At 44.2% G+C, this 142,189-nt stretch overlaps 1 protein-coding gene and 1 non-coding gene across 5 annotated transcripts; one reads left to right on the forward strand and one right to left on the reverse strand.

Moving 5' to 3' along the window:
- The first annotated feature begins 41,974 nt into the window (after positions 1-41,974).
- Positions 41,975-121,485, forward strand: LOC121286452 (protein NipSnap homolog 1-like). 4 transcript variants are annotated; one of them, XM_041203573.1, is made up of 12 exons: positions 41,975-42,082; positions 61,361-61,562; positions 83,189-83,522; positions 90,372-90,505; positions 90,625-90,670; positions 93,035-93,129; positions 96,273-96,343; positions 98,431-98,571; positions 106,745-106,776; positions 115,953-116,047; positions 116,826-116,909; positions 120,423-121,485. In XM_041203573.1, exons 3-12 carry the CDS (start codon positions 83,335-83,337, stop codon positions 120,485-120,487), a joined length of 951 nt encoding a protein of 316 aa, XP_041059507.1. In that variant the 5' UTR covers positions 41,975-42,082; positions 61,361-61,562; positions 83,189-83,334; the 3' UTR covers positions 120,488-121,485. The 4 variants fall into 4 exon arrangements, with proteins under 4 accessions (XP_041059507.1, XP_041059505.1, XP_041059506.1 ...); XM_041203571.1 differs by lacking the exon at positions 41,975-42,082 and adding an exon at positions 44,967-44,983; XM_041203572.1 differs by lacking the exons at positions 41,975-42,082; positions 61,361-61,562 and adding an exon at positions 82,680-82,844.
- trnaa-ugc lies at positions 56,021-56,092 on the reverse strand. The gene has a single exon. It is a non-coding gene; the product is annotated as a tRNA-Ala (tRNA).
- Positions 121,486-142,189: the final 20,704 nt, after the last annotated feature.

A 142,189-nucleotide genomic window follows, 5' to 3' on the forward strand; every position in this document is an offset into this window, starting at 1 on the left:
TTCCCATTTTCTTTTTATTCATTCACGGGGTTTGAGCTTCGCTGGCTGGGCCAGCATTTACTGCCCGTCCCTAGGTGCTCTTGAGAAGGTGGTGGTGAGCTACCTTCTTGAACCGCTGCAGTCTATGTGGTGTAGGTACACCCACAGCACTGTTAGGAAGGGAGTTCCAGGATTCTGATCCAGCAATGGTGAAGGAATGGCGATATATTTCCAAGTCAGTGACTTGGAAGGGAACTTCTAGGTGGTGACGTTTCCATCTATCTGCTGCCCTTGTCCATCTAGATGATAGCAGTCATGGATTTGGAATATGCTGTCGAAGGAGTCTTTTTCTTCTAATGCTAAATTTAAATGTAGAAGACAATGATACATGGAAATAATTTTATCCTACTTACATTCTCAAAAACCTTGAAACTCTTCTGCCCTTACCTTTTTTTACTATTCCAGTGAATGCAGCTCTAGTTTTTTCAAGTCTTGCATCATGACTATTATTCCTTTTTCCTGGTATCACATTTTCTATGGCTCCAGTAGGTTTGCTATAATGGGGTCCCCTAAACTGCATACAGCACTCCAACTGTGAACTAACCATCATCCTATATTTAGCATTCAGCATCACCACCTTGATCTTCTTTCAATGCATCCATGTTTAAATCCAGAATGTAATTTGGCTTTGGCTTTTTTTCACCAGCACTCCAACTTTTAAAAGTCTATTTTCAGTCATTGAGCATATTCAAGACAAGAGATTGATAGATTTCTGGATATTAAAGCTATCAAGGGTTATTGGGATAGTGGGGGAAAATGGCATTAAAAGTAGAAAATCAGCCATGATTTCTGAATGTTGAAGCAGGCTCGAGGGGCCGAGTGGCCTACTCCTGCTCCTATGTTTCTATTTGATCCCTATAGCTCTTCATCCTATTGAGAAATTCACTGCTTAGATTACATTTCCATTTGTACTCTTTTTTTCAATATGCACTGATGAGTATAATAGCTTAAATGTGATTATCAAAGGCAAATCTTCCATCATGGCGCAGCTTCCCTATGTAATTTAGTTAATATATTAACATTTCTAACTTGGCCAGACTTTGTAAATGACTTGCCTCAGTCCTAAAACAAGTTACGCTGGTTACAAGGGATCGTGCAAACAGAGAGTGGGGAAGGAAGTTGGAATCGTTTGCAGAATTAGATATTGCCAAACAGGGTGGAAGTCTTCAGGAAGGTGAAGTAGCGAACCAAGAATGACAATAGAGAAGAAACACAAGATATGAGCAGGTGGCAGGGCAAAAAAGAATTGGGCAAGGTGGAATAATTAGGATACCAAACGTGGAAGGTTTTTGAAGTTGTATGGGATCATCAAGTATTTGAAAGAGTCAATATAAAGCATTGATGAGACAACAGTTAGAGATTATTAAATTTAGGCCATTGCAGTTCAAGAGACCTACACACCGCAAAAGGTTTATTTAAGGTCAATAAGAATGGTGCTGGAGCTTAAATCAATAAAACTATGAAAAGGAGTTTTGGGAGATCCAAGTTGAAGGAAGAAATTCAAAACGGAAGAGAAAGATAAACAGGGCAACTATAGATCAGTTAATCAAATGTTAACTGTAGGCAAATTCCTAGAATTTATAATTCGAGATATAATTTAGTAAACATTTAGATATATGTGGGATAAGCAAAGGTGGTCAGCATAGATTTGTTAAAGCCAAATTTCATTTGACCAACGCAACTGAGCTTTTTGAAGTGCATAATTGTACAAAGGGAATGCAGTACATGGAGTACATATGAATTTTCAGAAGGTATTTGTTAAAATTTGTTGCAAAAAAGAAATCACATATACCGCAAAAGAGAAAATGTGGCAGCATTGACAGCATATTAGTTAATAGGTGGGAAAAAATATATAGGGCTATTGAGTGCTGTTTGAATAAAGAAGGGTCAGAATAGGTTATCTGAGGCGTTAGTGCCAAATTCCACCTATGGATTTTGGCACTGGTAGAGGTAGCATTATGTAATTATTTGTTGTGGACAAAAAAACTGCATTTGTCAAACAGTGAAGCAGACTGTAATAGATTTCAGAAGAACACAGGCTAGTTAGCAGAATGGGCAGGTGTGATAGAATTTAGTGACAAAAAATGGGAGTTATTACGTTTAGGAGGAAAACAAAGAATGGAAACATACTCAAAGGGCAGGGATGAACAGAAAGACCAGGCCTGAATTTTAATCTCCCCCCACCAGCTGTTTTTAGGTGAGGGGAGCGTGAAATAGCATGGATGGGCATCCCGCTGAGTTCTGGCCTGCTCCACCTCTCAGCAGTTTTACACTGGAGCGGATGAGGCCTCAGATGGGCTGCCCGTCCTTGCCCCAGTTGAGGCCATTAAGTAGCAACTAATTGACCACTTAGGGCCATTTTCCGCCCAGCCTCATTTTTTAAGCTGCCAGGCGGAGTTCCTGGGAAGCTTGAAAATAATTGAGTTTAGGCCTTGAGTGCAAAGTGGGATGCTGGGAGGACACCTCCATCAGAAGCCCCCACCTAAGGTCCGTTAACTGGTGCATCTCTCTCCCGCCCCCATCCTCTCTTCTGACACCGCAATCCCCCACTGTCCATCTCCATCAGATCTCCCCTACCCTTCCCGCCTGAGACCCCAAAACTCACCTTTTCCTGGTTGTACCTTGTGGATCACATGGACGATGGGTGTTCTTGATTTAATTCTATGTTACTCCAGGGGCTGGACTTACAACATGCAGGCGCAAGCCTGACACACACGACTGTGAAATAGCGCACGATGATGTCGAGCAAGCATCCCGACGTCATTGCGCAATATTTCAGTCAGCAGGCATGTGCAGGAGTCGGCAGCACTCCCGGCGACAATTAAGAGGGCTTTTAAGGCCACTAATAAATAATTAAAGTGAATTTTTCTCTGCCCATCCAGCCCTACGGTTGGCGGGTGGGCGAAAAGGCCAAGTAGCCTTTGGATTTTTGAGGAAACCTCATCCACAGATGGGATGAAGTTTCTGATGTTAATTAAAAATAAAAATAAAAATTTTATATTTCATTTTTAACATGTCCCTGCTCATGTGACAGACTCACATGAGGAGACATGTTTAGCTTAATTTTAAAATCTTTAGTTTTAATGTTAGAAATCTTCAGCTCCCTGAGGCAGCTCTGTGCCTGCAGGGAGCTTTCATTGAGAGCACCTGCGCATATGCGCTGACTTCCACGCTCGCCTTCCTGCCATCCCCACCCAGGCAGCACTGAGCATTTCAGCGCATGACAACCAGCGTGAAATCGCAGTCGGGGCCTGATCGCGGATGGCTGACCATTGCGTGGCCACTCCTGTGCCCGCCTGCTACGCCCGCCCAACAAGGGGAAAATCCTCCCCAGATGACAGCAACAACATGGTGAAATATTCACAGAATCACACAGTGCGGAAGAGACCATTCGGCCCATCAAGTCTGCACTGACACATAAAAAACACCTGACTGACCTACCTATTACTTTATTTTACAGCATACATTATTAATCATGAGCATTATCCATTAGCATATATTGTAATAAAATTACAAAATAAACCAATAACTAAAGGATGGATATGTTAATTACATCTAATAAAGAACTTGTACCATTTTTGTACACCTAAGACATTTCCAGTACAAGCCATGGGTAAGGTAAAATATCAGCATTCCAATAACAGAAAACTTCAGTCAGAAATCTACCATGTTCATTTTGTCACATAAAGAGCTGTGATTTATAAAACTTTTGTAATCATTAAGCTTGCACTCTGATAGAATCACAAGATAACCTCGAAATTACTATTGTTAATATTAGCAGAACAATACTGAATACATTCATAACACAATCCATTATCCATTATTTTCTTTGACCCATTAAAATAAACATGTTAATGGCTGCCTTAAAACAATGAATAGAGAAAGTATACTTAATTATACAAATAAAATTGTCTCTTTCCAATTAATTTTATAATATATAGTTGGATAAGGAGGCAACAGTGGACACATATGTACTAAGGAAGTAGGCACTGAGGATAAAGGCACAGCATACTGGATAAGAGAACCTCAAGAAGGTACAGTACAAGATAGAGAACCACTTCTCAATTCTGCCTCCATAATGTCTTATGGTTTATTTCAAAATGGTAATTATTTTTCTTCATAATCAATAATGGACCAGGAATGCTAGGTGATGAAAAATAATTATTTGAATGCATTTATTAATAACAAAGCAATACCTAAGCAGTAAAAGGAAAACATGTGTAGTTAGCTTCAATACTGACTGGTCTAGATTTTGCATGAAGAATAGTGATGAGACTAGCAGCATTATTAAAGTATAAATCAAACAACAACTTCCTGGTGTCCGCACATGCAGTTAAACACAGTAATCAGGAGAAGTGCCCTTCTCCTACACAAGCTTTGATACATTGATATCTCGTCAAGTGATTCAACATTCATATACATGCAACAGTGTGAAGTTGCAGTGCTTACCTACTAAATGCGACAGAAGAAGTTAGGTTTGTCCAATTCAAGTGTGAGTGAAGTCACCGCGCCCCATTTAAATTTTCAGGAAGGCGGGAGCACAGCGAAATCAACCTTAAGGTTGGCGGGCAGGCCAGGAGCCCCGGCGTGAATTAGAGAAAGCATGAAACCTCATCCACCGACACGGATATTGTCACATGAGGGGACATGTTAGGGAAATTTTATTTATTTTTAGGTTTTTTACATTTACAGCCGATCTCCCTGAGGCTGCACTTAGCCTCAGTGAAATGAGTGTGCTCTTTCGTGCGCATGCTCGAAAGAGCACACTCTCAATTTTGGGAATCCCTCCGCCTGCACAGGAAGCGCATAGCGCTTCTGTGCGGACATCACGCTGGGTGGGCCTTAATTGACCCCCCCACTTAAAATGGCGCCATCCCCTCGATCGGGGGCACTAAATGGCGCGCCCGCCATTCAACTTCACCCCCGACAGGGGCAAAATTCAGTCCTCTGACATTGGTGACACAGCATCCACATTATCACTGTTGGCTGTTCCAGTAATTGAATTGAACTGACCGTCAGATCAATATGAGGAAGTTTGACTAGCAAGATCCTTGATTGCATGAAGGTTGAAAATTCACAGAAGCGTACTGTCACCAGATTGAAATGAAATGTTATCTATTTGACTAACTCCTTTCTGCCAAAATACATTGTAAGATGCAAGGATAAAAAATCAATATGCAGCTGGTTAATCAGACTGTGCTGCAGCAAACATATGTTCAATACGTGATGCCCTCAGTGCTGTCTTAAAACCTGAGATAAACCCTTTCGAAGGGTAACCTCTGACTCCTGTGAGTGAACAGCTTCCAGCTACAGTAAGAAGGAATCTTGTCATTTTGCAAAATATCCTGGTTAATATATTCAAAATAAGATGTCATGTTCTTATGTCTGCTTTATGCTTCTTGGATGTTGAATAGCATTACATGTTGCCAATGATATCATCCTTTTTTCCTCCTCTTGGCTTCATATATTTCTCAGGAATCATAATGATGGTTTCTTTGGAGGCACAAGATATGGTTTAACTGTCGAGACTGACAACCTGTGTAGATATGAAAAAGTGATTTATGACAACATAACTTGACATTAAAACCTCTTGATATATAAAGAGACTGCCATACACATCACTAATCTACAAGTTTGCTTGGAAAAAATATTTATATATGGATTGTCTCTTCAAACACATTGTGCAGTGAGGTGCATCCACGTTTTCTCTAATTCTGTGCATGTGTTTAAGATGATGTTTAATAGATTTTTTTGCCAATTAACTTACATTAGGTATAGTTCATATTTTAAATATATGTAATTTACCTATATTCTCAGTCAGTGGATGGACTCTGCTACATGGTTATGAGATATGTATGATCAAGCAAGAAATTTATTTTTTAGTGCATAGCCTTACCTTCGTCCTTGTTTTGTAGAGTTTATTTTATGGATCAGCTTAACTCTGTCACCTTGCTGAGTTCATTGAAGTCATTTCATATAGTCATCCTTGAGCCAGGAATTTTGCCATTAATCTTTGCTAGATACACTGCTTTATGTTTTAGAAGAACAGGATTACTTTTTGTCCTTCTAATCCATTCTTTGACAAACATACATAGGTTAATTGAATGTTACAGAACCTTGGCTTGATGGTAATGGTAGAGTGGGGGATATGCTGGGCCATGAGGTTGCAGATTGTGTTTGAGTGCAATTCTGCTGCTGCTGATGGCCCACCGCATCTCATGGATGCCCAGTCTTGCTTTGCTAGATCTGTTTGAAATCCTATTTGCCACAGCGGTAGTGACACACAGCACAATGGAAGGTATCCTCAATGTGAAGGCAGGACTTCATCTCCACAATGACTGTGAGGTTGTCACTCCTACCAATACTGTCATTGACAGATGCATCTGTGACAGGCAGGCTGGGGAGGATGAGGTCAAGTATGTTTTTCCCTCACAACCTACCGCAGACCCAGTCTATGTCTTTAGGACTTGGCCAGCTCGGTCAATAGTGGTGGTACTGAGACATTGAAGTCCCCCACCCAGAGTATATTCTGCACCCTTGCCACCCTCAGTGATGTAATGAGTCACCCCACACTATCGTCCCAAGTGATATTCAACATGGAGGAGCATCGATTCATCAGCTGAGAGAGGGTGGTGCGCCATAATCAGCAGGAGGTTTCCTTGCCCATGTTTGACCTGATGCCATGAGAATTCATGGGGTCCGGAGATGATGTTGAGGACTCCCAGGGCAACTCCCTCCCAACTGTATACCACTGTGCAGCCACCTCTTCTGGATCTGTTCTGCCCGTAGGGCAGGACAGACCCAGGAATGGTGATGGTGGTGTTTGGGACATTATCTGTAAGGTATGATTCCATGAGAATGATTATGTCAGGTTGTTGCTTGACTAGTCTTTGAGGCAGCTCTCCCAACTTTGGCACAAGCCCCCAGATGTTAGTAAGGAGGACTTTGCAGGGTCAGCAGGACTGAGATTGCCATTGTCATATCCAGTGCCTAGGTTGATACCAGGTGGTTCGTCTGGTTTCATTCCTTTTTTGTGGTGGTTTGTTATAACTGAGTGGCTTGCTAGGCCAGAGGCCATTTAAGAATCAGTGCTGTGGGTCTGGAGTCACATGTAGGCCAGGTAAGAATTTCCTTCCCTAAAGGGCATTAATGAACCATTTGGGTTTTTACAACAATCAACAATGGTTTTCATGATTAGACTTTTTTTATTAGATTGTTTTATTAAATTCAATTTCCACCATCTGCCATGGCAGAATTCAAATCCAGGTCCTCAGAGCATTACCCTGAGTCCCTGGATTACTAGTCCAGCAGCAATACCATTATGCCATTACCTTTCTCAAGCAAAAGAGTTGTTGAAAGTAGACTCTGTGACCTATCAATTAATAAGACAAGGCAGAGGCCAAATCTTAAAACTTGGTATAGGTACAGTGTCTCAAAACCGGCTAGCTCGGGACTGAGACCGTGCCAGATTTCAGATCTTGCCAGATTTCGGGGCAGGCAGTTCATGGGCAGTTCAGGTCAAGCCAGGTCAGGTGGTATCAAGGATCACTCAGAGTGCAGGAATAGACCAGCACATAAGTGGCGAAGCAGATACTAGTCAGGAGCCACACCACGCCAATGCAGCACCTAGCCAAATCATCCAGTAAGTTTTATTTTATTTTATTTAATTAAAATTAATGCATGGCACATTCCAGTAATGCCCAGTTTTTAGACAACCGGATTTGAGACACTGTACAGAAATAGGTTATATGCAGTGTCCCTACAGATAAAGACTCCGGTACCAAATATCCAGTTGTTTGCACTTTCTCAGGAAACACACATGATTGTTGTACCTTTCACCTGCACCTGAAGACAAGTGATAAGCTGGCAGGTGTCTGGGAAACAAAAACTTCAAACAACTTGGAGGATTCAATAAAGATTTGACTGGTGCTACTGTAACTGTCTACAAGTTTCTCAAATTATTTATTTTGTAGACCAGAAAGGACAAATTGCCAGAAAACCTATCAGATTAACTATGAGATGGATTGCTCAAGATGTGAATGGTGCTGGGCTCATAACTGAGGCACAATTCATTGCACAATGCATGTACTCTACAAAACATGGCTTATATTTTAGCATGATTTTGAACCCAGTACCAGTTGAAACTAGATCTGTGTTGTTATCAAAAGGTGAGCGGTTCATTTTTGGTTCTGAAATGGTTTGATTTGTATGATTATAGTACTCTGTAAATTAACCTAAGAAAAATATTAAATTATGCACTGATACTTATGTGATAAAATAAGAAATTACACAACATTTGCCACCCATTTATTTTAACGCTGCAGGTCTTTCTTTTCAAATATATCAGCTAATCTGGTTATTTGTAAAGCAAACACTTTTTGACATGGATTGTAGATAAAGATAGAATCGAGCACAGCATTCTCTTTAGACAGTTAATGCAGCATAACAATTTTCTACAAATGACTGTACTCATGACCAAATGTTGATTTTTTTCCACACGCTGCCAAGTGTTATTTCTGTCTTCACTTATGAGTTCATTGTAAATACTAAAGTAGAATTATTATTAATGTGATATACAGAAGATTAGGCACACAATAACATTGATTTTTTTTCCACCGTATATGACAATCATCTCCATGGACACTAGCACGTACACACTCGCAAGATCTCAATATTCAATCAAGAGTATTCAATTTCTAGTTTGCCACTGAGGCCAGCAGACTTGCTTTGATTTAAATGGGTTTTGTTGGTGGAAAGTAAGCTTGGTTGTGACAATTGCAGTTGCTGGCAAAAATCTACAAATTAGATTGTAACTTTGCACTGAGGCAATAGAATGATTGAGAAGGCTCCGTGCTGAAATGGATCTATAGAAAGCTGATTAGAATAATGAAGCAACAGCCTCCTTTAATTTCCAGAGTACAATCTATTCAATCAAAAAGCACAACCAGGAGTACAATTTTTAGGATAAAACATTTTTAAGTTCATTTTGAGTGAATGTTTGGAAGGAGGATAGAAGAGATTCATGAATATGAAAGTCAATCATCAGGCCATTGATTAATTGAATTAATTCAAATAACTAACATTAATCATCTTTGCATATATTTTTACATGTAACTTATTTAAAATTTAACTTATTATATACACTCTAGTATTCGAGTAAACATATAGAACAAAAAGGAGAAAATAAAAATAGGTTTTGAACTGGATGAGATCAAAGGTCTTCTGAGTGACACCTTATGGATAATAGAAAAGGACAGATCATCAAGGAAACTTGCATAACTGAGTCACAAAGCTGATGAATAAAGTGTGTCAACCAATTCCTGAGCTTTATTCAAAGTAGAGTATAGACTTTGTTGTAAATTTTCACCCCATACTCTTCCTCATTTTTCAAATAAAAGCATCTTCCACATGTTATAAGAGTCAACCCACATTGCCGACAGAGCAAATCAATATGAACTTAGAACTTTTCATGAATTTTTTGATATAAATTACATCATGCCGCAACACAAAGCTATCTCCCTCACAACCTGATACATCAATTCTTTTCAAGAAAAAATATATGTGTAGCATAATAATATACAACATGCAAATCCCTAACAGGCTGAACTGGAAGTTTAGTGCGTGAATTCTGGAAATAGCCTTCACATTTTTAGCAAACCAGTGCCAATTCTAAGGCCAAGACAAAATTATATTGAGCTCATGTGGGCAAGCTCCGAAGGATATTAGCTTTGATGGTTTCAATGCCAATCAGTATCAATGGCTTTCCTACTGTCAAAATTAATAACTTAGCCACTTTGCAGAAAGCACTTAGCACAGACAGTATTGAGCTGCAGAAGGTTCAGGGCAGCACGATCAAAATAACACCCTTAGGCCTGGATTTTTCCTATGGTGGGCTGGCTGGGCAGGAGCGGGCGGGGTCAGGTGCGGAGCCGATCGCTGCCCGCGATTGGTTGTGCACTGCCATTTTATACAGGCAGGCCAATTAAGACCAGACCAGCGTAATGCGTAGCCGGTAGCGCTCAGCACTACCTGTGCGGGTGGGGGGGGAGGAGGGAGAGTCAGGGCCTGCATCTTTCGCGTGCATGCGTGAAAGAGCTCAGCTATCTCCGTGAGGCACAGAGCCGCTTCAGGGAGATTGAAGGGTTATGAAAATAATTAAAGAATGGATTGAAAAGTTTATTCAAACATGTCCCCTCATGTGACTGTGTCACATGAGTTGGGACATGTTTGTAAAGGTGGGAAAATCTATTTATTTATTTTACAAAAGCTTCAGGAAACCTTAAGGTTGGACAGGCAGTGTTCTTACATTCTTTAATTAATCCCTTAATGGCCTTAATAAGCCCTTAATATTTCGGCAGCCAAACGAAATATCGCAATGACGTGCGATGACTTCGGGACGCACGCCCAACCTCATCGTGCGTCATTTTTATGCTCCAGCATGTCAGGCCCACCCCAGCATGCCAACCGGAAGAGTAAGTCCTTAATCTTTCAGATGATCATAACTTTTGCCTAGATATTCATGCACATTGAAATAAAGAAACTTAATAATTGATACAAAAACAAAAATGCTGGAAATAATCAGCAAGTCAGGCAGCATCTGTGTAGAGAAACAAAATTAACATTTCAGGTTGATGGCCTTTCATCAGAACTAAAGAAAGTTAGACATGTAAGAGATTTAAAACCAGTAGGAGAGGGAGAGGTAGGAAGAACAAAAGGGAAGGGCTGTGATAGGGTAGAGGGCAGGAGAAGCTAACAAAAGAGAACATGATGCAAAAGCTAAAGAGAGTGGTAATGGGTATAGCAAAGAAACTAAAGGTGTGAATGGGTATACAGCTTGTACATGAATGCAACATGAAAGGATAAAGGAAAAAAACAAGCCAGCAAAAAAAAAGGGCCACATAGAACAAGATGGAGGCAGAGGTTACAATCTAAAGTTGTTGAACTCAACATTGAGTCCAGAAGGCTGTAGAGTGTCAAGTGGAAAGATGAGGTGTTCTTCCTCAAGTTTGCGTTGCGCTTCAGTGGAACACTGAAGTAGGCGAAGGACAGAAAGGTCAGAGTGAGAGAAAGGTGGAGAATTAAAATGACCAAGCGACAGGAAGCTCAGGGTCATGCTTGCAGACTGAATGGAGGTGTTCCAAAAGCAGTCACCCAGGGCAGGATTTTCTGCTCCAGAGAATAAGGGCAATGGTGTAAAAAGTGCAAAAGCGGGGCATTCTCCGCCAGCCACATTGGTCGGTTTTAGCACTAGATCGTCCGCTTTCAGCTCAACATTTGAGCATGAACATGGATCCCGTGGCGGGGCAGGCCGTGATTCGCCTGCCCTGCTGTGACCTCATCGGATCATCTTTCCTGCACCATATTTAAACAGCACCCGTGCACATCATTCACTCTCTGCAGCCCAGGTCAGGCTCAGGAGAGTGATGGCCCCCCAAAAACAAGAAGTCGAGTGCCACTAAATTCAGTGACAGAGTGCTAGGGCTTCTTCTGGATGCTGTGGTCCACCACACCACAGTGATGGGAGAAGGAGCACCACCAACCGCACTACTCCGGCTAGGCAGGAGGTGGCCAGCGCAGTCAGTGCCAACTCTGCACAGAGGAGATCTGCCATCCAGTGCAGAAAAAGGATGAATGATCTCATCCTTTCCGCCAAGGTAAGTCAACCTTCTCACTCTCAGCTCACACTCTCGCAAGCTCACCAGACATTCACAGGGTTTCAGTCCACAGGGATCTCACACGCTACCAGCACAAGGGACCTTAGCACTGACTCTCACACTCACCTCGACATCTCCATCTCCTCTCACATCCTGTACAGCCTGCGCCCTCAGCCCTTACACAATTTTGCTCATTACCCACTGAGTGCCCACACAAGGCAGGCATTCATATCATTTGCCTCAGCATTTGTTCTGAGCTCACAGAGTTTGAAGAGAGTTCAGCACAGCTGGCCGGAGAGGACTGGGATCATGAGTGTGCCGATGATAAGGCCAGTATCTCCCAAACATGTGAGGGCCCAGCACTGGCTCAACAATCACCCAACAATACTGTGAGTGCTTTGTAATGTTGTTGACTATACAGCCAATCACTAATAATCTGTTCTCTCTTTGACAGGCAACAGTGAGGAACACAAGAGGACAGTGGCAGCCAGCCCCTCAGCCCCAGGCCACCTCGGATGAGGATCCTGAGGACATACTAGATGAAGACCTGTCACAGCGTTCACCTGCACCACCCACCAGCACAGAAAAACACACCTCGGTGAGATCAAATACTAGAGCAGGATCGGGATCACAACCTGGTGAGCACAGCACAGATTCTGGTCCACAGTAAGTGGAGGCAGGGACAGCCAAGGCCATCGACTCTCAGGAGACTGCTGGACGCCAGGATCCTGCTGCATACCAGTCAGATGACGAGCCTCTGGACTCTGCTCTAACAGATTTTGGACCTGCACGACAGACACAGGAATATCAGGCAGGGTTGCCAGATTCAATCAACAGATTGCAATGTACAATGCTGGAGTCCATCTGCATTTAGTCTGATGTCATTGCACTGGCATTCCAGCGCACACCGAGGTCAACACTGGTGGATAGACCACAATGGAGACCTTGGTCTGTGAGAGAGGGCCTGCAGTGCTCCAGGAGTTGCCCTCCATCACTGCAGGCATAGGTGGCATCCATTAGTAGCTAAGCGAGACGGGACAGAGACATCGACCTCACTCCAGGTGCCCCTTCTCCTTGTGATATGATTTGCAGAATTAACCTAATTAAAATAAATGTGTTATCAGGCAAGAATTTCAGGTGAATGGTTTTATATGTGATTACTCACAGCATAATTTCAGGACAAAGTAACTTGACAAGTGCTTTCCCATGTCGCTGATTAATATTTTAATTATTTTACATTCGGTATAATATTTACCTCAAAAGAAAATTGGAACCTTTCATTTAGAATACTTATCAAGAGTGATCATAAAGACTTTTGCATTTCGGATTTAGTTATCAATTCAAATGGTAAATGATAAGTGTATCAATATCACTGCTAAACCACAAGTAGGAGTTCTTTAAACAGGCATTCCAAATCAATTTACTGTACTAGTAGTTTCTGATATTGAAGTAAAAGGATTGTTCATGTTGCCATCAGAAAAGGTATTAATATCATTATTAGGATCCTTGAACACTATGTAACAGACGCTGCCATTTCAATGGCAAAAAATAAGATTTTGTTGCGTAAGTTGCTGATGGTGTGGGGATGAATGTAGAATAGGAATTTAAAAAATACTGCCAATTACAATAAATCTTTTGAGGTGGTAAGTAAAATGAATACAAACATACAACAAGGAGCAGGAGTAGGCCATTCGGCCCCTCAAGCCTGGTCTGCCACTTAATAAGATCATGGCTGATCTGATAGTGACTTCAAATGTGCATCCTGCCTACCCCTGATTACCTATCATCCCTTTGCTTACCAAAAAGCTGTCCACCTCTGCCTTAAAAATATTCAAAGACTCTGCTTCCACCGTCTTTTCAGGAAGAGAGTTCCAAAGACTCACGACCCTCTGAGAGAAAAAGTTAAAACCTCAAAGATGAGGCAAAAATGGGCGACCCCTTATTTTTAAACAGTGATTCTTAGTTCTAGATTCTCCCACAAGAGGAACCATCCTCTCCATATCCACCCTGTCAAGTCCCCTCAGGATCTTATATGTTTCAATCAAGTCACCACTTACTCTTCTAACCTCCAGCGGATACAAGCCTGGCCCATCCAATTTTTCCTCATAAGACAACCTGCCCATTCCTGGTATTAGTCTGGTAAACCTTCTCTGAACTGCATCCAATGCATTTACATCCTTCCTTAAATAAGGAGACCAATACCATACACAGTACTCCAGATGTGGTCTCACTAGTGTTCTGTATAACTGAAGCATAACCTCCCTACTTTTGTATTCAATTCCCCTCATAATAAATGATAGCATCCTATGAGCTTTCCTAATTATTTGCTATACCTGCATACTAGCTTTTTGCGATTTGTGCAGTAAGACACCCAGATACCTCTGCATCTCAGAGCTCAACAATCTCTCACCATTTAGATAATATGCCTCTCTTTTATTCTTCCTGCCAAGATGGACAATTTCACATTTTCCCACATTATAGCCCATTTGCCAGACCTTTGCCCACTCATTTAACCTATCCATATATTTTTGTAGCCTCCTTATGCCCTCTTCACAAGTTACTTTCCTACCTATCTTTGTGACATCAGCAGCAACCATCCCATCCATCCCTTCATCCAAGTCATTTATATAAATTGTAAACAGTTGAGGTCCCAGCAATGATCCCTGTGGCACACCACTCATTACATCTTGCCAACCTGAAAAAGACCCAATCATGCGTACTCTGTGCTTTCTGTTAACCAGCCAATCTTCTATCCAAGCCAATATGTTAACCCCTATACCATGAGCTTTTATTTTATGCAATAACCTCTGATGTGGCACTTTATTAAATGCCTTCTGGAAATCTAAGTACAGTATATCCACCGGTTCTCCTTTATCCACAGCACATGTTATATCCTCAAAGAATTCCAATAAGTTGGTTAAGGATGATTTCCCTTTCACAAAACCACATTGACTCTGCCTGATTACCCTGAACTTATCCAAATGCCCTACTATAGCTTCTTTAATAATAGCTTCTAACATTTTCCCTATGACAGATGTTGAGCTAACTGGCCTGTAGTTTCCTGCTTTCTGTTTCCCTCCCTTTTTGACTTACATATGCTATCTTCCAATCTAATGGAACCTTTCCTGAATCTAGGGAGTTTTGAAAAATTGAAATACTTCAGCTATGTTACTATCCATTTCTTTTAAGACCCTAGAATGAAGTCCATCAGGGCCTGGGCATTTGTCAGCCCACAGCTCCAACAATTTACTCAGTACCACTTCTCTGGTGATTGTAATACTCCTGAGTTCCTCGATTCTTTCCATTTCCTGATTTATACCTGCTTCTGGGATGTTACTTGCATCCTCTATAGTGAAGACTGATGCAAAATACCTGTTCAATTCATCTGCCATTTCCTTGTTTTCCATTAACAATTCTAGAGATTCACTTTCTATAGGACCAACACTCACTTTGTTAACTCATTTCTTTTTTAAATATTTATAGAAACTCTTACTATCTGTTTTTATTTTTCTGGCGAGCTTTTACCTTTACACACATATGCTCTTTCTTTAAGTTCGATACTATCTTTAACCTTTCTAGTTAACCGCAGGTAGTGTGTCCGTCCCTTGTACTTTTTCTTACTTGTTGGAATGTATCTATTCTGTATATTCTGAAATATGCCCCTAAAATGTTTGCCACTGCACCTCTATTGACCTATCCATTAACCTACTTTGCCAATTCACTTTAGCCAGCTTTGCTTTCATGCCCTCATAATTGCCCTTGGTTAAGTTTAAAAACATAGGCCAGGATTTTCCAGCCCCATCACGAGCAGGACATGCCACGGGCAAGGCTGTGCCCCAGCCAGAAGCTGTTGACTTGCAGCGGGACTGGAAGATCGCGGCAGCGGGCGGGTGCAGAAAATCCCACCCATATTCTCAGACCTACTCCTCTCTCTCTCAAACTGAATGTAAGATTCAAGCATAATTCAAGCAGCAACCCCTAGGTTGCTGCTACATAGGGGTGCCTTTGTTATGAGATCATTCGTTAGCCCCATCTCATTGCACAATAGCAGTATAGCCTGCTCTCTGGTTGGTTCCAGAATGTGCTGTTCTAAAAAACTATCCCAGAAAAATTCTATGAACTTCTCATCTCAGCTACCGTTGCCCATCTCACTTTTCCAGTCTACATGTAAATTTGAATCTCCCATGATTATCACTGTGCCTCTCTGACAAGCTCCCTTTATTTCTTCTTTTAGTCTCCATTCTATCATGTGGTTACTGTTAGGGGGCCTGTACATGACTGCCACAAGTGACTTCTTGTCTTTACCATTTCTCATCTCTACCCAAACCATTTCCACATCCTGCTTTCCTGAACTTAGGTCACCTTTCTCTATTGTGCTAATACCATCATTAACTAATAGGGCCATCCCTCTATCTTTTCCTCACTTCCTGTCTTTCCTAAATGTCCTATACCCTTTAATATTCAGGTCCAAATCGCTGTCCTCCTGCAGCCATGTCTCTGTAATGACTATCAAATCATACTTATTTATTTCTATGTGCACTCTCAGTTCATCTGTTTTATTTTGAATGCTTCATGCATTCAGACACAGAGCTTTTAGTTTTATCCTTTTACTATTTTTATAACCTCTATTCTCATCTGTTGATATACTGTTAGATTTGTACTCTCTATCCCTTCTGGTCACAGTCTGTTGTTCACTTACTCTAATAATACCTTTCTCTTTTGCCTTGTCTCTTTGACTGACCACATCTTCCCAAATTTGTACCCTTGCCCCCACTACTTAGTTTAAAACCCTCTCTACTTCCCTAGTTATGCGACTGGCAAGAACACCGTTTCCCAGCATGGTTCAGGTGTAGACCATCCCAGCGGTACAGATCCCACTTTCCCCAATACTGGTGCCAGTGCCCCACGGACTCAAACCCACTTCTCCAACACCAATCTTTGAGCTACACATTCATCTCCCTAATCCAATTTGTCCTATGCCAATTTGCACGTGGCTCAGGTAAAAGACATTTGAAGTTCTGCTTCTTGGTTTTGTGCCAAGTTCCTCGTACTGACTATGCAGAATCTCCTTCTTTGTCCTTCCCATGTCATTGGTACCATCATGGACCATGACAACTGGGTCTTCCCCTCCCACTGCAAGTTCCTCTCCAGCCCCGAGCAGATGTCCCGAACCCTGACACCAGGCAGGCAGCACAACATTCTGGACTCCCTCTTTGTGCTGCAGAGAACAGTGTCAATTCCTCTGACTATACTGTCCCTTGCTACCACTACATTCCTTGTAAATCCCCCCCTGCCACCCCCAGCTTGAATGGCTTCCTAATTGGACATGGCCAGTTAGCTCAGCCATCCTTAAGCCCCCTCACTCATCCAAAAAAGATGAAAAAATCTCAAACCTGTTGGACAATGCAAGGGCTGAAACCTGCACTCCTGCCCTCTGGCTCCTCTTACCTGCCTTACTTGCAGTCACATCCACCTATCCCTGGCCACTGACCAAATCAGAAGATTCCATCCTAAGGGGTGTGACCGCTTCCTGGAATTAAGTGTCCAGATAACTTTCCTGCAGCTATTCCCACAGGTTTCAGCAGGTTAATAATAGAATAAAGAATTGTTTGGTGTGAATTATAACTCTGCAATTAGAGATAGTCTGTGGACATTATCGTTCATCATCTTACAATTAACCAAATTACAACCTGGTTACTCAATCTGCACATTCAAAATTCTCTTTTAAGACCATAAGATCATAAGATTTAGGAGCAGAAGTAGGCCATTTGGCCCATCGAGTCTGCTCTGCCATTCAATGAGATCATGGCTGATCTGATAATCCTTAACTCCACTTTCTTGCCTTTTCCCCATGAACCCCTGATTCCCTTGCTGATTAAAAATCTGTCTATCTCAGCTTTGAATATATTTAATGACCCAGCATCTACAGTCTCTGCGGTAAAGAGTTCCACAGATTGACTGCCCTCTGAGAGAAGAAATTCCTCCTCATCTCTTTTTTAAATGGGCACCCCCTTACTCTGAGATTATGCCCTCCAGTTCTAGATTCTCCCATAAGGGGAAACAACCTCTTAGCATCTACCCTGTCAAGCCCCCTAAGAATCGTATATGTTTCAATAAGGTCACCTCTCAGTCTTCTAAACTCCAATGAGTAAAGGCCCAACCTATTCAACCTCTCCTCATAAGAAAATCCCTCCATACCCAGGATCAACCTAGTGAACGTTCTCTGGACTGTCTCCAATGCCAATATATTTTTCCTTAGATAAAGGGACCAAAATTGTTCACAGTATTCTAGGTGTAGTCTAACTAGTGCCTTGTATAGTTTTAGCAAGACTTCCCTATTTTTATGCTCCATTCCCTTTGAAATAAAGGCCAACATTCCATTTGCCTTCCCTATTATCTGCTGAACTTATATGTTAGCTTTTTGGGATTCATACACAAAGACTCCCAAATCCCTCTGTGCTGCAGCCTTCTGTAGTCTTTCTCCATTTAAATAATCTTCAGCTCCTCTATTCTTCCTGCCAAAATGCATAGCCTCATATTTTCCCACATTGTATTCTACCTGCCAAGTCTTTGCCCACTCACTTAACCTGTCTATATCCCTATGTAGACTCTTGTGTCATCCTCACCACTTGTCTTCCCACCTATTTTTGTGTCATCTGCAAACTTGGCAATAGTACATTCACTTCCCTCATCTAAGTAAGTAATATATATTGCAAATAATTGAGGCCCCAGCACTGATCCCTGTAGCACTCCACTAGTTACAGGTTGCCATCCCAAAAATGTACCCCTTATCCCAACTTTCTGTCTTCTATTAGTTAGCCAATCCTCTATCTATGCTAATATACCACCCCTAACACCATGGGCTCTTATCTTATTAAGTAGCCTTATGTGCAGTAGCTTATCGAACGCCTTTTGGAAATCCAAATATATTACATCTACTGATTCCCCTTTATCTATCCTGCTTGTTACCTCTTCAAAGAATTTGAATAAATTTGTTAGGCATGATTTCCCCTTCATGAAGCCATGTTGACTCTGCTTGACTAGATTATGTATTTCTAAATACTCTGCTATTACATCCTTTATAATAGACACCAACATTTTCCCAATGACAGATGTTAAGCTAACTGGCCTATAGTTACCTGCTTTTTGTCTCCCTCTCTTTTTGAATAATGGTGTTACATTGGCCGTTCTCCAATCCTCTGGGACTTTTCCAGAATCAAAGGATTCTTGGAAGATTTCTGCCAGTGCACCCGCTATCGCTGTAGCTACTTCCTTTAATAACATAGGATGCAATCCATCAGATCCAGGGGACTTATTGGCCTTTAGCCCCATTAGTTTTCCTAGTACATTTTCTCTAGTGATAGTTATTGTATTTATTTCCTCCCTCACTTTTGCCCCTTAATTATTTAGTATTTTTGGAATGCTATTAGTATTTTCTACCATGAAGACTGAGGCAAAATATTTATTCAACTCCTCTGCCATTTCCTGGTTCCCCATTAGTATTTCCCCAGCCTCATTCTCCAAAGGGCTTATGTTCAATTTGGCCTCTCTCTTCCTTTTTATATATTTAAAGAAACTCTTACTGCCCATTTTATGTTACTTGCTAGTTTACCCTCAAAGTTTATTTTCTCCCTCTTCATTATTTTTTGGTCATCTTTTGTTGGTTTTTAAACTTTCCCGATACCCTGGCTTATCAATAATCTTGCCACATTGTATGTTTTTTCTTTCAATTTGATACTGTCCTTAACTTCCTTGGTTAACCATGGTTGGTTTATCCCTTTCCTTGAATCCTTCTTGCTCACTGGGATATATCTTTGTTGTGAGTCATTTTCTTAAATGTCTGCCATTGTTCATCAACTGTCTTTTCTGATAAACTGCTTTCCCAGTCCACTCCAGCCAACTCTGCCTCATTTCATTGTAATTACTCTTATTTACATTTAGCACAGTTGTTTCTGACCCAAGTTTCTCACTCTCAAACTGAATGATAAATTCAATGATATTATGGTCACTGTTTCCTAGGGGATCCTTTACTCTGAGATCATTTATTAAACCTGCCTCTTTACTCATTACCAGATCCAAAATAGCCAGACCCTAGTTGAATTCACAACATGTTGTTCTAAGAAACTGTCCCGAATACACTCTATGAATGCTTGCTTGTGGCTTCCTCTGCCAGTTTGCTTTTCCCAATCTACATGAAGATTAAAGTCACCCATGATTAATGTACTGCCTTTTTTACATGCCCTCATTATATCCTGTTTTATTTTCTGTCCTAAAATATAGCTACTGTCAGAGGGCCTATTAACTACTCCTACCAGTGTCTTCTTCCCCTTGTTATTTCTTTCCTCCACCCATATGGATTCTACATCTTCCGATCCAAGATCCCTTCTTGCTATCGTACTTATTCCATCTCACACTAACACAACTACCCTGCCATCCTTTCCTTCCTACCTGTCCTTTCGAAAAGTCACATAACTCCTGAATATTTAGTTCCCAGCTTTGATCTCCTTGTAACCATTTCTCCATAGTGGCTATAAGATCATACCCATTAACATCTGTTTGCGCCATTAATTTATTTATTTTGTTCCGAATATTACGTACATTTAAGTAAAGAGCCATTAATTTTTCCTTTTTACCATTTTTTCCGCTTTTGACCCACTTTGTTGCTGTTTGTTTTATGTTTGTACACTCTGTCCCTTCCTGTCATACTCTGTTTATCATTAATGATATATTTTCTTCAATAAAACAAAATCAGTGTTAGGTTAGTGCACCTTGGCTGCACAATAATTTCCAAGACAAGGCTCAGGGAGTAAGCTGTCAAAATGTTGACTGTAAATCTCGATTCTCTATAATAAAAATTCAGATTCTCTTTCTTATTTCATCTTTCAAATCTCATTTGATGCACATTTCTTTCCCAAGTTCTATTTTAGCTCTGTGAACATGGTTTCCTGCTCTTCCCCAAGATTGTTGTTCCCCCTATCCCCACCCCCTCCGTACAATCCACCCCCCCACCCCCCCCACCCCCCATACAATCCACCCACCCGCCGACCCCACTCCCCAACCTCCAACCTTGCTTCAAGACTGTTCTGGCTCCACTTTATCATTCTGTGCCCAGCTCAACCTGTTCTATTCGAAGCAATGCAATCTCTTCCTTGGCTCCATTCAACTTTGCCTCAAGATTCACGATTCCCCTCTTGGCCACATATTAATACATGTACATTCTATCATCTGTAGAGAAAGAGAGAAAAAACTGCAAAAACTGGATATCTCCGATGAGCAGAAAATGCTGCAAATGCACAGGTTGGATTTTGACAAAAGGTTTTATTTTTCATTCCCATCTTCACAGGTGATATTAATCTACTGTCTAATTCCAGCATGTTTACATTTTTGTATTTTATAATCTGTTGCTTGTCCAAAACATAATCTTTCGCTTAATCATTTTGGTCCGATATTTTCTTATTTATTGCAGCTTTTTAAAACGTGGACGTCTGGAGCGATCTGCAAAGATGCAGGCTGGAATGGATGGGAAATGCAGATAATTAGATGAGCAGCAACACATAACACAAATTACTGGAGAATCAGTAATGACCATCATCCTGAAATAAATCAGAATTCAGACTGATGAAATTCCCTTGGAATTACAAGCTAAATTTTGAGATGCAGAAGTGACATGGAGCATCGCTTCACCCTCAGGCTGGTCCTTGGAAAGTACAGACAGTACAGGAGACATCTGTTCATGAGCTATGCTGGTTCTTTTATTAGTACCCAGCAATAAACTGCCTCAACACTGGAAAGCTTTTACAAGAGTAGTTCAGGCTAGGTCGAGGTGAAAAGACAAAATAGTTCAAGATGAAAGTAGGGCTGCGATGTCTCACCTCCACATATTTTAAACATAAAGGAAATTATTACTTCCAAACATGCAGAGGGCTAGCAGCCGGAATCATAATATCTGGGTTGCAGCTTAATAATCAAGGCTGCTATAATGATATTTATTTTATCAACAGTGCAAGAAGGGATGTAAACCATCCCTTTCACATTGATCCTTAATCATCGCAACTAGTTTTAGAACATATAAAATAAAAACAGAAAACGCTGGAAATAGGCAGCAGGTCTAGCAGCATCTGTGGAAAGAAGAACAGACGTTTCAAGTTGCTGACCTTTCATCATGAGGGTGTCCAGCATCTACAGCGTTTTGCTCCAGCCAACTGTGTTTACAATTTCATAAATTGTCTAGCAGAGCTCCTAAACACAACTTTGCTGAAAAGAAACAATGGCCCAGGAGGAAAAAGCCATTCAGGCCAGTATTCTTATTTCCCAGTTTTTACTGGTGTTCCATTTTAAAGTATTCAAGGCCAGTTTGGACAAGTATTCTTATTTCCCAGTTTTTACTGTTTTTTCCTTCTGGGGCTATCTTCCCATTTCCAGTCTCTTGCTAAAGCACTTTCATGCAATTTCTATGAACCCGCTTTACCTGTACTGATCATATACTGAGAGCACCTCAAAGAAGAACGCTGATCCTTTAGGGCTATTTTCCTTCTCCAATTTAAAGCTTAATCCTGGGAGTGAACCTCAGATTATTCCTCCAATGAGAATTCCTGGGTCAAAATCCTAGAACTCCCTCCCTAACAGCACTGCGGGTGTACCTATGCCACAAGGACTGCAGCGGTTCAAGAAGGCAGCTCACTACCACCTTCTCAAGGTTAGTATTTGGAATTCTCTTCCCCAGAAAACAGTGTATGTCATTGGATTTATTCCAGGCAGAGGTAGATAGATTTCTGATAGACAAAGGAGTCAAAGGTTATGGGGACAGACAGGAAAGTGGAATTGAGACCACAACCAGATCAGCCATAATTTTCTGGGTTTTTTTGGCGGGGGGGGCGGTGGAGCAGGTGTGGGTGGGCGTGGACAGCAATTGGGTCCGCGCTGCCATTTTACGCGGGTGGGCCAATTACGGCCTGCCCAGCGTAATGCACAACTCCCAAGGATAGCGGGAGTGGGTGGGCAGCGGCGGGAGTGCATTGTCCACCGGGTCCAATGGCGACCCAGCAGCCTATTTATCTGAAGCTCTGGCAGCCTTTGCAAGGCTGCTCACAATGGCAAGTGGAAGGGTTCACCAGAGGGCTTCTGGTGAGCAGGCCAGTCCGGAGGGTAGGCCAGCAGAGCAGGCCAGGCTGGAGGGTAGGGCAGTGGGACAAGCCAGGCCGGAGGGTAGCACGGGGGTCAGTATGCCTCTCATTTCTCGGATGACTGACTTGCTGCCCTCCTCGAGGAAGTGGCAGCATGGCAGGATGTGCTGGTTCCCCCAGATGGGAGGAGGAGGCACTCCCACATAACGAAAAGTGCCTGGGAGGAGATGGTGGAGGTGGTGAGCTCCCGCGACATGGTGCGGCGCACCTGGATCCAGTGTCACAAGTACTTCAGTGACTTGTTGCACTCTGGCAGGGTGAGTACCATGTTGGCATTGGTCATGTAACTCAGCAGGTCGGCTTCCCCCCTCTGCCCACCCACACCCCCACCACCAAGTCTGAGTGTAGTGACTGCATTGAATCATTGATGACATTTGTCCTTTGCTGGGTGGGCCAGCAGATATTGCCCCTGTTGAAGTCAGCCTGAAGAGATGTATTTTGCTATTTTGCCCCCGGAGCATGTGTCACACTGAGTCCTACATGACTGGTTTGGGGGCAACCTGGAGGAGCTGCACCTAGGCGCTGTGTTTGAACTCCAGGACAGGTCCAAGTCAGGGTGATGACATGCTGGGAGGGGAGCTTCAAGGTGGCATGGCAACAAATCATCTGCTGCACTCTGTGCTCCATGTGCTTGCATCTCCTTGCGTGTCAGACATCATCACACGCCCGCCCAGCGAAATATCGCAATGGCGCATGGTGAGATCGGGTCCAAAGGGAAAATCCTGCCCCAGATGTGGTCTCACCAATGCCCTGTACAGCTGCAGTAAAACTTCTCTACTTTTATATTCCATTCCCCTTGCAATAAATGGCAACATTTCATTTGCCTTCCTAATCAATTCCTGTGCCTGCATACTAATCTTTTTGTGATTCACATACCAGGACACCCAGATCCCAGATCCCTCAGTATCACCAAATTTTGCAATCTTGCTCCACTTAAATAGTATACTGCTTTTCTATTCTTCCTGCTAAAATGGACAAGTTCACATTTTCCTACTTTATACCCAATCTGTTCATTTTTTCTCCCACTCATTTAACCGGTCTATTCTCTTTTGCAGTCTCTCTACCTCCTCTTGACAACTTACTATCCTGCCTATCTTGGTGTCATCAGCAAATTTAACTACCAGATATTCACTCCCTTCATCCAAATCATATATGTTAGATTGTAAAAAGTTGAGACCCCAGCACTGATCCCTGTGGCACTCCATTAGTTACAGTTTACCAACTTGAAAAACCCATCGATCCCTACTCGCTGCTTCCTGATAGCATAACCAAGCCTTTATGCATGCTAATATGTTACCCTCTACACTATGTTCTCTTATTTTCTGTAGTAACCTTTGATGAGGTACCTTATAAAATGCCTTTTGGAAATCCAAGTACACCAAATCCACAGGTTCCCCTTTATCCACCTTGCTTGTTACTTAAAAAACCCTAATAAATTAGTTAAACTTGATTTCCCTTTCACAAGCCCATGCTGACTGATGAACTTACAATTTTCTAAGTATCCTGCTGTAACCTCCTTAATAATGTCTAGCAATTTCCCTATGACAGATGTTAGGCTAACTGGCCTATAGCTTCCTGCTTCCTGTCTCCCTACTTTCTTGAATAAAGGTATTACAGTAACTATTTTCTAATCCAATGGGACTCTTCCAGAATCTAAGGAATTTTGGAAGATTATAAACAATGCATCTACTATCCCTGCAGCCACTTCTTTTAAGACTCTAGGATGTAGGCCATCTGATCCTGGGGACTTGTCAGCCTTTAGGTTTAATAGTTTTCCTGGCACCTTTTCCCTAGTGATGATGATTGTTTAAATTTCCTCCCTCCTGCTCACCTCTTGATTTTCAAGTATCTTTGGGAAGCTTTCTAAAGATTGGTACCAATGACCTAGGTAGGGAGGGGGATGTATGCCTGCAGAGAGGATTTAGGGAGCTAAGTAGAAAATTAGTAAGTAGGTCCTCAAAAATAATATCTCTGGATTACTCCCACTGCCATGTGCAGAAATAGGATAAGGCAGATGAATGCATGGCTGGAAAAATGGTGCAGAAGGGAGAGCTTTAGGTTCCTGGGACACTGGGACTGGCTCTGAGAAAGATGGCACCTGTACAGGTTGGACGGATTGCACCTGAACAGAGCAGGACTGAGTTCCTTATGGGGCATTTTGCTAGTGCTGTTGGGGGGCTTTAACCTTACTTGGCAGGGGTGTGGGAACAAGGAGAGAATTTTAGAGCATAATACTAACATGCACAAAATACTGGGAGAGCCAAAAGCACCAGAATAGAGAATAGTAAGTTAGTAGGTGGAATCGAAGTAAGGGAGAAGTAACTGAAGTCTAAATCATGGTTATGCTGCATGTATGTGAATGCACAGAGTATGTTAAATAAGATTGGTGAGTTACAGGTGCAGATTGTCATGCAGAATTATGATGTCATGGCAAAAACAGAGGCCTGGCTCAAGGAAGGGCAGGGCCGGGTGTTAAATAATCCTGGGTGCAAGGTATTCAGGAGAGACAGGGCAGAAAGAAAAGGAGAAGGGGGGGTGGTATTGGTTAAGGAGAGTATTACCGTGCTGGAGGAAAGGATGTCCTGGAGAGTTTAAGGACAGAATCAATTTGCTGCAGCTGAGGAACAAAAAGGGTGCAATTACATTGCTTGGTTTAGTCAATAGGCCACCAACTAGTGGGAAGGGTGTCGAGGAACAAATCTGCAGGGAAATTACAGAGAGGTGCAAACATTATAGAGTAGCTATAATGGGGGATTTTAATTACCTGAATATAGACTGGGATAGCGGTAGAGTAAAGGGCAGAGAGGGGAAAGAGTTCCTAGAGTGTGTTCAGGAGAATTTTCTATGGCAGTATGTGTCCAGCCCAACAAGAAAAGGTGCACTGCTAGACCTGGTTCTTGGAAATGATCAACTGACAGTGGGGGAACGTTTAGGAGACAGTGATCATTGTATCATAAGGTTTAGGATGATGGTAGAAAAGGACAATGGGCAATCCAGAGTAAGAATAATTAACTGGGGGAGAGCCGACTTCAATGGGGCAAGAACTGAGCTGGGCTGGATAGACTGGAACCAAAGGTTGGCATGAAAAACTGTAGTTGAACAATGGGCTACCTTCAAAGAAGAAATGGTTCGGGCACAATCAAGGTATATTCCCTCAAAAGGGAAAGGTAGGGCAGGCAAACCCAGAGCTCCCTGGATGAAAAAGGAGATAGAGATTCAGATAAGGAAGAAAAAGTGTGCTTATTACAGGTGCCAGGTAGAAAATACAATTGAGAACCAAGCTGAATACAGAAGGTTCAGAGGAGAGATGAAGAAGCAAATAAGAGAAGCAAAGAAGGATTATGAGAAAAGACTGGCAGCCAACATAAAGGGCCTAAGTCTTCTATAGGCACATAAATAGTAAAAGGTTGGTAAAAGGAGGAGTAGGGCCCATTAGGTACCAAAAAGGGGATTTACACATGGAGGCAGGGGACATGGCTGAAGAGTTAAATGAATACTTTGCATCTGTATTTACCAAGGAAACAGATGCTACCCAGTCCACGGTGACAGAAGAGAAAACTCTGTCACTAGAAGGGTTCAACAAAATTGATAAGGGGGAGGTATTGGATAAACTGTCAGTACTTAAAGTTGACAAGGCACCTGGACTGGATGAGGTGCATCCATAGACATTGAAGGAAGTGAGAGTGGAAATTGCCGGGTCACTGGCCATAATCTTTCAGTCTTCTCTAGACTCAGGGGAGGACGCCAGAGGACTGGAGAATTACAAACCTTACACCCTTTTCAAAAAAGCTTGTAAGGATAAGCCCAGCAATTACAGGCCAGTCAGTTTAACTTTGGTTGTGGGGGAACTTTTAGAAACAATTATTCGGGATAAAATTAACAGTCATGTGGAAAAATATAGGTTGATTAGGAAGAGCCAGCATGGGTTTCTTAAGGAAGAATCATGTTTGACTAACTTGCTGGAGTTTTTTGAAAAGGAAACAGAGTGGGTTAATGAGGGTAATGCTGTTGATGTAGTGTACATGGACTTCCAAAAGGCATTTGATATAACGTCACACAACAGACTTGTGAGAAAAGTTATAGTTCATGGAATAAAAGGAACAGTAGCAACATGAATACAAAGTTGGCTGAGTAATAGGAAACAGTGAGTAATGGTTAAGGGCTATTTTTCAGGCTGGAGAAAGGTTTGTAGTGGAGTCCCCCATGGGTTGGTCTTGGGACCCTTGCTTTTCCTGATATATATTAATGATCTAGATCTTGATGTGCAGGGGACAATTTCAAATTTTGAGGATGATACAAAACTTGGAAGCATTGTAAACTGTGAGGAGGGCAGTGTAGAACTTCAAAAAGATATAGGCACAATGATGGAGTGGTTAGATAGATGGCAGCTGAAGTTCAATGCAGTGAAGTGTGAGATGATTCATTTTGGTAAGAAGAATGTGGAGAGACAGTATTAAATAAGGGATACAACTCTGGAGGGTGTGCAGCAGCAGAGGGACATGGGTGTATATGTGCACAAGTCATTAAAGGTGGCAGGACAGGTGGAGACAACTTAAAACATAGAGTATGCTAGGCTATATTAATATGAGGCATGGAGTACAAGAAAAAGGAGGTTATGCTGAACTTGCATAAGGCACTAGTTAGACCTCAGCTGGAGTATTGTGTACAGTTCTGGAGGTGAACGCATTGGAGACAGTGCAGAAGTGGTTTACAAAAATGGTTCCAAGGATGAGAAACTTCATTTATGAGGATAGATTAGAGAAGTTGGGACTGTTCTCCTTGGGGAGGAGAAGGCTAAGAGGAGACTTGATAGAGGTGTTCAAAGTCATGAGGGGGCTGGACAGAGTAGATAGGGAGAAATTATTTCCGCTCATAAAAGTATTGAGAATGTGAGGGCACATATTTAAAGTGATTTGCAAAAGAAGCAAATGTGATGTGAGAAAAAGATTTTTCACACAGCGAGTGGTTCAGGGTGTGGAATGCAGGTGATGGAGTCAGGTTCACTTGAGGTTTTCAAGAGGGCATTGGATGATTATTTGAATAGAAACAATGTGCAGGGTTATGGGGAAAATGCAGGCGAATGGCACTGAGTCATATTGGTCATTTGGAGGGCTAGTACAGACACGATGGGTTGAATGGCCTCCTTCTGCACCGTAACAGTTCTGTGATTCTGATTCTATGAAGTCTTCTGTAGTGAAGGCAAACATAAAATACTCTGTTCAATGCTTCCACCATTTCCTTGCTTTGCATTATCAATTCCCCAGACTCACTCTCTAGAGGGCCAACACTAACTTTAGTTACTCTTTTCCTATTTGAAAACTTGTAAAAACTCTTACTATCTGTTTCTATATTACTAGATAGCTTTCTCTCATACTCAACTTTCTCCCTCTTTATTTTTTTAGTCATTCTTTGCTGATTCTTAAAATCTGATCAATCTTCTGACCTACCACTAATCTTTGCAGATTTATACAATTTTTCTTTGAATTTGATACAATCCTTCTTAGTCAGCCATGAATGATGTATCCTTCTCAAATAGTCTCTCTTTCTTACTGGAATAAATCTTTGCTGAGATTTATCAACTATTTCCTTAAAAGCCTGCCACTGCATACCTACTGTCCTAGGTTTGAAAAACAAGTCTTAGACCCACACTTCACCCCTTCAAACTGAACATAGAATGCTGTCATGTTATGATTGTTGTCACCTAGATGCTCCTTTACCATGAGCTTATTGATTAATTCTGCCTCATTGCTCATGATCAGATCTAGAATAGCCTGCTCCCTGGTTGGCTATAGAACATACTGCTCTAAGAAATTGTCCTGAATGATCTCATTTTCCAGGCTACCTTTGCCAATCTGATTCATCCAATCGACATGTGGATTAAAGTCACCCATGATTATTGCGGCACCTTTCTTACATGCCCCATTTATTTCTTCCTGTATACTCAGCCCCAGAGTGTGGCTACTGTTAAGGGGCCTATAAACTATTCTCACAAGTGACCTCTTACCTTTCCTATTTCTTACCTCTACTCAAACTGATTCCACATCTTGCTCTTTTGAGCAAAGGTCATCTCCCACATCTGTACTAATGACATCCTTAATTAACAGAGCTACTCCACCACCATTTTCTAGCTTCCGATCCTTTCAAAATGTCAAATACCCTTCAATATTCAAGTCCCAGTCATGGTCACCCTGCAACCATGTTTCCATGATGGCTATCAACCCATACATATCTATTTCTATCTGTGCTAACTATTCATTCATTCATTTTGTTACGGATGCTGTGCACAGATATAGAGCCTTTAACTCTGTCTTTTTACCATTTTTGCAATCTAGGGCCTTATCTACTAGCACACTAAGTTTGTACGGACTCTTCCTGTCACACTCTTATTATCTTTACCCAAATCATCACCCGGCTCTACTGCCTCATTGTTACCCATTGATATACTACATCTCTTCTCACATAATCCCTTGCCCCCACTATTTAGTTTAAAGCTTTCTCTACCCACCTTGGTTATATGACTCATCAGAACACTGGTCCCAACAAGGTTTGTCAATATATTATTAACTACATTGTTAATGTTTAATGGCAATTACATTGTTAAACAGATGATGGGTATTTGTACACCTATAAATGGGGATAGCTGGGACACTGGGGAGTTGGAGTAGTGTTGACTGTGAACTAAGTCAATAAATTTTCTCCAGCAAAGAAAGCAGCTGTGTCTTTGTCTTAACTTCACCAACTGGTGTAGATTTGAATAACACAGTTCAGGTAAAGACCATCCCAACTGTAAAGCTCCCACTTTTCCCTGGTGTTAATGCCCATGAATCAAAACCCATTTCTTCCACATCAACCTTTGAGCCATGCAGCCAACTCCCTAATCTTATTTGTCCTATGCCAATTTGCTTGTGGCTTAGGTAATAATACAGATATTATTACTATTGAGGCTCTGCTTTTTAATTTAGCCCCTAGTTGCTCATTAGCCTGAAGCAGAACCTCTTTCCTGGTCCTGTCTATGTCATTGGTACCAACATAGACTGTGACAACTGGATCCTGCCAACCCCCACATGCCCCTCCCAACTGCAGGTCCCTCTCCATCCCTGAGTAGATAATCCAAACCTTGGTGCTGGGCATGCAACAAAGCCATCTGGACTCACGCTTTCACTGCAGAGAACTGTGTCTACCCCCCTGACTATACTGTCTCCCACTACCACCATATTCCTATTAACTCCCCGCACTTGAATAGCTTCCTGTACCATGGTGCCATGCTCAGTTTACTCATTCACCCTGCAGCCCCTGCTTTCATCCCCACAAGCTGCAAGAACCTTGAACCTATTGGAAAATTGCAAGAGCCAAGGCTCCTCCACTTCTACCTTCGCGATCCACTTACCTGCCTCATTCGCAGTCACACTCTCCTGTCCCTGACCACTGACTAAATCAGAAGACACTAACCTAAGGGGTGTCACCATCTCCTGGAATAAAGTGTCCAGGTAACTTCCCCTCTCCCTAATGCATCGTAGTGTCTGCAGCTTGGCTTCCAGCTCAATTACTCTGAGCCGAACTCCTCAAGCCACTGACGCTTACGACAGACATGTTTGCCCTGGATCACACTGGTGCTCAGGAACTTCCACATTCTGCAGACACAACCTATCCTCCCAGTTTTATTATGTGTTAATTAATGTAATATTTTCTTAATTAATTTGTAATTAATAAATTTGACTATTCCCAATGAGCTTTACTACTGCTAGAAAACTTTACTGCTACTAATGAAACCTTATAATTATTAATAAATTACATTTGTTTTGTAAGATAAATAAGCAAAATACTTACTGACCAATCACTTTCCTGATTCCCTCCTGCCTCATTGCACTGAATTCCTTCACTCAAATTCCCAATTTCACACTCTGTGACTAGCCACATTGAGTGATGACCTGCTGTCTTTGCACTTGCTTACTTTGTGTGCTTAGCAAGACCACTATATTTATACTAGCTGGAATTCTACAGAGGTAAGTCAGCACTGTTGGCTAGAGAGTTCAAACTAGCTACCTAATTAAGTAACTGCAGCTGCCCCTCCTGTAGGGAGCCTGTTTATCTCTAAGACTGAAAGAAACTTAACTTTAACAGTAAATTGTAATTAAATTCTAAATGTAGTCTAAATGTTAAAAAGAGAAAATACATTTTGGAAAGGCTTTACAAGCACTCTCAATCACACTCCTGCTGTTACTTATTCATCACTGTTACTTTGTTGATAAATTGTGGTGCCCTAGCAGTAAACATTTCTCACTGAAAGAACTAAGAAAGCAATTAAAAGATCGCAATGTTTTGAGTGGTGCAAGTTCACTTTAACAAGGCATCATGCCCACCAAATATCCTGCCCTCCCAAGCAGTGAGCTACCAGTCAATGCTGTGAAGGCATCAGCAGCTTGCTTATGTAATTCAAATGAGGCCCAGGCTTGAAAATGGCTCTAGTCTTTCACTGGTACTATCAGACGAGCGTTTTGATCACTCCACATATCAGCTGCCTGAAATGCACCACATAATCAAAATCAACTCCACAGTAAGTTTCAGAACCAAAAAGTCTCTCTTGATCCATCTGACCAGCCCTGGAGTTCTAGAGCAGGATACATAATTCACTACTTATATTCTCAATCTAGGTCTATCCAATTCCTTTTTAAGATGACTGATGTTATCAGTCTCAGTCACCTCCCTAGGCAGTCATTCCATACATTAATCATCCACTCTAGGAAGTAGTTATACGTGATCCCTCTGCTCACCATCCCTCTCTTGACCTTCTGCACATGTCTCACTCTCAAAGCCATGGTATGATTTTTAAAGATCCTTTTGGATGAAGACTGCAACCGTTGACATTCATGACCTTGCTAACTCCTTGGTTCACACATCTTCTCCAACCCTGAAGCATAACTTCCTGCTTTGTGCCAAGTATTTATTTTCCCCAACAACTCTTAACTTCCTATAAAGCTTGAAGTCACTCCAAGAAGTCAATATTACTTTCGGAAAATTTCAGGGCATCGAACTCCTGTGGAAGTAACGTGTCAGCTGCATCCAAAGTGATCTTGGCAGAACTACATAAGCAAGGGTTGATGGCTGAAAAGGTCAAGATAGGAAAAAAATAAATGTAGGGACCTCATGGACAAGCTCTCAGAAAAACAGTGCCCTGTTTTTGCCCCGGGATTAAATAAATGATTAGTCAAATAAGGGAATAATTGTTGACATGTAAAAAAGTTAATGAAAAATGACAGCTTTTCAAATGTAGTTTTAGTGAATGACAGAGAAGCTATAATGCAGCACTTCTCATGATAATCCAGTATTCATGCTGCAATGAGGTATTATTATTAAATAGTAGGATTTAGACAATGCAAGTAATATAAAGTTTACAAGATGATGCCTTCACTGAGGCGGTAGGCGTATGTCATAATTGTTATGTTGTACTGTACAAGCTGGGGCAGAATTTTATGCTGGGTGGGGGCATGAAGAGGGCGGGCGATGACATCAATGCAGACAAGGGTGAGCGCTGAGAGAAGGCTCCCTGAAGGCAAGAGTGCTGCCTCAGGAAGCTGCAGACCCAAAAACCATCAAATAAAGTTTCAAAAAGCAGGGAAAAAATGTCCAACCATCAGAATCAGGCACCTGAAAATATAGATGATAAAAATATGCCCAACCCAATCAAACGTGAAATCACTCGAGATGACATCGGTCAAGCGTCCATAAGTCATCCCGCGCTCATACGATATTTCGGTCGGTGGGCACACGCAAAAGTTGGAAGCATGCCTGCTGACAATTAAGTGGGCAAGTAGGCCCATTAACGGAGCGATTGACTCCGATTTTTCATGGTCCGTCCAACCTTATGGTGAAAGACCAGAGCCATTTGGTGGGCATGGGGCCTTTATGTTTTGCATGAAACCTCATCCAAGGGCGGGACAAGATTTCTGTTATGAAATAAAATAAAATTAAAAATCTGTGGGCGACATTTTTATCACTTATATTTTCAGGTGCCTGATTCTGATGCTTGGACATTTTCTTCCAGCTTTTTGAAACTTTATTTAATGGTTTTTGGGTCTGCAGCTCTCTGAGGCAGCTCTCTGCTTTCAGAGAGCTTTCTCTCAGCGCTCGCCACGCCCGCTTTGACATCATCGCCCACTCTCCTCCCGCCCCCACCCTGGCAGTGCTGAGCTATCCAGCGTATTCTTCACGCTGGCTGGCCGTTAATTGGCCAGCCAGCGTGAAATCGCGGTCCGCGGTCAATTGCGGTCAGTGATCCATTTCCCAGCTGATCGCGCCCACCCGCCGAGCTAATAATTCAGACCCTAATTCTTAAAACTTAAAAGTGTATGGTGTCAACTATTTAATTGTTTTGAATGACTGCCACCTTGTGGTTACTGCTGATGATTTATAAACACGAAGTCCATCCCCTCCAAACTTTTACTAAAATTCTTTTACTGGAGTAGAAGATAAGGATTCAAAACTGAAACGGCTGCTTGAGCAAAAAATTTTTGGCTTATTTGAAAATCCATAGAAAGCAATCTGCAGGTTAACAAGACCATAAAAAAACTAACCAAGCACTTGGATTTATTTCTAGATGGATAGAATGGAAAAGTAGAGCTGTTATGATAAACCTGTATCACACTTTGGTTAGACCATATTTGGAATATTGTGTAGATCTCTGGAGAGGGTGCAAAAAAGATATACAAGGCTGGCACCAGAAACGCATAGCTCCTACCAGGAAAGGATGAACGGAGTGGGTTTTGTTGCTCCTGAAAAGAGAAGGCTGGGAGATGACCTAATTGAAGTCTTTAAAATTATGAAAGGTTTTGATAGAGTGGAAACACCATAAAACCATAAATATCACATTTCTACCTCTCTTCAGCTCCACAGAAGAGTCAAAATTGACAGAATCACAGAATTGTTACAGTGTAAAAGGAGGCCCTTCAGCCAATTGGGCAGAATTTTTCTGTCGGCGAGCAGGGGGCAGGGCCTGCTCGCCAACGCGCAAAATGACATGGGATGACGTTGTGGGGGGGGGACCCTTGACATCACCCCGGCCCATTTAAATTTTCAGGAAGGCGGGGGCTCAGCAAAATCAGCTGCGGGCCTGCCGACCTGTCAATGGCCAATTGAGGCCCTTGACAGGATCAATTATACAGTTAAAGGATCTGCCCGTCCAACCTTAAAGTTGGCGGGTCGGCCAGGAGCCCCGGCGGCATATAGAAAAAACACGAAACCTCATCCACTGGCGGGATGAGGTTTCATGTAGGGTTTAAAAAAGTTTAATAAACTTATTATGTAAATTATGAACATGTCCCATTTCATGTGACATTGTCACATGAAGGGGACATGTTAAGGAATTTTTTTTTCTATTTTTAATATTTTTCAAAGTGGAAGCAATCTCCCTGAGGCTGCATTTAGCTTCAGGGAGATGTGCGCTCTTTCGTGCGCATGTGTGAAAGAGCGCACTCTTGCTTTTGGGGATTCCCCACCCCTGCCCACATAGCGCTTCCCACCGGACGTCATGCTGGGCAGGCCTTAATTGGCCCACCCACGCAAAATGGCAGCGGGGCCTGCTTCTCCGGCGGGGATCGGCTCCCCACCCGCCGGAGATTGGGTTGGGCCCGCCCGCCCGACAGGCAGAAAATTCTCCCAATGTGTCTGCATGGTTCTCTGAGCACTTTTACTTAGCACCGTTAGTATTCAAAACATTAACTCTGTTTCTCTCTCCACAGGTGCTGCCAGACCTGCTGAGCTTTTCTAGCACTTTCTGTTTTTATGTTGATAGAGTTAGTTGAGGAAGGAGGCAGAGGAGAATCGAGTGGAGCATAATGCTGGTATGTACTGGTGAGGCCAAATATCTGATTTCTGTACCGCATACTCTATGTAATTCCTTTAAAAAAAAATAGAATCCACAGGTACATAGCTATCTCATTAGTCATGTTATTTAGAATTCACAAGTTAGCTTAATTCAATTTTGGACTATATACCATATGAAAGCAACCAGACAAGAATTTGAGAAGTGAATTGTGACTGAACTCAGACCTAAGGAAGTACAATGAAAGATGGCGAGGCAAAGGGGTGTTGTGAAGCAGTAAATCATCACATGGATTGATAGTATATTAACTTAGAGCACTGATTCTTGAATACATGGATGTAACAGTTTCTGGAAGTCATCATTTACCTGGTAGGGATCTAGAAATCCAGACTATTTCAACTGGAAGATGGACAATTTAAATAGCACTAGGAAAAGGAGAACTTAGAATAGAAAAGGGCCACTGGCTTCTGGAGAATGAAGGCAACTATGCAACAGGAAAAGATCAAGCACAAAGTATAAACGTAGGAGGATGGGTTTTGACACCATTTAAGTTCTGTGTTTGTACAGAAGTTTTGGAATTGCACAAATACAGCACAAAACCATAATATACATCCACAAACAATTACAAGCACTGAATCATGCCATAGTTACTACCAGACAAAGTGCTATTTTAAAAATTAAACATGAACGTTCTTAGTACAATTTTACAGTACTTTTGCATATGCTTTGAATGTCCTGAAAATATGGATCAAAATCATTTTTCAACCCTTAGATGATTTGAAAGAAAAAAAAGCCATTCAAATGGCGTGAATGCTACCAAAGGCATAGAATTAAGAATTAGATCATTGACCTGCCACTGATTTTGAAAGCAAACCAGTCAACTGCATCAACTACTAGTCCTATTACTACTACCATGAGGGATCCACAGAAATACTGACCGACATTTTGCCCAATAATATTGCTCCCTTAATTTAATACACTGTGGCATAAATCACCAACAAACTATATAACTGGACACTGATATTCAATTGGACATAGCATTTAGAACATATTAGAAGTTCCCAATGAATGTTAAGTGTGTTTTGTAGATACAGTATTAAAATTCAAATCTATTTCAGAGCATTTATGCCAATTCAACAACAATTGTTAGTCAAAGTCGTCCCAAATCACAAGCAGGGCCTCTGTGTATGCCTAATGTTCATTCATTTAGTTATAAATTAATTAGGAAGATTTTTCTTCTGTGTTTAAAACCACAATATAAATTTAAATCCACTGTCACCCTCACCAAAAAATTGAAACTGAAGTTTTTTTTCCTTTGTCTATCTCTCTTCTATTGAAGGCATGAAGTGCAGCTCCGATGCTGTCTGAACCTTGCCCATTAGACCACTTTTGTTCGTGAAACTAGACAGTCCGCTGCTGGTTCTTCAGCTGTAGGCGCATCATATGCATCATAGCTAATGCAATCTGTCTTATCTGATGTCCACATGCTCTTAATATTCAATAAACCATGCCGAAAATGATGAGGAGCTATAATGCTGGCAGCACTTCCCTTTCTCTAACCTAGGGATGCTTGACCACTTTAATGCTCTTGCCACTATTTTGGCTAAGATCAGCTAATATGATAAGTCTGGTTGAATATAGGACATCCTGCTCTAAATAACTGGGATCAGGTTCAAAAAGGCAGCTCATTACCACCATCTCAAGGCCAATTAGGGATGGGCAACAAATGCTGGCCTAGCCAGCGACGCCCACATCCCATGAAAGAACAAATTTTAAAAACCTACTCACTGAGCTGCTGGGGGAGTTCCAGAGTTAAATTTCTGTTTCTATGGGCAGAATTGTCCCAGGTTTGCACTAAATGGAGTAGCGGGCGGGTAAAACCACATTTTACCCACCGGCCACAATGGCGGCTTTTCACGCCATATCGTCCCAAACCCGCTGCATTAATTATGCATTCCCGGGAAAAACACCATTTCCATGGCAGACAGGCTCCCATTCACCTGCCACGCCATCACCTCACCGCTTCATCACACCGGGCAGCATATTTAAAGTCCAGCCGCACGCACACCTCTCGGTGCTTCCAGCCCACGGCTGCTTCAAAGAAGATATGGCCCTGAAAGGCAAAAAGACTGCAGCCCCCAGGTTCAATGACGTGTCCGTTGAGCACCTTTTGGATGCAGTGGAGGCGCGTCGTGATGTCCTCTAACCCCACTCTGGTTGCAGGATGGGCAGCAGCCTCACTAATCCAGCTTGGGAGACGGTGGCAGTGGTGGTCAGTGCCAATGCCCTGCAAAAGAGGACAGCCACCCAGTGCTGCAAGAGGATGAATGGTCTCATCTGTTCTGGTAGGGTAATTCACTCTTCTCATCACTCTCAACTCACACACTCACAAATCCATGCCACGTCCACAGGGATCTCACATCTCAAGGGACAACACCACTAACTCTCACACACACCCTCACATCTCCATGAAGCTCATACCCTCTCGAGCTGGGGTCCTCAACCCATCCATGGCTCCGCTCACCACACAACCATTCCACACAGTGCCATGTGTCCTGCTCACACTCTCTCCATCTGTTTTCATGCAGGAGAAGCCTGCTCACATCAGCAGGGAGATGATGCAGACCAGGAGGTGGAGTGGCCCACATTAGGCCCCTTGCTCATTTTGAGGAGCGTGCCATCGCGCTGACTGGTGAGGACATGGACTGTGCCTCCTGTGATGATGAGATTGGCAGCAAACACCCCCGTGAGGATCCTGCACCGCATCATCCCTCTCTCAACACAACTGTGAGTGCGCTCCCTCCTGCTTTTGACTGTGCTGCCATGCACTAATTATCTCTACTTTGGTTCACAAGGAACTCTGCCAAGTGACCGACACTCACAGGCAGCCAGTCCCTCAGATCCATCCACATCCTCACCTCCAGCCAAGAGGACACCTCCTCCATTGAAGAACTGGAAATAAGCTGCCTGGAAGACCCATCACAGCGCTTACCCATGCCCTCCACCACCGCAGAGACACATACCTCAGTGGGACCTTGATCTAGAGCAGGCTTGGGTTCACAATCTGGTGGTCACCCCACAGACACATGTCCACAGCAGGAGGAGGCAGGCTCATGCGAGCTCCCCAGCACTCGAAGAACTGCTGGGGAAGAGGCATCTGTGAGGTCCGAGTCAGATGATGAGCCTCTGGATTCAGCCTTCCAACTCATTCTGGGGAGTCAGCAGAAGGCGGGGGAACATCATGCAGAGCTGTTGGAAGCCCTCAACAGAGTGGCACATGAGTCAGAGGAGCGTGTCCGCCTGCTCTCGGATGAAGTGGTGCCCACATGTGCATGTATGGAGGTCTCCATGGGAAGGACGGTGGATACTATGGAGACCTTGGTCCAGCAAAATGCAGAGATATGTGCAGACCTGCACTCCAACGCGGTAGCTGTGGATGAGTTCCCGCAGTGGCAATGCAAGAGGGAAACGGGGCACCTCGACATCCCTCCAGGTGCTGGTTTCCCCTCAAGGAATCAGGCTGGGGCGCTCAGGCATCTGGAGGGAGGAGGAGTGGCAGCTGGACACCCTGGGTCATCCACTCAGGAATCTCAGAGGTTGTCCACTCCCTCTGGGTCCCCTTTGCCTGTGAGCCCCTCAACCTCGTCCTCTATCACCATAGAGGGAGCAGCTGGTCAACGAGTGATCCTGGAGGGAGAGGTTTGTGTGTGGCAGGGTCTTTCGGAGCCTCGCACAAGCACTCTCCCACATAGATACGGATCCTTGAGGTATCACACTCACCTCAGTGTGCTGAGCATTTTCAATGCTGCCTTCTGGGGTTCACTTTCAATTGTCCATCTGAGCTGACCGACATCTCCATCCACCCAATGACCACACTCCCTCACAGCACCTGATCTCGCCCACCATGACTCTCATTTCAATTTCAATTTGAACAGTATAGTCTGCATTCACTTTTTCATCAGCTCCCCAATCTTTTCCCCTCCCCCAGTCACCTATTTCCTTTCCCCTATCACAATTGAACCCCCGGCATCACCTTCCACCTCCCCTCTATGACCTACCAGCCACAACCCTTTTCCTTCAGGCATGACCAGGTGAATGTGCACATTCCCTTCCTTGCCAAAAATCCCACTCCCATCCACATTCACCTCCCAGACCTCCTCCTTCCCACTCCCAGGGTCTGTGTCTGTCTCCAAGTCCCCACAAACCACCCTTGCTGTCCCTTCTATCACTACCGTCGAACACTCACTTTCCCAGTCTACCGCCTCACTCTGCCCTCGGTCATTCTCACTATTCCCCCATATCATGGCCACCCTCAGTTGACCCTCCAGGAGGCAGCCATGGATCCATCAGACCCCTCCCTTGCAGGTTCACCTGGACATCCTCCCCCCACCGGACTTCTTCCCCCGCAGAACCCCTTCCCCGCCTCTGGATCCCTTCCCGCCAGAACCCCTTCTCCTCTGGAGCCTCCCCACTTAGTCCTCCCATCACCTCCCCCCTCCCCCCCCCCCCCCGCCCCCCCCCCCCCCCCCCCCCCCCCACCCCCCCCCACCCCCCGACTCTCCACCCACTTAGTCCCTCCCCCTTCCTGACTCCCTCAGAAACCCTTCCTTCTTCCACCACCCTTAACCCTTCCCCGCCCCCAACTCCTGCCTCCAACTTTACCTCTTCCTCCAGCCTCACTTCTTCCCCCTTCCTGACTCCCTCAGACACTCTCACTTCTTCCTCCAGTTTACTTCTTCCTGTCTTTGCATTCCTTCCTCCCCATGGACTCCTTCCCCTCTCTGCACTCTTCCCCCCTCCCCCAAACTCTTTCCCTTACACCTTCCACCCCCTTACACCTACCTCCCCTGTTTCCATCTTCTCCCCTGTTACCCGCTCCTCCCCCCTGTACTCCCTCCCCCCTCCCAACCTCACCTCACCCCCCCCAACACCTTCATCCTCCCCTCCCAACCTCACGCCCAACCCCAACACCTTCATTCCCCCCACCCAACCTCATCCCCCTAACACCTTCATTTCCCCCTCCCAACCCCTCACCCACCTGACACCTCGTCCTCTGACCTTCCTCTCCCAGCCCCTCGACCATCATCCGTTGTGAGCACCAACGGTGACTTTCCAACTTCTGTGGGCTGCTTTGTAGCAGAGCCATGTCCTTGAGAATCCAATCAGCATGCCATGGACATTCCTCCAGGATCCCATTAGTGTCGGGCTCCAGCATCTTCTTCCCTTCAGATGTCCACGACATGAGCAAGACCCTGGCGGTAAATCCTTTCTTCTGCACATCACACCTGTCAAGACGTGTTCTGCACCGGCGTGTTTTCCCGCCGATGGGGGCAGATGATCCAGCGGGGGTGGGGCAATGAGTCCGGCGGGCTGGCCTTATAATGATATGCTGATGTAATATGCCGATATCCAATGGCGGGAAACATGGTCCACGGACTGGCTGACCAGGTGATCGCAAATTGGTTTCACTATTTTGTGAGACTGATTTTTGGCCCTCTCGTCATATTGTCCGTTCACGCCACTGAACATGCCCAACACCAGCGGGCACGGAAAATCCCGGCCTATGTAATTCTAGTTCTCAGGAAAATTGTTACTTCTTGCAATTTAAATGTTATTTTCTATGCATTTAACATTGCCCCTTATTTCATAGCAAAAACTATTCACTTATTAATAAATATTTTTTATGCAAAAGCAAAATACTGCAGATGCTGGAAATATAAACAGAAAATGCTGGTAGTACTCAGCAGGTCAGGCAGCATCTGTAGAAAGAGAAACGACAATTGCAGGACAATGACCTTTCAATCAGGACTGGGAAAAGTTAGAAATGCAATAGGTTTTGAGCAGTGAAAGGGGGAGGAAAGGATAAAGAACAAAAGGGAAGGTCTATGATAGAGTAGAAGACAGGAGAGATTAAATGACAGAAGAAGAAAAGGTTGGGTGTGTAGAGCTAATGGGGTGGTAATAGAACAAGTTAAGAAGCTAAAGAAGTGTCTAGAGAAGGTGTGAATGGGACAATGATAAAAAGCAAAAAAAAAAAGAGATAAACAAGAGAGTGAAACCAAAACCATCTAAGAAAAGGAAACTAAAACCGGCTAAGAAAAGGCAACTAAATGGGGGCAGAGGTTACCCTCTGAAATTGCTGAACTCAACGTTGAGCCCAGAAGGGCATAAAGTGCCTAATCAAAAAATGAGATGCTATTCCTCGAGCTTGTGTTGAGCTTCATTGGAGCACTGCTGGAGGCGGAGGACAAAGGGGTTAGCGTGGGAGCAAGGTGGGGAATTAAACTGACGGGCAACCAGAAGCTCGGGGTCATGCTTGCGGACTGAACAGAAGATTTCCACAAAGTGGTCACCCAATCTGCATTTGGTCTCTAAGCAGACCACATTGTGAGCAGCAAATACAGTAGGCTAATTAACCATCCTTACTCAACCTGGCCTATATGTGACTCCAGTACCAGGTTATGCCTGCCTTTTGTGGGATACGTGGAACATTACTACTCCCCTCCCTCGCCTCTTTTTTCAGTACATTGATTTGGTGCTGTTTCCTGCACCCACCCCAAACTGAAAAATTTCATCAACTCCGCTTCCAATTTCCATCTCCAAAACAGTGAAAGTATACTCTTAGAACAGGTCCTAAGAGCAAAAACCTTTTCGCTTAGACAAGGAAGCAGCTGCCTTTGTTCACTATTTAACGGTTTTCAAGCCTATCAGTTTCACAGCCCCATCAACCCGTGTTGTGCTCTTGCCTCATTGACCTTAGCGAGTTTCAGGCAGGACAAGAAACCCATGGGCTGGCAGTTAAAACCAGCATGCAGGGTTAGCTCTTCGTGCAATGGCAACTTTACACATTAAAATTGCCATCCATCTGCCCCACAGGTCCCCATGCACCTCCAAATGCACGCAGGTTAAATACAAAAGTGAGCAGGATCATATTGGGTTTCCGGCAAGGCAGCATATTTTGAAGTTTTATTCCCCTACATGCATCGATACCTCTCAGCCCTCACTGGGTAAAGTTTCCCCCCGTTGTGTCTCAGAACAGCCCAGTTATTAGATAAAAATATGAAGGAGCTTGACAGGATAGGTACTGAGGCATTGGCTGGGATTTTTCTGGTCCTGCCCACTGCGGGAATTGTCCCAGGTGGGGCAGAAAATTTGACGGTCCAGCCAAAGGTCCATTCACTCCGGCTGGGAATTTCCTGCTCCGCAGCCGGCGGGACCTGAAAATCCTGGCTATTGCTTCCCCTGGCTGGGGAATTTAGAACGAGGGGGCACCAGTTTCAGGATAAGCAGCTGATCATTTAGGACTGAGATGAGGAGAAATTTCTTCACCCAAAGCGAATCTTTGGAATTCGTGACCCCAGAGGAATGCAGGTGTGCCACCATTGAAGGTATTTAAAGCTGAGATAGATAGATTTTTGGTGTCTCAGTGAATCAAAGGGCTTGGAGAACAAATGGGAAAGCGGAGTTGAAGCCCAAGATCAGCCGTGATTGTATTGAATAGCGAAGCAGTCTCAACAGGCTGAATGTTCTTATACCAAGGATAAATCTGTAGTTCTTTTTGACAGTCTTCAATCCATATATCAAAATTGGATGCATGTACAAGGCGGAAATGTACACTAAAAATTAGGGTAAACGGAAGTGACCAATTTAAAACTTCTAAAGGACCATCAACAACCATCAACATTTTTAAGAGTGCAAGAGATACTTTGGGTGGATGAGTTTATCCCCACTTTTGCTGTTATTTACAAATTCCTTTGGCATATTCTATCTCCCTTGGAACAATCCCAGCAACTGAATGATGTGAGGTTCTCAGTTTCAATAAGCTGCAAGGTGCAAACGAGTGATCGTAGATTGGGCTGCTGCTAACAGTGCAACTGAATATACAGCATCACAACAAACACATTTTATTCATTTTATTTTCATCATGTTATCTGACAGAGAATGTGAGTTTAATCTCAAATTCAACATATTGACAGAGTGGAACTGTGCATAAGTTATATGGAATACAAGGACTATAATTTACTTAAATACACCAATAATTATGCTATAGTTTACTAAACACTCTGATAATTAACCTGTTACTTAAAAAACCTTCAGCATTTTGCTTCCTCAAGGCCAGGCCTAGGTCTTTCAAAATAATTAATCATCATTTACACCTAAGAGGTTATCAATCACACAATTCCTCGCAATTTAGCAATTCAATTGATCAGCCCCAACTTCTCTTCCTGGTCCCTATGTCAGCTGATCTTGTTGATGGTTCCCTCTCCTCAGGTCCCCGTCAAATCTGCCACCGTCATCTCTCTCCTCAATAAACACCCTTGACCACTATGTCCTTGCAAACTACCCCACCATCTCCAACATCCCCTTCCTCCCCAATGTCCTTAAACACATTGTCACTTTACAAATCTGTGCCCATCTTTCTCAGAACTCCATGTTTGAAACCCTCCAATCAGGTTTCTGCCCCATCAAAGTTCTTAACAGCCCTTATCAAAGTCACAAATGACATTCCATGTGACTGTGACCATGGAAAATGATCGCCCTTCATCCTTCTCAAACTCCCTGCAGCCTTTGATAAGCTGACCACACCAACTTTCTCCAACGCCTCTCCATCATTCAACTGGATAGGACGATGTTTCCCTGATTGCATTCTTATCTATCCAGAAAATCACCTGCAATGACTTCTCTTCCCACTTCCAACACCATTACATCTGAAGTTGCCCACAGATCTAACCTTGGCGCCCTTATATTTCTCATCTACGTGATGTGATAACATTCAGAAACACATCAAATTCCACATATATGCCAATGCCACTTAGCTCTATTTCATCACCTTGACCCCTACACTATCTCCGATTTGTCATACTGCTTGTCTGACATCCAATACTAGGTGAGCAGAAATTTTCTCCAACGAAATGCTGGGATGACCAAAGCCATTTTCTCAATCCCCATTGTAAAGTCTGTTTCTTGGCAACAGTCAGAAGCTGAAACTGAGATTTTCTCAACCTTGATATTGTGTTTAACTGTGAGACCAGCTGACTGAGCCCTAGCCAGGATTTTCCCCTTGGCGGTTTGGGGGCGGGGCCCGCTTGCCGAGGGGAAAATGATGCGGGACGACGTCAGGAGGAATCCCCAATGTCAACCAGGTCCCTTTAAATATTTAGGAAGGCGGGCGGACAGCAAAATCAGCTGTCCGCCCGCCGACCTGTCAATGGCCGATTGAAGCCATTGACAGGCTATTTAAAGTAATTAAAGACCTGTCCGGCCAACCTTAAGGCTGGCGGGCAGGCCAGGAGCCCCAGCGGGCTTCTGATGAGTCATGAAACTTCATCCAATGGCAGGTTGAAGTTTCATGCCCATTTTGTGAAAAAGTTATAAAGTTTATGTGCTTTTTATTGACATGTCCCATCTCATGTGACATTGTCACATGAGGGGGACATGTTAATAATTTTTAAATTTTTGTCTTTTTAAAGTTTTTCGGACTGTCACTGGTCTCCCTGAGACAGCACTTTGTCTCAGCGAGAAGTGCGCTCTTTCGCGCACATGCGTGAAAGAGCACACTTTGACAGATGGGGATTCCCTCCCCCAACGGAACAGGAAGTGCATAGCGCTTCCTGTCGGGGATGCTGCTGGGTGGGCCTTAATTGGTCCGCCCACTTAAAATGGCGACTTGCCCCATTTCAGTGGCGGGGGTCGGCTGTCTGCCTGCAACCGAACCAGTGGGGCCCGCACGCCATCCGAGGGCAAAATTCTGCCTCTAAACTCTGCAATTCCTTCCTCAGTCTTGCCAACTCTCTACTACTCTCTCCTCCTTTAAGGTGCTCATTAAAAAATTACATCTGACTAAGCTTTTGGTCATCTGTCCTGATACCTCCTGCAGTGGCTCAATGTCAAATCTTGATTCTTGTGAAATGCTTTGGAATGTAAATGTAAGCTGCTGTTGCACTCTCCAAGGTGTTTCAAATATGGTAAACATCGACTTTAACTTGTCAAGATGTTATGCTTTAATTTTTTTTCCACATAACATGCACAATATTGCATTCATTGAAATCTTCTGGACTCAACAGTGTGAAATATATAATATGAAATATAAAACTAATTGCAATTTTTTTTTTTCATTATTTAAGTTTCATATGGAAAGCCTCTCTCCTCCTCATGATCCCTTGTAGCCAAAAGAGCAGACCAGAAACTCACCTTTCAAAACCTGTTTGTGGTTATCAGCCAATAAAAGCTCACAGAAAAGAAAAAGAAAATTCAATATTTCCCTTCAAGTTGATCACTGTTACTTTAAGGTACACCACTTAGTAGTTTGTCCAAGAACTAGTTATATAAAGTAGATATGAGGCTGAGGTTATGTTGCACCAGTGATCTGTAAAAAATAAGCAGTTGATAAAACGTACTGTTCTAAAGCAGGCTGTGGGTTGCACTTTGCCTGGTCATGCTGATAATTACGCATTCTGGTAAGCATAATCTGCCTCACAAGGAGTAAATATTTAATGTTTGAGAGCACTGACGACAGGCACAGAAGATCAAAGTCTCAAAACATTAAAAATATACAATAGTAAATTTAGAAAGTACCCAGAAGGTCCAACAGACCCCCTGAGCAGCTCTTAAACCCAATTTCACCTCACCATGGAGTCTTTGCAACCATTTTCACACTGGATGGTTTTAGTGCATATGACAATCACAGAGGGATCAGTTAGCAGAGAAAACTTTGCACAAATCCAGGCGCACAGTAGGCACTACTGTGGCTGTCAACATGACTCCAGGATGGTGTGTTGCCTCCCTGGTGCCAGGGTCTGGAATGTCACTGAATGGCAGGAGGGCATCGTGAAGGGGGAGGGTGATAAGGCAAAGGTCATGGTACATATTGGTACCAATGACATAGGTAGAAAGAGGGATGAGATCTTTGCATCAAGAATTCAGGGAGTAGACTAAAAAGCAGGACCTCTCAGGTTGGAATCTTTGAATTACTCCCAGTGCCACATGCTGGCGAGCACAGAAATAGGAGAATAGTGCAGATGAATACGTGGCTTAAGAGTTGGTGCAGGAGGGAGGGTTTTAGATTCCTGGATCACTGGGACCATTTCTGGGGAAGGTGGGACCTGTACAAGCGGGACGGTCTACATCTGAACCAGAGCGGGACTAACATCCTTGTGGGCGGGTTTGCTAGTGTTGTTGGGAGGAGTTTAAACTAATTCAGCAGGGGGAGGGGACACAGAATGTTAGCAGAATAGGGACACATCATAATACAATAAAACAATCAAGTCAGAGGGAGTACAGCTGCACTAAGCTTCAAGGGAGTAAGGCAAGGCTGGATGGCCTCTACTTTAATGCCAGGAGTATTACAGGTAAAACGAATGAGTTAAGGGTGAGGATTGACATGTGGAATTGTGATATAGTAGTCATCACTGAGATGTGGTTGAAGGAATGGCAGGATTGACTGCTCAACGTTCCGGGAAAGATAATCTTCAGGCGAGACAGGGGAGGGGTAAAAGAGGAGGAGGCATTGCATTATTAGTTAAGGAGTCAGTTACTGCAGTAAGGAGAGATGATATCTTGGAGGGGGCATCGAATGAAGCTTTGTGGGTAGAGCTTAGGAATAAAAAAGGGGCAACCATTTTATTAGGTGTTTATTATAGACCCCCAGATAGTGGGGAAATTGAGGAGCAAATATGTGCACAATTTGCAAAGGCGTGTAAAAACAATAACAATAGGGTAATTATGTGATTTCAACTTTCCCAACGTTAATTGGGATAGGCATAGTGTTAAGGGCTTGAATGGAGTGGATTTCTTAAAATGTGTACAGGAGAACTTTTTAGGTCAATGTGTAGAGGGTCCAACAAGGGATGGCACAGTGCTGGACCTAATTCTGGGTAATGAAGCCAGACAGGTGGCTGAGGTGGTTGTGGGGGTGCATTTCAGTGATAGCGAAAACAACATGGTATAATTTAAGCTTGTTATGCTCAAAGAAATAGACAAGTTGCAAAAAAATGTTTTGGATTGGGGGAAAGCAGATTTTAGTAAAATAAGGCAGGATCTGGCCAAGGTAGACTGGGAACAACTACTTGTGGGGAAATCTACAGAAGAGCAGTGGGAGTATTCAAAAAGGAAATGGGGAGGGTATAGGCTCAACATGTTCCCTCTAGGTTGATAGGAAGAAATAAAAAGCCGAGAGAACCATGGATGACCAGAGATATTCAGGATACAATGAGAATGAAAAGAGAGGCTTTTAGCAGGTACAAGGGGAGCAAATCAGCAGACACATTAGTGGAGTACAGAAAGTGCAGGGTGGAGCTTAAGAAAGCAATTAGGAGAGCAAAGAGGGGATATGAAAAACCTCTGGCTAGTAAAAGTAGGGAAAATCCCAAGATATTCTATAAGTATATCAATGGGAAGAGGATAACCATGGAAAGAGTAGGGCCCATTAGGGACTAAGGGGGAAATCTATGGCTGATACCAGAGGACATTGGTAGAGTGTTGAATGAATACTTCACATCTGTTTTCACCCAAGGGAATGAGGATGAAGGTATGGAACTTGGGGAGAGAGACTGCGAAGTTCTTGAGCAAATTGATATAGGGAGTGACAAGGTATTGGAGGTGTTGGCAGGCTTAAAAGTGGACAAATCTCCAGGTCCAGATGATTTGTGTACCAGGCTGCTGAGGGAGGCAAGGGAGGAGATCGCAGGGGCTCTGACCCAAAATTTTAATTCCTCTCTGGCTACGGGGAAGGAGCCAGAGGACAAGAGAACAGCTAATGTGATTCCGGTTTTTAAGAAGGGTTGTAGAGATAAGCCAGGGAACTACAGACCAGTGAGTCTCACGTCAGTGGTAGGGAAACTATTGGAGAAAGTTCTGCAAGAGTGAATCTATCTCCACTTGGAGCGGCAAGATTTGATCAGGGATAGTCACCATGGCTTTGTCAGAGGGAGGTCATGCCTAACAAATTTGATTGAATTCTTTGAGGAGGTGACCAGGTGTGTGTATGAGGGTAGTGCAGTTGATGCAGTTTATATGGATTTCAGCAAAGCCTTTGACAAGGTCCCACGTGGGAGATTTATAAAGAAGGCAAATGCACATGGAATTCAGGGTTATTTGATAAGGTGGAATCAAAATTGGCTTAGTTGTAGGAGACAGAGGGTGATGACAGAAGGCTGCTTTCGTGACTGGAAGCCAGTGTCCAGTGGCGTACCACAGGGATCTGTGGCTGGGGAGCAGCTGTTCCCCTTAGCTGAAGGGTCAATCACAAGGGGACATAAGTTCAAAGTGAGGGGCAGGAGGTTTAAGGGGGATGTGAGGAAAAACTTTTTTACCCAGAGGGTGGTGACGGTCTGGAATGCACTGCCTGGGAGGGTGGTGGAGGCGGGTTGCCTCACATCCTTTAAAAAGTACCTGGATGAGCACTTGGCATGTCATAACGTTCAAGGCTATGGGCCAAGTGCTGGTAAATGGGATTAGGTAGGTAGGTCAGGTGTTTCTCATGTGTCAGTACAGACTTGATGGGCCGAAGGGCCTCTTCTGCACTGTGTGATTCTGTGAATATATTGACTTTGCTTGATACAATTGTTTAAATATCATTGGATTGTTAAAGAATTTTTAAAAAGCAGATTGAGGGAAAGCTGCTTTTACATTAACTGTATAGACGAGTGTGTCCACTTACTGCACAATTTTCAAGTAGGATATACCTATTTCACCTAAATGCAAGCTTGCATTCAAGTTTCTCGACCACCTTAACTCAGCATCTTGCCAACATTATAAAACTAAGAAATTTATTTTTACCATACAAATTGTGTAATTATTTATACAATCAAGCACAAAAGAGTTCAAGGCCGTCAGTGTTTCAAATGGAATTTATTCATCATTACATCAAGGATGTTCAAAATAAATTCCATGAACCAAATGCACACCCACAAGTCTAGCAACCCAGCAAATGATTCCCAGGAACTCTTTATTACACAGAAACATAGAAACATAGGAAATAGGAGCCGGAGTAGGCCATTCGGCCCTTCGAGCCTGCTCCACCATTCATTATGATCATGGCTGAGCATCCAACTCAATAGCCTGCTCCCACTTTCTCCCCATACCCTTTGATCCCTTTCACCCCAAAAGCTATGTCTAACTCCATCTTGAAAACATATAATGTTTTGGCCTCAACTACTTCTGTGGTAGCGAATTTCGAACAGGTAGATTTTAAGAAGTATCTTAAAGGAAAAGAGAGAGGTTTAGGAAGGGAATTCCAAAGCTTGGGAATTCGGCAGGTGAAAGCACAGGCCTCAATGGAGTGATGTAGATGGGGGAACGTGCAAGGGGTCATAATTGGAGGAGTGCAGAGAGCTCAGAGGGTCGTAGGGTTGGAGGAGGTTCCAGAGACTGTCTGTCATGGAGAGAGTGGCTGCCTCCATGGAGCTTCAAGCACAGCTCTGAAATGGGTCCATGCAAGTCATGACCATGGCCATGCAGGAGATGTCTGCTGCCTTAATGACAACAGACTCCACCCCCTCCCCCGGACACACTGCCCTGTCTCCCACCAGCTGAATCTGCTCCTGCACAGATACAGGTGGTCAGTCTTTGCCGGGACCCTGAGGGGCTCTGAAACCCAGAGGGTGGATACCACAAGCCTCTCGACAGTGAGAGCAGGGATGTGAGCATCCTGTCTCTCCCTCTGCTGAAACCACACAGGATGCACCATCTAGAAGCAATAGTAAGGGTCTGGGCCAGAAATTGTAATTCCCCAAGGGTGAGCTCATGGTGAATTGGTAATATATTAATTTCTTTTTTAAATAACGACATAAGATGTATTGATTGGAACCACTTCCAGCTCGAGCCCATTCCTACACCCAGAGGACCAGCTCACCCTTTTACTGGTTTCATGCTGTAAGATTTTGATAATTAATTGATTTTTATGGTTCTATGTTGGTCTGAAGTAACATTTATGGATTTTATCTTAACCACTTTTTAAAGAGTTCAGTTTGAATTTCTGTTGGTGTGGAGCTGCTTGCGAAGCAGTGTTCTTGATGAACCAAATGGCCTTAAAGGAGCCAAAAAGCTGAGTTCAAGGAATTCTGTTTGTTTTACTTATACTATGTGCAATTGAAGGCTTCCTCCTTAGCTTCAAAGAAATAAACATAAGGAAGGGTGCAGTCACAATGTTGGGGGTTTACTATAGGCCTCCCAACTGCCGGCGGGAGATTGAGGAACAGTTATGTAGGCAGATTTTGGAAAGATGTAAAAGCAATAGGGTTGTTGTGGTGGGTGATTTTAACTTTCCCTATACTGACTGGGAATCACTTAGTGCTAGGGGTTTGGATGGTGCAGAATTTGTAAGGTGCATCCAGGAGGACTTCCTGAGACAATATGCAGATAGTCCAACTAGGGAAGGGGCAATACTGGACCTGGTATTAGGGAATGAACCCGGCCAGGTGGTCGAAGTTTCAGTAGGGGAGCATTTCGGGAAAAGTGACCATAATTCAGTAAGTTTCAAGGTACTGGTGGACAAGGATAACAGGAGTCCTCGGGTTAAGGTGCTTAATTGGGAGAAGGCTAATTATAACAATATTAGGCAGGAACTGAGGAATCTAGACTGGAGGTGGATGTTTGAGGGCAAATCAACAACTGACATGTGGGAGGCTTTCAAACTTCAGTTGATATGAATTCAGGACCGGCATGTTCCTGCTAGAATGAAGGATAAGTATGGCAAGTTTAGGAACCTTGGATAACAAAGGATATTATGAGATTAGTCAAAAAGAAAAGGGAAGCATTCGTAAGGGCTAGAAGGCTGGGAACAGATGGAGCCCATGAAGAATATAAGGAAAGTAGGAAGAAACTTAAGCAAGGAGTCAGGAGGGCTAAAAGGGGTCATGAAATGTCATTGGCAACCAGGATTAAGGAACATCCCAAGGCCTTTTATACATATATAAAAAGCAAGAGGGTAGCCAGGAAAAGGGTAGGCCCACTCAGGGACAGAGGTGGGAATCTGTGTGTGGAGCCAGAAGAAATGGGAGAGATACTAAATGAGTACTTCTCATCAGTATTCACCAAAGAGAAGGACTTAACAGTCAATTTGTCTAGGGAAGAGTGCATAGATAGCCTGGATCATGTTGAGATCAAAAAAGAGGAGGTGTTAGGCGTCTTGAAGAATATTAAGGTGGATAAGTCCCCAGGGCCAGATGGGATCTACCCCAGAGTACTGAGGGAGGCAAGGAGGAGATTGCTGGGGCCTTGACAGAAATCTTTGTATCCTCACTGGCTATGGGTGAGGTCCCAGAGGACTGGAGAATGGCCAATGTTGTTCCGTTGTTTGAGAAGGATGGCAGGGATAATCCAGGAAATTACAGGCCGGTGGGCCTTACGTCAGTAGGAGGGCAATTATTGGAGAAGATTCTTCGTGACAGGATTTACTACCATTTGGAAGCAATAGGTGTATTAGTGAGAGGCAGCATGGTTTTGTGAAGGGGAGGTCGTGTCTCACTAACTTGACTGAGTTTTTCGAGGAAGTGACAAAGATGATCGACGATGGAAGGGCAGTGGATGTTATATACATGGATTTCAGTAAAGCCTTTGACAAGGTCCCTCATGGTAGGCTGGTACAGAAGGTAAAGTCGCACGGGATCAGAGGTGAGCTGGCAAGATGGATACAGAATTGGCTTGGTCATAGAAGACAAAGGGTAGCAGTGGAAGGGTACTTTTCTGAATGGAGAGCTGTGACTAGTGGTGTTCCACAGGGATCAGTGCTGAGACCTTTGCTGTTTGTATACATAAATGATTTGGAGGAAAATGTAACTGGGTTAATAGTAAGTTTGCAGATGACACTAAGGTTGGAGGAGTTGCAGATAGTGAAGAGGATTGTCAAAGGATACAACGGGATATAGATCGGTTGGTGATTTGGGCAGAGAAATGGCAGATGGAGTTTAATCCGGACAAATGCAAGGTAATGCATTTTGGAAGGTCTAATACAGGCAGGAATTATACAGTAAATGGCAGAACCCTTAAGTGCATCGACAAGCAGAGTGATCTGGGTGTACAGGTCCACAGGTCACTGAAAGTGGCAACGCAGGTGGATAAGGTAGTCAGGAAGGCATATGGCATGCTTGCTTTCATCGGCAGGGATATTGTGTATAAAAGCTGGGAAGTCATGCTGCAGCTGTATAGAACCTTGGTTAGGCCACACTTGGAATATTGCGTTCAATTCTGGTCACCACATTACCAGAAGAATATCGAGACATTGGAGAGGGTGCAGAGGAGGTTTACCAGGATGCTGCCTGGTTTGGAGGTTATTAGCTATGAGGAGAGATTGGAGAAACTCGGATTGTTCTCACTAGAGCGACAGAGATTGAAGGGCGACTTGATAGAAGTTTACAAAATTATGAGTGGCATGGACAGAGTAGATAGTCAGAAGCTTTTTCCCGGGGTGGAAGAGTCAATTACTAGGGGATATAGATTTAAGGTGATAGGAGAAAGCTATAGAGGAGATGTGCGGGTCAAGTTTTTTACGCAGAGGGTAGTGAGTGTCTGGAATTCGCTGCCAGAGGAGGTGGTGGAAGCAGGTATGATAGTGGTGTTTAAGAGGCAGCTTGACAAATACATGAATAGTTTGGGAATAGAGGGATACACACCCCAGAAGTGCAAAATGTTTTAGTTTGACAGGCAATATGATCGGTGCAGGCTTGGAGGGCCGAAGGGCCTGTTCCTGTGCTGTACTTTTCTTTGTTCTTTGTTCTTTGTTCCACAGGCTCACCAATCTCTGGGTGAAGAAATTTCTCCTCATCTCAGTCCTAAGTGGTCTACCCAGTATACTCAGAATGTGACCCCTGGTTCTGGACTCCCCCAACCTCAGGAACATCCTTCCTGCATCTACCCTATCTAGTCCTGTTAGAATTTTATAGGTTTCTATGAGATCCCCCCTCATTCTTCTGAACTCCAGTGAATATAATCCTAACCAACTCAATCTCTCCTCATGTTTCAGTCCTGCCATCCCAGGAATCAGTCTGGTAAACCTTTGCTGTACTCCCTCTATAGCAAGAACATCCTTCCTCAGATAAGGGGACCAAAACTGCACACAATATATCAAGTGTGGACTCACCAAGGCCCTGTATAACTGCAGCATGACATCCCTGCTCCTGTCACTATGAAGACCAATATACCATTTGCCTTCTTTACCACCTGCTGCACCTGCATGCTTGTCTTCAGCGACAGGTGTACGAGGACAACAGGGTCTCATTGTACATTCCCCTCTCTCAATTTATAGCCATTCAGATAACAATCTGCCTTTCTGTTTATACTACCAAAATGGACAATCTCACATTTATCTACAATATACTACACCTGCCATGCATTTGCCCACTCACTCAGCTTGTCCAAATCACACTGAAGCATCTCTGCATCCTCCTCACAGCTCAGCCTCCCAACCAGATTTGTGTCATCTGCAATTTTGGAGATATTACATTTAGCTCCCTCATCTAAATCATTAATATGTATTGTGAATAGCTGGGATCCCAGCACCGATCCCTGTGGTACCCCACTAGTCACTGCCTGCCATTCGGAAAAAGATCAGTTTATTCCTACTCTTTGTTTCCTGTCTGTCAGCCAGTTTTCTATCCATCTTAATACACTACCCCCAAGCCTATGTGCTTTAGTTTTACATGCTAATTTCTTATGTGGGAGTTTGTCAAAAGCTTTCTGAAAGTCCAAATAAACCACATCCACTGGCTCCCCCTCATCAACTCTACTAGTTACATTCTCGAAAAATTCCAGTAGATTTGTCAAGCATGATTTCCCTTTTGTAAATCCATGCTGACTCTGTCCGATTCTGCCACTATTTTCCAATTGCTCAGTTATTAAATCTTTTATAACGGACTCTAGAATTTTCCCCACTACCAATGTCAGGCTGACTGGTCTATAATTCCCTGCTTTCTCTCTACCTCCATTTTTAAATAGTGGGGTTACAATAGCTACCATCCAATCTGTAGGAACTGTTCCAGAGCCTATAGAATCTCGGAAGATGACCACCAATGCATCCACAATTTCTAGGGCCACTTCCTTAAGTACTCTGGGATGTCGATTATCAGGCCCTGGGGATTTATCGGCCTTCAATCTCATCAATTTCTCCAACACCATTTTCCTACTAATACTGATTTCTTTCAGTTCCTCCCTCCCACTAAACCCTGTGTTCCCCAACATTTCTGGTATGCTATTTGTGTCCTCCTTTGTGAAGACAGAGCCAAAGTATGTATTTAGTTGGTCAGCCATTTCTTTGTTCCCCATTATAAATTCCCCTGTTTCAGGCTGTAAGGGACCTACATTTGTCTTTACCAATCTTTTTCTCTTCACATACCCATAGAAACTTTTACAATCAGTTTTTATGTTCCCTGCAAGCTCACTCTCATATTCTGTTTTCCCCTTCTTAATCAATCCCTTGGTCCTCCTTTGCTGAATTCTAAGTGCTCCCAATCCTCAGGTCTGTTGTTTTTTCTGGCCATTTGTACGCCTCTTCCTTGGATCTAATGCTATCTCTAATTTCCCTTGTAAGCCATGGTTTGGCCATCTTTCCTATTTTACTTTTGCACCAGACAGGAATAAACAATTGTTGCAGTTCACCCATGTGCTCTTTGAATGTTTGCCATTGCCTATCCACCATCATCCCTTTAAGTAGCATTTCCCAATCCATCATAGCCAACTCGCACCTCATACCACCGTAGTTTCCTTTATTAAGATTCAGGACCCTAGTCTCAGAATCAACTACGTCACTCTCCATCTTGATGAAGAATTTTATCATATTCAGGTCACTTATCCCCAAGGGGCCTCGCACAAATAGATTGCCAATTATTCCTTTCTCATTACACAATACTCAGTCCAGGATGGCCTGTTCTCTAGTTGGTTCCTGGACATATCGGTCCAGAAAATCATCCCATATACACTCCAGGAATTCCTCCTCTACAGTATTGTTACTAATTTGATTTGAAAAATAAAAACAAAAAGACTGCAGATGCTGGAAATCCAAATCAAAAACAGAATTACCTGGAAAAACTCAGCAGGTCTGGCAGCATCGGTGGAGAAGAATAGAGTTGATGTTTCGAGTCCTCATGACCCTTCAACAGAACTTGAAACATCAACTCTTTTCTTCTCCACCAATTCTGCCAGACTTGCTGAGTTTTTCCAGGTAATTCTGTTTTTGTTTTTACTAATTTGATTTGCCCAATCTATATGCAGATTAAAGTCACCCATAATTACAGATGTTCCTTTATTGCATATGTTTCTAATTTCCTATTTAATGCCAGTCCCAACATCACCACTACAGTTTGGGGGTCTATATACAACCCCCAATAATGTTTTTTGCCCCTTAGTGTTTCTCAGCTTTACCCATACAGATTCCACATCATCAGAGCTAATACCTTTTCCTCACTGAGATAAAAACAAAAAAACTGCGGATGCTGGAAATCCAAAACAAAAACAGAATTACCTGGAAAAACTCAGCAGGTCTGGCAGCATCGGCGGAGAAGAAAAGAGTTGATGTTTCGAGTCCTCATGACCCTTCGACAGAACTTGAGTTCGAGTCCAAGAAAGAGTTGAAATATAAGCTGGTTTAAGGTGTGTGTGTGGGGGGCGGAGAGATAGAGAGACAGAGAGGTGGGGGGGGGGGTGGTTGTAGGGACAAACAAGCAGTGATAGAAGCAGATCATCAAAAGATGTCAACGACAATAGTACAATAGAACACATAGGTGTTAAAGTTAAAGTTGGTGATATTATCTAAACGAATGTGCTAATTAAGAATGGATGGTAGGGCAGTCAAGGTATAGCTCTAGTGGGGGGTTTTTTTATATAATGGAAATAGGTGGGAAAAGGAAAATCTTTATAATTTATTGGAAGAAAAAAAAGGGAAGGGGGAAACAGAAAGGGGGTGGGGATGGGGGAGGGAGCTCACGACCTAAAGTTGTTGAATTCAATATTCAGTCCGGAAGGCTTGCTATTGGACCTATGTGTTCTATTGTACTATTGTCGTTGACATCTTTTGATGATCTGCTTCTATCACTGCTTGTTTGTCCCTACAACCACAACCCCCCCCTCCACCTCTCTGTCTCTCTATCTCTCCGCCCCCCACACACACACCTTAAACCAGCTTATATTTCAACTCTTTCTTGGACTCGAACTCAAGTTCTGTCGAAGGGTCATGAGGACTCGAAACGTCAACTCTTTTCTTCTCCGCCGATGCTGCCAGACCTGCTGAGTTTTTCCAGGTAATTCTGTTTTTGTTTTTACCTTTTCCTCACTATTGCATTAATTTCTTCTTTAACTAGCAACTTCACTGCCTTTTCGTCAGTCCTAAAAATTTACTGTGGAGATGCCGGGGATTGAACCCGGGGCCTCATACATGCAAAGCATGCGCTCTACCACTGAGCTACATCCCCTACACCTATTAGAACTTTGATTGTTTACTCTCTGGCTTGCCTTATTTTGAAACAACAAACATCTACGTAAGGTGTACCTATACCACATGGATTGCAGTGGCTCCAGAAGGCAGCTCACCACCACCTTCTCAAGGACATTTAGGTATGGGCAATAAATGCTGGCCTAACAAGCGACACCCACGCCCCATGAATGAATTTTTAAAAACTGTTCTTCGTGCTACTGCTGCAATAACAGGCAAATCCTAGATCAGAACTTCAAAATCTGTGTGTAGCTGCAGCTGAGGGTAAATATTAATTAACAGGAACATTGGTTTAAAACTTAATAGTCCTGAATTTTCTGGTTCTCAATTACACCCAATTTGCAACAGTTTCTACAAGATCTTGCCAATAGCAATGGATGCCCAAGTTTCCTGCAGAGCTCATTTGCCTTCAACAGAACATAAAAACTGACATAAAACAAGTGCAAATTAGGTATAAGTGCAAATGAGCTGCTGTCCTCTGCCAGGCATCTCACTCTGAGCCTCTGCTGCTCTGCTTCCAATAAACAGAACAGCTGGTAAAACCAATTGAGAAGGTTATTCCAGCTCCTTAATCCCTCTAAACACATGGAGGGTGGAGCAGGAGTCGAAATAATTTTGGGTTCAAAGAGACTCACAGAGTGTAGGACAAACATGTCTGGGCCTCAGTTTTACCCAAAAAAACGTCATCCTGATTCTTTCCTCAAGAAGATAACAGAATACTTTTTTTGACCTTCTGTATAAAAAATATGTATAGAGGATATGCAGTGAGGTAATCCCCAAATTAAACACAGTACAAAATCAGGTCAACCCAAAACACACTATTTAAATTACAAGGCACTAATATCCAATGCAGTCCATCTGTTGCTAACAAAACAAATCTGATAAAAAGCAGCGACACATGCTCCAACTAAGGAATAGCACAAGCTGCTATTGCTGCATTCAAGCACTTCAGAAAAACAAAATTTGCAATGTTTACAAAGATCTCTTAAAAGTGTTACAAACCAGTGCTGCCAGACCTAGTGCTGTCAGGCACATGCCCTCCTCGTTCCCTTTTCCCTCACTGCTCACAAATGCCAGGAATCCAGCAGTGAGTCAAACCCCATGTTTCATCTCTTGGTTCTGATGAACTTTAAACTACCCCTTCATAATCCTGCCAAATCCCAGATTTTCCCTGCACGGTGATGCCAGGCCTCCTCCCCAGTACTGTCAAGTCCTAGCAGAGCCACTGCTATGCTTCACTCAGTACTACAAAAGCTCTTTAACATCCCTGAGACCTATCAAAGTCAAGGACTACTGCAATTCTACCAAAGTGCAATACCTCTCCCATTGTAAATAAACCCCATTCTCCTTATCCAGTACTGCCACATAGCAAGATATGGAGTTTCTGCTCAATTGCATTGATTTTGTTCAGCACAATATGTCCATTTGTCCATCATATAGCATTGCAAAATGTTAAGAGCAACTCCAGTTTCCTCGTTTTACCACTAGTTTTAAAAACATTGCTATAAAAGCAGGCCCTGCCCAGAAAACTGCCCACAGCCCCAAGATGTTTTTTTTATTCATTCACAGGATGTGGGTGTCGCTGGAAAGGCTAGCATTTATTGTCAATCCCTCAATGCCCTTGTGAAAATGGTGGAGTGCTGCCTTCTTGATCTGCTGCAGTCCCCGTGTGGTGAAGAGGCTTTCACAGTAATGTTAGGTAGGAACATTCAGGATTTTGACGGTGACAGTACATTTTCAAGTCAGGGTGGTGTGTGATTTGGAGGGGAACTTAGCAGTAGTGATGTTCCTACGTGCTTGCTGTTCTTGTCTTCCAGTTGATGGAGACTGCAGGTTTGGGAAATGCCTTGGAGAAGAAGCCAAGGAAGAAGCCTTGGTGAGTTGCTGCAATACATGTTGTCGACCGTACACACTGCAGCCACAGTCTCCCACTGGTGAAGGAATTGAATATTTAAGATGGTTGATGGGGTGCCAATCAAGCGGATTGCTTTGTCTTGGATGATGCTGCGTTTCTTGAGTGATGGTGGAACCCCACTTATCCAGGCAGGTGAAAAGCATTCCATCATATTCCTGACTAGTGCCTTGAAAATGATGGATAGGCTTTGGGAAGTCAGGAGATGAGTTGCTCACATCGGAATTCCAGCCTCTGACCTGCTCTTGTAGTTACAGTATTTATATGGCTGGTCCAGTTCAGTGTTTAGTCAATGATAATGAATGTTGATAGTGTGGGATTCAGTGATGGTAATGCCATTGAATATCAAGGGGAGATGGTTAGATTCTCCTTTGTTGGTGATGGTCATTGCCTGGCACTTGTGTGGTGCAAATATTACTTGCCACTTGTCTCCCTCCCCACTTTCTCTATCGCCCTCCCTCTCTCCCTATCACTCTCTATCTGCCTTAGTTTCTCTTTATTTCCCTCCCTCTCTCCATCCCTCTCTCTATGTCTTTATGAATTCCTTACAAAATCCAAACTTTACCTCCTCCTAAACTTTTCTATAAATAAAGCGGCAGGTAGTGCAGCCTTTTGTTTCCATCAATCCATCGACATAAGTTCAGCTCTGGCTGCAGTTAAACTTTACAGGTGCTGCTGTTAAACTGGTTAGACAATTCCATTGCGGGAGATTTACCCAAGGGGCTCCTATAGCTATCGGCTCTGGGATCCGCTTCCCTTCCTCACTCACTCCAGGGTAAAGCCAACCAGCTTACCCATCTCCCAAAGCATTTCCCACCCACCTTTCCCACCGATTGGCTCAAATACGCACAGCACTACAGTTTGATTGGTCAGTGCGCACATCAGTCATAAGGAGCTCACTGCAAAGAGGCCATATAACAAGGTGCTGAGAACACAGGCCTCATAAACCAGCATCTGGGCCCTAAGAATCAACTAGATATTATTTCATGCACTTTTCCTGAGTCGACCAGATGTGGTAGTTGTTTTCCCTATGTGTGTATCAAGTTCTGCATCTAGAGACAGATTGTCCATGCACCCAAGGTAATAGAATTTGCTAACCACATCCAGCAGGGTGTGATTTAGTGATTTAGGCCAGAGCTGTGACACCCTGAGCGGAATCATCCCAGATTTGCAGTAAGTGCAGTAGCAAGCGGGTAAAATGATGTTTTACCTGCCGGTTGCAATGGCAGCTTCTCATACCGTATCATCCAAAACCCACCGCATTAATTATGCATTCCTGGGAAACATGCCATTTTCATGGCAGGCAGTCTCCGATTTGCCCACCATGCCGTCACCTTGCCACTTCATCATGCTGGGTGCCATATTTAAAGTACAGCTGCGTGCACACCTCTGTGTTTCCAGCCCAGGACTGTTGCACAGAAGACATGGCCCCGAATAGCAAGAAGATTGCTGCCCCCAGCTTTAGTGATGCATCCCTCGAGCGCCTTTTGGATGCTGTGGAGATCCGCCGTGATGTCTTCTGCCCCACTCTGACCACAGGAGGGACAGCGACATTACCACTCCAACTTGGTAGGCAATGGCAGTGGTGATCAGTGCCAACGCTGCACAGAAGAGGTTGGCCATCCAATGCAGATAGAGGTTGAATGATCTCATCCGTGCCGCCAGGGTAAGGCAGCCATCTCAGCAGTCTAAACTTACAGACTCACAAGCCCATCACAGATTCTCACTCACTGCTAGCTCAAGAGACATCTCCACCCATTCTCACACACATATACCCTCACATCTCCATCTGGCCTCATCTCCTCTGGAGACTGCCTCCATAGCCCTCACCATCTTGAGGCCACTTGCACAGATCAATTTGTGCCCCCACACAAACCCTGGGATACCCTCTCTTCCTTAGTATAGCCCCAGCCCTGCAGCCTCTTCACTTGCCTGAGGCCACTTCTCCCCCTTCCCCAAGCAAGCCCTAGCCCTGTAGCTGTACAAAGCCATCCCCACCCTTTGGTTGGTCTGGTTGGTAGAGGTCTGCCCGTGAGCCCCGCTAAAAGTGATGTGGTACTGTCTGCGAAGCCTGGTGCTGATGAGCACAAGTGCTGCCTAAAACAAGGTTGGCAAACAAACCTCAAAGTCCCTAGCGAAGTGCAGCTCACCAGATGCATGTCGCTTATGTGCAGTTGTGAAACATGGTGTGCAATCACCCTGACTTGAGCGGACAATCCAGCGTGGGGGAATGGGTCCAACAGGCTAAACCCTTAATGATATGCAGATTTAATACAATGAGGCTCCTGACACCTGATGGTGGGAAACGTGGCCCGCCATTGATGGGCTGAGTGGACAATCGCAAACTGGTTTCACGACGTTGTGAAACCGACGTTTGGCCTTCTTGCCATTTTCTGCTCACGCCACCAAGCAAGTGAACTAGAGGATACAGGTTTGCTGTGTGAGGAGAATAACTACTTGATTCCTCCCCACCATTTCCAAAACCCATAAATACACCAATCTTCACTCACCAACTTTCCAAGGCTGTAATATTAAAATCATGACCACACTCTGCAATATAGGCATTTCCCAATAAATTTCCATTCTGCTTTATTTTATTCAAATTATTGGATAATTCATTTTTTAGTGTAATAACAACTTTGAATTATCAGGAGGCTGCATGCTGTGTTTTACACAATTATGTTATTGTTTCAGAAAACAGAAATTAATGTTTGCTCCCCTCTAGTGGTTAGCAATTGCAGCAATTCACCAAGCCTCCTTTAACAACAGTTTCCAAACCTGCAATCTCTACCAACGAGAAGGACAAAGGCAGTAGACACTTGGGAACACTACCACCTGCAAGTTCCCCTCCAAGCTATGCACCACCCTGACTTACAACTATATCATTACTCATTCACTGTCACAGGGTCACAAGCCTGGAACTCCTGGAATTCCTGGAGGAATTTTTTATCTCAGAGGGTCTTTGGGCTGTGAAATTCTCTTCCACGGGGAACACTGGAAGCTGGGGCATTGAATATACTCGAGGCTGAGTTAGACAGATTCTTGATCTACAGGAGAATCACGGGTTATAAGGGACAGGCAGGAAAGTGGAGTTAAGGCAACAATCAGATCAGCCATGATCTTGTCAAAAGACAGAGCAAGCTTGATGGGCCAAATGGCCTACACCTGCTCTTATTTTTTGTGTTCTTCTGTTCTTGTAACTCTGTCCCTAACGGCAAGAAGGCTGCTCATCACCACCTTCTCAAGAGCAACTAGGAATGGGCAACAGTGACATCCACATCCTATAAAAGGATTTTAAAAAGTATGTTTCTGATCAGCCCACCCTTTCTTTCACAGAGAGAGAGATAAAACAAATATTGTTGAAGACTTTTGGAGTGAACTTGGAATGGAACTTTCACTTTCTTGGTAAAGAGATCAGCAAGTCAGCTTGACCAAACACAGGATCCATATTGTCCAGGATGCTGAGAGAGAAAAACCTTTGTGTTAGCCAGATGAAATGGAGCCTCAATAAGATTCTATCTAAAGAAACAATGCAGAGGTAAGGAAGCAAGACCTGCAAACTGATCCTTGATATTTGATGACAAAATGACAGATTTTGGAAACGAAACAATAGTTAAGTAGTTAATACTATAAAAGTTTTGAGGAAAACCATGGATTACATCAGAACAAGGTGCCATAGCAAAGGAACCTTTATTTTCTTAGCAGGACGAAGAATATGATGAAGCTTTTGGCTTGAGTTGCGACTCACTTGAAAGAAAAGGACAACATGAAGTTACTAATTCCTTTCTGTATAAACTGTTGCACTGTATGCCAAATTCTTTAAAGTTATAAAATAACTAGAGTGTCTCAGTTGGTTTCTTAGACCTTTGTATTCTGAACAGGAGGCAACAGTAACCTAACACTCTTCTCTGATCCCACCCTCAGCTTTGTGGGTTGAGGATTGGCTCACTGAGCTTCCAGTCAAAGTTTACCACCCTGAAAGAAAAGCGACCTTCTGCCTCGAGGTAAATGAAATGCCACACTCACCCCTGATCATGGAATCTGTATTGCCTGTTCAGCTATGTGCCCTGTCAAACTGTTAATTGTATATTAATTTTGTTTAATTGTATCCATGAGGTGAGCAATAACTGGGGATTCACTGGTGCTCCGATAAGTAGAAACAGACTGAAACTGGGGTTGTTCTGTTAGGAGGTGCATGTTTGTAATGTGCATTTTTGTAAATAAAAGCTTGCAAAAATATGTAAAGATTGGCTCCAGCTCTATCCTTTGCTGTTGGCCTTTCTGGAATAGAAAATGGCAGCAGAGGATGGTTACCCAAAGGTGAAGTTTGGAAACTATGAAAAACATTTTCAGACAGAAAACTAAAATCCTAATGGTCTTTGTGGAAGATGGCAGAAAGCAAGTCTAAACTGTTGGGGTATGATTACCATCTGATGCTCTCAGAGGCTGCAACATATGATCAGTGGAAGAAAGCAGTGGATAGGTTGGCACTGGTTAGATCCTACCAGAGAAAAAGTAAGATACAAGAAGTAAAATCAGAAGTACTTTGGGAGGTGGATGTTCATCATAGAATCATTGAGTGGTTACAGCATAGAAGGAGGCCATGCAGCTAGTCAAGCCCGTGCCAGCTCTCTGCAAGACCAACTCAGCTAGTTCCATTCCCCCATCTTTTCACCGTAACCCTGGAAATTTTTTGTCTTCGGGTGCTTATCCAATTCCCTGTTGACAGCCACGAATGAATCTGCCTCCACCACACGCTCAGACAATGCATTCCAAATCCTAACCACTTGCTGCGTAAAAAAGTTTTACCTCATGTCATCTTTGGTTTTTTTTGCCAGTTACCTTAAATCTGTGCCTTCTGGTTCTCGATCCTTCCGCCAATGGGAATAGATTCTAACTAAGTTTTCCAGACCCTTCATGATTTTGAGCAGCTCTATTAAATCTCCTCTCAATCTTCTCTTCTCCAAGGGGAACAGTGCCAGCTTCTCCAATAAAAACAGCAAGTGCTGGAAAAGCTCAGCCAGCCTGGTAGCACCTGCGGAGAGAGAAACAGATCAATTAGATGGCAAAGATAGTTTGGCTTTTCTATTAGAGTTCTTGAATGAAATCTACAAGAAAGATGATCTATTAAATGCCCCTGAGGCATGGTCAGAATTTGACAGATTTCAGAAAACAGGCAGTCATTCCATGGAAGAATGTATCATACACTTTCACAGATTGAATAATTGCAATTTGGGGACCCCTGGAATCGGTACTAGCATTTAAATTACTGGATTGTGCCAAGATGTCTCATGTGGGTGGGCAAATGGTTCTATCTGGTGCTTTATTTTCTAAGGAGAAGACTTTTGGATCAGATGTCTGCTGCCTTTAAAAAAATGCCTGGGGAAACAGTCAATTCCTTCAGCCTTTATGTAAAAAATGAGAAATTTTGTGGTGATACAAAGAATGGAGGACTCAATGATTGCCAAATTTTGAAAAAGTCAAAATAATGGATGCAGGGGTCAATATAATGGAAGGATTAAAGACAAGCAGAATAAGAATGAAAGCACCTTTAGCAGATCTGGCTACTATAACAGAAGACAAAATTGGGCAGAAATAGTGGGTGAATGAATCCCAGGAATGCCCAAGGAACAGTTAATAGATGCTTCAGGTGTGATTTTAAATATCATTATGCACTGTCCTACCCAAAGCAAGAGGCAGAGCCCTCAAAATGACACGTAATGAAGAGAATTCTGAGAAAGAGGGAGAAGATAATGATGAATTTGAACAAATTTTGCTGGTCACAGAGTTTTATTCCTGTGATGAATGTATTACTATAGACTCCTTTAACTGTGCAGTACCAGATAATCTACTTCAACAGTATGTCAGACAGATTGGTTAAAATGTTTTCTAGATTCATTAAGTATTGAGGATCGATGCAAGATTAAGGAATGCAAAAGTATGACTTGCTTTAGGATTGGTGATGACATTGAGGTCACTAAAGAGAATTGTCATTTCATGTAAAATAACTGGAGTAAGTCATTTTATAAGTACAGACATAGGGCGGAATTTTCTGTGCCCGCTGGCATCAGACATGTTTGGCAGTGTGAGTGAACAATATGGTGAGAAGGCCAAAAATCTGTTTCACGATGTCATGAAACCAGTTTGCAATTGTCCGCTCTACATATCAATGGCGGGCCACATTTCCCACCATCAGACATCGGAAACCTCATTGTCATAGAGTCATAGAGCGATAGAGGTCTACAGCACAGAAAAAGGCCCTTCAGCCCATCGAGTCTGCGCCAGTCAAACAAGTACCTAACTATTCTAATCCCATTTTCCAACACTAGACCCATTGCCTTGTATGCCATGGCATCACAACTGCACATCCAAATACTTCTTAAATGTTATGAGGGTATTTGCCTTTACAACCCTTTCAGGCAGTGAGTTCCAGATTCCCACCACCCTCTGGGTGAAAAAATTCTTCCTCACATCCCCTCTAAACCTCCTGCCCCTTACCTTAAATCTATGCCCTCTGGTTATTGATCCCTCCACCAAGGGAAAATGTTCCTTCCTGTTTGCCCTATCTATGCCCCTCATAATTTTATACACCTCAATCATGTCTCCCCTCAATCTCCTCTGCTCCAGGGAAAATAACTCCAGTCTATCCGATCTCTCCTCATAACTAAAACTCTCCAGCCCAGGCAACATCCTGGGAAATCTCCTCTGCACTCTCTCTAGTGCAATCACATCCTTCCTATAATGCGGATTCCATAACTGCACACAATACTCTAGCTGTGGCCTAACCAGAGTTTTATACAGTTCCAGCATAACCTCCCTGCACTTATATTCTATGTCTCGGCTAATAAAGGCAAGAATCCCATATGCCTTCTTAACCACCTTATCTACCTGTCCTGCTACCTTAAGGGACCGGTTGACATGCACACCAAGGTCCCTCTGATCCTCAGTAATTCCCAGAGTCCTACTGTTCATCATGTATCCCCGTGCCTTATTTGTCCTGCCCAAGTGCATCAGCTCATAATTATCCAGATTAAATTCCATTTGCCACTGATCAGCCCATCTGACCAGCCCGTCTATATCTTCCTGCAAGTTAAGACTATCCTCCTCACTATTTACCACCCGACCAATTTTCATGTCATCTGCGAACTTACAGATCAACCCTCCTACATTCAAGTCTAAATCGTTTATATATATATACCACAAACAGCAAGGGACCTAACATCGATCCCTGTGGAACCCCACTGGACACAGGCGTCCAGTCACTAAAACACCCCTCAACCATCATCCTCTACTTCCTACCACTCAGCCAATTCTGGATCCAATTTGCCAAATTGCCTTGGATCCCTTGGGCTCTTAACCTCATTATCAGTCTCCCATGCAGGACCTTATCAAAAGCCTTGCTGAAGTCCAAGTAGACTACATCAAATGCATTGCCTTCATCTACACACCTGGTCACCTCTCTGAAAAATTCAATCAAATTGGTCAGACATTACCTCTCCCCTTAACAAAACCATGCTGACTGTCCTTGATTAATCCCTGCCTCTCCAAGTGTAGATTAATTCTGTCCCTCAGAATTGCTTCCAATAGTTTCCCCACCACTGAGGTTAGACTGACTGGCCTATAGTTCCCTGGTTTATCCCTTCCTTACTTCTTGAATAATGGTACCACATTGGCTGTCCTCCAGTCCTCTGGCACCTCTCCTGTGGCCAGAGAGGTATTGAAAATTATTGCCTGCATCCCTGCTATCTCCTCCCTTGCCTCACTCAACAGCTTGGGATACATTTCATCCGGGCCTGGAGGTTTATCTACTTTTAAGCCTGCCAGACCATTGCGAACCTCTTCCCTTTCAATGCTAATTTCTTTAATTATATCACAGTCCTTCTGCCTAATTTCCATACCCACGTCGTCCCTCTCACTTGTGAAGACCGACACAAAGTATTCATTTAGAACCCTACCTACGTCTTCCGGCTCCACACACAAATTACCACTATAGTCTTTAATGGGCCCTATTCTTTCCCTAGTTATCCTCTTACTCCTAACCTACTTGTAAAATAACTTTGGATTTTCCTTTATTTTACCTGACAATGTTTTTTCATGCCCCTTTTTGCTCTCCTAATTTCCTTTTTAAGTTCCCCCCTACACATTCTATACTCTTCCAGGGCTTCTACTGTTTTGAGTCCTCGGTATCTGCCATAAGCCTCCCTTTTTCTCTTTATCCAATCCTGTATATCCCTCGACTTCCAGAGTTCCCTGGATTTGTTGGTCCCACCCTTTATCTTTACAGGAATATGGCCCTGTACTCTCCCCATTTCCTTCTTGAATGAGTCCCACTGCTCTGACGCAGATTTACCTAGAAGTAGCTGCTCCCAGTCCACTCTGGCCGAATCATATCTGATCTTATTAAAATCGGCCTTCCCCCAATTTAAAATTCTGATTTCTGGCCCATCCTTGTCCTTTTCCATAGCAACCTTGAATCTAACGGAGCTATGATCGCTATCTGCAAAATGCTCCCCCATTGATAACTCTACCACTTCATTCCCTAAAATTAAGTCCAGGACCGCCCCCTCTCTTGTAGGACTTTCTATGTACTGGCTTAAAAAGCTCTCCTGGATGCATTTTAAGAATTCCGCTCCCTCTAAACCTATCACACCATGACTAACCCAGTTAATGTTGGAGAAGTTGAAATCCCCCACTATTACTACCCTATTATTTTTACACTTCTCTGAAATTTGCCTACATATCTGCTCTTCTATTTCTTTCTGACTGTTTGGGGGCCTATAGTACACAATGTGATTGCTCCTTTTTTGTTTTTCAGTTCTACCCATATGGCTTTATTTGAGGAGCCTGTTATGATATCATCCCTCCTTAGAGCTGTAACTGATTCCTTGATCAATATTGCGATACCCCCTCCTTCCCTGTCTCGCCCGAATACCCTATATCCTGGAATATTGAGCTGCCAATCCTGCCCCTCTCTCAACCATGTCTCTGTGACAACAATGACATCATACTTCCATGTGTTAATTTGTGCCCTCAACCCATCTGCCTTATTTGTCAGATTCCTTGCATTTAAATAAATACCATCCAACCTTGCCAAACTCCCTTGTGCCTTAACTAGCCTATAATTTCTACGCCTTCCAGACTCACTTGCTCTCTCTTCTAATTTCAGCTGTGCACCTCCTCCTGCTGAGCCTCCTCTCAGGATCCCATCCCCCTGCCAAGTTAGTTTAAACCCTCCCCAACAGCACTAGCAAACCTCCCCGCAAGGATGTTGGTCCCATTCCGGTTCAGGTGCAGCCCGTCCGCCTTGTACAGGTCCCACCACCCCCAGAAATGGGAGCTTTACTCTGTATCTAATCTTGTGCTGTACTTGTCCTGGGAGTGTTTGATGGAGACAGTGTAGAGGGAGCTGTACCCCGCATCTAACCCCGTGCTGTACTTGTCCTGGGGGTATTGATCGGGGCAGTGTAGAGGGAGCTTTACTCTGTATCTAAACCCGTGCTGTACCTGTCCTGGTAATCTAAAGCCCTCCCTCCTGCACCATCTCCCCAGCCACGCATTCATCTGGGCTAACCTCCTATTTCTTTACTCACTTGTGTGTGGCACTGCAAGTAATCCAGAGATTACTACCTTTGAGGTCCTGTTTTTTAATCTGTTTCCTAGCTCCCTAAATTCTGCTTGCAGGGCCTCATCCCTCTTTCTACCTATGTCATTGGTACCAATATGTACCACGATCTCTGTCTGTTTGCCCTCCCCCTTTAGAATGCCCTGCAATCATTCAGTGAATGACCTTGACCTTGGCACCAGGGAGGCAACATACCGTCCTGGAGTCACATCTACGGCCACAGAAACGCCTGTCTGTTCCCCTTACTATTGAGTCTCCTACCATTATTGCTCTTCCCCTCTTTTTCCTCTCCCCCTATGTAGCTGAGCCACTCACAGTTCCATAAGCGTGGCTGCACTCCCCAGAGGAACCGTCACTCTCACTCTCACCATTTTCCAAAACAGAAAAACGGTTCTCGAGCAAGATGCACCCTGGGGATTTCCTGACTACCTGCCTGACACTTTTCTTCAAACTGATTGTCACCCATTCCCTCTATGTCTGCACTTCCGTAAGCTGTAGGGTGACCACGTCTAAAAACGTGCTATCCACAAAACTCTCAGCCTTGCAAATGCACCTCAGTGCCTCCAGCTGCTGCTCAAGTTCCAAAACTCGGAGCTCAAATAGCTGCAGCTGGTGACACTTCCTGCACATGTGGTTGGTTGGAGCGCAAGGAGTGGCTAGGACCTCCCCCATGTTGCAGGCAGTACATAACAAGGGACTGAGCTGCTCTGACATGCCTCTAGTTGAAAAAAAGCCCTTACTTTAAGTTAAATACAGTAAAAAAATTTATATTGTTTATGTACTTTAAATAAAATCTAGAACCCTTACTTACCTTAGCTTAATCTATTTTAAACTGGAGAAAAACTGGAGAAAAAGACTAGAGAAAAACACTTACCCACTACTCACCAATCAGCTCTCACCTTTGTGCTGACATCACTTTTTGAAGCTTCCCCACACTCGTGCTGGTTCTGATCTCTCTGCTGCTCTCTCGCGCTGTCTTGTGATGTCACTCTTGTTATTTTCACTGCGATGCTGACTGCAGGACACTCTTCCCAGACTGCTTCATAGAGATGCTGAGTGCAGGACACTCTTCCCAGACTGCTTCATAGCGATGCTGAGTGCAGGACACTCTTCCCAGACTGCTTCACAGCGATGCTGAGTGCAGGACACTCTTCCCAGACTGCTTCATAGCAATGCTGAGTGCAGGACACTCTTCCCAGACTGCATCACAGCGATGCTGAGTGCAAGAGACTATTCCCCTGCATACCATTATAAGCCCAGCTTTCTGGAATCATCCCCCCCATTCTGGATAATCTGAGCACATCGGCATGCATTTCATAACATGCACCTGGAGAGCTGCACTTCGCTTGAGACTTCGAAGTTTGTTTGCCTATCTTGCTTCGGGCAGCATTCGCAGTCATCAACGCCAGGCTTCGCAGACAGCAACAAAGCACTTTTGGGGGGCTCACAGGCAGAAATCTACCTATCAGACCAGCCATAAGGTGGATGTGGTTTCTCAATGGCTGCAGGGCTAGGGTTTGCTTGGGGAAGGGGGAGAAGGGGCCTCAGGCAAGGGAAGAGGCTGCAGGGCAAGAGCTGCATTGGGGAAGGAAGGTATCTCAGGATGCGTGTGGGGGCACATGTTGATCTATGCAAGTAACCTCAAGATGGTGAGGGCTGAGGAGGAAGCCTCCAGAGGGGATGAGGCCAGATGGAGATGTGAGGGTATGTGTGAGAGAGTGAGTGGAGATGTCCCTTGAGCTGACAGAGTGAGGTGCCAGTGAATATGTAATGGGCTTGAGTATGTGAGTGTGAGTGATGAGATGGTTGACATATCCTGGTGGAATGGATGAGATAATTCATCCTCTTTCTGCACTGGATGGCCAACCTCTTCAGTGCAGTATTGGCACTGACCACCACTGCCATTGTCTACCAGGCCGGCGTGGTAATGTTGCTGCCCCTCCTGCAGCCATAGCAGACTAGAGGACATCACGGCAGGCGTCCACAGTGTCCAAAAGGCGCTCAAGGGATGTGTCACTAAACCAGGAGCTGCAGTCTTCTTGCCTTTTGGAGCCATACCTTATTTGCAGCAGTCCTGGGCTGGAAGCACTGAGAGGTGTGCGCGTGGCTGCACTTTAAATGTGGTGCCCGGCATGATAAAATGACGAGGTGACGGTATGGCGGGCAATTCGGAGCACACCTGCCATCAAAACAGCGTGTTTCCCAGGAATACTTGATTAATGAGGCAGGATTGGGACAGTACAGCATGAAAGCCTGCCATTGTTATTGACAGGTAAAATGCCCCTTTTCCTGCCTACTACCACACTTAGTGCAAATCCAGGACGATTCCACCCATAGTCTCTAGTGAGATATTCATGTTGTTGGGTAAACCGATGCAAAAGGCACAATTGAAATTATTGGAAAGTCAGTGGATCTTCAGTTTACTCATCCAGGACATTATTGTATCTCCTTACAAAACCTAATGGGCCGTAACTCCCAAGCTCCCCAGTGTTGGATTGAGGGATGAGACAGGGGGTTATTCCAAAGTTGCAGTGGGGAACCCTTTTCAGAACTTCACAGGTAAGGGTTTGAACAGCTGTTGCCCGGAAGTGCAAACCTCCTCTGGGCAATTGCCCTGCGCTGGGAACCATCTGAAAACGGGATTTAAATCACAAACTTTGGATGATTCTGACAGCGTTACACTAATAGTTACCCAGAAAAAGTTAGAAAAATTAAAACTTCTTTTAAATTCTAGATAACTATTGTACAGATCCAGACTGACTACCAGCCCCTCCACCCCCCGCAAAACCCCCTCCAATGTTTACTCCCCCCACACCCCTGACCCCCAAGGGGGATTCCCACCGCCCCCCCCCCACCCCACCCACCCCCCCCCCCCCCTCCCCCCCCCCCCCCCCCCCCACCGCCTAACCAGCTCCCCACCGAATTCCTCACACCCCCAACCCCTTATGGGATTCCCCTCCACCTGCACAAGTCTCCTCCCCCAACCCCACAATCCAACTCTCAGCCCCAAACCCGCCCAATACCCATACAGAACCCCCTGACCTCCAACGCCCTCACCCCCATTCTCACCCCACCCCCCCGACCCCGAGGACTGATCCCCCAACCCCCGACCCCCAACACCCCCCCACCATGCCTCCGACGCTGATTGCCACTCCAAGGAAGTTACGGCCCATGTTTTTCATCAGAGTGTCAGACAAGTAAAGAGCATCCGGTGGTAAGAATCTGAGCAAAAACAAATTGTCTTAAAAAGTAACATAGACAAATTATTCACCTTACAATCAAAGAGAGAGGTTGATTAGCTCATTTGGCTAATTAGCTAGTTTGGGGTTAAGAATAACGCCAGGAGGGTAGGTTCAATTTGCATTCTAGTTGAGATACACTTGGGGCCTGCCTCTTCACCCTGTGCCTGAGAGTGGAAGGCAGTGACACTGACAAAAACTGTTCAAAAATTGGTTCAGGTTGAAGCACCAGCAGACAATGAGCCAAGAACCTACCTTCAGACAGAGCACACAGCACTTCTTATCAAATCCTGCAAAAAGATGCACATGTAGTTGATGAAGATTTACAGGCTAATAGAAGATGTTGGTGAGAATTGTGAGCCTTCCATTGGAACTTGACCTTAACAAGATAGTTGTCATGGATCTAAAGGTATGGGACAAATACAGAAATATTTCATCCTACATTTTATAAACTGGTGACTGTAATTGAAGGATGCAATACATTAAGGGTTAACCTGGAACTGAGTACAATACTGCCTACTGATGACATAAGAAGGCACCTGACCTAGAGCTTAGTTCAGAAGTGTAGAGCTAGGTAGCAACATATAAGGACATGCAATGTAGTCCTCTCCATACCTGTACCACCTACTATAAATATGTACATAGTTTGGAAATGTTAACAAAGACTTCTTGGTAACTTCTACAAGACTGCTTAATGGTGTCTAAGCAGTACACACCACAGGTAGCGACAACCAAACAAAACAATGGCCTGATTTAGTATTTGTACAATGATACATAGTACATAGTAAGAACAAAAGGGTTGTTATAGACAAAATCATAGAGAAATGGATAAGTACTGGGTTTGGATATCTCAAGCAAAGTTTCTGATTGATAATGAAGGACAATTTGCCAATGATGGGTTCAGACATGCATGACAATATGATGGTCACAAAAACCACAGATAAAAGTCTTCTTAGCAATGGGCTTTATGAAAGGAATCATGCAGTGATCAATGAAATGCTGCATAAAATTTTAGCTGATGAACCAACTTCAAGTTGACAACCACCCTGGCCTGCATGGTTCATGCAAAGAATTTTCTCAAGATGGTTGGAGGATATAGTCCCTGTCAATTAGTCTATGGGCGGAATTGTCCCAGATTTGCACTAAGTGTGGTAGAGGGCGGGGAAAAGAAAGTTGTACCCACTGGCCTCAATGGCGGCCATACCCTCCCATTCCTGGCATGTCCCGCCTCATTAATAATTAATTCCCGGGAAACACGCCAGGTCATTGGCCTCTGATTCACCCGCCCCGCTGTTACCTCAGGCAGTCAGTAAACCGGGAGCCATATTTAAAGGGCGCTCCTGCACAGAGCTAGCACTCTTCAAGTGATAGGAAGCTGCTAGGAACTGATGACTGCCAAGGGAGGAAACATGCTGCCCTCCAAATTTAGCGGCGCCTCCCCTTGAGCACCTACTGGACACAGTGGAGGCCCACCGCAATGTCCTCTACCCCCACTCTGGACAAAGACCAGCAAGCAGATCACCAATCCAACATGGGAGGTGGTGGCAGCAGTGGTCAGCGCGAATGCCTTGCAGAAGAGGACCGCCACCCAGTGCCCAGAGGATAAATGATTCCCTCCGTTCCGCCAGGGTAAGTCACTCTTCTCATCATTCTCAACTCACACACTCACAAACCCATCACATATCCACGGGGATCTCACTCACTGCCGGTTCAAAGGACATCACCATTCACTCTCTCACACACACCTTCATTTACCCTGCGGGTGGTGTCCTCATCCCATCCATGGGACCACTCACCGCCCACACACATGTCAGACATCCTAGTTATCTGGCCTGGCAGATGTCCTGCTTATACTGTCTCCATCTGTATTCATGCAAGCTGGCACACAATAAAAGGGAGAGGTCACAGACTGGTGGAGAAATGCCTATATCAAAATCCTCACAGATTTGAAAACAGAGCCACCCAGCTGGCTGGCGAAAATCTGGACCGTTCCTGTGCTGACGGTGAAGTCGCTGTTGCTCAGTCAAGTGAGGATCCAGCAGTGCAACATCCATCAGACAACCATGCTGTGAGTCATGACCCCTGTTCCACAGTCCCCTGCTATGTCCTAATTATCTCTCCTTGCTTCACAGGCACATCTGGGAAGCAGCCGAAGGGGTCTATGACCCAGATCCTCCTGCAGACACACACCTTGGTGGAATCTAGCTCTAGAGTAGCCTCGGAGTCACAATCTGGTGAACACATTGCACAGTCTGAACCACAGCAGGTGGCACAGGGAATTCCCAGGTTTCCAACACTCGGAGGACTGCTGGAGGCCTGAAATCTGCTGGGTCTGAATCAGATGAGGAACCTCTGGACTCAGTCATATCTCAGTTGCTGGAGCTGCAAAAGCAAGCTTGGGAACATGAGGAAGGGATGTCCGCTTCACTCTCAGATTACAAGGCCTGATGCAGGAGTCCATCCACCTTGAGTCTGAGGTGATAGTGCCGACATGTCAATGCACCGAGGTCAACACTGGTAGGATGTCGGCTGCCATGGAGACCTTGATCCAGGGTATTGGTCCTTCACTGCTGTGTGGGCTGAACTCCATCGCTGATGCCATAGTTGGCCTCCAACAGTCTCAACGCGAGAGGGGTGCAGGCAGTTTGATCTCACTCCAGCTTCCACTCTTCTGAAGGAGTCAGCCAGGGGCCCTCGAGCACCCAGGGGCAGGAGGATCAGCAGGCACACACCCCAGTGCCATCCACCCAGGTGAGTGGGAGTGTCCGGCCCATCCAAATCCCCTCTTCCTGTGGCCCCAGCAGCTCCAGCTCCACAGGCCGAGGAGGGTGCCACTGCCACACAGCAGGACCCCGAAAGCGGAGCGGCGCCCTCCAGGTCTCAGCCCTCCAGAGGGCGTCCGTCAAGTCATCTCAGACGGTGTAGCAGTCAGCAGGCTGCCTCCACCTCCACTGTGGATGTCCGGAAGCACTAAGACAAAGCGGCAGAGTTATGAAAGTAAAGAAGATGTAGTTGCCTGGGCATGGGTGTTAATCACTTGTACATAATGTTTATTATTGTAAGTAAACTCCCAAGAATGTCTCCCTGCCTATGGCTCATTGTTCTTGTGCAATGTTCATGTCACTCAGATGTGAAACGTTGGTCACTGCAAAAGATAAAGACAGGTGCCTCAGTCCAGGGCCTCTTCTGTGTGCTCTGTGCAACCTTCCCAGCACACTGATGGTACACCTTCACAGTCACTGGACACGTCAGTCATGTCTGCCCCTCAATGGGGCTGATCATTGCTGCCAGAATGTCCTGGGCCGGCAGCACAGAGTTCCGTCATTCTCTCTGTGTGCTCTCAGTACCTTTGAGTCATCAGCATCTGTGTCCAGTGATAGTGTGGTCCTGAAGGGTTCAGCTCATGAAGGATGCCATAGGATCAGGAGAAGTTAGTTTCCTCATTGTATCACCATGATATGACCCTGTTCACAGAGCACAAGCGGGCTGCTATCGGCCAGACAGGAGTCAAACATTCACAGATGCAATGTGAGGATCTATGGAGTCTCCTCACTGCATGTCGTCATCATCCTCCACAAATCTAACAGTGATGAGGATGAGCCTGCCTCTTCTGATCAGTGTGATGGCCTCATCGCCATCATCCTTGCCTTCCAGGACCTCCTCACCCTCATCCCCATCGATGTCCTCCTCATTGAACGAGACAAACACCTCCTCCATCTCCTCCTCAGCCAGCTCTTCTACCTGTTGCTGTACCAGGTTGTAAAGGGCGCAGCCGGTATCGAGGACGTGTGATGTCCTCTATGGCCTGTATTGCAGGGCTTCACCAGACCGCTCCAGGCACCGGAATCTTACTTTCAACATCCCGATGATTTGCTCTACCATAGTGTAGGTTGCAGCATGAGCCTCATTGTACCTTCTCTCTGCTGCAGTCTGAGGCCGCTGCATGCTGCATGGGCATCATCAGCCACATTCTCTGTGGGTAGCCCTTGACCCCGAGGAGCCAACCCTGCAGCCTCTGTGGACCCTGGAAGACATCAGGGATATGAGACCTACTGAAAGCGTAGGAGTCATGGACACTCGCTGGGAATTGTGCGCAGACCTGTAGGATGTGTTTGTGGTGGTCACACACCAGCTGAACATTCAGTGAGTGGAAGCACTTGCAGTTGACCTAATTGACTGCTTGTTGCCATGGAGATCTGAGTGCCATGAGTGCAGTCAATGAAATCCGGCACCTGTGAGAAACTTGAGATCTGCACAAATCCCAGCGGTCTTGCTTCCTGACCTTCTTGATCCCAGGCGAAATGCATTAAGTTATGTGCCTTCACCAATATGGCATTCATGACCTCCTGGATGCATTTGTGGGTGGAGGCTTGTGAGATCCCAGAGGTCACCTGTGGAGCCCTGGAAGGAGCCACTGGCATAAAAATTGAGCGCCATGGTCACTTTCACAGCCACTGTCAGTGGATGCCCTCCATGGTGCCAAATTCTGCAACGGATGACAGACATGACTGACCAGTTCCCTAGACATGCGCAGTCTTCAGTGACACTGGTTCTGTCATCTGCATGAATGACAAGCGCCATCTGTAGACCCTGCGTCTAGCTAGGCGTCAACCAGTGATGGCTCGCCTTGGCTCTTCAGCAGTATTCCCAGGAGCCCCAGCCGCCCCTTCTTTTTGAGGGCGCTGCTCCTCCCTCTGCCCAGCCAGGTGCCTCTGTCACTCTCTTCTCCTTCATCTCTTCTCCGTTTAAGCCATGAAGCATATCACTAGGTCACCAGGCTCCATGCTCCTGATGTACCCCTCCTGCAGGATGAAAGAGAGAGATGCGCAGGTTAGCATTTGTGTATTAAAAGCCTCTCTTGGTTAATTTTGAAGGCCCCTTAAAGCATGCTGAAGAGTGCTGGCCATCACTTGGAAGGCCAGAGATTAGTGAGCTGCATGGCTGCCCGAAACCCCACCGACCTCTGTCCCACTCCGCCTGACCATTTGGCAGCAGATTTGCCCACTGGACTGCATGCTGTGCCCCCAGCTCAGGTGCCGACATTCTCCTAACTCGCACTGCAAGTCTGCGCTGAGGGAGAATGGTCCAAAATTTAATGAAAACATTGCAAACATCTGTGAGCGCCTCCACCAGTGACTGCTACATGGCCAGCTTTTGCAAGGAGATTATACAATGTGCCCAGTCATCAAATAGTTCTGCAGTCCACTAACATGCTCATTAGTTTGCAGTCTGTGCCCGGGGGGTGGGAGCATTTGGTGGCACATTCATGCCTCTGCATTGCTTGAGGGAGCAGATAAGCTAGAGGCCCTACTCCAAGCATGTCAATGTGGCTGTGCCTGAACTGTCTCAGCTGCGGAGGAATGGTCACTTTATACAAGGTTTCCCTAATGTGTGGCCACTTCCTTCATACCACCTACCCCGCATGTGCTTGTGCACTACCATCAGACTGGGCTGCCTTGCGCGCCCCCCCAACTCAACCCAAATGCAGCGCAGCCCTTACCCTGGCACCACACTGTCAGCCAGCTGGGAAAAGTGACTTGCCTGTGCCCTCGCCTGAATACGCAGCGCCTCTTCCTTGAATTTGAACGGGTGACCCTCGCGAGCGCTGCGCAACGTTACTGTGCACTCACCTCCTGGTTCCCCTTGAAGTTCAGCTCACCAGGTACACGCCTTTTAAATGCTGTTGTGAAATTCAATCACACCAACGTGCCTGGATGATCCAGTGTGGGGGGATGATTCTGCCGAGCAGGGCTTATAATTATATGCAGATGTATTAAAATGGCATTCCCAAAGTGCGACAGGGGGAAACGTGGCCCACCAATGATGCGTGGAGCGGATGATCACAAACTGGCTTCACGACATCATGAAACCGATTTTTGGCCATCTCACCATGTTGTCCGCTCACGCCACCAAACACACCTGACGCCAATGTGGCCAGAAAATTTCGGCCTATGAGTGAAATCCAAATTGCCTTCTCTTCTGTACATTGGTCCCCCTGCAATAGAAGGTACTACATTTAGTTCAATTTTTTCTGCACATTTGAATGATTTACATGCAGAGAGCGGGCTTTCATCAATACTGAGATCTCGGAGAAAATTCAGAGAGCACTGAGGCATTGTATAAGACCATCTGAGACAGACTTCATTTCAGGATATTTAGTACTACAAAAGAACAAGTCATAAGGAGCAGAAAGGCCCTCATAAGGTAATAGGTAGGTCACGAGGGTGAGACAGCGAGACAGTATTTATCAAACATTGCAATCAAACTATTAAGGTTTATTCTGCATGATTAATCAAAACTAATTATCAAATCTCAGATTCTGAACAGCCGAAAGAAGTAAACAAGGCACCTTGTACCTCAAATGCTCATGTGATGAGGGTCCTGAGGAACAGAGTATGGTAAATCATAGGCTGGATACTGGCAATGCAAGTTAGCATGACACACATGACAGAGCTATCACATCCACAGGCCAATTTACCACAGTGGGTACCTGGGTGATATATATTTCAGAGGGGCCTACTAAATTGAAGGATGCAACAATTTGGGAGATGCAGGAAAAGCTACTGACAGGTTTAAATATTGGTTGAATTTTCATGATGCTGACCAAGGAGCAAAGTCCTTGGACTGGTAGAATGAGATCAAAGAATGGAAAGTAAGATAGCACAGTGCAAGCACTGTTATGGAGCCAGGATGTGACTTTGAACGATCACATACTGAGAAAGAAACTCTAATATTGCAAAAGTGAGATCTCCCAATTGGAGTGCCACAGACATAAAAGTAGGAGAGCTTGAATAGATTAGACAATGAAATAAAGGCCACAGAACACTCTCGTAACATAACGAGAAGCAGAATTCTTCATGATCCTGATGTTTTGATGACTGCCAATGAAACTGAAGTTAAACTAATAAGACAGGCAAAACAAAAGAATCAGATAGTTGGAGAGAGTTTGTAGTTTATTCTGAGGTGCTAGATAAGAGCCATGCAGCTTTGTTGCATAGGTTGAGTTGTACTGAAAAAGTCCTTGAAGATAGGACCAATAAGGTTAAACGAAGCACAAGTAAATCCCCCATTAATGCCTACCTTTGGCATACAATGACACACAATTAATATACAACTAACAGACCCCCTTCTCTTGCCTTAAATAAAAGTTAGGTTTTATGTTCCAACATGCAAAATTTCAAGCTAGGGAGCTAGGGGTTTTCAAGAGTGACTAGTTGATACAAGTGTTGGAGTAGACTCTTCCAAAGCTGGAAAAGTAATCTTGAAAATATTTTAATCTCTTTTGGCCACAAATTCATGAGAGTGTAGGTCAGACGACCTAAAAGCTGCATTTCTGCAGAATGATTGATACTTTTCAGAGAAAAGTGTTTTTGAAACAACCCAAAGAAGCAGCAGATGCAGAAGGAAAACTATGGAAACCAAACAAATGCATCTATGAGAAATGTTGTCCTTTAGCTTGGGAAGCTAAGAAAATGAAAAGGGTTGTTATAAGTACTTTGCCTACTGAAATACTGACTCTTGCAGAGGCAGTGAATTTGGGATTCCATTTGTCAAACATTTTAAATGAGATCCTATGCAGTGGGTGTACTGAAGATAGGATACTCATTAAATGTTCTGTAGATAATCATTCATTGGGGAATAATGTACACTCTATGAAAATGCGAGTGAGAAAAGGTTACAGATTGACCTTGCTTCTTGAAACAAATTCTAGAGAGAAAATAAACCTCTAAACTTAAATGTTTGGATGCAAGCTATCAAATGTCGGGCTGTTTTATGAAAATTAATATATGTATAAAGAAATTGTTACGAGTTTTGGAGAGAGGACATTTTGCAATGTAATGCTTTGTACAGAGTATGGAAGTTTTGAAATTTTGCCGGTTGGCACATAAAACCTAACTTTTATTTAAGGCAAGAGAAGGCAATCTGTTAGTTGTACATTAATTGTGTTTCATTGTATGCCAAGGGAGATTTACTTGTGCTCCAGTAAAAAAGAGCAGATTGAAAATTGAGTTGTTGGAGTGAGGACCTGCATGTATATAATGTTTATGTCTGTACGTAAAATCTTATAAAAGTTTACAAAGATTGGTTCCAATTTTATTCTTCACCACCTTGCTTTCTGGAATAGGACACAGATTACTTTGGAATCATTGTATCAACAAAGAGGGGTGTAGTTTTATGATCCCTGGATTTGCCTATTGTTTAACTAAATATTAGGCAGTAAATCCAGATTGTAAGGATCAAGTGGTAAGTAACCAGAGTTACTAAACACAATGGATTTTCTAATTTCTAATAAAATTGCTCATGCTTAGTTTGGACATTCTAATGCAAGATACTAAGTTTCCATTTACAGAGATGCATAGTATAAAGGATTAATTCTAACTGTGTAGTATGCTAATCAGAAACTGTGTATATTATCAGAAAATGATGCAACATCACATGGTTGGCTCTCTCCCATGCAGCCTCATGTAAGATGTGGCCAGCACAGTAAGATGTCTCTCAATGAAGCTCCTGTTTTATAGACTTCTGCAGCCCCTAGAGTCTCAGTAAATATTCTGTACTTAAACAATACCAAAAATATATGGTGGCAGCAAGTGCAAGAACAATTAGGAAAAGTCTCTACATTTACTGGAAAGCTTTGGGAAAGTCACAAATCCTAACCAAGCAGAAGCATGGCTGAATTAGTATCAGAGATTTGTTAACTATCAAACCACATCAGGCCTCACTGCAAAGGTGAGCAATGAGTAGGTCAGCACGCTGTTATATGTGATGGGTGACTGTGCAGACAATATTCTCCTCAGGCAAGGTACCAATGAGAAAAAAGCCACATACAATGAAGTAATCAAAGTACTTGATAAATGCTTCAATCTGAGAAAGAATACAATTGTTGAGCGGGATGAATTTAACAAACACACCCAACAATGAGGGGAAATGTTGATGCCTTTATAAACGACCTCAATAGACTTGCAGAGAACTGTGGGTATGGCACCCTAAAAGATGAGCTGACCAGAGACAGAATTGTTGTGGGAGTTTTGGTTGATGCCTTGTCTGATTGCTTGCAATCGAGAGATGATCTAACCTAAGCAAAGGCAATCCAACTGAGCAGACAAGCTGAGATCAGGAGGCAAACTTGATTTGTGATTTGAGGCAACGGGGGAACCTGATCTAAAAAGCAGCCGACTCACTCGAGTATGTCAAATTTAAAATCAGAGCAGCTGTTGAAAAACAGGCAGGGAAGAGATAGAGAGCACCTATCAACAGCCCCAACTTGATATGGCAGAAAAAACACTGCCAAAGAGGCTGAATGCCATTTATATAGAAAGATGGGCCACTTCCAGGCTTTGTGCCATAGCAAGAAGACTATACAGAACAGAGACCAAGGGAAGCCTTTGAAAAGTGGCAAATCCATGAAGTAGATGATATGAGAATATCAATCCAGAAACTTCAGAGCTGAATTTTCACATCTGTTCACAGGACTAGGAAAGCACATTGTTAAATGTGATGGGTGACTGTGCAGACAATATTCTCCTCAGGCAAGGTACCAATGAGGAAAAAGCCACATACAATGACATAATCAAAGTACTTGATAAATGCTTCAATCTGACTCATGCAATCTTTTGAGTACAAACCCATTTCTATCTATTTCAGATGAAGTTACATTGTTTCATAGTTTGCCATTGTGAGATTTGAACTCTTGATAATCTTTTAAATGAAAACCAAATCAACAAAATTGGGATAAATCAGGCACAGCCCCTAATTCAGGTCAGCTGTAAAACCAAGAACAAAGTTTAAAGGAAACTTACAAACTTTAAATCAAAATGTGATTAAAGGGGTCAACAAAACACCCCAGTCCCCGCGGTGCCCACCGAGCACGGAAGGCCTCGAGAGTGCCAGCAGACACCGCGTGCTCCTTCTCCAGGGACATCCGGCAGCGAACGTAGCCGCGGAAGAGGGACAAACAATCGGGCGGGACTCCCCCGTCGATTGCCCGCTGCCTGGACCTGTTAATGGCCAACTTGGCCAGGCCCAGGAGCAGGTTCACGAGGAGGTCCTCCTCCTTCCCGACCCCCTTCCGCACCGGGTGCCCATAGAGCAGGAGCGTGGGGCTGAAGTGCAAACAAAACATCAATAAAAGGTTTTTCAAATAACTAAAAAGGGAGTGCAGCCTACAACACCCTATGTATACATGGTCCACGGACTCCACAAGACCGCAAAAAGGGCATGTGTCCTGAGAGTCCGTGAACCTATGCATCCTCTTATTATAAGGGACTGCTGCATGCAACACCCTCCAACCCAGGTCCCCGATAGAAAGGGGGAGGACACCTCCGTAGAGGGCCTCCCATCGAGGGCCTCCGCCGCCGGACGGCAACAAGGCACGCCAGGGCGTGTCCGGTCGACGGACAAGGGCGAGAAAATGGAAGGTGTGCAGCAGCAGTCCGTACAAAAAGCCCCTCTTTGCCGTGCCAAAAGGCACAGAGGGCATGTCCCCGAGGCGGCTCATATTGCAGGGCACCAGCACCCGAGGGAGGGTTCGGGGCTTGGGGCCAATGTGGAATTCCGTCCGAACAGGGGAACGCTCAGATGGAAGACCACCGCGCACCTGGGCCACCTCAAAACCCAAAATAACGTCGGGTCCGAGCACGACCGTTCTCAGGTCTTGGATGGCATCGGCTGCGACGTGGACACTCACAGACGCGCGTCGCACCAACTCCTGCGGGAGCATCCAGCCCAGTCCTCCGCCACCCAGCACGTCCCCGATCCTGGTCACCCCTGCGGCCACAGCCCTCCACTCCGCCAACCACTGAAAAGGACGGAGGGGCGGATTCCTGAGCAGCGGCTCTCTGACGATAGCCGCTACTCCTGATGGGGGAGAGCTGCGTCGCGAGGCGACCACTTTCCAGACTTTGATCAGGTCCTGGTAAAAGACGGGCAACGCCTGTAAGGAGCCACCGAGGCCCAGCTGTTCTATAAACAGGAGCTGCACGTCATAATTCAGGCCGTGCACCTGACGGAAGAAATACGTCATCAGGGCACACCATCTAGGAGGAGGCTCAACGTAGAGGTATCGCTGCAGGGTCTGAAGGCGGAAAGTCGCCACCTGTGTGCGTAGCACACTAGCGCCTGACCACCCTCCCTAAGCGGGAGACTCAGAACCTCGGCAGCGACCCAGTGCAATCTTTTGTCCCAGAAGAAGTCGACTAACAATCTCTGGATTCTTGTGACAAAGTCCGGGGGAGGGGTCAAAGTGACCAGCCGATACCACAACATGGCGGCGAAGACTATACAGAACAGAGACCAAGGGAAGCCTTTGAAAAGTGGCAAATCCATGAAGTAGATGATATGAGAATATCAATCCAGAAACTTCAGAGCTGAATTTTCACATCTGTTCACAGGACTAGGAAAGCACATTGTTAAATGTGATGGGTGACTGTGCAGATAATATTCTCCTCAGGCAAGGTACCAATGAGGAAAAAGCCACATACAATGACATAATCAAAGTACTTGATAAATGCTTCAATCTGACTCATGCAATCTTTTGAGTACAAACCCATTTCTATCTATTTCAGATGAAGTTACATTGTTTCATAGTTTGCCATTGTGAGATTTGAACTCTTGACGTTACAAACCCAGTACCATAACCACTTGACTATTTAGGCCAAGCCCTCAATCTGGCTCATGTAACTTTACCTCCAGAAATGAAACATCCATTGGCCAATCAATCAATTGGAGGCGACTTGCCAACCAATCAGCATCCTTTTCTCCTACAGTATAAATTGTTGTGATCGTTTAGAAATTTGGTATTCTTGACTATGTCCTGAGGAGTGCAAGACAAAAAGGTTCAGCAAAACGTCTCTCTTTTCAACAATATTGTAAGGGTGGTTAGACTTGAAATGCCGAGACCAACACTTTGAGCAAGTTTTGTGTGCACTTCTACCATGCAAATCCTGCAACTTCGTCAATGGTGAGGCGAATAGTGAGATGCCTCATTCACGAAACTAATGGCGTAATGCCACAACTTGGGACAGCAACTTCTGGATATTGTGTTTAACCATGCATCGGCCCATTGTCTAAATTCGGTGTAAAACTGACACAAAAAATAATGGCGATCTTAGCTTGTTAGCTTAGTTATTTCGAGTAGAAAATCTGACCCTAAGAGGAATGGGATCTTTCTTTATATCTATAAAATGCGTGTGTATTTAGATTTTAAAGTTAGTCCTATAACCTATCAATATTTTGTTCAAAAATTGGAATAGTTGTTTTTTTAAAAAGAACATACATTTCTGATAAAACATGTTATTTCCACAGATTTATTACAGGTTGACTCCAAGTATGCGACACTGTGTTGTTACTTCTATTTCGACATTATTTCTCAAACACCCAAAGATATACATGATGTACAATTAGGTAGGGATACGAGCAGAGCATTTTCCATTTCCTGCCTATGTGCAGCGATGTGGCGCTCACGTTCCCCGCTGAACCGACATTCGCCGAGAGGACTTTGGCAGACCTTGGAAGAAAAACACACAAACGCCGACCTTTCTAGCCAGAAAAACAAGAAGATGGCGGCGATGTGGCCTGCTCGGATGTGGAAATCGTCGGCACTGTTACCGCGGAGATCGGTGGCACTGACTTTCACCAGGTAATGCCGTGGTTTGTGACCGGCTCCTTGTATCCCTGTGCTGCTGGCAGAGACCCTGCGGGCCAGCTCCCAGAGCCGATCGAGTGATCTTTCTGTTCATGGGATGATTGCCGCGTGTTTGACGCGTCTCATTCAAAAGAAAACACCGCGGTTCTCTCTCAGAACGCTGCGAAATGTAACCATTGGAAGTTTGGGATTTATCACAAATGTCATAGTTCTAGCAAGGTGGTTACGAAGTCAGTTGCATTTACTCAGTATGTTGTTGTTAGCTACAAATAAGAACTTGGTTAATGTGCGTTGGGGTATTTGAAACCTACTTTCTCATTCTTCTTAATAAATGTTACGAAATGAGTGCCATTCCTGAGCTGTTTCGATGTCCGAACTAAATTCCCTGCTTGATATCTGCGTTTTTACAATTGTGATGAATTGGACATGAAAAATTGGTCACTTTCTGAAATAAGAGGTTCAAAAAATTGTTATGTCTTCTGATTGAGTATTCTGATCATATTGTCTAGTTAGGGGTGCATTCACACCACGTGGCTTTAGTGTACAAGGTTTTGCTTCACACAAACATTTAGTTAGAATGGAACACAGCCTGAATCCAATGTCATGGCTCAAGCTGACACCAGTACAAAACATTCCATGTGGAAGGTATGTAAACTATGCTTCCTTTTGGAGTCAGTTTTGGCCTTGACTCCCAGTTCAGTCTAGTGTTGGTGGAATTCACACAAACATTATCTAAGGGGGAAAAACACACTTGACCTCATCCTCACCAATCAGCCTGTTGCAGATGCATCTGTCCATGGCAGTATTGGTAGGAGTAACCACTGCACAGTACTTGTGGAGACGAAGTCGTATCGTCAAATTGAGGATACTTTCCATCGTGTTGTGGGGCATGTTAACTAGGATAGATTTCAAACAGATCTAGCAACTGAAGACTGGGCATCCATGAGGTGCTGTGGGCCATCAGCAGCAGCAGAATTGTATATAACCACAATCTGTAACCTCATGGCCCAGCATGCCCTCCAGTCTACGATTACCATCAAGCCAGGGGATCATTCCTGGTTCAATGAAGAGTACAGGAGGACATGACAAGAGCAGCACCAGGCACATCTAAAAATGAGGTGCCAACCTGGTGAAGCTACAACACAGGACTACTTGCATGCCAAACAGCAAAAGCAGCAAGTGATAGACAGAGCTAAGCCACCCCACAACCAACAGATCAGATCTAAGCTCTGCAGCCCTGCCACATCCAGTCATGAATGGTGATGGAAAATTAAACAACTAACTGGAGGGGGAGGCTCCACAAATATCCACAAATATCTCAATGATAGGGAGCCCAGCACATCAATGCAAAAGATAAAGCTGAAGCACTTGCAACAATCTTCAGCCAGAAATGCTGAGTGAATGATCCACCGCGGCCTGCTCCAGAGAGCCCCAGCATTACAGATGCCAGTCTTCAGCCAATTCGATTCACTTCACATGATATCAGGAAATGCCTGAAGGCACTGAATACAACAAAGGCTATGGGCCCTGACAAAATTCTGGAAATAATACTTAAGACTTGTAGTAATAGGTACAACACTGGCATCTACCTGGTAATGTGGAAAATTGCCCAGATATGTCCTGTACACAAAAAACAGGACAAATCCAACCCGGCCAATTACCACCCTATCAGTATACTCTCAATCAAAGTAAAGTGATGGAATGGGTCATCAATGGTGCTTTCAAGCAGCACTTGCCTTGAAATAACCTGCCCACTGACACTCAGTTTGGGTTCTGCCAGGGTCACTTAGCTCCTGACCGCCTTACAGCCTTGGTTCAAACATGGACAAAAAGAGCTGAACGTCAGAGATGAGAGTGACTGCCCTTGACATCAAGGCAGCATTTGACCAAATATGGCATTGAGGAGCCCTGGCAAAACTGGGGTCAATAGGATTCAGGGGGAAACTCTCTGCTGGTTGGAGTCACACCTAACACAAAGGAAGATAGTTGTGGTTGTTGGAGGCCAGTCATCTCAGCTCCAGGACCCCCCTGCAGGAGTTCCTCAGGGTAGTGTCCTAGGCCCAATTATCTTCAGCTGCTTCATCAACAACCTTCCTACCATCATAAAGTCAGAAGTGGAGATGTTCACTGATGATTGCACAGTGTTCAGTACCATTCGCAACTGCTCAGATACTGAAGCAGGCCATGTCCAAATGCAGCAAGGCCTGGACAATATCCAGGCTTGGGCTGACAAGTGGCAAGTAATATTTGCACCACAAAAGTGCCAGGCAATGACCATCTCCAACAAGAGAGAATTTAACCATTGCCCCTTGACATTCAATGGCATTACCATCACTGAACCCACGACTATTAACATTCTGGGGGTTATCATTGACCAGAAACTAAACTGGACTAGCCATATAAATACTGTGGCAACAAGAACAGGTCAGAGGCTAGGAATCCTGCAGTGAATAACTCACCTGCTGACTCCCCAAAGCCTGTCCACCATCTACAAGGCACAAATCAGGAGTGTGATGAAAAACTTTCCATTTGCCTGGATGAGTGCAGCTCCAAACAACAGCTCGACACCATCCAGGACAAAACAGTCCACTTAATTGGCACCCAACCCACAAACATTTACTCCCTCCGCCACCAGCGCACAGTGGCAACAGTGTGTACCATCTACAAGATGCACTGCAGGAACTCACCAAGACTCTTCACAGACTACCTTCCAAACTCACGACTGCTACCATCTAGAAGGACAAGGGTAGCACATACATGGGAATGTCACCAAATGCAGGTTCTCCTCCAAGCCACTCAGCATCCTGACTTGAAAATATATCATCGTTCCTTCACTGACGCTGGGTCAGAATCTTGGATCTCCCTCCCTAACAGCACTGTGGGTGTATCTACACCACGTGGACTGCAGCGGTTCAAGGATGCAGCTCACCAGCACCTTCTCAAGGGAACTTAGGGACGGGCAATAAATGCTGGCCTAGCCAGCGATGCCCACATCCTTCTTGAAGACTCCCAAACTGACTGAGTAATGACTCCAGTCCTGTGCAAAGCCACATTTTATATATTATAATTCGGGCTTCTTCAGATTTATTTCCTTCTTGTAGGCTTCAAGCTTGTAAAGCTGGTTTCCCACCCAAAAGACTGCCAGCCTGTCAATCAGGCTGAGAGTGGGCGGAACCCAACAGGAAAAAATTAAAACATCCATGCAGTTAAATTCTTTTAATAGTTCAATAGTTCCCCAACCTCACAACCGTCTCCCCTTCCATCCCACCCCTCACCCAGAATTTACTTCCAAGATAAAATCCAGGCCATCATCTCTCCTTCAAAACCAAGATGTTTTACTTACAGAATGATCAGATAGTTTGATTGCACATGCATAAACAGTGCCAATGGTTTGCTACCTGTAGTGTCTGACAAAAGCCATGTCTGCTGAAGCTACTCTGATTAGATTATAAGAGCAAAATGCTGCAGATGCTGGAAATCTAGAACAAAAATACCTGGAAAAACTCAGCAGGTCTGACAGCATCTGCGGAGAGGAACACAGTTAACATTTTGAGTCCGTATGACTCTTCAACAGAACTAAGTAAAAATAGAAAAGAAGTGAAATATAAGCTGGTTTAAGGGGGGCCGGGTAGAGCTGGATAGAGGGCCAGTGATAGGTGGAGCTGGCCAAAAGATGTCATAGACAAAAGGACAAAGAGGTGTTGACGATAGTGATATTAGCTAAGAAATATACTAATGGGGATATTAAGGGTGGAAAGCAGGACGAGCAAGGTACAGATAGCCCTTGTGCGGGTGGGGTGGGGGGGAAATCGAAATAGACTAAAAGGTGGAGATAAAACAATGGATGGAAATACATTTAAAAATAATGGAAATAGGTGGGAAAAGAAAAATATATGTAAGTTATTGGAAAAAGGGAGATCCAAAAGGGGGTGGGGAAGAAGGAGAGAGTTCATGATCTAAAGTTGTTGAACTCAATTTTCAGTCCGGAAGACTGTAAAGTACCTAGTTGGAAGATGAGGTGCTGTTCCTCCAGTTTGTGTTGAGCTTCACTGGAACATTGCAGCAGGCCAAGGACGGACATGTGGGCATGAGAGCAGGGTGGTGTGTTGAAATGGCAAGCGACAGGGAGGTCTGGGTCATGCTTGCGGACAGACTGAAGGTGTTCCGCAAAGCGGTCACCCAGTCTACATTGGTCTCTCCAATGTAGAGGAAACTACATTGGGAGCAGCGAATGCAGTAGACTAAATTGAGGGAAGTGCAGAATGAAATGCTGCTTCACTTGAAAGGAGTGTTTGGGCCCTTGGACGGTGAGGAGGGCGGAAGTAAAGGGGCAGGTGTTGCGCCTTCTGCGGTTGCATGGGAAGGTGCCGTGGGAGGGGGTTGAGGTGTAGGGGGCAATGGAGGAGTGGACCAGGGTGTCCCGGAGGGAACAATCTCTGCGAAATGCCGCCGGGGTGGTGAAGGGAAGATATGTTTGGTGGTGGCATTATGCTGGAGTTGGTGGAAATGGCGGAGGATGATCCTTTGAATGCGGAGGCTGGTGGGGTGATAAGTGAGGACAAGGGGGACCCTATCATGATTCTGGGAGGGAGGGGAAGGTGTGAGGGCAGATGCACAGCAGCTGGGCCGGACATGGTTGAGGGCCCTGTCAACCACCGTGGGTGGAAAACCTCGGTTAAGGATTAAGGAAGACTTGTCAGAGGAACTGTTTTTGAAATTGGCATCATCAGAACAGATGTGACAGAGGCGAAGGAGCTGAGAGAATGGGATGGAGTTATGTTGACATATTGTAATTGTTTTTTGTACTTGGGTAACTTCAGACACATATTGGTTGGTAATCCACATTATTAGCTTGGATGGTATTTTTTCCTGCTATTAACCAAATAAAAGTGCAAGAAGAGAAGGCAATTTCCTAGCATGCATTTGCTGAAAGCAATTTTGAGGGAGGTATCTTAAAATAACATATTTTTACAGCTAAGAAATGTTGCCCAAAGAGAGGAACCATTAATTTTTGACAAAATATAGTCCACTGTTACCAAAATAACCTTTTTAATGTTAGGGTAAAGCAAGTGCTTCTATTTTAATTTCCCAACATTAAATTAACTGTCAGAAGAATGGAGCACAGCATGTATGTCAGAGCACACATGTTGTTTGATCTTGGAGCCTGTCTGTTTGAAATCAGTCTACATTATAATAAGACCTCTAACTGTGTGTAACATTTGGCTGATGCTAACCTTGCACTGGTAACTACAGTATAAGTTGAACTATAGAGAAGGATATCTTCCAGATTAAATATATCAAAATGGGGATGTTACTGAGTCCTTAACACTCTACATGTGCAATATAACCAAACTGGATGACTAGCCATCTTACAAAAACAAAAATACCTGGAAAAACTCAGCAGGTCTGACAGCATCTGCAGAGAGGGATACAGTTGACGTTTCAAGTCCGTATGACCCTTCATCAGAACTAACTTACAACTTATTTGTTCCTCTCCTTTCAAGCATTTGCTGTGATTACATTCCTGATTTCTGAAAAGAATAATACAGAATTTGCCATACTTCGAATTTTGACAAGGAAAATATAGCAAGTTCTCAAAGAGGACACCATTTATTTTTTTCATTAAATATCTCCAATGAATGTTGTGCAGTCAACTGCATAAATACCATAAGAATCTTGCTGCGCTGAAATTTCCTCTCTTATTCCTGCTAATCTTCAGATACATTATCCTAATTGCTTCTCCTTCTCCCTTCATTGTCGCCGTTGTAAAATTGAGACTTATTCCACCATTTTCTGCTCTAACCCATTTTCCTCGAATCTGTAAACTGTGAAATTCCTTATGTGCCTCAATCTTATCTTCTTCCAATAATCTAGACTTTTAAGTGGTGACTTTGCGATGCCCCCAAACTGTGAGGTTCCACACTGGGAACTTAATAAATGACCCCTTAAAGCCAAGACGTCCAGCCACCTAAACATACATTTTTGATTGCCTTATCCTTTATCTCATTAGTTTTTACTTTGCTGCACTAGGGGATTATCCTCTTAAATAACTTTCTCAACGATAAAAAGATGATAAGTGCTAAGCATGCAAATCCTGCTTCGTGGCCCACTGTCAAAGCCAATTTAAGCTGGCCACCTCATATAAAAGTGGATTGGGAGTGGTGGGGGAGAGCATGCATCTGTGTGACGTTATACTTGTCTCTCACTGTAAAGCTCAAGTCCAAAAATGACCCTGTCACCCTATAGTGCTTGGAGCTGCATGTTTATTGCCTGAAGTATTTTCCATTTGTATCTATACACTGTAGGACAGAAGCAGCCAATAATTACTTTTCTCTGTTTCTACATAAATACACATTAGCCAGAATTTTACGTCCCACGGGGAGGCAGTGCCCGACCTGAATAGGCATGAAATCACGCAAGATGATGTCGGGCGAGCGTCCTGACGTCATTGCGCACTCGTGCAATATTTCCCTTGGCGGGCACGCCCAAAAGTCGGAAGAGTGCCCGCCGACAATTAAGTGGGAGATTAAGCCCATTAATGGCCCAATTGTCAGTGATTTTTCGTGGCCCGTCAAACCTTACAGCTGGCAGACGGGCCAATCAGGCAGGCGGGCTTTACATTTTTGATGAAACCTCATCCAAGGGCGAGATGAAATCTCCGTTAGGATTTAAAATAAGAAAAACTACCTGGGGATTTTTTTTTATGAGGCCTGTTTTCAGGTGCTTGATTGTGCTGCATTGACATTCTTTGCAGCATTTTTGGATTTATCTTCTTATTTGGAGGTCTGCAGCTCCGACAAGTGCAAAATTCAGGCCATTAACTTTTATGTGTTTTTTTTTCAGGGCAAATAGCAAAGGACAGCAACAGGACAAAGGGTGGTTTCGATCATTATTTGTCCACAAAGTAAATCAAAGAAAAGATGCTCACTCCAATCTTCTTTCCAAAAAGGAGACCAGCAGCTTGTATAAAATGCAGTGTGAGTGCAAACCATTTAGTCCACATCTTTAATCACCATATAGTCCACATCTTTAATCACCATATTAAAAGTCAACTGATGGTTCAATTCATACTGAAAGCTTTTTCTTCTTATCTTAGTTCATAATGTGAAGCCAGAATGTCTGGACGCGTACAACAGTTTATCGTAAGTTCCCTACCTCTTAAACAAAGTCACCGATTTTCTTTATACAGTCTCTTAAGCAGTACATTCCCGCATTTTGTGTTGTCACTTTCTATTCCTCATACTAGCATTTCCTATGGTTGCTGATTCTCTTATTTTGAATTAAGTTAGTCTTCTTAAACGTAAGGCCCAATCCTCCAGCATAGAAACACTTCCTACATGCTTTTCTGGGCTATATAAAACATCTCAGAAATAATTAACCAATAGTTGCTTTATGCTGGAGCTTGTTTAGGTCAGATTATAAATGACCGCTAACTGGCTCCTGATGTTCGCATTTGTAAATCCATCTCCCTTATCCTGGTGGCAGAGTCATAAATCCAGTTTTTTGTGGTTCTTTTTTTCAAGCTGAGGAGCTGGATTTAGTAGGGTGATAGAGTGCCAAGCTCCGAGAATGTGACTTAAATGAGCACCATATTATAAATCAAATTATAATGTTTATCCAATTATTAGGATCCAGTCTTGAGCATACACAACACTAAACAGAAATAGGAGGTATGCCATTTTCTTTCAATTTCAATAACACCAATCATTGTATATTCATAAAATACAACAGGTAAATAATTTCTTGACTTGGCCAAATAGAGTACAGCAGCAATTTGCCACATGTATGTGTATGGTCAGTTCTGCATGCTGTTTAATTATCCTATCCTGTTTCTTCACCTTATTTTATAGGAATGCTTTCATTTAATTACTAAATAATTAATTGTATTGCAATTTAAAAAGTAATCTTTTGATGCTCTCTACCCCCACAAACACCCCTCTGGATAACATTTGTTCAGCTACACTTGTGTGCTTCCCACACCAAATAGCTTAGTCTTTTTTTAATAGTTGATCTTGAGCTTTGAATCATGCTGTCCAAACCATCTCTAGTTGCCTTTCATAAACCACTGCAGTCCTTGTAGTGATGTTGACTCCTCAATCATAGGAGGAAGAGAACTCCAACTTGAGCCAGTGATGGTGAAGCAACAGACTTATATGTGTGGGTCATTTTCTTGCCCTTACTGCTTTTTTTTTCTTAACCAGCTGATTTACAACTTAGTTGCTTTTGAAAGTACTCCAGAGAACATTAAGAGTCACTGACATGTTGTGAAACTGGGGAATACATGTTAGTACACAAGATGGGTGAAGACCATTTGCAAATCAGTTGGATTTTTATGGCACTTTGGAAGTAGCCTACAAATGACTAATTTTCACAACTTGCTGTGGCAAGATTTACACAATCTCTGTGTTGCTAAGCTATTGTTCCAGTAGTTGCCAGTGACCTTTGCCTTTCCTAGTTGTATATGGCGGTATGCAAGTTTTATCTAATTTTTCTCACTTGACTCGCTCCAGCTGGTTTACACAGAGGTAAATTACTGTAGTTCCCTCACAGCAAGCAGCAGAGAAAGGAACACTCAGGTCCTGTGAAAACTTAAGAGTGCATGATTGTTTTCAAAAGTCTAAGGATGATTTTTTTTTGTATTAGCTAAGAAGCATGGTGCAGTGAAGAAAAGGCATTATAACCTGTGGGAAGACTCGTCTGTTTGCAGTTGCATAAGTTGCTTTGATGTCAACTCCTTGTGCTTCAAGGGATGCTTATTTATGTCCAAAAAATTTTACCATCTGCCTTACTGAATTTCAGTAACTTATTACTTCACTCAGAAAATGTAGCACCACTTCTTCATAGCCATGTGTTCTAACCTTAGCGCTATAGACCACCTAACCCTTCACGCCCTCTGAAAAAAAACCTTTGCACGAAAGCCTGTTAACGTTCTTTGTGGCTTTGTTTTCTCTTCAAGTATTAGTGACCATATTATTTTGTGCCGTCCTTATTTCTACAAGTATTAGACTAATTGATGGTAAAACTGGAGCTACATCCATTTTTCTTTATTGGATGTGGGTGTCACTGGCCAGCATTTATTGCTCAACCCTAATTGCCCTTGTTCAGAGGGCATTTTTTAAGAGTCAACCACATTGCTGTGGGTCTGGAGTAGACCAGACCTTCCCTAAAGGACATTACCAGGTGGGTTTTTTACAGTCAAAATCATTAGACTTTTAATTCCAGATTTTTATTGAATTCAAATTCCACCATGGCGGGATTCAAACCCAGGACCCCAGAGCATTACTCTGGATCACTAGTCCAGTGACAATACCACTATGCCATCGCCTCCCCTGCAATTAGTAAGGGATTGTATACTTTTTGGAACTAACCTCTTCATTTTTTAATAAAATGTGAAGACCCAGTAGATTTTATAGTAGGTACTCGGCTCCACTTAAAGATCCATTTGCTGAGCCTAGATTTAGATTGTTTCCCTTTTGATGAAAAAAATTCTTTGTTCATGACCACAGGGGGCAAATATTGCAAAAGCTACACAATGATCCTGACTACCCGTGTGAGATCGTAGGGAGCTGGAATACTTTGTATGGTGAACAGGACCAAACGGGTAAGGCTGCCATTTAGCTTTGATTGAATCTGTACCCAACTTTAATGTTTCCTCATATTCTCTCTTACCTTTAACAGCCCCAACCACAGTCATTCTTCGGTTGTTATCATTTTTGGCCTCACTAGGGTAGATTTTCAACATGCTACTCAAGCCTTTGCGCATTAGCTGCCTATTATAGAAACTGTCCAGTTTTCATTTCAGTCAAAACCAATGGAAATTAAAATCAGGTGGTTTCTATAATTAGCACTGGTCCACAATACTGGGTTTTACACCCAGACATCGAGTAAGAAATCTACCCCACTAGTCCCCAGAGGCTAAAGCTGTCTCCAGAAAGATTGACCTTCTCTTTCATACCAAACACTCCTTTTCCCTTTAGCAGTTTGTTGAAGCAGATGACTTGAAGACTGCTTCCATATCTGCCCTTATCCCTCCCTCACCCATCTAAAGATAAACATATAATGTTGGTGTGAGGTACGTGTTGCTACTCTTGGCTCCAGCCACCATCCTTCCTTTCCGTGTCACAGCACTTCTCCCCTTTCTTTACCTTGTTGATACTTTACCCATGGTTCGCCTAAATTTTCCTCGCCTGTTTTTCGTCTTCAGATCAAATGGACCTATTAAAACTTCAGAAGTACACACCTGAGCTGTGAGTCTGCAGTGTATCACGAATTTGCTTGCGCTACATGTCATCAGATAGTAAATTACCTGACGCAAGTCCATGTACTGCAAAATTGCACCTCTTGAGATAGCATTGAGTTAAATAGAAACACAAAGTACTGGAAATACTCAGCAAGTCAGGGAGCCTCTATGGAGAGAGAAATAAAGTTAACCCAAAGGCTCAAAGAGCTGAAATATTGGGCTGAATTCCCCTCAATGTGTGGTGACAGGCTTGGAAGCAGAAAAATAGGAGGAGCCACATTGGGACAGCTCCAGAAACATTCCAAAGAGTAGGATGGAAAGCTGTTTGGCTGCCTGCTCTACGAAGGTGGGCAGGCAAGTTGCATATTTGCATTTGACATTCGAGATAGCTCCACCATTTTGATGACAGCAGAGCAACACCCAGCCTTGCCGGTGTGTGGGGAGGCCACCAGCTTAATGAAAGCAGCCCTTCTGCAGCAGGCTAGAGAGCATCTGAGCCAGAGGCCCCCACTGCCACAGAGAGAGAGCTGCATTAATAAAAGGCACCGATCCAGCTATTTAATTATTGATATCAGGCCAGCAAGAGTCTCTCCATGTTGAGGCACTCTCAGTCCCCAACATGCCTGAGCAGTGCCCGCCTCTCCTGGCGTGACTGCCTAGGCTCCTGTGCTGCTGGCAGCATCGTGAACCCACCCACTGTTCTTAATAGGATGGCGAGCTCTGAGGTGGCCAGTTAGGATGCCCCCTTCTGGACGGTTGCAACACCTGACTGGCTGCCAACAAGTGTGGTCTCAGGACCCCTATATGGTCCTGGCACCGGGGTGCCAAAGCCCATGGGAAAATTCTGTCCATTAACACTGTCTCTCTCCACAGATGCTGTCTGATCAGCTGAGCATTTCCAGCATATTCCTGGGCTCTTGTTAGTTGCTTGACAACTCCTTTTATGATTGGATAGGCAGGACTGCAGAGATTTGATCTGATCCATTGATTGTGGAATTGCTTAGCTCTGCCTGTAGAATGCAGCTTCTGCTAGTTAGCATGTAGTCCTGTGTTGCTGCTTCATCAGTTTGGCAACTCATTTTTAGATATGCCTGGTGCTGCTCCTGGCATGCTCTCCTATACTTCTCATTGAACTATGGTTGGCCTTTGTTTTGATGGGAATGGTAGAATGAGGGATATGCCAGGCCATGAGGTTACAGATTATAGGTGTATACTACTCTGCTGCTGCTTATAGCCTGCAACGCTTCATGGATTTGTGTTTTGTGTAGCTAGATCTATTTTGAATCTACCCCACTTAGTTCAGCAGTAGTGCCACACAACACGATGGAGGGTGTCCTCAGTATGAAGATGTAATTTCACTCCACAAGGACTGTGAGGTGGTCATTACCACCAATACTGTCATAGATAGATGCATCTGTGACAGGGAAGTTGATGAGGGTGAAGTCAAGTAAATCTTTCTGACAGATATGTCCATGAGGATTCAGTCAGTAGTGGTGCTACCCAGTCACTATTAGTGATGGACATTGAAGTCCCCCATCCAGAGTACATTCTGTGCCCTTGCTACCTTCAGAGCTTCTTCCAAGTTGTTCAACATGGAGGAGTACTAATTCATCAGCTGAGGAGGAAAGTAGTTGATGCAATCATCAGGGGGTTTCATTGCCCATGTTTGACCTGATGTCATGAGAGCTCATCAGGTGTGCAGCCGACGTTGAGGACTCCCTGGAGGCTGTATACCACTGTAATGTCATCTCTGGTGGATCTGTCCTGTCATTGGATCAGGCCATACTCAGGGGTGATGATGGAGGATTCTGGGACATTAACTGTCAGGCATGATTTGGTGACTTTGACTACATCAGGCTGTTGCTCGACTAGTCTGCGAGACAGCTCTCCCAATTTTGACACAAGTCCCTAGTCAGGTGGACTTTGCAGGTTTGGCTGCGCTGTTTGTGCCTTTGTCATTTCCATTTCCTAGGTCAATATTGAATGGTCATCTGTTTTATTCTTCTTAGACTTTATCATAGCGGTTTGATACAACTAAGTGGCTTGTTTGGCCATTTCAGAGGGCAGTTAAGAGCCAACCAGATTGTTGTCAGTCTGGAGCTGAATGTAGACCAGACCAGGTAAGGATGGCAGGCTTCCATCCTTAAAATACATTAGAGAATCAGGTGGGATTTTTTTAACAACAATCTGATAGTTTCATGGTCACCATTACTGATACCAGCTGTTTTATTCCAGATTTCTTTAATTAACTGAATTTAAATTCCCCAACTGCCACGGTGGGATTTGGACTCATGTCTACGGATCAGTGGTCCGGGCCTCTGGATCATTAATCTAGTGACGTAACCATTACGTTACCGTACTTCAGCAAAGATTCATCATCGTGAAGGAAGTCCTCAAAATGCCGTGGCATATAATTTATTATTGAGTATTACCAAATTTCTTCTTTCATACTGTAACACCTTTTTTTGTGTACACGGCAAATTTGTCATTTTTATTTTGCACAGTGCATTTGTGGCGGTTTTCTGGTGGTTATCCTGCTATGACAGATGCTATGGAGAAGCTATTACAGAATCAGGTAATAGATGAAAGCCAATCCCTCAGTCATCCAGACTCAGAGAGTTAAACTTAGTTTCATTTTATACAGTCAACATTAGTCTGTGCACATGCTTGTATCTTTCTAATCAGTAGCATGTAAATGAGCAACTGTGCATTCGGAAGAACAATGGGTTAAGACACATATGCTCGTGCTAATGTGACCTGTGTTACTGTGTATTTTCTGTGACTATAAGACGTTCCAAGGTTAAAAATTACTGACGTTTTTAAACAAATTTCAGGCCACCAGACATCACTGCTGGTACGGACAACTTTATCCTCCTCAAACTCACTGCATCAAGTGGGCACTCCGTCGTCCTCCATCATTTCACCTCCGTGACAGTGCCTTAGCTTAGTTCCATATCTCTTAACCAATTGTAATATGTGCATCTCCTGCTGGCTTGTTCTACATTGGCTTTTCCTCCTGAAAGTGCATGTACACTTCAGGTGTGTCCCATGTTCCACCTGTGGACCTTTTTCTCATCAATATGCTGCCAATTTGTGACATCATCCATAGGTACAGGATCAGCTTTCATATGTATATTGATACCCAACTCTATCTCTGCATCACAACCCTTAATTCCACCAATGTTCTTTCCAGCTGCATGTACAATATTAAGGCATGGATGAACTTTCCACAATTAAATATTGATGAGTTTGGAGGAAACATGTTCTCCCATTTAAAAAGCCCACACTCTGGTCCTTGATTTCATTCCTCCCTCTGGCTGTTCACTCAGACTTAACCCTTGAAGCCTGTCTGACCCTAACCTGAGCTTCAAACCCCATATCATAGCCACACAGATCTGCCTTTGGCTATCTCTTCAACATTACCACACTCAGCTCCTATTTCATCCAATCCTCATCCATAATATCATTTCTGTTATACTTAACCATTTTAATATTGTCCCAGTATATCTTGGTCTCCCTACATCCACTTGTCCTTCGCAACATCCATTGGATCCCCAACATCCAAATCCATGCCCTCATCTACAGGTTACTTCTCCATGTCCTATCCCTCGTCTGAAAATCTCCCTTATGTGCCAGCACTGGCCTATTGCTTTCCTGAAACATTGGGGTGCATTTTACTGAAACATGGTGGGGGGAGCCTACCCATAATACTGACAGCTACCCCACAACAACTTAACACTGCGAGAAGCATTCATTGCTTTAAGGCGTGACTTCCAACCACTCTCTCAGGAGAAAGTCCCATCTTAGAGTGCTGCCAGCCCCATCGGATTGGCCAGCAACTCTCTACCCACAGCAGCATCAGCTGGGAGCAGTGGCCACGGCTGGAACAACAGGCAGGCTCACCACGCCAGGGACCCCAGGTAAGCCTGGGGTCAGGGTGTCAGCGAGGAGATTGAGGGGCCGGGTTCAAGTGGTTGGGGAAGGTTAAAGAGAGGATGACCGTTTTTGTGTGGGATGGGGGTGGTGCCTCTGATTGGCCCATGGGGCCTGCAATGGAGGTGCCCCCACCTTGCCCAACACCAGCCCACACAGCTAAAGCGTGGGCCTGCCCCCATCACGGGTAAGATAGTGGCTGGGGTGTGATGAGGCCTTTAAGGCCACTTAAGAACCTGAAAATGCCAATGGTGAGCTGGCCACCTAATACCTCCCCCCATGCCCCATAAAATTTCAGTAGGTCAGGGGTGGGTAGGTATGCGGCAAGAAGGCCACCTGCTGGATTTAATGTGCCTCCCACCTTCAAACAGAAGCGTATAATCCAGCCCATTGTTCCTCTACAGCCATTCTGCCCCTAAACACCAGAATACTTTCCAAACCTCTCTGACTTGTTACCTCCTTCACAATTCTCCTGAAACCCTACCCACCCGATCATGCTTTCAGTCTAATTGGTCTGCCAACACTGCTCAATATCTGGTTTCAATTCTCTGAACTGATTTGGGATGTGTTATTAAGTTGAAAGTGTTACATAAATAAATGCAAGTAGTGTTTTTTTTTACCAGTTTATTGGAAACCTTGAGACTCTTTCTTGTGTATTCAAGTTTGAGCATCTGGCTACTAGTGTTCAAAATTGTGGCTTTGGATGATTGACTGTTTTCCATGTTTCAGGAATATTTGGAATACCGAAAGGAGAGGAGCAAGATGTTACTGTCTCGTAAAAATCAGTTACTCTTAGAATTCAGTTTCTGGAATGAACCATTACCAAGAATGGGGCCTAATATTTATGAACTTCGGACATATTATTTAAAGGTAGGTCACACCAAGAGAGAATTTACTGTCCATTACCTGGTAGGAATCAGCGGTAGTTTTAAAAGGTAGGGAAGTGGATAACTGTTTTAGGGAACTGGCACAGATCTGATGGGCTGAATGGTTTCCTTCCATTCTGTAAAATCCTGTGGCTGTGAATTTCCTCAGAGTGCCTGTGCATCAATTGAACATAAGTAACTGAGAGAAAAACGAGAGATTTTTCAGCTGAAAAAAACTTTTTCACACAGTGAGTGGATCGGGTCTAGAATGCACTGCCTGGAAGTGTGGTGAAGGCAGGTTCAACTGAGGCATTCAAGAAGGCATTAGATGATTATTTGATTAGGAACAATGTGCAGAGGTACGGGGAAAAGGCAGGGCAATGGCACTAGGTCATAATGCTCATTTGGAGAGCTGGTGCAGACACGATGGGCCAAATGGCCTCCTTCTGTGCCATTAAAATTCAGTGATTCTGTAAAATTCCTCTGAAATTCTACTCCTGTGTACACATTGTGATGCAGCTTACATTGAATTTCATCAAATATAGTAGGATTTCTTTAGAGGTGCACCAGTAAACTGGAAATTTGAGCAGCTAATATTAATCAGGTTTTGGTATTGAGTTGGGTCGCCTCTTTTTAAAGCATTATCACCCTTCTCCATCATCATCGCTATCTAATAACATGGAAACCTGGATGTTCATCTCTGCCTGTCTCACTCCCTATGAGAGTGACTTGGGGTGACTTATTCCTTTTTTCAGTCCCTTCCCTTTAGAGAAGCAACGACCCCGCACTCAATATCTCCCCATGGAAGATATCAGCGTGTGACAAATTGTGGAAACAAACTTCTTTCTGACCACTCTTTCATGGCACCTGCTTAAAAAAGTGAATCAGAAAGGTTGCAGTATTTCACCAAGAAAATCGCAGTGGCGGGGGTGGGGTGAAGGGAATTTTTGTCAACAATGATTCGCCACCTCTGTTTGAAATTACAAATAGGAGAGCATATAATAAAGAGAGGTTGTGTGTATGTGTGTGTGTGTGTGTGTGTTTTGTGAGTTGTGTGTGGGTGTGCCTGAGTAAAAATATTCCACTGAGGGCCCACAGCACAGAGCTAATATTACATGTACTGTTTCTATTAACAAGTGACTAGCTGGTCACCATGTGGCCTGGAAACCCTTACTGACTGGTGCAGGAAGACTTGGAGAAAGAATAAAAAATTATTTTTCTTTATCTCTCAATGCACCAGCTTAACCACATGCTCAAACTCCATGGGAGAAAACCGGAAATGCTGGAAATACTCAGCAGATTGGGCAGCATTTGCAGAGAGATAAACCATGTTAATCTTTCAGGGGGTTGATCTTTAGTCAGAACTGGAAATGTTAGACATAGTGACAGGCGTTTCTCTTTGTAATTCTCTGCCCCACTCCCACCCTGACTTCTCTGACCTCAGCCTCCCACACTGTTGCAATGAAACTCAATGTAAATTGGAGGAGCACCTCATCTTTTGATTAGGCACTTTACAACTTTCTGTACTCAACCCTGAGCTCAACAATTTTAGAACATAACCTTTGCCCCTGTTTTTCTTTTTTGGATAGCACCTGTTGGTTATCATTCTGCTATTCCCATTTACACCTGCGCTAGACCCATCTTTTATTTCTTTATTTGTCCCGTTACCATTTCCTTCTGCCTCTTACCATCATCCCTTTTGTCATGTGATCTCTCCTGCCTTCCACCCTATCACAGACCTTGCCTTTTTTCTCCTTTGCTGTTCCCCATCACGCCCAGCCATAGTTCCCCCCACCCCCCCCCCCAACCAGCATGGTCCTTGCCTCTATAGCCTGTTTAAAACTTGTTTCTATCGCAAACTTTTCCAGTTCTAGTGAAAGGTCATTAATCATTTGGCCAGGTCTTCCAATGGTGGCAGTGCAGCATGTATCGCTGATCTCTGCTGACTGCGGAAATCATTGTGCACTTACCTTAATGTGCATTTGCAGCCGGGACTTCCGATCCTGGCTGCAGCAGTCATCCTTCAGTGCAACCATCCACAGAGAAGACTGGCAAAGAGAAGCAGCACAGAGGACATGCCCCCTTTTTACAATATCAGCTGCCATGTTCAGGTAAGGCTTTATTGGTCTAAAGTCTGTCAGAGGTGTTAGTGGGTTCCTGAGTGAGTGGGTTCGTGAGTGGTGGGATGGGCAGAGGTAGCCAGGTTGGGGGATGGATAGTCAGGACGGGGGTGTTGTTAGTGTAGGGCATGAGAGTCCCTTGCAGAGTCTCACTCAGGCTTGAAGCCATGCTCTGGATAAACAGGAATAAGGTGTGAAAACAATTTTTTATTAAACAATTATTTGTGGTCAAACAAGGAAAGATAACTTTATTAAAAAGAAAGGAAGGAAGAAACAAGACACTTTGTATATATATTAAAAGAAAGGAAAAAAGTCAGCTTTATTATGGGCAGAATTTTCTGGATGGTGGGGGGGGGTGGTGCGGATCTGATCACCGCTCGCGATCGGGTCCGTGCTGCCATTTTATGCGGGCAGGCCAATTAAGGTCCACCCAGCGTACTTCACGACTCCTGTGCATGGCGGGAGTGGGCTGGTAGCAATGGGCATGCTCAGCCCGCCAGTTCCAATGGCGACACAGCAGCCTGTATAAAGGAAGGCCTGGCAGCCTTGTAAAGTCCAGAGGGTTGGCCATCAGGACAGGCCAGGCTGGAGGGTAGGGCAGGGGACCAGTGTGCCCCTCGTTTTTCTGATGACTGCCTTGCTGCCCTCCTTGAGGAGGTGGCAATTTCCACGGAGGTGCTGGCTCCCCAGAATGGGAGGAGGAGACCCCCCACATGACTGGGAGGAGGCGGTGAGCTTCCACGACATGGTGCGGTGCACCTGGATCCAGTGTCACAAGAGCTTCAACGACTTGTTGGACTCTGGAAGGGCAAGGGTAATGTTGGCATTAGCCACTTAGCCCAGCAGGTCGGCTTACCCCCTGCTTCCCCCCCCCCCCCCAAAAGTCTGAGTGTAGTGACTGTATTGAATCATTGATGGCATGTGTCCTTTGCTGGGTGGGCCAGCAGATATTGCCCCTGCCGAGATCACCCTCAGAGGTTGGTGATGAGGTGGGTTCTACGCCCGCAGCATGTGATACACTGAGAGACACACACGACTGTTTTGGGGTCAACCTGGAGGAGCTGCAGTGCTGGAACTCCAGGACATGCCAAAGTCAGGGTGATGACATGCTGGGAGGGGAGCTTCAAGGTGGCTTGGCAGCAAACCATCTGCTTCCCTCTGCACTCCATGTGCTTGTACCTCCTTGCTATGAAAGGATATGCCGTGTGGTGCCTAATGTGATGTAGGCAGCATGTGGCCAGTGGGGGCTGGGCTTTGTGTGAGTGTTCAGCAGCAGCGGGGTGTGGAGGCTTTGGAGCCATGATATGTCCCACTCTGGTTGGGGTGGGCCGTGTGCAAAGAGAGTCCATGTACAATTTGTACAAATCAGTGCTCTTCTCTCATTTTCAGGAGAAGAATGCTCATAATGCTGCAGAACGGGTGAGGACGGGTGGCGGCCAGGCGCAGTTAGCGATTCTCAGCCAGTTTGAGCAGGAGGCCCTGGATGTGCCCAGGTCCACTGGTGTCGGTGAGGCTGGGGTGCCACAGCCAGGTATGTATGCCCAGCAGTGAGGTCAGCATCGTTCTCCCAACAGCCATGGCAGTGCTGAATGTTAAGTGATTTAATTTTGCAACATGGCTTGACCATTGCTTATGGAAGGATGAGCGCATAATGATCTGGGGCACAGGGATGCACTTTGTCATTGTCTCCACGTTAACTGATCCAATACCTTTGTTCTTTCAGCATCAGCGGAGCAGGGCCGGGAGGGGGAGCAGCAGAGGCCCCCTCTCACACCTGAGGGTCCTGAAGTTTCACAAGTGTCACACCATCTCTGCGAGGCAGGCACCAGAGCAGATACAAGCACCTTGGTGGGAGTTAGAACATCGGCTGGTGTCCCGGGGCACAGCAGTGAGGGCACTTCACAGTCACTGGAGGAGCTGGCAGAGGCAGAGAGTGGTCATTGCATCAGCAGTCGGACGACTGCAGGGGACCAGGCACATGCTCAACCGATGCCTGATGATGTGCTTCTGCAGTCGTCCGCGACGCAGCAAACACAGGAAATGCGGCCGGGTTTGCGGGAGCATCAGGGGGAGATACATGAGGCAATGCTTGGATTGGTCTCCGTGGTGGAGGATTCTACGCTGAAGCAATCATGTCCAAGCGCCATGTGTCCTTCATGGAGAGAATGGCGACTCTCATGGAGAGCCTCCTCCAGGAGACCCATGAAGGCTTCCTGGGGATGCACTCTGAGCAACAAGCCCTCACATTGGCATTGACCTCAGCTGGTCAGTGCCTGTGTGGGAGATGGTGTGGTGGACACCAAGTTTCCCAGCTCAGTGCCCATCCATTCACAGTGAGCAGAGAGGTCCAAAACGATCTCATTTCGGTGCAGCAGCTGCCTGTCGTCTCTGCGGGCACTTCTCAGGACGCTCCGGATGAGGGCGGCAGCTCCTCAGTTCCTCTCCCAGTGACTGTAGCATCCAGTGAGACTGCCACGACTGGGTAGATGCCGGATGTGGAATTGGCAACTCCGTCCCAGGCGGGGCCAGCACATGCTCCACGGGCCAGAGAACGACCACCAAGGTCATCGAGGCCAACAGGACAGCAGAGTCAGCAGGCTGTCTCAGAGAAAAAAACAAAAAAACTGCGGATGCTGGAAATCCAAAACAAAAACAGAATTACCTGGAAAAACTCAGCAGGTCTGGCAGCATCGGCGGAGAAGAAAAGAGTTGACGTTTCGAGTCCTCATGACCCTTCGACAGAACTGTCGAAGGGTCATGAGGACTCGAAACGTCAACTCTTTTCTTCTCCGCCGATGCTGCCAGACCTGCTGAGTTTTTCTAGGTAATTCTGTTTTTGTTTTAGGCTGTCTCAGATGCCACTCCCAGCGATGGGGCAGCACCAAGACATAGCACCCGGAAACGTAAACATAAGGCACCTTAGGCACACCACAGGGTTTATCACTGATGCTTTTGTGACCATGGCTGAGGGTGCCTCTTCTGCATGTGTATTATTTCCAAAAATGTTAGGAGTGCTTTGTGGGACATTCAGCTTTATTAACAAGGCCTTTAGTTCCTAACCTGGAAAATTTGACACTTAGGTATCGAGTATGGAACCTACAGCCCAGGCTTGTCCTGGTGGTTCATCTGTGGTGTGCTAGCTGAAGGTTCACTGGATTAAAGCCTCCAGAGTGTCCCTGCTTCCCTGGAGTATGCCCGGGTCAGCGTCTACCCCCTCAGCATTTCCCTGCGCGTGCTTATCCTCGGACTCACTGCTGGACTCATCGTGTGCAGCTGCAGCCAATGCGTCAACGTCTTCATCGCCCACAGCATCCCCCCTTTCCAGCACAAGGTTGTGGAGAGCGCAGCATGCAACCATTATCACTGACACACGATCTGGGAGGTACTGGAGTGCGGCCCCCAAGTGGTCCTGGCATCGGAAGCACATCTTGAGAAGACCGATGGTTCTCTCCACCACAGCCCTTGTGGAGGCGTGGCTCCTATTGTACCGCTGCTCAGCTTCTGTTCTTGGATGGCGGAGAGGCGTCATGAGCCACCTTCTGAGGGGATAGTCCTTGTCACCCAGCAGCCATCCATTCAGCAGGGCTGGAGCACTGAAGAGCCCCGGCACCTGGGAGTGTCTGAGGATGTAGGCGTCATGGGAGCTGCCTGGGTACCTTTACAGACCTGCAGAATCAGCATCCTGTGATCACGCACTATCTGCACGTTCATGGAGTGGAAGCCCTTCCTATCGACAAAGACACCGGGCTCACCTGCTGGTGCCTTGATGGCCACATGTGTACAGTCTATAGCACCCTGGACGTAGGGGAAGCCAGCAATGGCCGCGAAGCCTCTGGCTCATTGTGTCTGGCTTGCCTAGTCTTAATGGTGGTGGATGAAGGTCAGTGCACGCCTGAACAGAGCATTTGTAACCTGGGAGACGCTGCAAAGATCACCCACCAAGCCCTGGAAGGAGCCAGAGGCATAGAAGTTGAGGGCGGCTGTGACCTTTAGAGCCACTAGCTTGGGGTGTCCACCCACACAGTTAGGGGAGAGCTCAGGCCCAATCATCTGACAGATATCGTTGACTGTCTCCCTTGAGAGACGGAGCCTCCTTCGGCACTGCACCTCAGACATATTGAGGTAGCTGCTTCGCCGCCTGTATACCCTGGCAGCTGGATAGTGGTGTCTTCTGTGACCACTTCCGCCTTGGTCTACCTCTTGGCCCCGCACCCCTTGTGCCTGCGCCTGTCCTCCCAAAGGTGGCTCCCCTGAAGATTGAATGTGCACTCCTGGCCTCCTCCCCCTTCTAGCCCTCTCTTCCTCCTCAGAGGAGGTGCCTCTAGTGGAGAGTTCAACTCCCATTCCCAGGCTATAGGAAGGCTTCCTGAAACCTGCAGACCCAAAAAAGATTCCTCACTGCAGAGTGCTGAGCTGAGGGTTAAGAGTCCAGACAAAGCAGCTGGTATGCGTTTTGAAGGATTGCAGATCACACAGGCAAGTTTCAAAAACTTTGAAAAATCAATACTTGAGAGAGGACACTCGCGACCCCAGTGAGCCCTCTTATCCCGCCCGTGGATGATGTTTATACAAACGTGCCCTGCCCGTTGCGCCTGTGCGCAGACCTGAAGATCGCACAGGCCCCGAAAAATCGGCGTCAATTGGTGAGTCGAGGGCCTTAAGTGGCCCGTTAATTAATGATATGATGACGATGATATCCGCTGCGCGCCTGCCCAACCAAATATCGCGGTGTCGTCGGGAAGCTCACCCGATCTCACCGTGCATCATATTACACGCGGACATGTGGGAAAATCCTCCCCTATAGCACAAATGGTTTGTTCAAGACAGTTCCCAAAATGGTAAAACAACCCCAAATTAATCTGTTCGCGATAGTTCCCTAAAATAGTACAATTCCCTTTGGTTCATACATCACCAGGTGCAGATTTTTCTGTTCAGCGAGTGGGGGCGCGGCCCACTCGCTGACACGTAAAATGATGTGGGGATATGTCGGGCGTGCATCCCGATGTCAGCCTGCGTCATTTAGATTTTCAGTTCGGCGGGCGGCCAGCTGAATCGGCTGCGCGCCCACCGAACTGTCAACGGCCTATTAAAGCCATTAAAAAACTAGCTAACATGATCAGTGGACCTGCCGGTCCAACCTTAAGGTTGGCGGGCAGGCCGGGAGCCCTGGCGGGCTTCAGAAAAAACATGAAACCTCGTCCACGGGCGGGACTTAATGAAAGCACAATCACAACGTCTACAAATTAACTTTTAAAAATTCAATACAGGCTTAATACAGGTTCTTTTAAAATCAAGAGCAAGGCAGGAATTAATTGTAAATATATAAACTTGGAAAAATTAGTCATTCCAGGCCTCAAGCCTCCAGTAGTCAGGTCATTAGGGGGAAGGGGGGCAGGCGCTCTGTTTCTCTCTCCAAAGATACTGCCTGACCTGAGTGTTTCCAGCAATTTCTGTTTTCATTTCAGATTTCCAGCATCCACAGTATTTTCCTTTTCTATTAGTATTAGCTCAATGTGCAATTTGTCTTTTCTCCACATCGCATACACAAAGCAGACCATCAAAGTGGCCCAAAAAAATCAGTGTATCTATTAGGGTCGTGAATAGCTGAATCTATGTGTTGCATTCTTAGCTGTAAATTAAGGTGGGTATGTTTTAATTTAGTAAGATGGGGTGAATAGCTTTTACTCCTGTTACTAGGACTCAATACCTTAGTTGCTTAAAGGGAGTCATTTTATTCCAGCAATTATCAGATGTTCGATGAAGGTTTAGGAGGAATGTGAGAAAAATCTTTTTTACCCAGAGGGTGATGATGGTCTGGAATGCACTGCCTGGGAGGGTGGTGGAGGCGGGTTGCCTCACATCCTTTAAAAAGTACCTGGATGAGCACTTGGCACATCATAACATTCAAGGCTATGGGCCAAGTGCTGGTAAATGGGATTAGGTAGGTAGGTCAGGTGTTTCTCGTGTCAATGCAGACTCGATGGGCCAAAGGGCCTCTTCTGCACTGTGATTCTGTGAATCTAATATCAAATGTGATTTATTTTTTCCCCTTTGTAGCCAGGGACCATGATTGAATGGGGAAACAACTGGTAAGTAAGTGGTTTACAGATCTATTAAACTTAAATGGGTTGTAATTGTTGTTTAACGTTGATCTGAATGTGGAAGGTATGTGTGTAATTTGACACATCTAATTGCAGCACCAGCAACTTGTTCCAAACTAATACTAATGTCAATGGTAGGTGTAAACTATAGGCTAGGTGACATGGAGAAACTAAATACTTTCTGTTCATGGTTCATAAAATCTCATCAAAATGAGGTGTGAATGTGTAGTGTTCCAAGATTTTTTTAAAATTAATTTGTGGGATGTGAGCATCACTGGCAAGAGCAACATTTTTATCCATCCCTAATTTCCCTTGAGCAAGTGGTGACTTCTTGAACTGCTGCAGTCACTTGAGATACTTCTACACTGCTGTTAAATAAGATGTTCCAGGATTTTGACCCAGCAACAATAAAGGAATGGCAATATAATTCCAGGTCAAGATGCTATGTGACTTGGAGGGGAACTTGCACACAGTGATATTCCCATGCGCCTGCTGCACTTGTTCTTCTAGGCAATGGAGGTCATGTGTTTGGAAGGTGTTGGCAAAGATGCCTTGGCGAGTTGCTGCGTTGTATCTTGTGTATGGTACACACTGTTGCCGTGGTGCATCAGTGGTGGAGGGAGTGAATAATTAAGGTGGTGGATGGGGTGCCAATTGAGCAGTCCCAGATGGTGTTGAGCTTCTTGAGTTGTTGGAGCTGCACCTTCATCCAGGAAAATGAGGAGTATTCCATAACACTCAAGACTTGTGCCTTTTAGATGGTGGAAAGGCTTAGGGAAGTCATGAGTGAGTTACTTACTGCAAAATTCCCAGCCGCTGGCCTGTTCTTGTGGCCACAGTATTTATGTAGCTGGTCCAGTTAGGTTTCTAGTCAATGGTAACCTCCAGGATGTTGATGGTGGGGGATCTAACAATGGTAGTTGGTTAGGTTCTCTCTTGTTAGAGATGGTCATTGTCTACCACTTGTGTGGTGCATATGTTACTTGCTACTAATCAGCCCAAGCCTGAATGTTTATTATGTTGGCTCACCAGGGGACAGCGTTTCAATTAATGAACACTATGCCTTTGGATTGTATCTTCACAGGTTTGCTTTGAAACAATGGGGCTGAAATTCAATAAGGATTCCAACAGTTTCATCCTAAAACTCAACAGGACACAGGTGGAACCCCTGCAGAATTTCAGCCCCAATGTAATTGTTTCTTAGAGGACATGTCAAGTTTTCGCTGCAGAGTTCATAGAAAGATAATCCCTGTGGTATTTACAATCTCTACAAAATATTTCCTTTGGCAATAACTGTAACTGTTTTGATAAAAACTTGCAACTTTTGGATCAGGAAAGTAAATAGCAGTCACCAAGCAAACGATTTGGCAAAAGAAACAGTATCGGGGTTGAGAGCTATAAAGTGACTGATGTGCCAGGCCCATTTATGCATTTCCATCTTGGAGTAAGTGATATCGACCTACACTCATTAGTAAAAAAAGAGGAAGCAACTCATTTCCTTAACATGATATCAAAAAATATTATCTGGAAAAACTCAGCAGGTCTGGCAGCATTGGTGGAGAAGAGCACAGTTGACGTTTCGAGTCCTCATGACCCTTCAACAGAACTAAGTAAAAATAGGAAAGGGGTGAAATATAAGCTGGTTTGGTGGGGGGTGGGGTTTGGGACAAGAAGAGCTAGGTAAAAGACCAGTGATAGATGGAGATAACCAAAAGATGTCACAGACAAAAAGACAAGGAGGTGTTGAAGGTGGTGATATTATCTAAAGGAATTAAGGGTAGAAAGGACAAACAAGGTACATATTGCCCTAGTGGGGGTGGGGTGAGGTGAAGGAATCTAAAAAGGCTAAAAGGTAGAGATAAAATAATGGATGGAAATACATTTACAAATAATGGAAATAGGTGGGAAAAGAAAAATCTATATAAATTATTGGAAAAAACAAAAAGGAAGGGGAAGAAACGGAAAGGGGGTGGGGATGGAGGAGAGAGCTCATGATCTAAAATTGTTGAACTCAATATTCAGTCCGGAAGGCTGTAACGTGCCTAGTCGGAAGATGAGGTGCTGTTCCTCCAGTTTGCGTTGAGCTTCACTGGAACAATGCAGCAAGCCAAAGACAGACATGTGGGCATGAGAGCAGGGTGGAGTGTTGAAATGGCAAGCGACAGGAGGTCTGGGTAATGCTTGCGGACAGACCGAAGGTGTTCTGCAAAGCAGTCACCCAGTCTGCGTTTGGTCTCTCCGATGCAGAGGAAACCGCATTGGGAGCAGCGAATGCGGTAGACTAAGTTGAGGGAAGTACAGGTGAAATGCTGCTTCACTTGAAAGGAGTGTTTGGGCCCTTGGACGGTGAGGAGAGGGGAAGTGAAGGGGCAGGTGTTGCATCTTCTGCGGTTGCATGGGAAGGTGCCGTGGGAGGGGGTTGAGGAGTAGGGGGTGATGGAGGAGTGGACCAGGGTGTCCCGGAGGGAACGATCCCTACGGAATGCCGCCGGGGGGGGGTTATTAATTTTGCTTCCAATTTCCACCCCTCCATCATTTTCACATGGTCCATCTCTGTTCCCTCTTCTTGTCCCAACACCTCCTCCCTCTCTCACCCCCCCCCCACCCCCCCCCGCCCCGCCACCTTAAACCAGCTTATATTTCACCCCTTTCCTATTTTTACTTAGTTCTGTTGAAGGGTCATGAGGACTCGAAACGTCAACTGTGCTCTTCTCCGCTGATGCTGCCAGACCTGCTGAGTTTTTCCAGGTATTTTTGTTTTTGATTTTGCTTTGGATTTCCAGCATCCACAGTTATTTGCTTTTATCAAAAAATATTGTGGTGAGTTAGTTGCTTGTAGCTCTAATAGAAGGAAATGAAAGAAAAACAGCTGGTTTTATCGCTATGCCTACTCTCTCCGGTATTGACAAATGAAAATAAAAGGGCTTGGTATTCTAGCTTCTCTAGTTGCCAAAGAGGTGGAATAAATAGCCTATTAATTCTAGAGCTAGTGCTGATTCAAGGTGGTATTTTTCAACAGGCACACAGGCATGCTTAATATCAGAGTTGTAGATAGGCTGATTTATTGAGCAGAGCAGAAAATTGACTGATTCGGTAACCTCCTTTAAGCTTGAGTCTGCCTAAAATCCCAAGTCATGTTGTGAAGCAGCACATTAACTGTATTGAGACTCAATTATCAGCTTTCCTGACTGACTTGCGGAATGGAAGGGGGGGGATCCAGCCTGAGCTGGATGAAACAGGTCAGGCTGCTGCCTGGGTAATGAAACACAGATGGATCTTCACTTTTGTGGTGCAGCAGAGATTGGGCTACACCCAGGTACTGTAGTGAAAGCTTACTTTAGGAGTGCCTTTATTTTAGATTCCCCATGAAGTTTAAATCCCTGCTTGTGTTTATGAGTGAGTCAGCTGGTCAAAACTATGAAAATAAAAACCACAAAGCCACAAAAACTCTAAACCTGTCTCACTTGCCTTTATTAACATTAGCCCATAGCTCATTTCAGTCACTAATGGAGTAATCAGGTCAGTCATGGCCTTAGCAACAATCAATGAGGTAGTGCAAACATGACATAAATAGAATTGGCACTTGTCACCTATATCAAACTAAGACTGTTTTGTTCTTAGTTGAGTTTCTGTGACAAGTGAATATTGTACATATCCTAATTATAATCTTCTAAAGTTCTCTCGATTCAGGAACTGTTCCTTCAGATTAGAAAACTGTTCATGTTACTCCACTATTTAAGAAAGATGCGAGAGGGAAACCAGGGGATTATAGACCAGTTAGCCTAATGTCTGTTGTCAGGAAATTGTTAGTCTCTATAATTAAGGTTAGAGTAACCGGACATCTTGAAAAATTACAGCTGATTCGAGAATCAGGATGCATTTGTAAAGGATATGTCATGCCTAATGAATCTAATTGAATTTTTTTGAAGAAGTGACTAAAGCAGTCGATAGGGGAATGTCAATGCATGTTACTTATATAGATTTCCAGAAGGCATTTGGTAAAGGCCCTCGTAAGAGACCACTAGCAACAGTTGAAGGTAATGGAATTGAAGGCATATTATGGACCTGGTTTGAAAATTGCCTTTATGTCTACAGGAATAGAATACAAGGGAGTAGAGTCAGCTATACAAAACCCTGGTTAGATCACATCTGGAGCAGTTCTGGGCATCATACCTTAGGGATGATATATTAGAAATGGAGAGGGCATAGATTTACTAGAATGATACCCGGACTCCAAGGCCTGAATATTGCCGTGGGTGGGTGGAGGCAGGCCCGACATGCCGACGCAAAAAATGACGCAGGATGACGTTGGGCGTGCGTCCTGACATCATCGCGTGTTAGTTAGATCTTTCGTTTGGCGGGCACAGGCCAGAGGCGGCTGCGCACCCACTGAACTGTCAAAGGCCTATTAAGGCCATTAGGGAAGTAATGTAGATAATTCACAGCGCTGCCCGTCCAACCTTAAGGCAGGTGAAGAGCCCAAGCGGCTTTCACGCTTTTCAGGAAACCTCATCCACGGCCGCGATGAGGTTTCCTAAAGGTTTCATAAAATTATTAATTCATCTTTGCGCAATTCACAAACTTGTCCCAGCTCATGTGACAATGTCATATGAGGGGACATATCTAAATAATTTTTAACATTATTATTTATAAACTTTTATTATGTGCTTAATCTCCTTGAGGCAGCTCCGTGCCTCAGGGGGATTTCTGCGCTTTTTTGCGTGCAGGCCCCAACTCTCCCTCCTCCCCCCGCCCTCACAGATAGCGCTGAGTGATACCTGCCATGCTTCACGCTGGGCGGGCCTTAATTGCCCCGTCCACGTAAAATGGCGGCGCACAGCCAATCGCGAGCTACGCGCTCGCTCCCACCCAAGTTTCTGGCCCCAGGTTTAATTTATGAGAACAGATTACACAAACTAAGATTGTATTTTCTGGAAATTAAAAAGATTAAAGGGGATGTGATCAAAATTAAAGGGAACAGATAGGGTAGATAGTGAGAAATTATTTCTGCTGGTTGGGGAGCCTAGGACTATGGGGTGTAGTCAAAAAATTAGATCCAGACATTTCACGAGTGAAGTTAGGAAACCCTACTACACACAAAATGGTGATAGAAATTTAGATTTCTCTTCCATAATGGCAACTATTGCAAGAGCATTGGTAAGTGTGAATCTGAGAATGATAGATTTTTATTAATCAAAGATATTAAGGGATATGGGACAAAGGTGGGTATATGGAGTTAGGTCACAGAGCAACCATGATCTCATTGAATAGCGAAACAGATATATGGGGCAAAATGACATAACCTGTTCCTGTATCCGTACAACCCTGGGATTCCAACCAGAACACACCCAGTTGAGAAGTAGGTGTTTTGCATCATGGGCTGCCTAACTAATGTCATGACTTGTGCTATTTTGCTTTCTGATATTTTTAAATACAAAGAAACCGGGCATTCATCAAAAGCTTTACCAATCTTGTTAAACATTGTATATTAATACAACCTTTGTAACAATGACACTCCTTTATTTTAAAACTGGTTGTTCTTGTTTCAGTTCCTTTTTTGTTACCATCTTGTCAACTGTGTACTTAAGTGAACTGACAAAAAGAAAAAGAATTGGCTACATTATATAGCTGCTCTGCTGCTGCATTATCTTTTGGATTATTTAAAACAACTTGCAATTATAATAATGCCATTAATATTGAAAAATAATAGAGCTTCACAGAGGTCTAATTAAAGAATAAATATTCAGCCAAAGAATTAGATATTAGGGGGTGACCAAAAGCAAAGGGATGGTTAAAAATTGTGGGTTTTAAAGAGGATCTTAAACGATGAGAGGAAATAGGAGAGGCAGAGGGGTTTAGCAAGGGAATTCTAGACTTTGGGCTTTAAGTAGCTGAAGGCATGGCCACCAGTCAACTGGAGAGATACAAAGAGTCCAGAATCAGAGGAACACAGAGGCAGGGAAGGCTGGGATGGGGGAATTATAGGGCTCTGGGTAGTTACAGAGATAGGAAGGGTTGGAGGGATTTAAACATGAAGATGAAAATTTTAAATTCAAGGCGCTATTGCAGATGGACTTGTTGCGAGATAGGATACAGCAATAGAGTTTTGGAACTGCTGATGTTTACAGAAGGTGACGTTTGGTGTGTTGGCCAGGAAGATTTGGAAGCTATAACACATGACTACTTGCCAAACAGCATAAGCAGCAAGTGATAGACAAAGCTAAGCAATTCCACAACCAACAGACCAGAACTAAGCTCTGCAGTCCTGCCAAATCCAGCCATGAATGGTGGTGGGCGATTAAACAAGTCACTGGAAGAGGAGACTCCACAAATATCCCCATCCTCAATGATGGGGGAACCCAACATGTCAGTGCAAAAGATAAGGCTGAAGCACTTGCCACAAGCTTCAGCCAGAAATGCCGAGTGGATGATCCATCTCAGCCTCCTCCGCAGGTCCCCAGCATCACAGATGCCAGTCTTCAGCCAATTTGATTCACTCCACATGATATCAAGAAATGGCTATAGGCACTGGATACTGCAAAGGCTATGGGACCTGACAATATTCCATCAATAGTACTGAAGACTTGTGCTCCAGAACTTGCTACGCCCCTAGCCAAGCTGTTCCAGCGCAGCTACAACACTGGCTATGTGGAAAATTGCCCAGGTGTGTCCTGTACACAAAAAGCTGGACAGATCCAACCCAGTCAATTACCGCCCCATCAGTCTACTCTCGATCATCAGTAAAGTGATGGAAGGGGTCATCAACTGTGCTATCAAGCAGCACTTGCCTAACAATAACCTGCTCATTGACACCCAGGATCACTCAGTTCCTGACCTCATTACAGCCTTGGTTCAAATGTGCACAAAAGTGCCGAACTCCAGAGGTGAGTAGCTGCCCTTGACATCAAAGCAGCATTTGACTGAGTGTGGCATCAAAGAGTCCCAGCAAAACGGGAGTCAGTGGGAATCAGGGGAGAAACTCTCCACTAGTCAGAGTCATACCTAGCACAAAGGAAGATGGTTGTGGTTGTTGGAGGTCAGTCATCTCAGCTCCAGGACATCATTGCAGGAGTTCCTCGGGGTAGTGTCCTAGGCCCAACCATCTTCAAATGCTTCATCAATGACCTTCCTTCCATCATAAGGTCAGAAGTGGGGACGTTCGATGATGATTGCACAACGTTCAGCACCATTCATGACTCCTCAGATACTGAAGTGGTCCATGTTCAAACACAGCAAGACCTGGGCAATATCCAGGCTTGAGCTGACAAGTGACATTTGCACCACACAAGTGCCAGGCAATGACCATCTCCAACAAGAGAGAATCCAACCATTGCCCCTTAATATTCAATGGCATTACCATCACTGAATCCCCCACTATCAACATCCTGGGGGTTACCATTGACCAGAAACTGAACTGGGCAAGCCATATAAATACTGTGGCTACAAGAGCAGGTCAGAGGCTAGGAATCCTGTGGTGAGTAACTCACCTCCTGACTCCCAGAGCCTGTCCAGCATCTACAAGGCAAGTCAGGAGTGTGATGGAATACTCTCCACTTGTCTGGATGAGTGCAGCTCCAAAAACACTCAAGAAGCTTGACACCATCCAGGACAAAGCAGTCCGATTGATTCATTCCTCGAACATCAACACACAGTAGCAATAGTGTGTACCATCTACAAGATGCAGTGCAGAAACTCACCTTGGCTCATCAGACTGCACCTTTCAAAACCGCCACCACTAACCCCCAGAAGGACCAGGACAGCAGATACATGGGAACACCACGACCTGCAAGTTCCCCTCCAAGCCACTCACTATTCTGACTTGGAAATATATCACCGTTCCTTCACTGTCGCTGGGTCAAAATCCTGGAACTCCGTAACAGCACTGTGGGTGTACCTACACCATATGGACTGTGGCAGTTTAAGAAGGCAGCTTCTCAAGGGCAATTAGGGATGGGCACTAAACGCTGGCCTAGCCAGGCAAAGCCCACATCCTTTGAATGAATAGAAAAAGAGATTTGGATTAGTCAAGCCTGGAGGTGACAAAGACATGGATGATGATTTCAGCATCAGACAGACTGTGGTAGGAGCAGGGACATGCAATGTTACGGAGCTAGAGGTAGAAGATTTGACATGGTAGAATATGGAGTTAGAAGCCCACCTCAGGGCTAAATAAGATGACAAATTTGTAAACGGTTTGATTCAGCCTAAAATAACAATTAAGGAGGGGTATGGATTTAGTGCCAAGGATACAGAGCTGCAATGCATGTCAAAACAATGCCTTTGATCGTCTTATTTAGCTAGAAGGAATCCAAGATTTTAAGTTGGTCAAGCAGCCTGACAACAGTAATGGAAGTGCTGCATTATTGAAGGTGCAACCTTTCTTATTTGATCCTGAGTTGAGCTTCCAACCTCATACTTGTTCCATCACCAAGAACATCTCCTTCCACTCCTGGAACATTGCCCATCTCTGCCTCTGATCACTTGCTGCTGAAACCCTCATCCATACCTTGTTACTTCCAGTCTCAACTATTCCAGTTAGTTCAGTTGGCTGGACGGTTGGTTTGTGATTCAGAGTGACGCCAATAGTGTGGGTTCAATTCCTATACCTGCTGAGGTCATCCATGAAGGCCTCACCTTCTCAACCTTGCCCCTCACCTGAGGTGTGGTGCCCCTCAGGTTAAACTTACCACCAGTTGTCTCTTTCTAAAGAGAGATCAGACTATGGTCCTCTGGGACTATGGTGACTTTCGCTTTGACTCTGTTGTCCTTCCAATATTTGTTTTTTTTTTTGATGAGATGCCAGATTTGAATATTGCTGCAAATGTGGTCTGACCAGTGCATGTATTGCATCAGCACAATCTCTGGAAACTTTGTTCTCTAATGTCTAGCTATATTCCCGCATTCATTAATTACTTTGCCACATTGTCTAGACTATCATTTGTAGTTCCTTTGTAAGTCACTACTTGTTGTATTGGAGCCAGGAGCATATAGAATGAAAATGATGTGACACATTGAAAATGTGGAATGATTAAAAATAACTAATAAAAAAAAACATGTTGGCCCCTTCACATCAAGATTTGCCAATAATCAGTACAAGAACAGGACAACAGATACTGCAGCTTTAGTGCTGTTTGAAACTATTTAAATCTTTTGATTGTCTTCAGGGCACGAGCCATTCGATTCCGTCAGGAAAATAATGAAGCTGTTGGTGGATTCTTTTCACTGGTTGGTGACCTGTATGTGGTGCATCATCTGTGGGGTAAGTTGAATGAAATTTTGTTTCCCAATAGTGTTTGTGAGTTTGGGGTAGATTTTCACTTTCCCACCTGAAGTTGTGAATCAGTTGAAAAGGTGCCAAATTACTGTTTTACACCAGGGCGGTTAATTGAAACATCTAACCTTCCCTCTGGTAAACAGTTTTGTTAATGCTCTTATTGAATCAAATGTTGAATTTCTAGACATCCTTTCCATCATACTAATATGGCAGTAATCACAATTGTTGATTTTGACTATTGGATTGTGGAGTATTACATTTCTCACACAAAGTGAATTATGAGGCTAACGTATCACATGGTATATGGACATGATAGAATGCATTGAACTTTGTTCATTGCACAGCCCTGGAAAGTTGTAATAAATTCATAGGATGGCACAGCACAGACGGAGGCCAGTTAGCCCATAGTGTCTTTGCCGGCTCTTTAAAAAAGCTGTCCACTTGGTGCTGCTCTTTCTCCATAGCCCTGAGAATCTTTCTTTTCTGGGGTATATCCAGTTCCCTTTTGAAAGATAATATTGAACCTGCTTCCACCACCATTTTGCTTAGTGCTTTAGAAATCATAACAATTTGCTTTTTGTTTTGTTTAAAACAAAAACTCTCTTCACCTCCCTTCTGGTTCTTCCGCCAATTATCTTAAACCTAAATCTTCTGTTTACCAACCCTCCTCGTGAAAGCAGTTTCTCCTTATTTGGCCCACTAAAATTGATGTGAATATTGATAAAAAATACTTACTTTTTTCTATGTTGCTAATCAATTCTAGCTTATAAAGACCTTGAGTCCAGGCACGAAACACGGAATGCTGCCTGGCAAAAGCCCGGATGGGATGAGTGCGTCTATTATACAGGTAACCTAGTGCCTATTGATTAAGCACTGAGAAACCTTACGATAAAGACAAAAACAATTGAAACTCTCATTGAAATGATGTAGGTCTTTCTAATTAAATGAAGGAGATATAGAACAGAAAAAATAAATTCTAAGTATCTTATATAAAAAAGCCTACCTGCAGCTTACAGTTACCAATAAATATGAATCTATAATCCAGATCAGAAAGTGTATACAGTATATTCCATATTTCTAGCTGTGTCAGTGCATATTGTTGCCCTGTATAATGTTGCAATAGTTTGAAATAAACCAGGCAATGTTTCTCATAAGATTTTTAAAATATTCTTTCATGGGATGTAGGCGTCGCTGACAAGGGCAGCATTTATTAATCATTCCTAAATCCTACAATTGAGTGGCTTGCTAGGCCATTTCAGAGGGCAGTTTCGAGTCACCCACATTGATGTGGGTCTGAAGTCACATGTAGTCACATGTACAGACCAGGTAAGGACAGGAGATTTTCTTCCCTAAAGGAATCAGTGAACCAGATGGGTTTTTACGACTATCGATGATAGTTTCATGGTCACTGTTACTGAGACTAGCTTTCAATTTCAGGTATTTTTATTTATTAATTGAACTTATTAATTGAATTTAAATTCCACCAGCTGCCATGGTGGGATTTGAACCTATATTCCCTGAGCAAACATTGCCTTATGTTTCAAAAACAGAATTACCTGGAAAAACTCAGCAGGTCTGGCAGCATCGGTGGGGAAGAAAAGAATTGATGTTTCGAGTCCTCATGACCCTTCAACAGAACTGAGTGAATCTAAGGAGAGGGGTGAAATATAAGCTGGTTTAACGTGGAGTGGGGGGAGAGAAGTGGGGGGGGTGGTGTGGTTGTAGGGACAAGCAAGCAGTGATAGGAGCAGACATCTGCTCCTATCGCTGTTTGCTTGTCCCTACAACCACACCACCCCCCCCCCCACTTCTCTCCCCCCATCCAACCCCCTCGCCTCCCCCCCACCTTAAACCAGCTTATCTTTCACCCCTCTCCTTAGATTCACTCAGTTCTGTTGAAGGGTCATGAGGACTTGAAACGTCAACTCTTTTCTTCTCCGCCGATGCTGCCAGACCTGCTGAGTTTTTCCAGGTAATTCTGTTTTTGTTTTGGATTTCCAGCATCCGCAGTTTTTTGTTTTTATTGCCTTACGTTTAACGGTTAATGATGAGGAAGGGATAATTACAGCACTTCTGTGGAGCTTCTGTTCTAATCGTGTTTCATTCTATATAAACAATACATCAAGTAATGGTGGATAGCAAGATAAAGGCAAAATACTGCAGATGCTGGAAATCTGAAACAAAAACAAAAAATGCTGGAAAAACTGACAGCATCTGTGGAGAGAAAGACAGAGTTAACGTTTCAAGTCCGTGTGACTCTTCTTCAGAGCTAAGAGGAGTAAAAATGTGGTGAAACTTATACTATGTAAGGGGGATGGAGCAGGTGAAGCTGGATAGAAGGCCAGCAATAGGTAGAGACAAAGGAGAGATTGTCAAAGATGTCATAAACAAAAGGTCAAAGGGGTTGTTGATGATGGTGGTACTGCCTAAAGGAGGTGCTAATGGTGACATTAAGGTCAGAAAGCAGAATGTGATAATAGCCGGACAAGGGTAAGCACTCTGGAAAGAACAACATGAGCAAGTGACATATGGCCCTAGTGGGGGTGGGGGGCAGTGGTTGAAAAAAGATCGAAAATAAGCTAAAAGGTGGGGATAAAACAATGAATAAAAATGAAAATAAATTTATAAAATAATTTAAAAATAAGCGGGAAAAAAATAAAAATGAATATTGAAAAAAGGGGATAAAAGGGGTGAGGTTGGAGGAGAGAATTCATGGTCTGATGGACAGCAGTTCTACTCTGATCTAGGTATATTGTAAAGTTTTTGGTCAAAGATCTGATCAGGATTCAGCTAACGTTCAATTATGGTCCAGTTTTTTTTGCCCTCAATTACATTTTATATAGGTACAACTGAAGTGTTACTGTAAATGGTTCCCTGTCCTTTGCCACTGTAGACCCACTCCAAAACTTCCATCAATGCCAACCTCTCCTAAGGAGCCATCTTCGACCCCTCTGTTCTTACAAGCTGTGACCCCATCTTTAGCTTCTTTTCTTCTTCAAAGTCCTGTAATATGTTCCTACTTCCCAGATCTGTGATCACTTCTCTTGCAACTTCCTGTCTCAATCTCTCCAATTAGGTTTCTGCCCCACCCACAGCACTGAGGTGACCCTAACCTATGATATGAATTACATCCTCTGTGACTGTGATGCATTGTCCCCATTCAACCTCTTTGCAGCCGTGGATACGGTTGATCACACTAGCCCCTCCTCCACAACTATTGTTCAGCTTATTGAAACTTGAAGTCCTTTTCACCAACTCTGTTGCTCCTCCTTGGCCCTGAATCAGGCTGTTCAGTTCAATTCTGAAATGAGGTTCTGACCATTTATTCTTCCATCCTCTACATTCCATAAACTTCAGCTTGTCCAAAACTCTGTTCCTCGTACCCTATCCCACACCTCCCATCAGCACTGTTCTTGCTGATGTACATTGACTTCCATTCCTCTGTTCCTCAAATTTAACATTTCCATCCTTCTGCTTAAATCCCATTATAGCTTCATCTCTCCAATCTCCTTCCACCCTTGAACTCTTCCTTCCTCTGACTCCAGTCTCTTATGCCTTTCCTTCTCCCTTTAGCCCACCATTGGCAACCTGCCTAGGCCCCATGCTCAGGAATTCTTTCCTCCAACTGCTCCACTCAATTTCCTTTAAGGTCCTGAAAAACAATATTTGTATAGCACCTTTAAAACATTCCAATGTGTCTCATAGGAGCATAATCAGATAAAAATTGATACCATTGCAAAGGAGGAGATATTAGATGGAATACCTGAAAGCTTGTCAAAGAGTTCAGTTTTAATGATAAGGGTCTTAAGGGAGGAGAGTTTTAAGGAAGGAATTCCATTACTCATGGCCTAGATAGCTGAGGGCTAATGGTGGTGTCAGGGGAATGGGGGAAGGGTAAGATCCTGGAGTTATAGGGTTGGAGGAGGATACAGATATAGGGAAGGGTGAGGGCATGGAGGGATTTAAATATGAGAATGGGAATTTTAAATTTGAAGCATTGGTGGACTTGGAGCCAATGTAGGCCAAAACCTATGCCTTTGACCACATTTTTGATCACTGTGCTTAATACCCCCCTTCTTTGGCTCAGTTTTTAATCTTTTTCCATACACTTTTATGAACCATGTCAGAATGTTTTTCTATGTTAAAAGTCTGAGTTAAATGATGTTGTTATGTCTGAAATGTGTTGCAGTGACAAGCAGAGTAGACTTCAGCTGTCCATGATTTAAAATCTTAACCGAAGTTATACAAGAGTTTATCTCATTTAAAATGCACCCGTTACATTGACAGACAAAGGATAAGTGATGTATTGCATTTATGTGATTAAATAGTTAACTCCATCCTTGTGTGTCAATTCTTACAGTTCCCTTGATCCGCTACATGGAATCGAGGATTATGATGCCGCTTACAGTCTCTACTTTACAATGATGATCTCTTGGTTTTCTTATATTCCAATTGGACATAAATCCTGTACAGATTAAATATAGTCATCAGTGTTTTTCTCAAATGCTAGCGTTCAACTAAAATGTAACCATCCTCATGGAAAGATTGGTGTTTACTAGATATATAGTAGCAGGTTGCACTTTAGCCAGCATTTACAGAATGGCAGATTGTCTGTCATTTGAGAATATTGCAGTTCTGTTATCAGTAATTGTAATGCTGGATTATTTCCACTTTTTCTAACATTCTAATGTGTCAATTATCAGGTGCTTTTACTGGCACAAAAATAGACTACTGCTGAATTGAAGCACAAATTATTTTATTTACTGTTAACATTTTACTGTATGTGGCCATTTATCACATCTGAAGGGACAGTTTTTAATGTACAGGATCACTGATGGTTTTTACATGCCTTTCTAGATTCTATTTTAGCTTGACATTGCTCACTTGAAAGCTACTGAGTGGTATTACAATATTTTAAAATGTCTTAGTAATTCACATGGGTAATTTTGGAAAACATTGCACTTTATGTGCTGTCAGGTGTCTATAAATAATTACTTACACTCTTTCCTTAATTCCTTGAAATGTTCCTTTTTTAGTGGATGTTTTGTACAAACCCTCCTTTCCATTAGATAAGATGGTTACAAATGATTGATTGACATGAATTGCCATTAGAAAATTGAGGCCACAAATTTCTGATGTTGAAAACAAGATTTGGTGCTGCAATAATTCAAGACTTTTTAAAAGGAAAACTGAATCCAATTGAAGCTGCTTACATGACTGATGCTGTACTCAGTGCACATTTGATAATCCGACTTGGGAGATGATTTAGTGTTGAATAGATCTTGAATTATTTCATAATCTGTTTACAATTGAAGTCTTGAAATTGTGTTGTTGATTTCTTTTTGTGATTAACGTTTGTGATGTATTTTTAAAGAAAGTGTACAAATTTTAATTCTAAAACTAATTAAAATATACATTTTGAAGCATTTTGTAAGCTTGAACTTCTCCTGCAGCAGCATTTAACAGAGAAATTATTTCTATTTGGAAAAAGTGAGCAATTATTTTAATATACTCCCTCTGTTCGTAAATCTTCCAACACTTTTACAAGATGCAAAATTTGCATCGCGTAGCAGTTTGAATCTCAGCCTCAGCTCATGTTTAAACCACACTTCCTTCAGTGAACATTTCTATCCATTACATAGAACGTTATAATACAGAAATAGGTCATTTGGTCCAACATGTGAATTCCAGTGTTTATGCTCCACTGAACCTCCGCCTACCCTACTTCACCTTATCAACATATCCTTATATTCCTTTCTCCCTCATGTGTTTATCCTGCTTCCCTTTAAATACAAATATGCTATTTGCATCGACCACTTCATGTAGTAGCAAGTTCCACATTCTCGCCACTCTCAGAAGAAGCTTCTTTACTCTGAATTCCTTACTGGATCTCTTAGTGACTATTATTTTTCTTTCTAATCTGCCCAGTCAAACCTCTTCATAATTTTAGAGATTGCTGTCAGATCACCTCTTTATCTTCTCTTTTCTGGTGAAAAGATTTATACTTCTTTACAAGTAGTTGGTCCATTTGTTTTTCTTCCTTTGAAAATGATTTTATTCTCACTAAAATGAGGAATGTTCATTCTGGAGTATGGAAAACTTTCCATTTCAGACTCCCAGTGCCACCATCAAACATTTCTGGATGAGGCATAGTCCAGTTAGATGAAGAGTAAAGTTTGGCTTCTTTTTTGCTGCAATATTGCATTTTTACCACTTTTCACTGTCCTTTCTTGATTGCATTCTCCCTTACTGGGGTATGAAGACTGGCAGTCCTTTCATATTTCATCCAAAGAATGTGGGGATTACAATTGCATCCAATTCTGTCCAGACTTTATGTTAACAAATGTACATTTTTAGCAGAGGTCATTAAATTGGTATGAGGATAAATAATTATCACTCATTGTTCCAGAGGTACTGAAACCAAATGTTGCCTGGTTGACTCAACACAGACCAGGAATTTGAACTTATGACTTCCTTTTTTATATAACTTAGTGACATTGCAAGTCTAACACAAAAGTGATATTGTTTACTTCTGTGGACACATCACACATACTGGACACAATCTTAATATTTTTAACCCGTTTTACGTTAAAATTTAGAAATGTATTGATTTTCTCTCCTTCCTTCCTGTTAATCGTGTCGACTCCTTTTGGGTAAACTCTGGTTTACAACCTAAGTGGGTAACATACATAGAATGAGAGCCATGCTGCCGCACAAAATGCCATTGAGCTGACCATTGGGATGCTTAAGCAATGTTTCTGCTGCCTGGACCACTCTGGAGCAGCCCTGCAGTGCCCTCCAGAGCATGTGTCATGATTCATTATGATCTGCTGCATCCTGCACAACCTTGTTAGCCTGAGGGCACAACCCTTGTCACAACAAGCAGTTCAAGAGAAGGAGGCAACCAACACATACCCTCTTCACCCGGGGCTGTCTGTGATCGGCTCATCTGATTGAGGTACCAGTGAATGCAACCCCAATTCCCCATTCACCAACAGTCCCAGGCCACACCTTCCCTCAGTTAATGACCAATATACAGTGATCTTGACCACAATTCTGAAACAAAAGCCACTACAAAAGAAACATTCCAACCCACCCTTATCAATTAAGCCTTCCAATATTCCATACAAAAGACAACTATTCATCATTGTGCATCCCTTAGTTTTTGTTTTGTGTGTGCCTTTGCCTGTCCTAGTGCTCTATAGCAGAACTATATGCCTGATGTAAGGTTGCTGACTTGCAGTGAGGGAGACTGCAGATGGCCTTGCAGGATGACCTCGTGCAAGCCATGGCTGGCTCCTGGGAGGCAATCCTGGGGCAACAGGCGCCAACACCTCTCCTATCCCTAGGATCCTAGCTGACCCAACAGCCTGAATAGACTGGCTAGCAGGCAGGGCCAGGGAGATAAATCATGGGCCCTAGTGCTCCTCCTGTTTCTGGGCCCCTTCACCCTCCTCCCCTGGGACCCTCCCCCTCAATCATGCATGTTATTCTTTCCCCCTTTCAAGATTCACCAATCACTTCACTAAACAATCACAGAAAGGTCCCAGTAAAATGGTAAGGCACATTGTTGGCATCTGGATACAAATATCATCCAGTATATATGCAGCATAGGTCATCAATATTAGGAGTAGCAGTAATATAATGCAGTGTTAGTTAGTGTGTGCCCTATAGGTGATCCCACAATGACCATTAAACAAACCAGTGAGTACAAATTATATCTTAACACCGTTGTGCAATATTGCTAATCCGACAGCAAACAATTCCATTAGCTATTTATAGCACTGCATACAGATAACAGTGATTTCAGTGACTGCCTCATTAACATGTTCTGTTCATTTCACTGTCATGGTGACTGTAGTTTCATAACTTAGTGCAGATACTGGAAATCTGAAATAAAAAGAAAAAATGCCAGAAAAACTCAGCAGGTCAGGTGGCTTCCATGGAGAAAAACAGAGTTAACTTTTCACATTGGTGGCCTTTCACCTGAAAGGTAACTTCAAATTTCGAAGAAAGGTTCAATACTTGAAACCCAGATTGCAAGAAAGCCTTCAGATTTTGTTTTATATTTTGACAACCTTTTCTGAACAGAAAACAAGACCGTCTCCATGCTGTAGCTCGTATTGTTTCAATGTTGGAGTAGTAGAAAGAGAGAGGGAGGAAGGGGAGGAGGAGAGGGGATGGTTCCGTTCACTGACTGCTGCCTGAGCTCCCTTCTCCCTCCCCGGACAGCAGCAGCCGCCAATGAGGCCACAAAACTTCACCTCTGCCCACTGACCCCGCCATGTGGCTGATGGCATAGGGCCGCATTGCTCAAACAGAGAGAGAGGGGATAGGCCAGCCAGGCGGAGCCATACCTTGCTGCCAGCTGTAGGGGGAGGGAAGGAAGGAAGGAAGAGCTGCTGAGGATCTGCATCTCGGCAAACCAGCTCTGGGTCCCCACTCCACAGACTTCGCTGTATTCACAGACTCCCCCTCCCACTGGGACCAGAAGACGAAAACAGTGGGCGGGGGATAGGAGAGGTGTTGGCACCAGTTGCCCCAGGATTGGCTCCCAGGAGCCAGCCATGGCTTTGGGTTTGGGCTGCACTCAGGGAGCCTCTCCAGCTTTGGTCCCACTCCAGCTTTTCCTCTCTTGCCACAGGTTCTGAATATAATAGTTTCTGTCATTGTGTTTGGCTTTCAACTGCAGTCAGTATCTGGCTGAGGTCAGCACTTTGCCAACACATCTAAGTCCACATTGTAATATTTCAGGCATTATATTCGCACTCACCTCACTCAGGGTGAGACATCCCCGATCACTCATTCAAATTTACAGAAATCCTGAGGCTCCCTTGAGAGCAACCTGGGTTCAGCCTACACTGTGGCAGTTTGAGATATTCCCATCATCTGATGGGCTGTGCATTCTCCACTCTTGATCCTTTTTGGTTGCACTGATGAGAACATAGCAGTATTGTGCCCAAAATTGCTGGGTTACCACTCTGCCATGACAAGAGAAAAGGCGAGAGACCTGTCTGCCAGGTGCTCAGGCTGTTGACTACATCCAAAAACCCAGGGATGGGATTATTTCTGAATTCAAACGGAACATTGACTCTACTGTGCAGCTATCGAGCTGGAGGCAGGACAGAACTTGGGAGCCTTTGAACTTCTGAGCAAAGTAACAGTAAGCAGCGGAATTATTTCTCCAGCGAAATGCAATAAGAGGACAGCTACCTAATATAAATTGGGTTCGCAAAATCAAACCTGGTTACTTACAGAATGGCTTGACTCCAGGTCTGATTGGTGGGGGAAATGGTCCAATCATTTCCATTCTGGATGGATTATGTCGCCAGTTGCCACTAAATGGAGCCTTTAATATTGGGCATGAGGATACATGTCTGTAGAGATGCAATTAAGGCGTCTTCCCTTGCTGGTAGAAAGCTGAAGCACACCCTACCTTTCCGATGGGCAAAAGTCCTCCCCCAGTCCCTTGATGCATACTCAGGGAAGAGATCCCAGGGAAGAGGGGAGGGGCCCTGGGCCACAGACACCATCATCAAGGGACTGGACTGGGGAACGACTTAAAAACTCAGAAAAGATTGCGGGGGTGGGGAAGAGCCCTGGGCCATAGGCACAAAACACAAGATTGGCTGTCTGGCAGGAGGCAGAGAGTGGGGATAAGGGGGTCCTTCTCAGGATGGCGGCCAGTGACTAGTGGAGTTCCTCAGGGGTCAGTGTTGAGACCACAACTTTTCACTTTATACATTAATGATCTAGATGAAGGAACTGAGGGCATCCTGGCTAAGTTTGCAGATGACACAAAGATAGGTGGAGGGACAGGTAGTATTGAGGAGGCGGAGAGACTGCAGAAGGATTTGGACAGGTTAGGAGAATGGGCAAAGAAGTGGCAGATGGAATACAACGTGGGCAAGTGTGAGGTCATGCACTTTGGTAGGAAGAATAGAGGCATCGACTACTTTCTAAATGGGGAGAGAATTCAGAAATCTGGAGTGCAAAGGGAGCCCTAGTCCAGGATTCTCTTAAGTTTAACTTGAAGGTTGATGCAGTAGTTAGGAAGGCAAATGCAATGTTGGCATTTATTTCGAGAGGACTAGAATATAAAAGCAGGGAAGTGCTGCTGAGGCTTTATAAGGCTCTGGTCAGACCACATTTAGAATATTGTGAGCAATTTTGGGCCCCATATCTCAGGAAGGATATGCTGGCCCTGGAGAGGGTCCAGAGGAGGTTCACGAGAATGATCCCAGGAATGAAAGGCTTAACATATGAGGAACGTTTGAGGACTCTGGGTCTATACGCGATGGAGTTTAGAAGCATGAGGGGGAATCTGATTGAAACTTACAGAATACTGAAAGGCCTGGATAGAATGGACGTGGGGAAGATGTTTCCATTAGTAGGAGAGACTAGGACCCGAGGGCACAGCCTCAGAGTAAAGGGAAGACCTGTTAGAACAGAGAGGAGGAGAAACTTCTTTAGTCAGAGAGTGGTGAATCTATGGAATTCATTGCCACAGAAGGCTGTGGAGGCCAGGTCACTGAGTGTATTTAAGACTGAGATAGATAGGTTCTTGATTGGTAAGTGGATCAAAGGTTACGGGGAGAAGGCGGGAGAATGAGGTTGAGAAACTTATCAGCCATGAGTGAATGGCGGTGCAGACTCAATGGGCCGAATGGCCTAATTTCTGCTCCTATGTCTTATGGTCTTATGGAGACACCTTCATCAAGAGATTGAACTAGGGGAACGACTTTGAGACTCAGAGAAGAGGTCGGGAATGGAAGGGCCTATGGGGGGGCAGGTTAAGTAAATGTAGAGGCACTTACTTTGCGCTCCAGTCGGGAAGAAAGCGGCACACAAGTCTGACACAAAAACTGGTCACGAGGAGATAGGCAGGAAAAGGAGCTGAACAATAGCAATCATTGGCTGAGTAACCTGCCGATCAGGGTGACCCATCTGCCAGATTGGCTGCTTTGAACACTGACCATCCAGAATGACAGGCTACTCAGCCAATGAGCATGGGCCCCGCTAGCCCCCAGTGATTGGCACCATTTGCATCCCCCTCTCCTGGACCTTGCTGGCAGGCAAAAACAAGGACACTGGTGGAGTGGCAGTGCTGGGGGATGAACGTTGTAATCCTGAGAGAGGAAGAAGGTACATGCTGCACAGAGCCACTGCAACTCTGCTGGGACAGCGCCACAGAAATCCTAGCAATTTGCTGAACTACAAATTGCAGGACTGCTTTGAGAGTCCAGAAGCTCCTTTGAACACTGTTATCTGCAATGGCAACAAGTGAGCTTGTGTGACAACAAACTATGTTTGCCTGACTTCAGTCTGAGCAGCCATGACTTAAGCTGTGGCTTCCACTTGTGCTGACTGGAAGCTAAGAAATCAGTCACCAGATACTGGCTCATGGTTGGGTACATAAGTGTGATAATGGAGTTCATTTCCATGCTGGTAAGGATGGGCTCCAAGCTCTGTGCTAGGCCCTGTGCCAAGTTGGTGCCAGAATCCTCCATACTCCTTGACAGTGAAGCAGGTTTTTTGGGACGCCTGCCTATGTACCAAGCATTTGTGTGTGCATACTCATCAGCTTTCTTCCATATCCTGCCCCATCAGAGTTCTCATCTGAGTTCCCTTCAGCAGAACTCATATGCGACCTCCTCCTACAAAGAATTGCTATCTCCCCATGGTGCACAATCACCAAGTGCAGATCACACCTCTAAGCTATCCGTTACAATACGTGCAGTGTCAGAATCTGAGCTGGAGGCTCAGAGAGTCGGAGCAAATGGATGTATTTCATCATCAATTGTCTTGTCCCTTCTTGCTCTTACCCCATTGTCTGGCCAGGTTGTAGTTCTTGGATATCTGAAAGGAGAAAAGCACAAAGATAGGAGGGTTGTAGTGAGGAAATTGTGGGGGAAAGAAAGGGGTGTAATACTTACACAATCTGCAGCTTGTAAATCAGAAGAGATTGTGGGATGAGGGAGGGGTGGGATGTGATGGGGAGGATTATGTACGAGGATACCATCATCTTCAGTGGTTCCAACCCCACTGCTGGCCCTGGCCTCAGTCATGGCCGCTCCAATGATGGTGAATACTGGCTCCTGCATCAGGATGAAGACATGCAGCCAAGCCTGTCTCCCATCAGTTGGTTGCTATTGCCTGTGGTTCTGTGGCACCTTACCCTGCAAGAGAGAGGGAAGTGTGTTAGTTAGGTCCTATGTGTTTTGGGGAATGTACCTGTTACGGTTGAATAGCTGACAATGTGTGCATGCTGTGAGATATGTAAGGCTTGTAGAAATACAAAGCACGTGAGGGTGAGGTGAAGCTCTGAATGTATGATTTAGTTAAATTCGAGTCAGATAGGCTGCAAGCTTGAAATTTTCAAAATAAGTTAGGGGTAAAAGGTATTTGAAATGCTAATGACTAAACATGGATGAGGTCTTAGCATGTAGGGTGTGAAGGAAATTTGCATTTTTAGATAAGTGAAGGAGTTATTTGGGTTTCAAAGGGATGGTAGGATGTTTACAACCAGCAAGATAAATAAGGCAATGTTATGATGTTATTTTTCCCAAAAGGTACTGATCATTTTGGCAACATGAAAGATTTTTATATTATGGGAAAAGTACAGTTCCAAAGACATATAGAACAGTGAAATTTACAGATTAAAGTGAGAGAAACATATATAAAGGAGGAAGGAAGGTGATGTTGGGAGTTGGGAGGGGTGCATGTATGATCTAACAGGAGTGTGTGAAATAGTCTTGGGGAAACCTCCAGCCATTTTTGCAAAAGTCTGCTGTGTCCAGTAAATAAGGTTGGAGAAAAGCCTTTGGAATTCCACTGTTGAAAGAGTGCTGTGGTAAGTTTGTAGGCTTGCTATTTAAATTTAAAATCAATTTTTGGACTGTTGGTTTAAAGGGGGTGTGGTCCTTCTGAGTGAGATTGGCAGTTTGTGCTAATATAGCATATATTTTGTGCAGTTGGAATGTATCCACTCTGAAGTAGACTGAGGTTGTCCAAGCATTGGACCCATACAACCAACAGAGAGGGAAAAATAAACTTTTATCAGGCCTTCGGGTCTGACATCAGTTCAGTCTAGATCAGTGTGGGTTAAAATCAAATCCAGGGCTGGAGGTGAAAAGCACTGTGCTAATTGACTGCACCTGCCCATCCCCAGCCCAGATGCCACCGCGCCCCACCCACACCCCCAGTTATTTTGTTATTTGGATTTCCTTCATCCACTGGGGTGACACAGCCAAGAGCTCACACTCTGGGGAGTTGGATGTCAGGCGCAGATGCTTGGTGTCCTTGCACAGTGGCACAATGGTAAGCAGTCACCAGGTGGCCACTAGGCTGAGAAGGCTCTGGGAACAGGCGCATAATATTTGCAGTGCCTTGGACTGACAGCAGGAGTGGATTCTCGGGGCTAGGACTGTGGGATGTGAGCAAGGAGTCACCATGTCAGCCTTGACCAGGGGCCTGGATTGATGATCAAGCCGAACTTCATTCACTGAGCGCAAAGGCTGGGCCAGTGGCTTGACCCAGACTAAAGCCACAGTCCTTATAGCTGACAGTGTCCCAACAGCAGAAATTTCACACACCAGGCACCACGTTCCGGTGCAGAGAGGCTGGTAAACATTAGTGTGGGGGGGGAGAATCATGAAACACCCAATTGTACAGTGTGTAGGCAGTCAGTGGGAGGGTTACAGCTGAATACAGTACTAGTCTTCCAAAAAGGAGTCACTCAGCCTATTTCCCACTCTAGAAAGAACAAGAAGGTGTTGTGTGGTGAAGTATTTAACAGGCATGCTGTAGGGTTACTTTTCAGCTAAAGGAACGATAAAAGTTTTCACATCAACAATCACATCAAGTTCAGCACTGGCACATTTTCAAGCAAATCCCTTTAACAGGATATTGGTGAACTTTACATTCAAACTGTAGATGCACAAGGAGATTATACTATTGTAATTTACATGGGGGTGGGGGGGGCATGATTACTAATACTTGTGAAAACGGATCCTTCAACTAAAAAGGTTTTCACCTGTATTTCATCCAACATCTTGTAGTCTGATGAAAGATCATCCATGTGAAACACTGGGCTGAATTTTCCTGGCCCCATGGTGGTGGGCTTCAGGATGACTCACTGATGCATTCCTGTCTGAGGTGGGATCTTTCTCAGGAGTGGTTCAGCTGCATTTGCACAGTGAAGTCTCCAATTAGGGGTGAGCTTGAGGCCTCCAGTCATTTTGATGGTGGCATGGATCAATGCTGCTAGCTCAAAGGAGGGTCATCGGAGTCGGATGCAGGGTGACCAATGGCCATTTTACAATAGTGTTTTACAGGATCGCACTGTATTTCAGCCAATTGTCCTGTACTGTTTCCTCATCAGCTCTTTCTAGAATGCCGTGTCTGCATTACCCTCTGTGCCAGCCTCTGGCCTGGACACTCCATAATCTATAATGCAGAGGGGGCTACATTTAAAAAAGACCACAATCATGGCCTAAACCAATCTGGGGAAGAGTTTGCCCACCCCGATTCATTAACTGGACTATAACCTTGCTATTTAATGATTGCTTTGCAGGTCAGCAAGGGCGTCTCCATTGTTCAGGTGCCCTTGGGGTCTCTTACCTGTCTCAACAATGCCCACCTCCTCCCTGGGTGGGGCTACCCAGGCTCTAGAGCTGCTGCCTCTCTGATTGGGCCTGAAGCATCAGGCGAACAATTCGGGAGACACCTCCCGGAAGATTGCAATTCTAGTCAATGTGGGGGCTTAGGACATGGGAAAATTCTGCCCGATGAATTCTGTTTCTCTGTCCCCACAAATGCTGTGTGACTCGATCGGGAATGTCTCCAGAATTTTCCTCATTTTTATTTCAAATTTCCACCATACCGACAGCATGTTACTTCTGCTTCAAAAACAAAAATAGTTGGAAAAACTCAGCAGGTCTGACAGCATCTGCGGAGAGGAATACAATTAACGTTTCGAGTCCGTATGACTCTTCATCAGAACTCGACATAAGGACTCGAAAAGTTAACTGTATTCCTCTCCACAAATGCTGTCAGACCTGCCGAGCTTTTCCAGCTATTTTTGTTTTTGTTTCAGATTTCCAGCATCCGCAGTATTTTGCTCTTATGTTACTTCTGCTTCCCTGTTCCCCAGGCTCTGAGGTGGTTGAGATCTGCATTCCTCAGCACTGCTTTTACCTTCCAGCAAACTCAGGGAGGAGTGAGCTTCAGGTCCTCGTCCAAATCACATCGATCAGATTCCTTTGCATTAGTCTCTTAAATGGGCAAGTATTTCATGTCCGCCTTGACAACAAAGTTAGCTGCTTGGCAAAAACAGAATTACCTGGAAAAATTCAGCAGGTCTGGCAGCACCAGAGGAGAAGAAAAGTGTTGACGTTTGGAGTCCTCATGACCCTTCAGCAGAACTGGGTGAATCCAAGCAGAACCCAATTCTGCTGATGGGTCATGAGGACTCGAAACATCAACTCTTCTTCTCCACCGATGCTGCCAGACCTGCTGAGTTTTTCCAGATAATTCTGTTTTTGTTTTGGATTTCCAGCATCCGCAGTTTTTTGTTTTTAGCTGCTTGGCAGCCTCGCTGCAAATTTAGTAAGGCCAGGATCGCTCGGGTTCACATTAAATGGTTACGCAATGCATGAGTGAGTCTTGAACTGCAAGCAGCACTTGTTGACCGCATAGTTGCATTAGACGATACCTTTGTCCACGAGGCAGCGTTTCGGAAGTGGGTCATGTTGCCCAAGTAACGAGGTTTCCTATCCCTATGGTTACCTGGTCAGGGATAAAACAGACACAACATTCCTGGCATCTGGGCCAGTGTTCTGATTTCCGCCTCTGCAGAATATCACATTTGTTTCAAATTTCAGCAAAACCCCTAACACGTTGAAAGAAATGGCAAATTTTTTCGGAGACTATTTTAATAACTTGCTCGAAGACAAGCTGATGTAAGTCAAACGTGATTTTTTTTGTCTTACTACTTTGCAAATTGCTGCGGTTTTGGAGTAATGGTGTTAAGGAATTTCTTTATGATTAACTTAAGAGTTTTTACGTTTACATTTACATTTCATAGAATACCGCGTTACTTTGGAATTGCAAACTTTTTTCTTACTTATTAAGGCGTATGTGGATTGCAGGAGAAATTTAGTTAATGGTATAACAATTCCAGGGCTGTCTTATTGCTAGTACAATGCTGTTGGAATGGTTATTTGCAGTAACTATTAGTGAACTAGATACTACATACCTTTAGATACCTATTCAAAAACAAGAGAGTAAAAGGACTGCTGGGGTGTGGTTAATGTCTTTGGCTAGAGAAGGTTAAAGGGAATTTCATAGAGATGTTCAAATCATAAAGGATGAAGTAACGAACACAAAAACAGAATTACCTGGAAAAACTCAGCAGGTCTGGCAGCATCGGTGGAGAAGAAAAGAGTTGATGTTTCGAGTCCTCATGACCCTTCAACAAAACTAGGTGAATCCAAGGAAAGGGGTGAAATATAAGCTGGTTTAAGGTGGGTGGGGGGAGAGAAGTGGAGGGGGTGGTGTGGTTGTAGGGACAAGCAAGCAGTGATAGGAGCAAATCATCAAAAGATGTCACAGACAAAAGAACAAAAGAACACATAGGTGTTGAATTCCTGGGTATCACCAGAGATTGAGACAGAGAGGTCAAGGAAAAGAAGGGAAACACTCCTTTCAAGTGAAGCAGCATTTCACTTGCATTTCCCCCAACTTAGTCTACTGCATTTGTTGCTCCCAATGCGGTCTCCTCAACATTGGAGAGACCAAACGTAAACTGGGCGACCGCTTTGCAGAACACCTGCGGTCTGTCTGCAAGAATGACCCAAACCTCCCTGTTGCTTGCCATTTTAACACTCCACCCTGCTCTCTTGCCCACATGTCTGTCCTTGGCGTGCTGCATTGTTCCAGTGAAGCCCAACGCAAACTGGAGGAACAGCACCTCATCTTCCAACTAGGCACTTTACAGCCTTCTGGACTGAATATTGAATTCAACAACTATAGGTCTTGAACTCCCTCCTCCATCCCCACCCCCTTTCTGTTTCTTCCCCTTCCTTTTATTTTTTCCAATAAATTATATAGATTTTTCTTTTCCCACCTATTTTCATTATTTTTAAATGTTTTTAAATCTTTTATGCTCCCTCCACCCCCACTAGAGCTATACCTTGAGTGCCCTACCATCCATTCTTCATTAGCACATTCGTTTAGATAATATCACCAACTACAACACCTATGTGTTCTTTTGTTCTTTTGTCTGTGACATCTTTTGATGATCTGCTCCTATCACTGCTTGCTTGTCCCTACAACCACACCACCCCCCTCCACTTCTCTCCCCCACCACCCGCCCCCCCCACCCCCCCACACCTTAAACCAGCTTATATTTCACCCCTTTCCTTGGATTCACCTAGTTCTGTTGAAGGGTCAAGAGGACTCGAAACGTCAACTCTTTTCTTCTCTGCCGATGCTGCCAGACCTGCTGAGTTATTCCAGGTAATTCTGTTTTTGTTTTGAATTTCCAGCATCCGCAGTTTTTTGTTTTTGTCTCTAAAGTAACGAACAGCTGTTTACAAGCTGAAGGACACAGTTTTAAGTACTTTGCAAAAGAACTTTAGAGATGAGATGAGAATTTTGTTATGTGGTGACTGGTTCTGATCTGAAATATACTGGCTGAAAGTGTGGTGGAAGTAGATAAAATAGTCACTTTCAAAAAGAAATTTGATTAATAATTGTAGGGGTGAGATACGAAGGACTTTGGGGAAAATACGGGGTGTGGGACTATTGGACAGCTCTTTCAAAGAGCTGGCACTGGTATAATGGGCTGAATGGTCTCGTTCAGTGATGTATCATTGTATGATACTGTGATACTTTGGGTCTGATTTTCAGGGGCATTTTTGATTTATTTTTCTAACTCCTGTACATTTTCCCATATCACGTGGTAGTTTTAATAAAACTTCATTTAGAGAATCTTGATGAATACGTACAATTTATGATTTAGGTGCTCCTACTCCAGCCCAGTATTGCATCATAATGTTTTGAAGGTACATATTATCTACCCATTGATAAATGTTTCCTGGTGAGGATTAATAAATTGAATTTATTGCCCATCCAGGACAAAGCAGCCTGCTTGATTGGCACCCCATCCAGAAACATTAACTCCCTCTGCCACCGATGCACAGTAGCAGCAGTGTGTACCATCTACATGATGCACTACAGGAACTGAGCAAGACTCCTTAGACAGCACATTCCAAACCTACCATCTAGAAGGACAGGCAGCAGACACATGGGGACGCCACCAAGCCACTCACCAGCTTGACTTGGAAATATATCCTTCACTGTCGCTGGGTCAAAATCCTGGAACTCCCTCCCTAACAGCGCTGTAGGTATGCCTACACCCCATGGACTGCTTCTCAAAGGCAATTGGGGATGGCCAATAAATACTGACGTAACCAGCGATGCCCACATCCCATGAATTAATTTTTTAAAAAAATTCAGTTTGCTTTTTTGAATATATATTTTCATTTTCTAAAAATTATTATTCATTCAAAGTTGGGTAATGCCAGCATTTGTCGACCATCACTAATTGCTATTGTCCATCTAGCGCAAGTATACCTGCAGTGCTGGTAGGAAGGGAGTTCCAGGATTTTGATCAGCAATAATGCACCTGTTAATTTTTTTAACTAACAGGGCTGAATTTTTTCGCTATCTGTAAGTCCTGCTTCTGGGCCAAAAGTGGGAGCTGACTCCACAGGCTGGGGGAAGCCAGGGTGATGCCATTGTTGCGGGGGTGGTGATTGCCACATTGGGTGGGGGGAGGGGATGGTGGTGGGATCCTCCATGGACAATGGAGCACTCTTCGTCAATCAGTGCACCTCTCTGGAACCTGCTGGGAGGCTACCAGATTTACCTGGCAGTATCTCCATGCAGCGGCAGGCCATTCCAACATAGGTAAAATGCTTGCAGAGGAGAGAAGTGGCTTTGGGGTGTCTCCCCGCCACACATACACACACACACACACACACACACACACACACACCGCCCCCCCCACCCCACCCCACCCCACCACCACCACCGCCACCACAAGGTCATATTGCCAGCTCTCCCACCTGCCAGCTTGCATCCAATGGTGTGGGAAAGCTGAGGCCATGATATTGGCAATAAGATGTGAACATCAAGGTGGCGGTACTACATGTGCATAAACCAACCACTCATTTCTTGGCCAGAAATTTGTGTAATTCTTCCAAAGGAATTGTGTTGGCAACACTGTCTTCACATTTAGATGATTATAGTTAAGATATTGAAAAGTTTAATAGGTCTGTGATTCTACAAAACCTGAAAGTGCCCTTACCTGGTTGAAGTAATTTTTATTTGGTTTTAGTGATATCAATGGGTGTCTCATATTATTGTTGCCCTGTGCAGTCACCAGTGGGTAATAAAGCAATTTTCTCACCAGTCTCTCGACTCCTTATTAGGTTATTTTTGTGTGAGAACACAGCAGAGTCTATATATAATGCTATTTATGAAATGTCGATTCTCTCAAGCAGAACTCACAGCCAGATGAATAATGACTTGGAAAGAATAGCTACATAAAAGAGGGAATCTAATTGCCTAAACTCTATAGGATGCACTTAATCAGTGCACTTTGACAATAATGAACTAGCCTTCAAATTCTTATGAAACAGGCCAATGTTCTTGTCTTTCTTTTAAAACTTCAACAATTGTGCAGCTGTGGTTGGTCTGCTCACAAGAACACAATAAATAGGAGCAGGAGTAGATCATATGGCCCATCGAGTCTGCTGCACCATTCAGTACAATCGTGGCTGATCTTGGGCCTCAACTCCATTTTCCAGCCTGCTCCTCATATCCCTTAACTCCCTCTGAGATGTAAAATTCCAAAGATTCATAACTCCTTGAGTGAAGTAATTTCTCCTCATCTCAGTCCTAAATGATTGGCCCCTTATCCTGAGGCTGTGTTTTAGATTCCCCAACCAGTGAAAACAATCTCTGTGTCCACCCTATCAAACTCCCTCAGAATTTTGTAGGTTTCAATCAGATCACCCCTCATTCTCTAAACTCCAGAGAATATAAACCCAATTTACTTACCCTTTCATCAGAGGACAACTCCGTCATTCCAGGGACTAATCTGGTGAGGGGAGGCAGTGGCAATGTGGTATTGTCACTGAACTAATAATTGGGAGACCCAGAGTAATGCTCTTGGGACCTGGGTTCATATCCCACCAAAGTGGATGGAATTTTAATTCATTAAAAATCTGGTATTGAAAATCTAATGATGTAGATTGTCGTAAAAGTCCATCTGGTTCACTACGTCCTCCGTTTCAGGAAGGAAAGCTGCCATCCTAACCAGGTCGGGCCTACATGAGACTCCAGAGGTTGACTCTTAAATGCCCTCTGAAATGAAACTGGACCAACCACTCAGTATCGACTTTGGTACCGGAAACGACAACTGCAAACCCTGTCAACTCTGCAAAGTCCTGCTAGTGCCAAAATTGGGAGAGCTGTCTCACAGACTAGTCAAGCAACAGCCTGACATAGTCGTACTCATGGATTCGTATCTTACAGATAATGTCCCACTGGCAGGACAGACCCTGACAGAGATGGTGATCATGGTATCATTATCACCATCAATGATGGACGTTATCTGTAAGGTATGATTCCTGCTAGTGGGACAGGACAGCAGAGCTAATGCCACATTGGTATACAATCGGGAGGGAATTGCCCTGGAGTCTCAACGTTGACTTTGGACCACATGAAGTCTCATGACATCATGTCAAACACGAGCAAGGAATCCTCCTGCTGATTACCATGTAAATCAGTACTCCTTCATGTTAAACATCACTTAGAGGAAGCACTGAGGATGACAAGGATGCAGATTGTGTTCTGGGTGGGGAACTTCAATGTCCAAGAGTGGCTCGGTAGCACCACTACTGACTGAGCTGGATGAGTCCTAAAGGACATAGCTGCTAGACTGGGTTTGCAGCAGGTGATTAGGGAACCAACAAGAGGGAAAAACATATTTGACCTCATCCTCACCAAGCTGCCTGCTGCAGATGCATCTGTCCATGACAGTATCGGTAGGTGTGACCACCAGTATCGATAGGAGTGACGAAATCCCATCACCACATTGAGGGTACCCTCCATTGTGTCAAGACTGGGCATCCATGAGGCGCTGTGGGCTATTAGCAGCTGCAGAATTGTACTCGACTACAATCCGTAATCTCATGGCCTGACATATCCCCCACTCTACCATTACCACCAAGCCAGGGGATCAACCCTGGTTCAATGAACAGTGCAGAAGGGCATGACAGGAGCAGCACTGGGCGTATCTAAATATGAGGTGTCAACCTGGTGAAGCTACAACTCAGGACTACTTGCATGCCAAACAGCATAAGCAGCATGCATTAGACAGAACTAAGCGAACCCACAACCAATGGATCAGAGTTAAGCTCTGCAGTACTGCCACATCCAGTCCTGAATGCTGATGGACAATTAAACAACTCACTGAAGGAGGAGACGCCACAAATATCCCCATCCTCAATGATGGGGGAGCCCAGCACATCAGTGCAAAGGATAAGGCTGAATTAAGCATTTGCAACGATCTTCAGCCAATTTGATGTGATATCAAGAAATGGCTGAAGGCGCTGGATACCACATGGGCCCTGACAATATTCCGGCAATAATACTGAAGCCTTGTACTCAAGAACTTGCCACATCCCTAGCCAAGTTGTTCCAGTACAGCTACAACATTGGCATCTACCCGGCAATGTGAAAAATTGCCCAGGTGTGTCCCATCCACAAAAAGCAGGACAAATCCAACCCAGCCAATTACCACCCCATCAGTCTACTCTCGATCATCAGTAAAGTGATGGAAGAGGTCATCAACATTGCTGTCAAGCGGTACTTGCTTAGAAATAACCTGCTCACTGTTGCTCATTTTGGGTTCTGCCAGGATTACTCAGCTCCTGACCTTATTACAGCCTTGGTTCAAACATGGACAAAAGAGCTGAACTCCCAAGGTAAGGTGAGAGTGACTGCCATTGACATCAAGGTTGCATTTGACCAACTGTGGCATCCAGGAGCTCTCGGAAAAATTGGAGTCAATGGGAATCAGCTGGTTGGAGTCATTCCTCGCACAAAGGAAGATGGTTGTGGTTGGTTGGAGGTCAATCATCTCAGCACCAGGACATCACTGCAGGAGTTCCTCAGGGAAGTGTCCTCGGCCCAACCATCTTCAGCTGCTTCATCAATGACCTTCCTTCCATCATAAGGTTGGAAGTGGGGATGTTCGCTGATGATTGCACAGTATTCAGCACTATTCATGACTCCTCAGATACAAGCAGTCTATGTCCAAATGCAGCAAGACCTGGACAATATCCAGACTTGGGCTGACAAGTGGCAAGTAAAATTCACGCCACATGTTGTGGCACAACCGATGGTAAATGCCGAGCTGCTCAAATCCCAAAGGGAAACTTGAAACAACTGCCACAATTGTTTTGTAATTTATATTTACTTTGAGATGCGTGCCTTGAGTTCAGTAGTAATAAGACCACCGGGTCTTGTAGGTTTCTTACAAAACTAAATTGAACCTTTATTAAATGAAAAAAGCACACTTTAAGCACATACATAGGTTTACAAATTACTACTATGATGTCTCCTAGCTCCCCTAATTAATCTAACTCCCCGTTCTGTTAAGGCAACAGTAAACCACATAAGCCAGAATTTTCTAGTCAGTGAGCGGAGGGCGGGGCCTTAATTGGCCCGCCCATGTAAAATGGCAGTGCACCCCCGATTGGGGGCACCAATCGGAGGCGCGCCTTCGCACGCCTGCTCTTCAACTCACCACGCCTCCCCCCCTCGAGGGGAAAATTCTGCCCATAGACACAGACCCCACTATTACTCTACAATAAATTTCAATAACATTATGAAAATTATTACATCTTCCTGACACCACACAAGTACCAGACAATGACCATCTCCAACAAGAGAGAATCTCTTGACATTCAATGGCATTAACATCGCTGAATCCCCACTATCAACTTTCTGGGGATTACCATTGACCAGAAACTGAACTGGACGAGCCATATAAATACTGTGGCTACAACAGCAGGTCAGAGGCTACAAATCCTGCAGTGAATAACTCACCTCCTGACTCCCCAAAGCCTCTCCACCATCTACAAGGTTCAAGTTAGGAGTTTGATGGAATATTTTCCACTTGCCTGGATGAGTGTAGCTCCAACAACACTATCCAGGACAAAGCAGCCCACTTGATTGGCACTCCATTTACTCCCTCCAGCACTGATGCACAGTAGCAACAGTGTGTACCATCTGCAAGATGCACTGCAGGAACTCACCAAGGTTCCTTAGCACTTTCCAAACTCATGGCCGCTACCATCTAGAAGGACGAGAAGCATGGGAATAACATCACCACCTGGAAGGTCCCCTCCAAGGCACCCACCATCCTTACTTGGAAATATGTTGCCGTTCCTTCACTATCACTGGGTCAAAATCCTGGAACTCCCTCCCCAACAATACTGAGGGTGTATCTACACAACATGGACTGTAGTGCTTCAAGAAGGCAGCTCACCACCACCTTCTCAAGGGCAATTAGGGATGGGCAATAAATGCTGGCTTAGCCAGTGATGCCCACATCCCATGAATGAATAAAAAAAGTGAATCTTCACTACTGTCTCCAATGCAAGTATATACTTTCTTAAATGTGGTGACCAAAACTGCACTCAGCATCCCAGATGTGGTCTTACCAAAACCCTATACAACTGTGGCAAGACTACTCCAATCCCCTTGCAAAAAGGCCAACATGCCATTTGTCTTTCTAATTGCTTGCTGCATCTGCATGTTAACTTTCTGCATTCCTTGTACAAGCGCACATAAATCTCTTTGAACATCAACACTTCCAAGTTTCACACCTTTTAAAATATATTCTTTATTCCTATTACGACTAAAATGAATAACATCACACTTCCCTACATCCTACTCCATCTGCAATCTTGTTGCCACACACTAAACCTGTCCATATCCCTTTGCAGCCTCTCGTGTCCTCCCCACAGCTTACCTTCCCACCTCGCTTGGTATCATCAGCAAATTTAGATACAGTACTCTCTGCATCGTCTAAGTCATTAATATATATTGTAAATAGCTGAGGCCCCAGCAATGACCCTTGTGACACTCCATTATTCACTGCCTGCCAACTTTTAAGTCCACTCTCTGCTTTCTCTCAATTAACCAATACTCCATTCATGCTAAAACATTATCCCCAACTCCATGAGCCCCTATCTTGCCTATTAACCTTTTATGTGGCACCTTACCAAGTGCCTTTTTGAAATCATGTATCCATCTACTGTTTTCCCTTTATCTACCCTACTAGTTACATCCTCAAAAAATGGTAATACATTTGTCAAAAAAGATTTCCCCTTAGGAATACCATCTTGACTTGTTCTTGTGCTGAAGTTTAATGGATCAGTATATTTTAAGTCTGCTTTTTGTTGGCTGATCATGGTAAAGAATTTCTGAACCAGATTTTTATTTTATATTTGGGCAGTTAATCATGGCACATCCAGATCAGGCATTCCATAGCAAAAGAAAATACTGCAGATGCTGAAAATCTCAATTAAGAACAAAAAATGCTGGAAAGACTTGGCAGGTTCTGATGAAAGGTCATCAACCTGAAACATTAACTTAGTTTTTCCAGCGTATTTTGTTCTTATTTCAGGCAAATCGTGGGTCAGATGCAACATAAATCTCCGTTGATATTTTCTGAAAACCTATTTTAACCTCAGCCTCTTAATCACACTTTGTTGTAAACTTTTCATCCTTACAACAATCAACCTTTTGGTCAATCTGAGCGAGTTTGTGAATTACAACATATTATTGGCACTTAGGTGCTGTGGATCTGCATTTACCAGGATCTGGGTTGAGAGCACTCAACTGATTTCACTGAGGATCCATATCTTTGGCAAGAAAAAGAGACTTGAATCACAACAGCTCAGACCATGTTAAAACTCATAAATGAGAAAGAGCCATGCCATCCTCTGGAATGTTAATTTACCAAAATAAGCTCTTAGCGCTTGAAACATTTTGAAAATTTCTGGATTTAAACATGGTTAGGGTAGCGCACTTGGCCCATATCTGGTTTTCTTAACTATTTTCTACAGATAGGAGTTAGAAAATTGCTTTCAATGCTGGATTTTAAAAACCATGTGTACTCCCAAAAGAAGTCATAGGCCAGGATGTTCCCCTTGGCGATTTGGGGCCCGCTCACTGAGGGGAAAATGACACAGCATGACATCGGGAGGAACCCCCGACATCCCGGTCCCTTTAAATATTCACAAAGGTGGGTGGACAGCGAAATCAGTTGTCTGCCTGCCGACCTGTTAATGGCCAATTAAAGCCATTGACAGGCTAATTAACCTAATTAAACACCCTGCCCGGCCAAGCTTAAGGCTGGCGGGCAGGCCAGGAGCCCCAGCTGGCTGCAGATTATTAATGAAACTTCATCCACTGGCGGGATGAAGTTTCATGTCCGTTTTTTAAAAATTTAATTAATCTTATGTGTTTATTGTTAACATGTTCCATCTTGTGTGACATTGTCACATGAGGGGGACATGTTAATAATTTTAATATTTATTTCTTTTTAGATTTTACTTACCTCTCACGAATCTCCCTGAGACAGGACTTTGCCTCAGGGAGCAGTGCGCTCTTTCGCACTTTCAGAGTGCACTTTGACAGTTGGGGATTCCCACCCCCACCCCTGCACAGGAAGCGCATAGTGCCTTCTGTCGGGCAGGCCGCTGGGTGGGCCTTAATTGGCCCACCCACTCAAAATGGCGGCAGGCCCCATTTTGGCAGCGGGGTTCGGCTGCCCGCCCGCCGCCAAGCCATTGGGGCCCACCCACCAGCCAAGGGCTAAATTCTGCCCGTAGGCTGGGATTTTCCAGCCCCACCGCAGGCGGGATGGCGCCCCAGCCAGAAGTCCATTGACTTGCAGCGGGACAAGAAGATCCCACCGATAGCCAGACAAAAGGTGGTTAATGTGATAATTGGGAGGATGTGTTTCCACAAGACTAA

This window comes from Carcharodon carcharias, chromosome 13, assembly GCF_017639515.1.
Source record: "Carcharodon carcharias isolate sCarCar2 chromosome 13, sCarCar2.pri, whole genome shotgun sequence".
NCBI classification, from domain to species: Eukaryota; Metazoa; Chordata; class Chondrichthyes; order Lamniformes; family Lamnidae; genus Carcharodon; species Carcharodon carcharias.

Coding starts and splice junctions, on each gene's coding strand:
- LOC121286452 (XM_041203573.1), top strand. CDS start 83,335: ATGTGGCGCTCACGTTCCCCGCTGAACCGACATTCGCCGAGAGGACTT. Junction 90,671..93,034: donor GACGCGTACAACAGTTTATC/GTAAGTTCCCTA, acceptor TCATGACCACAG/GGGGCAAATATTGCAAAAGC. Junction 98,572..106,744: donor TTCGGACATATTATTTAAAG/GTAGGTCACACC, acceptor TCCCCTTTGTAG/CCAGGGACCATGATTGAATG.